Here is a 144,179-nt window from a genome sequence, read left to right as displayed (position 1 = left end):
GAGCTGCTGCTGGGAAGCATAGATGGATTGGTACACTTGTTATGCATTAGTAGGGGGGTGGATTCTTAGATGTATTGCGATTCCGATGTGGATGATTCTGAATCGATTCAAAATCTGATTATTTAATTAAAGGTGCCATATGTAAGAATGTGGCCAAAAAACGGTTACTACACTCAAATGCAAAACACAGAGGTCTTTTAGGTTTCGTTTTGTCCGCCATTGTAGCTCAGACGTAACTGGCAACCCATGGTTGCTCGGCAGCTGAGACTCTACTGACAGCAATGATTAGACGGCAGTAGGTGGCACCACATGCCAAAACATGATTTCAAAACATAAACATGATTTGATGTCCGTAAATGATTTTTACGGACATGCCAATATGCAAATATTTTGGCTGTACTGTTGTTGTTGGTGAGTTCAGTTTGTTATATGAAGATTACTCCTGAGTCTCTGTGACATATTAGGAGGATTTTATGGCCAGTTTCTTTAGATTTATTAAATAATGCACCTTTAAATAAGAGACTAAGACTGGTTGAAAGTGCATCAAGATGCATCCAGAATCGTTTCATAATCGAATCCGTGAGGCACCTAAAGATTCCCACCCTGTGCACTAGTGTTGGTTTGATCTGGTAGCGCATTGTTGCATCTTGAAATTCCCATCAGTCCAGGAAGTGCTCCGAATCAAACTTTCTCTTTTTTAGTTGCAGTGGCCATGACACGGCCAAGAAGGCAATTGCAAAATTATTTATTCATTATTCGATTGTGCTGGTGGGCCATAAACGGTGCACTGAGGCCGTCCAAGTGCCAAGATTGGACATGCCTGTTTTACATGTGCTCTGTGTTTCTTAAAGTAAAAAAAAAAAAAAAAAAAAAAAACTGACAACACTTTTTAGCTGCTGCTTACTTAGCCAAGTCATAAAATCTTGAATTCATGTGTCAATTACATTTACAGCGTTGATTCAAAAACACAATTTTCCCCATTTGACAGGCTAAATACCACATGATGGCAGAAAATGTACCTAATAGTTATAGTAATAGGACATTAATTCCTACTGGGACACAATTTTGACATGCAGAAGAGACATACTAATAGAGATGATAGTCATAAAACACATAAGGAAAAAGATAAAGCTGTTTCTCTTCATCTCTTCCTCCCTCTCAGTCAGTCAACCTCATATGTTGGTTCTTGGCTCATCTCTGGACACATGCTGGCTTTAGCGACCTGCTCCTTTATCAACACAGAGCCAGGTGCACTCTGGGATCTTCCTGCCTGCCCTTTATCAGTACTGGCGACGGAGAGACGAAAGTGAGGCGAGCGTTGCTGCCTACGGGCATCTGCTGGTCACTGCAGGTGCATCATATTTTTGTTGGGTGCTTGATGAAGGAGGGAGCAGATTATGTGCCTGTGCGTAAGAATGTGCCCAAATAAATGAGAATATGTGAATACAGGCACATTCATTTCGCTATCTGTGTGTGTGTGTGTGTGCAGAAGGATCAGATCCAAAGCCTCTCCCTGGGGATTCAGGGGGGGTCTGTGGCTTCAAAGCATCAGTAGGGGTCCTGTTATGCCAGCCTGGCTGCCAATGGGGGAATCCTGTTTATGTGGTGGGGCCTTGTTTTGGCATGACCAGTGAACAGCACGGCCTGGTGCTTACAAAGGTTTGCACCCAACCATGGCAAGGACCTGGACACTGTGAACTAACTCATGTTTGAACGACTATTGCTCAATTTCAGGAGAAGGAGGCAAGATACAAAAATGCTGCACCAAAAGTTAGCCTATGCATTATAGATATGTGAGATATAGCATTGATTTTTACTGCCCGCTACACACCTGGCATTAAAATGCATTTTCTGTGGTCGGATTGCAATTGGATTGCGCCTGACCACATGTGTAAGTACTGCCAAACCACTTCGGGAGGTGGTCGGAGACGCATTGTGACCACAATGAACGGAAGTGTAATTGCATCGAGTCTCCGATGCGTCTCCGCTCAACCCACAACAACTACATAAGTGAAAATAAGTCGGTGGCTCTGCTTTTGTGGGTTTTCCGTTGGTCGAATATGGCGTGGAAAGGCAAAGGATTCCATTCAAGAGCAGAGGGGGAGGTGACGTAACGGGGGATGACTGTGATCGGATAGCAATCGGATCTTGATGTGAACACCGGAGGTGTAAATACATGTGGTGAAGCTCTATCCGATCACAGAAAACACATTCTAATGTCAGGCGCAAATGGGGCCAGTCACTCAACGACTGTTAAGTCATGATATTTTTGCATGGCGGATTCATGTTGTTTCATGCTGTGCTGCAAAAATGAGAAGCCTACTTTAAGCGTAACCAACAAAGGAGAAAGTAAAAAGGCAGCAACATAAAAAGGCCTGAGCATTCAAAATGGCTGGAAACCGAGGGGTAAAACAGCTTTGCCTTTAAAAAAAACACATAAACACTCTAACCTCATCAAGCCTGGCTGATCACAAAGAAAATTGATCTGTACTAATGGAATGGTTATCCACTGCTCTTTGACAGGTTCCTGCTGAGGAACTCAGTTTGAAGAGTTTGCTGATGAGGCCAGGGAAATGATGTTGATGTGACAATAATGTGTCTTGTCTTGTCTTTTTTTCAACAACATCAAATAGCTTTTAAACATTTTAGCTTCAGGATCCTCTCTAGTTAAATACCACTCGAATGCAATTAAACAAGTGTTATGTCTGCCACAACTTTTATTGGATTTTTTACCTCTGCTGGGTTTACACAGTGTTCAGGATCCAAACTGCAGTGGATGAAAAAAAAAAAAAAAAAATGTTTTGTGCAAAAACTGGCTCACAGACCTCGTGGCAGGTTGTCAGGTACAGAGAACACAGGTAATTCACAAACACATACACACACACGCACACAAAAAGTCAGGTGGTAAGAACATACACAGCATTCGGGGGGGAAAAAAGGGTGGTAAACATCGGGAAACCAATGTAGACTGGGAGGCAGAGAGTAAACACACAAGGGAGGCAGGGATAAATGGGCCCAGGTGAAACACATTTAGAAGGGCAGATGATCCTAAGAGCAGGAAGTGAAACAAGCACAGACACAAAAGTAAGTTCCTTTTTTTACTTTCAAAGTAAAATAGGAAATGGCTCAGAGGGCACATACCTCCCTTGTAGAAGTCCCTTGTAGGCCCAGATTTTGGAATCACACGCAAAAAGCATGTTGGGTGCACATGGACAGCGCATGCATGAACTGAATTTCTGCCCTACCAGTAGGTGGCGTATTAAAGGGATAGTTTGGAATTTTGGACATAAGACCTATTTTCCAACTCAGCCGGAGTGATGGAGACGTTTGGAGACGTTTTCAAGAAATTTCATTCAGTTCTTCCAGTTGCCGAGTTCGCTAGTGCTATGGCTAGCGCAAGTCAATGGTACCTGCTAGTATGGCATTAGAAACACTCATACCGACTCCACAGTGCACCCGAGGCGAATCAATTGTGACGGCAGACTATCGATGTACATATCTGTGTTGATAGAATGTTTGAAATAAAACCAACCTTGCAATTTGAAGGATTTATGTCTCAGCAGCATTCATTTTTGAGGGACTACTTTCTCAGCAGCAGCGGAGTCAGTCCGCCGCTGCCGTAAGCATGACGCGCTGCTGCTGAGAAAGTAGTCCCTCAAAAATTCATGCGATGCGAAGTTAGTTTTGTTTCAAATATTATTCTATCAACACAGATATGTACATCGATAGTCTGCCGTTACAATTGATTTGCCTCGGGTGCACTGTGGAGTCGGAATGTGATTTTCTAATGCCACGCTAGAAGGTACCATTGACTTGCGCTAGCCATAGCACCAGGGAACTCGGGAACTAGAAGAACTGTGAATGAAATTTCTTGAAAACGTCTCCAGACGTCTCCATCACACCGTCTGAATTGGAAAATAGGTCTTATGTCCAAAATTCCGAACTATCACTTTAAGCTCCACTCGCCAAGCCATCAACAAAATAAATAGTCACCTGGCGACCGTCAAAACCGGCTGATACCCCGACTCCCCTGCCGAACGGACCTTTCAGCTGTGAGCCACACGAACCAGACGTGTCCGAGAGAGCTGTAGCATCATTCTCTTCTTATCCGATAGGAATGCGTCAAGACATGTACCGCCACCCAATGGTTGAAGTCAGATACTACAGGACCCTGATTGACCTGCAATGCAAGGCATGTCCAAATCCACTCCTAAAATTCTTTGGGTTTTACCAAAGTTGATGGAAACACTGAAGTTTCAGTAGTTTTTGAATAATACTGATAACAGACAGACAGGTAACCAAGAACAGAAGCCCCGTTGCAGGTAGCAATGCAGACACACCACAAACAACTGAAACACCAATCAAATCAGTCCAGGAATCCTTGAAAAGCCATAAACGTCCTTTAAAAGTAAACCCTTAACAAGTTCATGTGGCAAACGTGACGTTGTGAGTCTGTCACTGGCTTTTTTGCACTTTCACTGGGAATAGTAACATTCAAAAAGCAGCACACAAACACGCATTAGAGCCACACACGGTGTATATTAATAGTATGACCCAGTAATGTCATGTGACTGCTCGGAGCTGGAGGTATGTTGAGCTGCAGGAGCAGCCGTGTGTTGTCGGGAAGCATAAAAAAAAAAAAAAAAAGAAGCAGATGTGAGCCCAATTTAAATAATACGAAATAGAAATCCATTCCGCTCTTCACTTGAAACCAGCCCTATGGACCGTTGCGGTCCAACATGTTCAGTCATTCAGTCAGATAATCAGTCGCTGAGAAAAGAGACAGTGAGCCCAGCAAGTTAATATACCTTTCAATATCAGATGGCTTCTAGATTATTACAATTTTACTGCCACAGGGGTCAATTGGGAATTATTCTAAATCCTGTCTCTGACTTTCTACCTGTCCCCTTACCATCATAAATATGCAAAGCGCACAAGGACACTCTCAAGGCAAAAAACCATCAAATGAAACCTTTTCTATTTCTTTGTCCTGTCCTGCTCTGCACTCGGCAAGCTTTTGTGAGAGATCACAAGGGTTTTATTCCCATCACCCAGGACCTCTTTTTGGGGGACTAAATGGCAGAATAGTGGCGAGCAGGGTTGTGTCACCAGTTAGGTCACTCTACACTGACTGTAAGAGTGAATGTGTGAGTGAATTGTTTGTCTCTATGTGTTGGCCCTGCCTTTCCCCACCGTACATGTGGCTTCTATGTCAGCTGGGATTGGATCAAGCACCGCGCAACCCTCATGTGGAGGGTGCCATTTACGGGGTAAACAGGTAGTGATGCCCCTTGAACAGCATCACTTTGAGCACTCTCTAGCCCCTGTCCTTGGGACCATAAGTTTTTAAAGGTTATCTGACATTATCCTATACATCAACATTTGCCCCCCTTTCTGGTATTCTTGTTTCAGGGGCAACTTATTTTATACTTCCTTATAGTCGTAAATATTCGACACACAAAAACAGTCTGGTCTTCGGTGCCTTTGTCTAAACAGGAAGCATCTGTGCTCTTCGCCAAGCAAAGTCCAGAACCTATACAGTACAGTATCCATCCATCCATCCATCCATTATCTACCGCTTTATCCTCCACCAGAGGGTCGCAGGGGGGGTTTTCCCTATCTCAGCTGACATTGGGCGATAGGCGGGGTCACACCCTGGACAGTTCGCCAGTCCATCGCAGGGCCACATATAGAGACAAACAACAATTCACTCACACTCTCACACCTACGGTCAATTTAGTGTGACCAATTCACCTAATCCCAATATCGCATGTTTTTGGACTGCGGGAGGAAGCCAGAGATATATATAATACCATTGGTGTTTGCATGTTTTGCATCTCAACGCAATACAATGCGCATCTTTAACATATTCACGATAAAAAAAATTGCTGTGTTAATATGTTCTTCAGATACAGTCGGATATTTCAAGGATAAAGCAGTAGACAATGAATAAGACGACCTCTCTCTCTGTATGTGTGTGTGTGTGTGTGTGTGTGTGTGTGTGTCAGGACACCTCCAAGTGTTTTGTACACTTTCTGACAGCTGGGATAATGAATTTCAGTTCCCATCATTAAATAGCTCTGAAAGGTGAGGAGCAGTTAGAGGCTCTCATGATGGCATTATTAAAAGACTGCCCCAATTTAGTTTTACTGCACCTTTGAATGTTATCTGTGTATAAAGTATCAATTAACGGTTGGTCTTTATAATGATCATTTCTGGGTGGAGCTCACCTCCCTGGTTGACCCATCATGCTAAAACATGAACCTAAACGGTTCCGCTACGAAAAGATGAGACAACATCAGATCGACACAAGTGATTGCCAGAGACTGGGTCTAGATTCATGTGTCAATAGCATATGATTCATTAATCAAACCATATATATCAGAAACAGCAGGTTAACAGATTGAAGTTATATTAGGCAGTAAATTGTGCCAAGATTAGCTTTTGTAATGACTTAAAAGTGAGGATTTAATTAGGTTACGACAGCCTGCCATTGTTAAAAAAGTGGGTCGCCGTAAAAATCACATTTTGGGAAACATTGGGTTATAGACCACAAAGCCTTTAAAAATGTCTCCTTTCAAGGTTTTCTCCTGGTCCTTCAGTCCAAAGACATTCAGAGCGAAGTCTGGTTAAAATTGCTAGTGGGTCCAATTTGCTGTTTGTGTGTCTGCTGGCCTTGTGATAAGCTGGTGAACTTGGGGGGAGCTGGAGAGTGGATTTTGAAATCAAAAGTCACATTTGTCAATATATGTTTATCCTGGCTCTGTGAAGCGTAACTCATATTTGCAATGCAAGTTATTAATTATATATGACCTCTCATGATCTCAGGCCGTGGTCCAGTTCAATATTCAAATTTGGATATCTTAAATGCTTCAAGAACTAATGTGTTTTGTTTTACTTCATGTTTCATTATTCAGAGGTCGTAACGCAGAGCAGTGACGGCATATATCTGAGGAAAATCGAACGGCAGCTAATTATTGTCAACAACTATTCACATAGTGTGCAACGTATCTCGATGTACATCAGATGATGTGGCGACAGGTAGGAGCAGAGGTCTGATGTGGCCCCCGTCAATTGATTTAATGCGGCCACTTAAATCTGTGTTTTCTGTGTTCATAGATTCACTTTGGATCATAAACGAGTTGTTTATTGTGAACTTTACATCGGTCCATATCAAAGCGAACATATAAATTCACCCACCCATGACATAAACTTCATAAGTGTCATAGTGCGAGAGTGAATGGTTGTTTGTCTCTATGTGTGGCCCTGTGATGGGCTGGCAAATATGGATGGATGGATGGAAGATACCAAAGTACTTCTTACACACTAAAAAATCAAAGTACAAGCACTGTACCTTTAAAGGTCACATAGAGTGGTCCTGTTGCACATGTGAGTTATGGAGGTCTACTTACATACATTAGCTTGTTTTTATGGTCAAAAACCTCCTTGTTGATAGAAATCTCTCCTTACTGACGCTGTCCTCAGCCGCGGTGTTTCAGACTGAAATCTCACACCCAGAAGACAGAGTGTGTTGTGATTGGCCAGCCAGTGTAGAGCCTTGCCAACTGTCTTGTGATTGGCTGAGCCCGAGATTACAATAAAACACAGCATTCTCAGCAATGGCTGAACTGTTTGTTTCAAAACTTCAGGGCTTCGTAAACGAGGTAATGACAGATACACGCTAAAAACAGCGTTAAGTGGAACTTCCGGTCTAGGTCCGCTTTAAAATCAGTACATTTTTGTACCTCTAAAAAAACATTTCTGTACCCCTAGTGACAAAAATGTACCTTTATGTCCTGGTACAAAAATGTACTGATTGGTACACACTGAGAAAGGTACAGTGCTTGTACCCTGATAGGGTACAATTGGTGCGATAAAGCATTTGTACCCTTTTGAGGTACAGTCTCGTACTTTGATTTCTTAGTGTGTAGGGTGCATTCACACCAGCCCTTCTTCAGCAAACCCTAGTTTGTTTGCTCGTAATGTCCGGTTCGTTTTGGGAAGGCGCGAATGTGCAACCAAACTCGTACGTACTGAAGAAGCAAATTCTGGTTCGCCTAAAAACACAAGTCTCGGTTAGCTTCAAGTAAACCACCAAGGCAGGAAACGGACTACAACACAGGGCATTGTGGGTAAACACAACAAAAACATATGCACGTGTAGAACAATAGCCCGGACAAATGGCTGAGCCCATTGTTACAGCTGATGCAGCTACATGTTTTACTCTTATGTGGTGGAAACAGAAGTTGCCGATCGATGGGCGAGGTTTCCTGTTCATTGTTTGTCTCTTCTTCTACTTCAGTAATTCTTGATGCAGCGCCGCCTCAGGCGAGGAGGGGAAAACATTATTCAAAAGGTTTCCGTTCGTTTCAGTGCAGTGTGAAAACAAACTCGGAACCAGGTGAATGTTTGTTGCAACCCCCGACTGAACCAAGTCCCCAGTCAAGTCTGGCGGACGACCTCAAAACCAGTCACACTTTGTCAGAATGCCCGGGGTTGAACTCTTCCTATTTACTCTCCTCTTTTATTCAACTCATGTATATTAAGTCTGTTCTTTTCTTTTGTTCCTCATTTCAAATTTAACATATGCCAGTATCATCACCTCAGCTCCTCTCCTCTGCTCTTATCTTACTGCCACTTTCTCTCCCTCCCCTCTCTACGCCTCTCCTCACCCCCCTTCACTCACTTTTATGGCGGGATAAAAACTAAAAGTGTGGACGGGGAGAACATACGAAAAAGTGCAGCCGTAATTGGCTTTTGTACACAATCCTTCTCCATTTAAGAAAACACATCAAACCGCAATTGATGTTTTGGACAGTAATTGTGACACAGCATTTAACTGCGTGACCGTGGCAAAAGAAGAAACGGAACGGTTGTCTTGGGGGCCAAAAAAAAACCTTACTGTACAATATAGCACTTTATAGCTGCGGCGCTGCTGATGGTGCCTGTTAAATGGTAGTAAAGAAAATGACAAAGGCCAAAGAAAAAAAAAAAGGAAAGTGGGATAGGCAGAAGATAAACAGGTTAAAATGCAAGACATGAGACGGAAAAAAAAAGTAATAATAATACAATATAATATGAGAAAGTGACTGACAAAATACAATAAAACGGGAAAAGCATTTTGCAGCTGCCCATATTAAAAGTATCGCCTCTGGCAAAACACTCACAATGTTATTTACTTCCACGTGAACCGAACACCTAAAACTGCAATATTTATTTTACAAAGTCTGAAAGTTTTTGGTTTTTTTTAGTATAGAGGAAGATGTCTTATTTCTCAAGCCTCGTTCCTGCTGAATTTTGGGCACAGCCTTGTTGTCTCAGAAATCAGTGACGGTACTGCTGTGGACTTTGGAAATATCCCTATACTTTCCACCTACACTCTCCCTAGAGGACCACTTAGGTGTGTGTTATGTATACGCTTGCGAGTGTGCGCTTCTTGAGAGGAACAAAGGGAGTTTTCCGAACACCGCGGCTTATACCGTAGCTGTGGAGTGAAAAGTGTTTTCATGTGTTTGCATTGTGTATCATGTGTCTATCTCCCTGCCCGAGTGCTTCCGTTTCCTCAGCAGCATGTGTATAAGGCTCACGAGTAGGTCGATCTCCCTACCTCGCCTTGTATGGCCACGCGCCCAGTCGCTGTCAGTCAATGTAACCTGATACACGAGTGTGTGTGTGTGTGTGTGTGTGTGTGTGTGTGAGTTAAAGAGCAGCTAAGCACTCACAAGGGGGCTGCCTGGCACAAAAACAGCCAGCAAACACAAGGTCTCCTGCCGGCTCAAAGAACACTTCACAGCTGGGGTGTCTACTTTAGATCCGTCTCAGATTTTTTAACATTTTTTTTTATGACGCAACCATTAAAGGTTTTTGACTCATATTTTAGTAATATAACACTGAACCACGGCTTACTGAAGGCTCTTTGCAGTTATATTAGGTGAATTCTCTTTAACCTTCCTTTTAAACCATCCGTAACTGCTATAAAGCACCGTGTGTTAAATATAGCAACATTTATTACTGACGTTGTATGTTGCAGCTGGATGTCCCTCTCTCCTCGCCTCGCCTCACCCTTCTCTTCCCTTCTCAGTGTGTTGGAGAATCTACGTAGGCTTCAGTTGGCATCAAATGTGCTATTATTTTTTCATAAACTACAGAATTATTGGATTTACTTTGTAGGGATAACACAGCCTGCGGCATGTCACTGATTACCAGCAACACTGATTTGTTTGCTTTGTTATTTATAGTGTAGTGTCAAATACTCCCTCTCTGCACCTCAAGTGCCAAAACTGTCTCATCAGTATAAACCACAATTGAACAACAGTTTGCAAATTAGTCCAACATCATTCGGGATCACAACACTGGCAACAGCAAACTTACTTATCTATACTAAACAGAAGGAAATAGGTTGATAAATAGTAAAAAGGCCAGGACATCAGAATAAAAATACAACAATGTAATGACATATTATACCCTATTTCTCCAAGTTAACCTAGTTCCCTGGTGTCCTAATGAAAATGTCTGTGACATTATTTGGTCAAAATACCATAAGGATGAAGCACCACAGCAGTTCAATCACCCTGTCCAATCACATTAGTAGTATCTCTTTAGGTCCACCTTGTAAAAAAGCTAAACGAAACTTAAGGGACAGGAAATGACATCAGCCACAGAGGCTACTGGGAGCTAACAGCAGTTAGCATTTGGAAAAGTGATCATTTGCAGGCTCTAGCAGGCACATTGCCGTCATACACAACATGTATCCACTGGACAGATAAATCATCTGAGACTGAAAGTTTGTGTAGAACTCTGTGCTGCAACTGTGGAGCCAAGAATTTTTCGCGGACTTCTGGTTTTCGGATAACGTTGCCCTTGTCACCTCTCTCGTGTGTTTTACGGACGAAGCGGAGCTCCGCGAGACAACAATTCCCGGAATTTAGCGTTTCATCTCCTGTACTTAGACTGAGGAGGACCACAAAAACATGAGTGAGTGATCTTTTTTCACACCGATAGCGCCTCCAGAGTCCCAAGTATACGTATTTAAATAATTAAAATTGATTTTGCATAATATGTCCACTTTAAGGATGAAAACATTAGTTTAAAATGAGTTTCAGTGGCGACATTTTACGCATGTAAGGTGTAACATTTTTTTATTTTAGACACGTCATCGGAACAGATGTCAATATTTTAAATGCTACAAAAGTACAAACATTTGGCAAATGTAATACATGTGTGCATTAACACCGACAAAATTATCACAAAAAAAAATGAGAAGCTATAAAAATGACCCTAAGGTTGCACTCTCACAACTGCCCACTCTTCTTCCACTTTCCATTCCATTCTCATTCTGCCATTTCCCTTTTCTTTGTTGGTTTATGCATCAGTTACTTGCTTATACAGTTAGGCTCTATGTCAGCAAAACACAACAGCAGTCATCCAGCAAGCTCTTTTGTCTAAAGCAGGGTTTTTCCTCAATCCTGGTCCAGGAAAACCAACTGCCCTGCATGTTATAGATGTTTCCCTGCTCCAACACACCCGATTCAAATAAATGGGTCCTTATCAGGCTTCTGCAGTGCTGACCATTTCAATCTGGTGTGTTGGGGGAGAAGTCTTAAAACATGCAGGGCAGTGGGTCCTGAGGACCAGGTTTGAGGAACCCTGGTCTAAAGATACTAACATTCTAATGTTTAGCCAAATAATTCTACATATTCTGAAAGCTCCTTGTTCTCTCACACACAATGCGTATGTGTTGAACATACAATACAAGGCATGTATGTGTATAATACAATCGTGCTCTTACTGTAAACATGCACTCGTCTGTCAATCTTTGACTGCTTCACCCCCGGAGCCATGGTTGGCAGCAGTGGTGGTCGCTTCCCACTTTTCTCTTTATAACATCCAGGGCTATTCAATAAAGAAGCTTCACAGAGCTCAGAGGAGCAGTACAGGGAAGAAAAAAAAAAATAGGGTGAGCATTCAATTCTGCCTGAATTACGCCAGGGTTTGTGTGCTTATCCTGATAAAAAGAACAGAGAAGAAATCTATGGCTTATTTAAAGGCTGCTGCATCACGCTCGGAATCCGTCTTTCACCAACCAGGACCTACATTTTGCACGCCCATGGGGAATTGTGCTTTACAAAAGAGCATGGTACATTGTTAGGTGTGATACTCTGTGTTGAGACGTTGCATTTTCGAGGCCTATGGGCTTATTCTTGAGCTGGGATAGTGGCCATGTGAAGTGTACCGTAGTAAGTAAGAGTGCACAGCCTCGTCAAAGGTCAAAGCTTTCCAGCGAGATCACTCACCGCTTCCGTTTACGAAGTTCAGTCGATAAAACGCGAGTTCAAATTATGCTGAGTGAAAACTGTTTATACCAAACAACAGATTCTTAGTGTTTTTTGATGCTCTCAAGGAAACATGTTCCCTCGTAGTGAGGGAGGGATTACAGGCGCGATGTGGAAACGAGCCACACAGGGAACCAATAAGTGCCTATTTTTTCCGTGGAAATCTGGCACGTAGGAGAACATTTTTACGCTCACTGTAATTTGGGCACAGCAGCTTCCACTGCTGAGAGATGAGGGAGGGCGGATAAGGGATAAAACACCGAGAATCTGCTCTTTACTATTAAAGGAGAGTCACAAAAGGAAAAAATAGCTCATTTTCTCACAGTTTAAATTTGGTGGCCTATGCACCAACAATGATGTATACCAGTGGACCTTGCATTTAATTAAGATGAGCCCCTAAGCCTGTTTTTTTTTTGTTTTTCGATTTTTTTTTTTTTTATCCAGGAGCCAGCATAATCATATATGCCATGATAGCATCTGCTTAATGTGCTATTTTACCATACAGTTAAACCTGGGCAATAAATCTGGCTGTGCTCTCCATTAATAGATCCTGGGCCTTGCTGAATAATGTGTGCATTAGATTAGCAACACTACTGAATTGAACCACCGTGGAGGGAGAAATACTTCACGTTAATCTCTCTTGGTGGTTCCCAAAGGACGAGAACTTAGTGGCCCTTCCCATGGCTGTAGGTGGAGGAGCAGACATAGTGTGTGTGTGTGTGTAATTGAGATGGTTATAAAGATTAAAAGATGGTTGAGAAAGAATATCCTAAGGCACAGCCACTCCTAAGAATCTGATAATTCAATTCAGTTGCACAATTCATCCGCATGCTCGCCAGCAAAACCGTCACAAAAGCGCTTTCACATACACTGCAGCTGGACATTCAAATGAGCAGCACAATTCATCCCCAAACACAATGCCATAGGTTAGAATTCATACTTTTCTAAAGGCGTCAACACGTTGGACTAAATCCACATACTCTACTCTCTCTTCATTCCTATATCAAAGCATTCGTGTTCCAGTGGTTCCAGGTGGGTGAGGAGCAATTTGAGGTGACCTCGTTATGGTGTCTGACAATACAACAAAAGAGCAGGGTTATGAAATGGAGAAATTCTTCCTCCTTCTACAATCCTGGCTATTCATCTCCCTGAAAAAGCAGGAAGAGGATTCATTATTTGGTAGCCTCTCACCACCATTATCTAATGGATTTGCATACTCCGCATGTATGAATGAGTGTGTGTGTGTGTGTGTTGGAGGAGAGTAGTATGTATGCCCATATCTTTGTGGTTTACCTGTACTTGTGGGGACAAAGATGCTGGCTGAGGTTTAAGTGCATTTCCAAGAATCTTAAAACAACGCCCTGAAAAGAATTGAGAAGGGATCCAGTGAGTGGAATAGTATTATTTTTTTTTTTTTGCATTTCCATTAGGAATAGTACCAAAATAACCAGTTCCAAACTTTCCAATTACGGGGTCCCTTCCATTGGGGTACAGGTGGAGCAAGACAACAGAAAAATGTCACCGCCTTGCAACCGGTGTTTCTTCAATGCCGGCAGTCTATTCTCAAACAAAGCTTAATGTCTTGTTAAGTTGTGTCGCGGTCGACCGGTATGTGACATCACGCTACGTATCTTGCTGGTCAATCCTCACACAAGTGGTCTTAGCTGGAGAAAGACCCAGAGCATAGTGAGCCCTCCACATTTATACCTGAGCAACTCCCCCTTTGCATTCCTCCAATAGACAAAGGTGTCTGCCTTTCCAGGCCGTGTTTTCACACCTCTTTGTCTACTGCAGGTATCGGGGAGCCAACTCCCTGCGGATGTTGTAGGAATGTGCAAGTTCAGTCTAGACATCCTAATAACACAATATACAATACAAGGGACAACATTCCTACCAAAAAAAGTTTAAACCCGGGTTAAGGATGGGTTTTTGACCAGTAGGACTGTGCACGGATGAACATGCTATTTCTTTTCTAATCTATTACATTTCCAGCAGCAAGGCAAATTCCTGTGTCCTTTTCAGCAAAATGCTATTTCCGGTAGATAGCCTAGCCATTAGCCTAGCTGTTAGCCATGAAACTTACTATTTCAACTTGGTACAGCACTCAACGTTTTTCCATTTCATCATTCAGATCACCTTAATGATTCATTAAGCAAAGGGGCTGACGTAAAACATATGAAATAACCAGCATAGCATTGTCACTGAGCTCCACGGTGTTGTTTTTTTTTTTCTTCCTCTGATTTGTTTTGTATTTGTGACATCATAATTCATGCATGGGTAACAGCAAAACAACCACTGGCTATGGGAACGGTATTAGTCTCGTTCTTTTAGCTGATTCTTTGAGTTTAAAAAAAAAATCCTGAGCTATAACTGCTTATATTTGTGTGAAAAGGCTTTCAAAAAAAAAGTGTGCAAATGTGTGTGTATGTAGATGTAACATGTGGGTGTTCAAGAAAAAGACCATGTCCTCAGTATCCAGGCCAAAAAAACTTAATCATCAAAAGTGGATAAATAAAAGCAAGTGTTAATCCAGAGGGCAGAGTGAGAAACCATTTTTTAAGCACATTTCTTTCTTTATTTAAATTGTTGCCTAAAGTTAACTATTCATGAAGATACACTATTGTACAACAACTGAAACAGAGGCTGAATAATGCACAATATTTCAAAAATGGGTTAGGGTTAGTATATCGTAGATATTGTTGTTAAAACATGAAACACTCTGGATGTTTGAAAGCCAAATTTAAAGTAAAAAACTATTTCAGGTTATAACAAAGAACAAATGAGCAGAGGGACACATCAGGCTCCTACTCTGACTCTCTGTGTCAATTACTCACTATGTTAACATTAGCTGGTCCGATTGAAGCGTGACTCGTCTACGGGTGGAGATCCCTGGTGATAAGTGAACGAGAGAATGAACTTTATGTGACTGATTAAGAGGAAACTCACTGCTTCATGATCTCTCTCACACACACACACACACACCTCTGATGATCGTCCTCATGGGTGAGCTCAGTGGGTTTTTTTTCAGTAGCAAAGTGAGGATTATGTTATACAAATGTAATTGTGCCCAAAAGAATATCTGCCCTTTAATGGCTGCCATGCAAAAATGTTAACAATTGCAAAGTTGTTGTACTCAAGTCTGCTCATGGAGTCAAAACTGCCAACACATTCCCTGGAATTAAAGGACTCATATTATAACATATTTCTCCAAGTTAACCTAGTTCCCTGGTGTCCTAATGAAAATGTCTGTGACATGCTTTGGTCAAAATACCATAAGGATGAAGCACCTCAGCAGTTCAATCACCCTGCCAAAACAGCCCTGTTCAGAACACTATATTTAGTAGTATCTCTTTAAAAAAAGAAAAAAAGAAACTTAAGCGACAGGAAATTACATCGGCTACTGAGGCTACAGCAGTTAGCCTTTGGAAAACTGATCATTTGCAGGCTCTAGCAGGCACATTGCCGTCATATATACCATGTAACTACTAGACAGATAAATCCTCTGAGGCTGGAAGTGTGTGTAGAACTCTGTGCTGCACTGTGGAGCCAAGAACAGAAAAGTTGATGTTGCATAATATGGGACCTTTAAAGTGAGTACGCCTGAAAGTGTATTGGATACTTATGCTTCACATTCCCATACCATAATGGTCAAGTTGTTTGTGTTGTTGAATGACTCAAATAATTTCTTTCTTTCATTGCCTTAGGTCATTTGGAGCACAATGGCATATTCTCCTTCTGTGATTACAAGCATTCTCCTGTAAGGGTGGGTGAAAATATCGATTTGGTGAAATATCGCCGTCCTTCCTCGTGCACTCTGATAATCAATACACCAGGGTGAATATCGATATACGGATAAACAGTCTGTGCCAGTTTCATTTGATGGGTGTCGCTACCTGATGTCTGCTGCTCGAATGAATGAGGGAAACTTGGGCGGAAGTTACCTGGCTGAAGTAGAGGGAGTTTACAGTGGGATGATGGTGGAGAAATCTACGTTAAAGGTGCATTATGTAATAAATCTAAAGCAACTGGCCATAAAATCCTCTTAATATGTCACAGAGACTCAGGAATAATGTTCATATAACAAACTGAACTCACCACCAACAACAGTACAGCCGAAATATTTGCAAAATATTTTGCAGACTTTGCAAATCATGTTTATGTTTTGAAATCATGTTTTGGCATGTGGCGCCACCTACCGCCATCTACCAATCATTGCAGTCAGTAGTCTCAGCTGCCGCGCAACCACGGGTTGCCAGTTACGTCAGAAAACGAAACCCAAAAGACCTCTGTATTTTGACTTTAAATGTAGTGACCGTTTTTGGCCACATTCTTACATATGGTACCTTTAAGAGACGCCCCATCCACGTTCCATACATCATAGAAATCCTGTACTTTCAATTTTAGTTTCTTTCAGTTCGACAGAAACCGTGACGTATCGCTATATAACGGTCTTGCAATATACCGAGCATCACAGAAGGTGTTGTGGACCATGTATCGGGTGTATTAGCCTAGCAGAACAACGTACTGCGACAAGACGACAGAATAAAGCACAGCATCAATCAATATCATAAATGCAGCGAAAGGATTTCCCCCCCCCCCCTCTTTACTGTGATTGTTTTGTGTGGTTAATTTCATTATACGGTCAATTTTAACGTGTCTAATGATGCGGGATTAATTGTGTTTATGCCTCTGTTATCTCAGAATGGGGATGGAGCTGCAACGGGGGGAAAAAATAACACAAGACGACTTTCTCTCTGACAACAAACAAGCATAGATCTTTACTAAAGTTCCCCTTTAATGTACATTAAAACCATATTATGAATGGCAAATAGAGGTTGTAATATAAAGGACATACTGTATGTAAGATAAAGGACAATTAAAACGTGTATCCAAACAACTGCTGAGGAAAATGAGTCTCAAACATACAGCCGTGACACAGAAACACTGAAATATTCAGTGTTTGCTTGAATCCGATGCGTCAGGCATTAATATCGTGCCTCCGTCTCGTTGCATATGAAACAGCAACAGCTGATGGCGAGTGATGACACAGTGTGTCAACAGGAAATGGAAAAATGAGTCGTTCCGCCGCCGCCGCCGCCGCCTTGTGTCTCTCACTTGGGTTTCGGGGTGGTTGTGATGCAGGGAGAGAGTGAGTGTTACTGCTCGCACACGCACACACACGAGTATTGGGATGCTGACTGCGTATCATCCGACAAAACATCTCCCTCCCCTCTCGAAAGCCCCCCCGAATGCAAAGATGAAGTTCAACATCGCCCAAGGATTTGTTAATTACCTCGCCGACATCTGTCCTCGCGACGCCTGACGGGAATCGGAACGCTGCACGGAAAAAAATAAATAAACAAATGAACGAATAACGCCCATCGTTTGATTGCCACCTTTCCGCGGCGGCGGCGCCGCCCGTGACAACAGCTGTCAAATTACCTCCACCCCCACCTACACGCAGTAGAGTCGTTTTTTTTTTATTATTATTATGTGATCCTTGTTTAATTGATGCATGTTAGCATGTTGTTGAATAATGCATGGGCCTCTTCATGGAAAAGGACTGTACAGCACTAATTTGTGCGTGTAGGCAGGGGAGCGAGAGCATGTTGTGTACACTCTGATGTGAAACTCATATCCCACTCGTTAGGTCCTCCAAAAGGCCAATGGGATTTTGACGAAAAGGAAAACCTTTTTGCTCTTACGGAATGATTACAGGTGTGATTGAGTTGTAGCTCTTTCCTCGATTCATGTCTCTGCAAGAGGGTTTAGGTAGAGCGGGCTGGATGTGCTCTCCCCAGACTTTGACAAATGAAGCAATTACATTTATGTGAGTATATAGGATTGATTCATCAACTAACACTGGCTTCCAAGAGCTTCTGATTTAATTGGGGAGCTGGTGACAGATGTATCTTAATGTGGTACTGGCTCTTTTTTTTTTTTTGTCAAAATGAAATCACGCCTCGAGTACAGAATTCAATGCAGGCCCAAGTATTGCTGATGTATAATTTTAAAACTCCATCTTTAACGATTACTGTTCGTGTTGTTAGTTAATGTGTATGTGCATGATGTCTGACATGATGCAATGACTGTAAAAACACCTCATTACTGATACTGAAGAGCTGCCGATAGGAACGTGCGCGGCGGCAAATTGAGCATTTATACGATGGGATGTTCTGGAGTGCAAACATTTCAAAACATCACTTCAACCAAATTACGGAGATGACTCATTTTCTCCCAAATCCCTAATGTAGCCCTTATGCCTAATGTGCAACTTAACGCGACGGCAAATATAATAAAGCAAAAAGTGTAGTTCCAGAAAGACATGGTTGCCTGGTGATATGTAGTCATGCAGCAGCTCATTAGTTCATGTCACCGAGATGTCCACCTCGGAGATTCCTGCCATCACCCCGACAGAGTGGAGGTAAATGAAATTTTGCTTTCAGTGCTACAAAGCATTGGGAAAAAAAAGGAAAATAAAATCAGTGGTACTTTCTAACCGTCATGGGCCATTTCTATTTTTAATAATATACTTCAAAGACTATATTCTATCATCTAAAAACATATAACACTGACAATAGAATAGCTAGAACTTTTCTTTGCACTGCATCTGATCGTGTGATGTCAGATGTACAGAAGAGTATTAGGATTTTTTTTGAAAGAAAGTAAAAACAAAACGACATGAAGTCCAAATTCCGAGAATAAATAAATACATTTCTGAGATTAAACTCAGAAAAAGTCAGGATTCTAAAATTAAAGTCAGAATTCTGAGATTAGAGTCAGAATTCTAAAATTAAAGTCAGAATTATGAGATTAGAGTCAGAATTCTAAGAAAAAGAATCGGAATTATGAGATTAAAGTTCGAATTCTGAGATTAGAGTCAAAATTCTCAGAAAAATCTGAATTCTGAGATTAAAATCCGGATTCTGAGATGAAAGTCAGAATTCTAAGAAAAAGTCAGTTCTGACATTAAAGTCAGAATTCTAAGATTGAAGTCAGAATTATGAGATTAGAGTCAGAATTATGAGATTAGTCAGAAATCTAAGGAACAAAAAAAATCAGAATTCTAAGATTAAAGTCAGAATTCTAAGATTAAAGTCAGAATTCTGAGATTAAAGTCAAAACTCTAAGGAAAGACAGAATTCTGAGATTAAATCCAGATTCTGAGATTAGAGTCAGTAGTGAATAATTATAACTTTAACAACAGAATTGAATTAATAGTTTGGGGATTTTCTGTTTTTGTTAAAAAACAACAACATTATTTTCCCAAAGGTGCAATTCTAATATCTTGCGATATATCAATAATGCACCCAACGATAGCTCTTCCAAACACATTCAAAGCTTGGAACAGTTTCACTTTATCTGTTCCAAGCAGTTCCCCACAAAAAAAAGAGGTTTCGCTCACACATTCTCCATCTGAATGTGGTTTGTAGCCAAGATCCCACTTACAGCAAAACATCATGTCATGAAAAAGAATGAGAAAGCTGCTAAATTCTGCCAAACACTGCAAAGGGAGGGATTCTGATTTTGTTTAAGCAGGAAGCGATTTCATAACTATATTAACCTGTATTGTATATGTAAAACCTGGAAAGCCATTAACTATGATTATAACTCAGACTCGCTATGTTTTATTCCATAGGGACTGGAAAACTTCGTCCAAGTGACTGGCATGCTAGATATTGCATAATGTACTGAATAAAACAACAGGATTCATCGAAAAAAAAAAGAAGATAAATTGATTATGATCCTGCCATTTTATCTAAGCACATTTTAGAGCTAAATTGCATTGGATAATTTGTCTCTATAACCATATTCTCATAAATTGCGTTCCAGAAAAAAAATGTGCCATTTGTCTTAGAACATGACCATGACATCTGTATTTCCTTTATGCAGTCCCAAGTACGGTGGCCCTGAGGTGCAAAACACAAACGCAAATCACAAAACACAACACAAATCAAAAACACAAACGCAAAACAAAAAAACACAAACGCAAATCAAGAACACAAAAACATTAACTCAAAACGGTTACACAAATCACACAACGCAAACACAAAAGCAGAAAACACGAAAACATTAACTCACAACGCAAACACAAAAGCAGAAAACACGAAAACATTAACTCACAACGCAAACACAAAAGCAGAAAACATTAACTCACAACGCAAACACAAAAGCAGAAAACACGAAAACATTAACTCACAACGCAAACACAAAAGCAGAAAACATTAACTCACAACGCAAACACAAATGCAGAACACAAAAACATTAACTCACAAGTTGATTGCGCGTGGATAGCGCACGTAGAACTTCCATCCCATCAGTAGGTGGAGTATAAGCCAAGCAGAAGTAATCACCAAGGATAGTCATCCGAGCCTCAACCTGGCAACCCTCGAACCGGCTAACGCCACAACTCCCTTGTCTGACGGACCTTTCATCTATTAGCATTGCTCTCTTCTTCTTTGGTGGTAATGCGTCTTAATCCCTGCGTCCAGACTTGTACTGCCGCCCGATGGTGAAGTGGTATACCCTGACGTGAGTATACCACGGTCCGCGATATGCAATGTGCCTCGCGCTGCTTTTAAAATTGACATTTCCGCTAAGAACATGTGATTCTATAAAAGGCACACATGAACACATCATGAAGACGATGACGATGAAAAACTATACTCCCAATCTTGTGTAAATGTCGGTCTCCGTGTGTAATAGGCGGTTTGCCAGAAATAATGTGTGCGTTACGTAGCACAAAGGATATCATCCGACAGCTTATTTCACAAGCGAGTGCCTTTGCATGAATTCTACTGATTGTGTCACATGCACATCACATATTGTTGCCTATAGGCTCCCTGCTGAGAAGTCATAATGAGCTCTTCAACCCTGAAGAGGCAGGCATAACTCACATGTTCTGCCATCACAGTGACAAAAGAGAGGTTTATCATTGCCAAAGGCTTAAGGGGGTAGAGTGTGGAGCAGGGATCACTAAGGGGATTGGCGATGAGAGGAAAAATACTGTATACACACAGAGACATAGATAGCAAGAGAGCATGAAAGAAGGAAGAAAAACGTTTACCAGCCTGCCACGCCATGCATAACCAAAGCATGTGGAGGACGACTGGCTAGAATTACTCGTTTCGAGCTGTCTCGCCTGCGGTGGCCGTAAACCTCCTCTCTCTGCTTTCCTGCATCTCCTCACACTCAGATGAGAGTTGTGAACAGCAATGTTTAGACTAGTCCTAAACATCTGGCTCAGGTGATCTGATCACGTTCAGCCGTCCACACCAGGGCTGAACTCGTTTTCAAATCTAAAATCAGTTTTCCAATTGCTATCTTTAAAATACGTATACATGTCTGACATGTTGACCCTTCCGTGACCATTTGGCATGCACACTTCCTCATTACTGTAACTCCTGTGATATCTAGAACATTCAAAAACTAGGTATATCCCTCCTTTCGCCCTATGTCAGCTGGGGATAAAGTGGTAGAAGATGAATTATTGGATACCGGAAAGCAGAGAAATAGAGCTTTGCGATGCTCTTGTCAATACGATTCATCAGCTTCTTGGTAACGTTATTCCTAAACGGTTGATTTACTGCCAATAACTCACTCATTGAACATTTTTTGACAATTCTACAGCCAACAAATCTGAATAAATCATCATGATGGTGGTGATAAGAGGGTCAAACGTTAATAGTTTCGACGAGTACAGTCCCTGTCAATATGTCCCTGTTTTTTGTGTATTTTTTGTGACTGTGTGTATATGACTCACTAAGTGCCATTAGTAAGTCATAATGTGAAGTTTGAAGCCACTCAAGTGACCCACTGGACTCATTTTTGCAATGAACAGACAAAAAGAAAGATGTTCCTTGTTTATAGATCGATAACATGGTGAATATTTGACTTGAAAAAGCCCAAATCAAATTGTAATCACAATATCTGTCTGGAAAACTGCAATTAGATAATTACCTGATCAGTTAAAGACTAAACAGTACATTTGTGCATGTGGTGATGTGCTATGTCATACTTGCATTTTTTTTTTTTTAACCACTTTAGTGCCTTTTCTGGCATAAACACTGACCTTGTCAGAACCAGTAGTCCTCATGATGACCACAACATGGTCCTAATGAGGCAGAACCTCATTTTTGAGGAACTGGTTTAGGGCTATTTAGATATTTAGTTGTAGTTGGGTTACGTTTAGAATTAGATCATTAACTGGCTGTGGTTCAGGTAGGAGGAGGAGGAGTAAGTGTGCAAACCAGTATGTGTGTGTTGAGCGAGAAAGAGAGAGATCAAGTGGGGGCTGAGCAAATCCAAGGCCTGCATGCAGCTCCACTAATAAATACATTTTTCTTAAAATAGTAAATCAATATGTGGCAAATGATGTAGTTACTACAGATATTATGGCCACAGCGTTATGGAAACCTGGACTAGTATATATTTTTAAATTTTTCAATATGAAACTGCAGCAGGTAAGTCGCTGTCTAGTGACTTAGGTAGTGCTTCAGTTTTGCCCACTTCCGCGCACTTGAGTGTCATTCGTCCCAGACTAAATATCTCAATGAGCGACTGGATGTTAAATACCTCCTCAGTGTTCCTTGGGTCCATTAACAACTGAAACTGTAGCACTGAGCGCTTGTGAGCCGATCACTAAAGACAAAATGTTAATCGCGGATCTGAACAGGGCCAAACCACACAACACCTCTACAGGGCCGTGCATTTAATTAGCACGTCTGCTAATGGCACCGCCCTACACGATATTAATTAAAATATAAATGAAAAAAATCACAGGGCCCACGGTTGGCGAGGTGGTTAGCAATCTTGCCTTTGCAGCAAAGACCCGGGTTCCTGGGTTCGAGCCCCGGTTGGAACAAAGGGCCTTTCTGCAAGTAGTTTGCACGTTCTCCGTTTGTGTGCGTGGGTTTTCCCCCACAGAATAAAAACATGCAGATTTGGGGATTAGGTGAATTGGTCACTCTAAATTGACCGTAGATGTGTGAGTGAATGGTTGTTTGTCTCTATATATGGCCCTGCGAAGGACTGGCGAACTGTCCAGGGTGTACCCTGCCTATCGCCCTATGTCAGCTGAGATAGGCACAGCACCCCCCAAGACCCTCCGGTGGAGGATAAAGCAGTATATGATGGATGGAAGGGTGGATGGATGAACAAATAATAATCAGATGTCGAGAATTTAGTATATTTTTCTGGAAATCCAGTCTGGAAAAAAATTGTTGTTTCTATCATGGTACAGTTCGCTTTGGTACGGTATGGTTTGGAACAATAAAGCCCTGGGTCAGGCTTGTGTTTCGACTGAGAACAGTGCCTTCACTTGGTTTGCTGTGCTCGACGGCCGCGTCAGCAAGACAGGTAGCGTGACTTCTTACTGGTGCACCGACAATAATATGTATTTCTAAATATATAAATATATCAGTTCACTGTCATGTCCGTAAAAAAATGTCGTACCAAGGGAAGGGAAGGGTACCGCAAAATTTAATGGTTGGGACCGGTTGTTTTGGAACTGTTACCAATGGAAAAAAAAAAAAGTAGACTAACCTACTCTACCCCGTAATCATTAGCATTACTTATGTGGCTACTGGCTAACGGTCTGCAGCATTCTAGGAACACTGGGTAACATTGGGGCACTTTAGCATAATAAATAGCTTTTCTAGTACTAGTAGCCTACATAAACATCCTAGCAACCTCCAGTTCGAAAGATAAGGGCATCAAATATGATAAGAGTTATTAGCAGCAGCAAAGTACACATTTAAAGGTGAAGTAAGTAGTTTATAGTGCCATCTAGAGGAGAGGCTGAAATTTACAACAAAGAACTGCTCCTCTGCTCACCCCCTCCCTTCCCTGACTAGCAGAAGAAGCGGAGAGAGTGGAGGCGGGACTTCCGCTACAAGTAAAGAGACGCTTGTTTTGTTCTCTCGCGTTTGTCCTTACAGGCTCCGGTAGAAACATGGCGTCTCGCTGCTAACAGTGGCTATGCAACCGCGGCCCGCGACCATGTTATTTTACATGACTTTTTGAAACACTACGAAAATGAAACAAAAACTATTATACAGCGACTAGACAATGCAGGAGCACATAATATGTATGAAAAAGTGGATTTTGGGTTATATTAACCCATAAATACTACACATTGTCCCTTTAAATGTACCACACGGAAATAGGAGACAGAAAAAGCTTAAATTTAAAGCAATGTCAGTTGGAAGCAAACAACACATTTGAGGTCAGACAAGGTACAAACCAGCAGCACTAAAAATCAATAATAGTTACTATAATGAAGCACCAGGCGCCGATGATGTAAGCTCACAAAAAACACGCCGATGTCTCTGCTGCTCTGTGATGCAGATCGCTAATGCATTAATTTGCCGTAAAAAAATATGTAACACAAAGTAGGGCTGGGCAATAACAATATATATATATACCACAAAGACCATTTTCTTCAATGAAAATAAGATAATATACCAATAAGTATCATCACAGGCACACTTATTGGCATGTTTTACCTGAGATGTTTGAAACATTTATCTTATTCGAAACATCTTAAAACCACCATTAACTCACTTTCACTGTGGCGAAAAATCTATCTCGTATGAACTGACATTTATCATTATTATTATTGCTAACTCTAAATACACATGAGAAATCTGTGTATAAAATAAAATAAAAACCACCACCTACACAGTAAACTCACTCCATTTATTAAAACGAGATAAAATCTAGGGAGACTGTGCGAAAGCTCCGAGCTCAGCTCAGCTACTCGCTTCATCTGACTGACTCATCTCTTTCCAGGCATCATGTTTTCTGTCATAGCGTTTAGCCTTTTCTGCTGCTGAAGTGTGAGATCGGGGCTCAACCACTTCAAAGATTTTTTATTCTTTACTTCTCCTCAAACTCCATCATTTCTAAAAAAAAAGAAAAAAAAAAAACTTATTTACAAGCTTTTATTGTTACACTCAACTTGGCATTAATTATAGTCTACACCGCCAGCTCATGTTGCGTCACTGAATTAGTGTTCTGCATGAAATGATGACCACAGAGATAAATATCACATTTGCATTAAAAGTGGATAATTACTCAGTATGACTCATCACTGGATCTGATATATCTGAGTCAATCCAAAACTCCTATATATCGCATGCTGCTCTGTGCACAGACTGTGAATAAATATCAGCGAAAGCATTTCAGCCGAGTCATGTTTTGGGCCGTTTATTTCTTCTTTTTGGGAGAACAATATTTGTGACTGTCTTTGAAATGACTCAGTACAAATTGTGTTGTTAACAGCTTCATAGTTCATAAATGGTCTAAAACGACTGTGGTATCAACAGATACTGGAGTTTGAGTGTGATATCGGTATTGGACACGCACAAAAAAGTGGTATTGTTCCATCCCTAGTACGACTGTAAAAATAGTGTCTGAGTGATTATCGTCTCCATTTAATAGCTTATTACATGTTATAACTACTGTATATTTGGGATTCCCAAACAGGGCAAAGCCTAGAGGTTTGAGACTCGAGGAATGCAAATATTCCCCCAATTTAAGGATTCATTGTGGGTACAAACGTCACGGTTATTGAACAGCGCACTCAGCTATACCGAGTATTTCTGGTCACGCTCACAAAACCAACATTTTAGCACAGTATTTTTCCATTAACAAATTTTGACTGGCAGACTGGGGCCACACGGTTGGCGTAGTGGTTAGCGCTCTTGCCTTTGCAGCAAGAAGACCTGGGTTCGAGCCCCGGTTGGAACAAGGGTCTCTCTGCATGGAGTTTTCTCTGGGCGTGGGTTTTCTCTGGGTTCTCCAGCTTCCTCCCACAGTCCAAAAACATGCAATATGGGGTAAATTCACTCTAAATTGACTGGAGGTGTGAGAGTGAGATTGAATCGAACTGTTCAGGGTGTACCCCGCCTATCGCCCCAATGTCAGCTGAGATAGGCACAGCACCCCTCCGCGACCCTCCTGTGGAGGATAAAACGGTAGATAATGGATGGATCGATGGACTGGTAGACTGCTGTGATCTGCCGTAACACCAGCTTACAGTGCCATGCAGCAACAAGATCAGTTATGTAGAAGACGGTCCACAGCAAAATAGGTGTCAGCCATGGAATTACAATGAAAGCACTTTAGATAAAGGCAACTGGTAAAATAGCAAAATCAAACTTAGAGTTGGGTAAAGTGTATACCAACGGCAGCAAAAAGGCAGAAAAACAACATGTAATCCACTCCATAATACGCAATGACGCAATGCAATAAAACCTATAGTTAGAGATGTTCTAAAATGTTTATTTATTAATTTTTTATCTTATTAACATTGTATAATATATACCTTATCATGACTTTGGTAAATGAAAGATTTTTTATGTCAATGTCTGAAGCCCACCTGCTGTACCTCCAAGGTCCACCAATGGGCTGTGCGCCACACTTTGGGAAACACTGCCCGAGATCAGGTGTCAAACTTTCTATATTTAAAATATAAAAATAATTTGGTTGAAAATGATATTAAATGTGTTATTACTCCTACCAGGAAAAAGCAGAAATAGTAAATAAATTATGTGTACGAGTAACTTTAAGGAAGGAGATGAAATGCAAAAATCCATAGTCATGGGTGAATGGAGGGTAAATGGGAATACTTACTGTATTAAGTATACATATATACACGCATTTAAAATTATTCGGATGAAGTTGAAATTGTATTATCTATTTATGTATTCAGCGATACATTCCGAGTCATTTGTGACTCTGCACTGTATGCACCGCTGGAAACGTGGAGGTTATATGCCTCGTTTACACTGGCTTTTTTTTTCCCATTAAAACAGGAAATTGTTGTCATCTTCTGGGCTCGGCAGGGTCTCGTATAAAATCTTTACTGTAAATCCGTTCGGCTCTGCGTGCCGGGCAGCCGTAAAATCAGTTCATCATTCCGGCCAATCCAAGTCTATAGTTGTCGGACCAGCAGCAAGCAACGGTGTGAGATAAATGAGGGCAAGCGCAGTGTAATTTCCATATCAATCACAGATAGTGTCGGCAGGTTAGGATGAGGAGAAGGAGAAAGGGATGGAAAGGATGGAGAGAGAAGGAGCGAAGATAGATGCTTTTGTTAATAAGAACATACTCTGTCTATTATTTTAGCCGAGCCATTTCAAATTGAGAGCCAGGTAATGCACCCTGTGGCACAGAGCCAAAACAAGACGTTTTCCTGTCTCCGAGTCCGTCCGCGCTTGTCCGTCTCTGACAATCTATGACAACGATGTCCAAATCTCAGCCCGCGCCTCCGACGCGTGGGTGCAGACAGAGTGCAGCTGTCATTTTTGGCAATAAATGTCCAGCCAATTCGTCTCTCAGAAACATTAACATTGAATCGCCGGGTTGTCAGCGCGCATTTTTTCGACCAGACCTTGATGTGAAGGTGGTGTGTGGCTGACAAGCTGGCAGGAAGCGAGGGATGTCAGGATGAAAGAACGGGGAGGAAAGGATTGGGAGAAGGGATGAGTTCCCCCGTAACGAGTTCTCAAGAGTTGGGCTGCTGAAACTTTGGGCCACCATTATCTTGTTAAGTGTTGGAGTCATTGAAGGACACCAAGGCAAATTGATTGAGCGAAAGTTGACTTCAGCACAATTTCCTCCCTGTGGCTACCGTGCATCAACCAGGGCCGTCGGTCCCTATATTCAGCAGCTTAACTACCTCTCAGGCCTCCCGCTGTGACAAATGACTTCTGTCTCTTCTAATGTAATATTTGTTTCTACTTTTGAGAGCCCCTCAGCTACTGCGCGGCGAGTCTGTCTGCCAACCCGCTTCATTGTATTAGCCGACTTTATTCCCAAACTGGCTGTCAATTGTTGGACAATCAGAGCGTTCTCGTCGGTCTGTCTTTTGTCTCATTGTCTGCGCAGGATGTTTTTTTTTCTTCTCCATCGCTCTCCCCTAACTTCTTTCTACTGCTCGCTCGCACTCCATATCTCTTGCCTCTTTTGTGCAACCCCCCCCCCCCCCCCCCCCCCCGCGTCTGTCTCTCCTCTCTCCACCACTCTTTCATTCCCATTGCCTTTCTTCACTCCTCTCCTCCCCCCCCCCCCCCCCCACTTTACCTCCATGTCTTTGCTCCAGATGCTGGCTGTCTCAGCTCCGTGGGCCGCGTCTCAGTGATGGGCCCCTCCAGGAATTCAAAGCACCATTCTGGCATTTTCTTCCAAGCAATTGCTTTTTTGCAGTTATAAAGGGGGAGTAGCTTTAGCATCTCTCTCTCTCTCTCTCTCTCTGAATGAGCTTACTGGCTCTAGGCAAAATAAGCACAAATCCTCTTGAGGCAGGAGCACACCACAAACCTCTGTCCAGATTCTGACCCAATTAAGCCACCTCACACAATCTATGGGATTGTTTAAAAAAAAAAACCAAAAAAAAACTTACCATTAATCACGTTTTTGTTTTGTCAAAGTGCTCTGCAGCTCACATTCTGCCCCGTTTTAATTTTTTTTATTTTTGTATTTTAATGAGAAAAAGGCCCAGTGGCAGCCAATCAGTGATACATAAACAACCTCTCTCTTTGACTGTGACCCGTTGAGCCCGCAGCCAAACACCACTCGCAATATGATATGTAAATATTATACATGCCGTTTTAATGGTAATTAAAGACACCAAATTAATTCACAGCGGGACACGGGGCATTAGAGGTGCAATTAGCCACGGCGGTGGATACGGCAATACTTCGCCTAACTGCAAACACCAAACACTTAACAGTAAATGTCACAGCGCATTAGCATGCTATGACGGCATCCACGTTCCTCTCACAGCGAGGTCCACGACTGAGGAAAACAAACGGAGAAGGAGAGACTTGTGCCGAGGAGGAAATGAAGAGCAGAAGTAGAATCGGTGAAACAAAGCAGTGTTAGTGGATCGTAGCAAAAAAACAAGTGCGTCAACCGTTGTAGCTGTTAACAGTTAAGGGCGACGAAGCAGCTGTGGAGAAACAAGCAGCGCGCCGATTCACTGCGGATGAAGCCGCGATTTTAAAGAAAACTGCCAAACACATGGCTGCGATGATGTTGAACGTTATGTGGGACAGATTGAAAGTAACACACAATGTAGGATTTGCTCTAGGGCTCCCCCCACAGTTGGTAAACAGTATTGTTTGTTGTTGTTGTTGGGGGGGGGTCTGTGGCGTATGCCGTAAAGTAGATTGAGGTAGCTTAGCTTGTGTCGTGGACCTGAAACCAGAAGTTAAATCGTGCCAATACAGAGAATGACAAAGGTGCCAGTCACCCTGTTGTAAAGTGATGTACTATCAGAATAATCTAGGATTATTTGAAGGTGAAAATCCTACAGTGTGTCACTATCAATATTAAGTCAGTCAGTCACTTTTTATGTTGTGAATTGACAAACTATTTATCACAACAAACTCACGAGTTTCTCTACAAGACAATATTTCGGAGTGCAGTGCACCTGATTTGAACCCAGTGTAAGCTTATATCGGCACCAGATTTGTGCTGTAGGATTAAAAAAGCTCTCTTCGAGTCATTCAAATGCCCGTTAGAGAAAGTTGAGCTGATATTTCCGTTGTGAGCTCACGGCGCTTCCGCTGTCACTCGCACATCTCGTTTCGGCTGATGGATCTGCTGTCGGGATTGTCAGGAGCAGATCCACCTTGAGGCACCTGTTCTTCTGATTCTTGTTGGTCCTGAGCTGGAATACTTTCTTTTTTTTTTATTCTTCTTTCTCTGAGAAGCCATAAGAAACTGGCTCACGTCAGAGGTGGGGCTGACTTTGGCGCGATGAACCCAGTTTCCCAAAATAAAAGTTTTTTTGATGTTTGGTTTTGTCCAGAGCAGTGACTTATTAGACCACAGACTTTAACGTTCACACACTAACTCAGTAACATCCCTTCTAAGTGAGATCTCATTCATTCATTCGTTCATTGTCTATCACTTTATCCTCCACATCCTCCCAGGCCCACTGGTGTCAATCCCAGCTGACATAGGGTGAAAGGGAGGATACAGCCTGGACAGGTCGCCAGTCCATCGCAGGGCAACACAGAGAGACATCTACAGTCAATTAAATGTGTGCAATCAACCTCTGCATTAAACCCACACACACCACAAGGAAAACATGCAATCTCAATGTAGAAAGGGTCGTCTTGGTGCAAGGCAACGCCTCCATGAGACCCAAGTCAGATCTCATTACTGCTGAAAACTATTACCATCTCAATGTTATTGTATTTGATTTGGATATTTGTTTTAATTACACTTGTCCACGTGCAGTGAACTCATTTTTGATTCTGTTATTTATAGATATAGATAATTTTGAAATGATGTCATCGGAATATCAGAAAAACTAAATTCACTCGGCCCTACTGAATGTAGGCAAAGCTTGATTGATGATGGAGAAAACCAGTAGAAAAACAGTGCTGAGAGCTAAAAGCTGATGTCAGCATGCCAATATGCTGATGTCATCATTACATCATCATTAGAATCTGCTATTTAGTTTGGCATGCAAGCATGCTAACGACTGCTAAATCTCAGGTGTGTAACTTAAAAAAATACATCTCTCTTTGTCTTGTCCAAGCTCCATCCCAAAACTACTAAATTGGAATATTTTGCAGTGCCTTTAATTTCTGTAAATTCTGGCTATCGTCAGCTCATTGGTATGACTGAAAACACAAAGAAGCACCCAAGTGTAAGGCTCAAAAATCCCCTTGCTCAACAGTGTGACAGGAGCACACTGGTGTATCACACTCAGGTCTAGTAGTATTGCTTGACAGAACTAGTTAATCAGACTAAAAACTCAGCGTGAAAATACTGTTGCATCGTTTCTGTTCATGACAACCAAACATGAGCAGAAGAACATTGAGAAAATCACCAAAGGTTACGCACTGCACCTTTAAAATGGTCACAGTTGTTAGCTCAGCTATGACTCACCTACAGTCTAAAGGCTCATATAAATGACTGCAGAAGACCAATTCAATGTAATGGCAGCACATGATAAAACTGCTAAAACATGGAGTTGAAGTAGCTTTAGATGCAAGAGGGATGAGTAGGGGATAACATAAATCAGCAGGATGCATCCTTGAGAAAACATGAATGTCTGTGCAAAAACCAGATGCCAACAGCAAGTACGTACAACAATCTGGGCTAAAGTGCTGGACTGGAGTGACAGATGTTGCAAACTTCCATCAAGTTTGAAAGACTTCAAGGTGAAAACAGCAAACTTCTTCTGTGGGACAACAGATGTTCATGATTCATTAAAAAAAAAAAAAAAAAAAAAAGATAAGAGGAATAGGGTTGTAAGCAATCTAACTTCGTCAAATTTATCACCATGTCTGGGGAGGAAAAAAAAATGGTCCCTAGTTTGATGTAATTCTTTCCACACTTGAGATTCTGGAAACATCAACGCATTTAAAAAAAAAAATGTACACGATGATGAATAGCCCGTTGCCTCGCAGAGAGAGCCATGTGCCTCCTCTTAATTCTAAAATGTTCTATTTGCTCAGTGCCATGACAACAACATGCAGCAGCAGCAGCAGCGAGTCAAAACATGAGGCAGAATAATGCACCGCCTGTGGCCAACAATGCCATCTCCCATTTCATGTCAATTGGTGCCTTTGCTCTCCGGAAATGATCCCAATGCTGCTTAGTATTGCAGAGAAACATCTTAATATTCCTTCCCTTGCCTTTACCAAACATGACGCTTCCCGTATGCAAGCGCGCTCTCTCCGCTCGCTGCTCCTTCACTTCCAATCGCGCTCATCGTGGTGTTTAAATTTTTACAACGCCACCCTCTACAAAGCTGTTCAAATATGCAATGCGGTCTTTGGCCCAATTTTTTCCCGGGGTCCATAACGTGGCTCTTGGCTTTCTCCGTGGAAAACTCAACAAGTTGACTCCCTTTATGAATTTACATCCCCGGGCCATCGGCAGCCATTTCTGCTGCTTCTTGACAGTGGCTCCTCTCTGTGTCTCCCTCCCCTGCAGAGGAATAAGCTTTGGGCTATGCTGAAAATAGGATAAGATATTCAAATATGTGCATGTGTTCACCTACAAGCTCCTTCGTTTTCGAGGTCAGCCGAGTCCCCCCCTTTTTTTTTTCCTTGGCTGGTAAATCACATGAGCCTCACAAGGTTCTCAGACAGAAATGTATGCATGTGTACGCAGGCATGTAAACAGAATATGAGTCTTCTCTATCACTGCCAGTGCAAGACCGCATAATGTGAGCCCTTATGACGTGGAGTTGAGACACCTGGGTGGGTCATACACCATCTCTAGCTCCACAGTTGCCCTCAGGCTGCGGTAACAGTTAAAGCAGCTAACAAATCCATCGATTTCAGACGCAGAACAACAGCGAGTCATAAACAAACTGGGGAAAGGCGGAAAACACGGGGGGCCCCGCTGAGAGACGGAGTGGTCTGATGGGAGAGGTTTAAAGTAGCGGCGGAAGGCTGGGTCACTAACCGCAGCAGAGAAATGTGTGTTCATGCATGGGTGTGAGTGCACTTGTATTTATATCTTTGTGAGGTCAAACATCTATCACTTTAAAAGGGCTTTTTCAGGGTTAAGACCTGGTTTTAGGGTTCGAATTTGGTTTAGAATAAGGGTTAAGGTTATAGGCACTTAGTTGTGATGGTAAAGATGAAGGGTCCTCATTGACAGGTTTGTGTGCGCATGTGTGTCCAACCTTTCTGCATCCTTGCCGGGTGATGTTCATGTATGTGCAAGTAAGTCATGGTTATGTGCAGATTTCTGTATGACCTCAAACTGTGTGCATCCACCCATTCATCCATCCATCCATCGTCTACCGATTTATCCTCCACATGAGGGTCACAGGGTGCCAATCCCCGCTGACATAGGGCAAAAGGCAGGGGGACATCGCCAGTCCATCACAGAGTCACATAGCGACAAACAACCATCCTCTCTCACGCTTACACCGATGGTCAATTTAGAGCATTGGTTCTCAAAGTGCAGCCCGGGGGGCCAATGGCGGCCCGCAGAAACATTTCTGGCGGCCCGAAATGAATCACAATTGATAGTTTTAATCCAGGAGGTACTAACCCAAAAATACTGGGTATTTAACTGGTTTCTATATGGTGAATTTTTGTGTATTATTGGGTTATAAGCTGGTAATAAGCAGGTAGCTACAGGCCCCAATTACTAGCTATTTACCCAGTAAATATATGGTAACAGAAATGTGTTACTTGGTATTAATCTGTAATTAGAAGGTAAGAACAATGGCCAAAATACTGGGTAATTACCCAGTAAATTATAAAGCGTTATTATATTGATGCTTATATTACATTATATTAACGCTTATATTACTTAACGCTAGACTGTAGAACTGCAATCTGGTCATTTAAATGATTACAAATGGGATTTCTTTCTGTTTTTTTTCCTTTGGCGGCCCTCAGTCCAATGTTGGGTTCCTAAATTGGCCCTCAGGTATCAAAACTTTAAGAACCCCTGATTTTAGAGCGTCCACTTTGCCTAATGTGCCCAAATTTGCACATTTTTGGACTGTGGGGGGAAATTGGAGAATCCGGAGAAAAACCCACCCATGAATGCTAACCACTGCTAAACAGTGTGTGGCTGTTTTTAACGCAGTCCAATCAAAATCTATTTTTATTGGCATACATGTTTTTATTATAATGATGCAAAAATGACCATTCCCTCTGAAATCGTGATTCAAATCGCAAATTCCTGTCAAAAGAATCACAATTAGATCGTCAAAATTCACAAATTACAATCTGTACATGAGCCAGATGGATCTCGAACCAGACCCATTCCCACAAATAGTAACACTTCATATTACAGTACAGTAACAATATGGTCATACTATGGTCTTTATTTTGAAAAATACTGTAACATTGTATTTTCTGGTAAAGTAATAGCTTGGTAATAACTCACTGTTAGCCTAAAATAATTCACATCACCTAGTTATGACCTAAATATTGGAAATGATGTGATATCACCATTACCATAGCTGAAAATTGCATTTCACAAAAATGACCTTGCTGTTACTGTACTGTAGTAATGTGAAATGTTACCCCAATGAATCAATGATGATTGTCATATTGTGTATCTGCAGTTCAACTTGCACAGCTTTTCCAGCCTTTACGGGGCCAGAGGTCCTGGGGGAAAAAAAAAAAAACATAGAAGATACAACCGCTGTATATTTGTCATGTGACATCACTTTCACGGTGAGAAAAGTAAGTAAGTAGGTCGATACAAAAAAAAATAGCATTTTTCATTTTTCCCTCTTGGGAGTGTTAACTTACTGTAAATTCACTTCAATTTAATGTGAAAACTGGCCACAACAACAATAACAACAACAAAAAGAATACAAACATGGTTTCATTACATGTATGTGTTTGCCCCGAGCGCTTGGATCCACCTTTGAAGGACGGTTCGACTGAATCAGCACGTTCAAAAGCAGCAACAAATGAGCAGCAAGTTCAAAAGCAGCCAAAAAGAAAGAAAGAAAGAAAGAAAGAAAGAAAGAAAGAAAGAAAGAAAGAAAGAAAGAAAGAAAGGTGTTATTTTTCCTTTACTCTGTCACTACCTTAACCTTCCCTCTTCCTTCTCCCCCCCTCCACTCCTCATTACTCTGTCTTTCTCCATCTCTCCGACTCCTCTTTGCCGTTCAAATTGGAAGCACGGCTCATGCTACGTCCCTTAGCAACTGCTAACGATAGCGTCCTGCTAAGATTAGCATACCGATTAGCAAAGCCTGAGCCAGAGCTCACGGCTACAGCCAGCCTCATGAATACATAATAGCACTGTCAGCAAACAAATGCATGACCGGCAGCTTCCAGAGGAGGGAGCTAGTGCACACAATCCCTTGGTTTTTTTTTTTCTTTTTTTTTTTTTCCCCCCCTCTTCTTTTTTGAAATATATTCTGACGGTATTGCAAGATTGTGGTGTGATCGGAGTTTCCAACAGCGGATTATAGGAGAAGCATTTAAACAGTTGAGCTCTTGTCATTTATCCTCCCCTCTCTCTCCTCATCCTACTTTCTTTCTCTACTTCCTTTTTTTTTTTTTGGCTTTCTCCAAACTCTTTATATTCTGCACTTTGGACGCATTAGCCGGGAATATTATTCCACCCCCTTGCCTTCACTGTGCTCACATGCCTCTTCTTGTATCACTCCCTCCGCCACAAATCTCCCTCTCTCTCTCCTCTTCAATCTGTCCCTCTCAGATTGGCCTGAGTGAAGTTGGATGTTGACAGCCGTAATAACAGAGCTCCCCCTCGCACACACACACACACACACACGCACACACACACACGTTTGACGACTGCAGCACAGCAGCACCGCAAAGTTAAATGTGTCCTTGCTGCTAATAACCGCTGTATGAAGTGCACACACCATCACAGGGCGTGCATGTAAATTCCCACAGTCCTACTTTTCCCCCACTCCAACACATCAGGAAGAAGTCAAATTTTTGCATAAAGGTTCCTAAGAGCAGACCATAATGAGTAAATATTGCCTGTGCAAATGCAGTGTATACTGTATGTCATAAAAGGAATAATACAGGAAGTCCACTTTACAACAACAAAGACAATATTTTTTGAAGGAACACAGTAAAATGTAGAATTACTTTTGCTGTATAAACGATTATAAGCAAAGAATGACCAATTCTAACAGGACTCATATCATACATTATTGAATTTACTTGAATAACGTATGGGTTTGGACTGTTGGTTAAAGGCGCCATATGTAAGAATGTGGCGAAAAACGGTTACTACACTCCAATTCAAAACACAGAGGTCTTTTAGGTTTCGTTTTCTCCGCCATTGTAGCTCAGACGTAACTGGCAACCCGTGGTTGCTCGGCAGCAGAGACTCTACTGACTGCAATGACTGGTAGACGGCGGTAGGTGGCGCCACATGCCAAAACATGATTTGCAGTCTGCAAAATACTTTTTTTTAATGCAAATATTTTGGCTGTACTGTTGTTGTTGGTGAGTTCAGTTTGTTATATGAACATTATTCCTGAGTCTCTGTGACATATTAAGAGGGTTTTATGGCCAGTAGCTTTATTACATAATTCACCTTGAATAATATTTGACCTCACACTGAGCAAAATGTTCAAAAATGACTAAAAATCGAAATTATACAAACCAAGTCTATAGGTATTTTAAATATGGGTAAGGTTTAAAGCTACAGAGTGTACAATTTGGGTGAAGCTAGGGGCTGCTCGATTATGAGGAAAAAGAAGAATCACGATGATTTGGGTCAAAATTTAAATCCCGATTATTTCATATTATGAACTTACCTTAGAATAATACTAAATTATTGTAAATTTTATATAGCTTTACTCACGCTGTGTGATTCCACTTCCATGCCTGTGTTCTATTTTTGCCGCCGGATGACGAGCAGGAAGTCGGACACCGTTACAACATTAAAAGCGTTGTTTTCATAATAAAAGCCCCCCATATTTGAATAGGAACTTCATTGCATTTGCAAGCGTTTTTATTATCGTTTGGGGGCCATAATCGGAGTTAACGGACAAGTTTCAATTAATTGCACAGCCCTAAGTGAAGCTAATTATTATTATTCGACAGAAATTGGATTGTAAAATCATCTGATTGTTTATACAATAGGCCACAATGGACAAACTAAACATCTTTTGAGTTTTGAAGAGAGAAGAGAAGACTGATAAAACTGGTGAAAGCATATGAAAGAAATGGAATTAAAGAAGATGTGCCACAAAGACAACAAAGGGAAAATATATAAAAAGAAAACAGCATAACATGGAGATAAAGACCGACTAGAATATCAAAGAACACAAGAACAAAGTAGAGGAGTGATACATATGAAAAGAGGACAAAAGGGAAAGACGGCACGGGCGAGGAAGGTCAAACAAAATGGAAATGGACGAGCACAAACAAAAACCTAAATGAGAAAGTGAGAGCAGAGCAAGATGAGCGATTGGAGAATTATCAGCAATAAAGACCACAATCTAAAAGTAAATTAAGCGCTAAATAGAGAAGAAACGGCAGAAATGGCAAGGATTTAGTTCACCTGTCAAATAAGAAAAAAAAAAAAGAGAGGCAAAATAGGACAAAATAATGTTACTTGTGTGTTTTCTACAAGCAGCGTTTAAGACGATCGGGGCATTTCTGAGCAATATGTGGCTGAGGAGGAAATATATACGAGAAATCACACAATCACTATCGCTCACATTATTAGGCTCCAGGAGGGGTGAGGTGTCGCTTGGTAGGAGGTCAAGCTCTTTGTAGGGTGTTGTTCAGAGACTGCTGACTGAAACAAACATCCAAAGCGTCCATTGATTGGACACAAGCAGGGGATCAATCGACATGGCCCGAAGGCACCGTCAAAAGGAGAAAAAAAAAAAAGACTCCTCTGTCCAGAAGCTTTCACTCTTATAAACCAAACCCCCGCCACACAAGCATTGATTAACCTGGGACCTGTGTGGTTACAAAAGGAAACTCAGTCATCTGTCCACTGTGGAGGGAGAAGAGAAGGAAAAAATGAGAGTGCGTGGACCAGTGTGGACGCTGAATGTAAAAACTCATGAAAATGATCCTCTCCACAACAACAACAGCAGCAGCAGCAGCATCAGCGGGTGCCGTGGCTAATGTGCTCAAAGACAAGATTATTACATCAATCATTAGCTCAGCAGATAATAAAACAGCCCAGTCTTACTTATCCTTTTGTAATGGGTTTATCATGGCTTTTGCACATATTATACTGTAGCCTACACACACACACACACACGCAGCAGACTGGAGCACAGTGTGCCAGCCTGATTTTTCCTTACAAGTGACTCAGATGAGGAGAGAAAAAAGGTGCGAGAGCCGGAGTCAGGGAAACGAAAAAATAAAAAGACACACGTTTCGAACCAGCTCAGGATTAGAAAACTGAATGCTGTATACAGTCTCTGTAACCAGTGTGTGTAGTAGCAGAGTCAATATGACAGATGTTTAACTGTCTGACCTCAGTAACTCAGTCTGACAGCAACACAGCCCTCAGGAGAGAGATGTGTGTGAGCGCGCGTGTGTGTGTGTGTGTGTGCGTGCTCGTGCACTTAAAAGAGAGCGAGTGGGAGAGAATTAAAGGGAGTCATGTGATGCTTAATTAGGCCACACTTAAGTTCAAACCCCCCCCTGGTTCAAAATGAATGCTTCCAGTAGCCAATAAAAGCAACATGTCCATCACATCTAAGCCTTTTTCTTTGTAAAAGTGCCAGCTCACGGCTCCTCTGTGTGTTTTTAAGCAAGAGAGCAGTGTGTGTGTGTGTGTGAGTGTGTGTGGGTGGTGTGTGTGTAGGTACGGGACATTTTGGGTGGTCCTTCTAAGTTTTCTCACACATTATAGAACCTTATTTTAGGGTAAGGTACAGAATAAGGGCTAGATTAAGGGGTTAGGGTTCCATAGTGAGGAATGCATTATGCCTTTGAGTGTCCTCACTAAGAGAGCTGTACAAACCTGTGTGTGTGTATGTGTGTGTACTTGTATATGTCTCTTTGTGAGGACTAACACGCATAAACCACAGGAAGCAAGGACATTTTGGGAAAGTGGAGCCATTTTGGTTGTTCCTCACAACTTTAAGGGGATTTTTTTTTTTTTTCAGGATAGAGACTTGGTTTAGAATTCGGTGTCCTCATTAAGATTACTGTCCAAGTGTGTGTCTCAGTGTGTGTGTGTGTGTGTGTGTGTGTGTGTTTTCCCAATAACTGTTAAGAGAGAGATGAAAAAGACACATGATCATGGGGCGATTTGCCAACACCAGTGGTATGACTGCGTGGTCCAGAGCGTTGCCTCATGGACGCGGTCACCGTGTGCGCACTGGCACCTGCGGTCACCGTGTGCGCACTGGCACCAACGTTTACAAATGCCGATATGAGCGGTCGGGAGGGGGAAAACAAAGACAGACAGAGTGAGCGGACTTACCGCAGTAGAGAACAAGAAGCGCTGTCAGAAGCAGCATAGCCCAGAAAGTTGATGACATCCTCGGCCAGCGACTGGCATCTTTGCGCCTTGCCAACCTCGACACTGGAGCCATTGAACATACAGAGAGAGAGAGCGCTTCCTCTTTGAAGAGATGGGGAAAGGGGGAAAAAAAAGAAGCAAAGGTGGTAATCTTACAATCCAGCTCCTCGGCCTCTCACTGTGCTCATGTCCCCGCGTGTAATCCAACAAAAAGACGTGTGAATGTCGAGCAACTGAAAGGAAAGCAGCGCTTTGCTCATTAGATACAATCGGATGTGGCTGTGCGCAAAAGAAGAAAAAAAAAAAAAAGGGTCACATCTTCCTCACATGAATGCTAGTTTGAGAATTAATGTTTAGATTCGTTCCGAAACACAAGTTGTGCCTTTGATTTTTTTTTCTCCCAAAAGTGTGTTACCCTCTTTTCCTCCGTCCTATATTTTCAGTGAAAAGAAGCGCAGCGCGGCGGCTCCTGGGAAAAAAAAATTTGCGCTGAGTTAATAATCAAAGTGTTCAATCATCTGTACCGCAGCGTCGTAAAGCCTCATCTCACCTGCGGTGGGTTTTCCACGATCCTCTCCAGCCCCCGACGGCATAGTCCAGAGAGCGGGGCGAACGCAAAAAAAAATAAACGAGGTCCTAATAAAAGCCGCCAGGAAGGATGGATGGAAGAGGGAGGATTGGTCGTAAAAGGAGGAGGGAGAAAAAGTCCATTCAGCTGACGATTTTGGAGACGGAGATAAGTCTCTGGATGCGGGAGGGAAAAAAAAAGAAGAAGAGGATGGAGAATGGATGTGTGGTGGTGGGAAAAAGGAGCGCGCGAGGGGAAAAAAAAAAGGTGCGCACTGTGTGACTCAAAGTGACTTTGTCCAAAGTGAAAGATTTAAATAATCGTTATTGCGTCAGCAATAAGGCAAAAAAAAACACTTGAGTTCGCGGTGGTTTACAGTGCGATCACAGCGACGTGACGCCGCTTTTCTCCGGATAAATCATTTTACAACATGCAATCAGTGCGGACCGTTTTCTTTTTCTTTTTCTTTTTTTTTACTGCGGCTTCATATTGTTTTTAGATCGATAAATATCGAGTGATTATGCTGCACGTGCCCATTGGCGAGGTATTCATCCAGCCACGTAATTCACACGTACACAAATATCACTCAATCCCTCATTGTCATATAAGCATAACTATGCAATTAAGGAGTCGGTTATATTAGTGTGGTATTATGGGATGAACACTGTTATTTGAATGTCCAATGTTTTCAGGGTTATTTCATAGCGTCATGAGTCCGGCAATATTATCATAAGGTCATTCATGTGCAATAGAATATATTATTTTTGCTCTCTGGAAGATTAAAAGTACTCGAGGCAAAATGCTGCAATACTACCTCTTGAAGCTGATTAAGAGAATGCCAAGAGTGTGAAAACCTGTCATCAAAGGTGGCTACTTTGAAGAATCTAAAATCCAAAATAAAACATAATCTGGTTTCTTTAACACTTGTTGGTTCATTACATAATTCCACATGTGTGTCTTCAAAGTTTGGATGTCTTCAGTAGTAATGTAGAAAATAAAGAAAAAACATTGAATATATACAGTATATAATATTGACTGGTGTTTCGGTCAGTTGTTCCACCCACTGCCACACAATAATGCAGCTTGTTGCACTTTCAGTTGCACCAGTTTGCTGCCAGAGATACCCAAAAACCATGGAGCTGCAGCCTTGTGTTGGAAATGCCGAATATTATCAAACCTAAATAGCCCAATCACCCCTCTAAAAAACGTCTTGACCAGAGGAGAAGAGAAATTAGGGTCTGCAATGGAGATGTGTGAAAATTTAGACCACTGAAAGTGGAAAAGGAAGTTGAAGACTCCTCATACTCTCTCTTATACACATTGTTGGTGCTGGTTTATTCTATATAATGTTACACATTCTGGTCTTCTTGAAATGTCGGCAACTGCGTTCTACAATGTTTTTAAATGGGATAGCAGTACGCATTTTAAATACTAAAAGTAATTGTGGTACTATTTGAAACTGCAGTTGACTTCATTCAATATTGGAATACTGCCTCCTCCACAGTCAGTATGGAGGCACTGGCTATCAGTGCAAGTGACTTTGTATTGGCGCCAGGAGCTTCAGCACCATGTTCAGCACCATGGACAGCGCCAATAACAGCTTTGTGCGTGCAGCACAACCATGGAGAGTGCCATGCACTGAAATGCTTATTGCAGTGAAAATTCAGCACCACGGACAGCGCAGCCACCTTACTTGTACGTTAGACTTTGTTGTACTTTGGATCAACAGCATGCAGTGTCTTGAAAGTGCCACAAAGGTTAAACAATATAACAAAGCGTTAAACTCTTTTTAAAGCTCCCATAGACTAGAAGCTCGAAATCGTGCTTTTCGGGCAATTTATCAAATCCTAAAGTTACAAAAGAAACAGTTCAGCCACTGCTGAGGATGCTGGGTTTTATTGTATTCTCGGGCTCTGCAAGCGGTCTGAAAAAGCCTGGAATTGTGATGTAAGGATCCCGTCTCCTGAACAGCAGCTCCTCCTGCTCTGGGCACTAGACCGGGCACATTTGGCTGCATACATTGAACCGCAGAAGAAGAAGAACGTCTGTTGTGGAGGTGTCTCACTTGCGACAGTGAGTCGTGACAAAGCTATTTTTAAATATTGTTAAAACAATGTTTTGATAATGAGCAGCAGTTCATCCACCATTCCAGAGGGGGGAGCTGCGCTTCTGAGAGCTGATGTGCTATTGTAATTAATTATGTCACTTCCAGGTATTGGCCAATCACAAGACAGTTGGGAAAGCTCCCGTTGGCTGGCCAATCACAACACAGTTCTGTCTTCTGGGGGCGAGATTTCGGTCTGAAACAGCGCAGCTGACGAGAGCTTCAGTGAGGAAAGATTTTGATCGGCTCGTTTGCAGCGACTAGGAGGTTTTTGACCATAAAAACAAGTTCATGTATGTAAGTAGACCTCCATAACTCACATATATGCGATAGGACCACTCTATGGGAGCTTACACTCAGGACCAAAAAATACAACTCGACAAATGGCAAAAATACTTTTGATTTAGTGCTTCTGTTGTCCAGGAACAGTTTATATGATGGGCATGGTTGTTCTGCTCTAGTAAACAGAGTTTGTATGGCTGCCGATACCTAGAATTATGCGACACAGACTCTGTTTAGCATTATCTAGCTATTAAGACATCCCCCTGCTCACATGGTCCTTAAATCTTGTCCGTGTCTCTTAAAATTCTATTTTATCTTGTTTTTGGATTTATCCTGAATATAAATTTGTCTTAAGCTTGTGGAAAAGTATCCAGTCAGCGGCATCCGTAACAGCACCATGGACAGCGCTTAAACACTGCCCAAATCACCAACAGGATGAGGTTGCAGCACCACGGACAGCGCCAGAGCACTTTACACTCTGGCTGCCCCCATGACGCTAAAAGTGTTTCTGTTGTGCTGGCTGTGCAGCTCTGGTAGCCTCTGTGCATTCACCCCAACATCCTCTGCCATGCATACTAAACTCAACTGCCCACACTGTTCTGTGGTCCACAGTGAACAAACACGCCCCACTCATGAGACAAACAACAAATATCTATACTTTTATGTTGTTCCATAAAAATCACAAGTTCAGCTTAAAGGTAATAAAGTTCAGTCATGTTTGAAAGGGATATTTGTAAATATCTTAAACCCAATATCAGTCCTGTATAAAGTACCTAAAAGAAAGTACCTAGAAACCTAAAATACTTGAGTAAAAGTACAAGTATCTTACCAGAAAATGACTTTTGAAAATGAAGTTGAAGTCACATTTCATGAAGTTCCAAAAGTAAAAGTCTTTAAGTACAGACATTTAGTGTACATTTCTGATTTAGAATGTACTTAAGTTTTAGACGTAAAAGTATTAAATAAAATAGTGAAAGAGTCAGGATTGAGCCATGGTGGCTCAGTGGTAGGTGTGTGGGTGAGTTGTCTTTCAACTGGAAGATTAAGGGTTCAATTCCTGGCTCCAATTCCTGGCTCCAAGGACTATAGACCTCGTCTATAGTCCTTGGGCAAGACACTTAACCCCATGTTGAAGCGGGTGAATGACAAAACCATATTGTAAAGCAGCTCATCAAGACTAGAATACGGACCATTACCAACTCTTCTTCTTCTGATTTTATTTGGTAGTAACCAGTAACAATGATAGTTAGGGTAAATGTAGTGGAGTAAAGGTAAAAGTTGCTGTAAGGATAAATAACAAAGTAAAGTACAGATACATGCAGAGCCGTTTCTTGCTATATGCGGACTATGCAGCTGCATAGGGCCCCGCAGCCACCAGGGGGGCCCCAAGCTGCAAGTTCAGACTCATATTTTATTATATTTTTGAGAATTTAAAGTACCTGTCTTTATTTGCATCTATTGCATGCATTCATTATGCATATATTTGCAAAGCATGTAAGTGTTCGTTGGGTAATCAGGTAAAAATCCCATTATAATCCATTATATTTATTTAGAAGTAAGTTCAGTTATTTATTTTTTTACTGTTTTTGAATTGTGGGTTAAAACTGTTTTATGTTATGCCACCTTGTTATGCTACCTTGTTATGCTACCTTGTTACCTGCTGCATCATCACAGAATATATGAAAAAGTTAGGAATCTCTACCTCGAGTTTGAAAAATTAGTGGCCCCCAAATAGTATCTCGCATAGGGCCCCCAAACAGCTAGAAACAGCCCTGGATACATGATCTACACAAGTTAAATTTCCTTTTGCTAAGGGCAAAATTTTATTAGAATTTGAGCAAACTTTCACAAGAATTAGAGCAAAGTTTCGTGAGCATTTGAATAAAGTTTCATGAGAATTGAAGCATGTGAAAATAGAAGGAAAAAAAAGAAACTGAGCAAAAATAATAGGATGTTTGTACCAGTCAGTGCTTGGGCCCTAATAATACGAACAAATGGCAAAGCAGCTTTATGTATTTTGGTTTACTGTTCTGTACAAAGCTAAAGTCCCCGGTGAACATATAAAAGAGTCCGTTCTTAGCTGTGTTCTATTTCTAATGATTTCCATAATGAACACTTTATTCACCTTCTGTTGCCAGTATTTGATGTTTGCGAGTTGTCATCCGCAAAATACTATCATTATAAAGAATAAAAAGAAATGCAACATACTGTACAGCATTAAACTGTTGGCTGGGGTATCGTTACAAACACGTTCCTTTCTAAAAAAATCACAAGTAGTCCCTGTGGTGACTGGTAGGGTGCACTAGATTAGCCTATAGCTGTAAAACCAGACTGTAAACCATAATGGGGGATCATAAAATAGGCAACTGCTTATGCATCAGTCACTCGAAACCATTTGTTAAAATGTAAAAAAAAAAATGGCCTTAAAATCATGTGTCCCTTCTCGGAAAATTAAAATACACCGGAAAAATTATTAAAATTATGCAGACAATGCGATATATTTGGGCATTTTCTTGACCAGATTTAAAGCTCCAGCTTCAAACTGTTGTATGAATTCACACCACAGACTACTATGCACATCCACTTCATTGTTGTGTTGTTCCATCTCCCTTCGCGTTCCTCGTGCTCATCTTAAAAACCAATGCACTCAGCGAGGACATGTTTACAAACCTGCTTTGGAAACACTGGCACGCTGCCTCCGGCACGCTGTTGTGTCAGTGTCTGTGGCACCGAGTGTACAGCAAGGCCACGGCACGCTTGGCACGCAAACAAATACACAACAGCACGGACCTTAACACACACACGCACACACATCGAGACACACACATGCACTTTGAATGCAAATTAAGCAATCAAGCACATATGCACCTCCTTCTGTTTGTCTCTGACACAAACAGCCATTTGCTTCAGCTTGGATATAACACATGAACTGTGCATCGCATATGTTACCCCACACTTCCGCATAATATTAGTACTCCAAACAGCACTAGGCACAGAAGGCATGAAGTCACTAAGTCGGATATTGCTATTTTGGTGGATATTATCCTCCCCTTCAGAGGGATCAGAGTTTTACAAACAATGCAAGCTGATGCCCTTCTTTTTTTTAGGCTGCGAGCCATAATAAAATTTCATCTTATCCTCTCTCCTCTCATCGGGAAATAACATTGTGGCACTAGTTCTGATGAATGCGTGCGTTTTTACTGCTGCATGCAGTGCTCGGGTCTGGCCCATGCTGCAGTTCAAATGGATTTCGACATGTATCCGTGGAGTTTAAATGGTCTTTTAAAAATGTGAGCGAGCATTTCAAAGGGACGATCTGCAAGTGTCTGCCAAGTGCAACGGCTTTGAAGCATCAGATAAGGAACATCCTTGGTGGAAATATCCTTTTTCCCGTGCAGTCTAAGCAGCACGTCTCGCTGTGTAAATGAGACCAGTGAAAGCGTCGGCTGTAGAGAAGGCAATGAATGGTATCAATAGGTGCTGCAGCACAGATAAACAAAGCAATAAAGGTCGTCCTCTTGTCCCTTTTTTAATGCTTAACTCTGCTTTTAAATTGAAATGGTTTTCCTATGTATAAATGTTTAAGCTTGATTATAGTGTCAAAGCACTTGCTTGCTATTGCTTTCACTATATTAAAGGTATTTTCTGGAGCATTTTTTAACAATTTTTTTCTAACCCTAAGATGCAGTTGAGATGTAATCTATTGATTAATGAACCAGAGTTAGGCTGACTAGTCAGGCTTGACAATATAGTAACATGGTACCGATAAAACACTGGTAGACACCATTTTGGCAGAAAACAAAGCTGATCAAACTCAAAGATGTACATATTGTACCAGCATACATGTTTCCAGGTGAATATGTCAGGCAACTTTTCACACTGTATTCATAAAAAGTGAAGATGTTGTTCCCTGGGATGTCAAAACAGTCAAGAGACAAGCAAAGGAGATCCAAAAAGACAGGGCGCAGTGGATCATAAAGCACGCACAAAGCCAGAATAGAACACAGAACAATGGAAACCCACAGGGAACGGATTCCGCTTATGTAGTGGTCAGTAAATGTCAGACACAGAATTCAAATCTTTACAGTTTATTTTACGTGCTTTGTATGGGGTTTTTTCAGAGTGGAATGAGGGTAAGTTTATCAGAGAGTTTAAGATGTCAGGATACTGCATGTGTTGGAATAATTAGCTATTTGTACAAGAAGGAAGCTGAGTATCCATTACTGAGTAAAAAAATGCTGGCCTGAATTTAAATAAATATAAATAAATAAATAAATAAATAAAAATTCACGCACTGGAAACTTTGGCAGACAGGTGAATGTGGACAGACAGGGGAATGATGAGGACAGACGGTGAAATGAAGAGGATAGACAGGGAAACGATGTGGACAGACATGGGAATGATGAGGACAGACAGGGGAACGATGAGGACAGACAGGTGAATGATGAGGACAGACCGGTGAATGATGAGGACAGACAGTGGAATGATGAGGACGGACAGGGAAATGGTGAGGATAGACAGTGGAATGATGAGGACAGACAGTAGAATGATGAGGACAGACAGGGGAACAATGAGGACAGACATAGGAATGATAAGGGCAGACATGTGAATGATGAGGGCAGACGTGAATGATGAGGGCAGAGGTGAATGATGAGGACAGACAGTGGAATGATGAGGACAAACAGGGAAACGATGTGGACAGACATGTGAATGATGAGGGCAGACATGTGAATGATGAGGGCAGACATGTGAATGATGAGGACAGACAGGGGAAGATGAGGACAGACAGGGGAAGATGAGGACAGACAGGTGAATGATGAGGACAGACAGGTGAATGATGAGGACAGACGGAGGAATGATGAGGACAAACAGGGGAATGATGAGGACAGACAGGTGAATGACGACAGGTGATTGATGAGGACAGACAGGTGAATGACGACAGGTGATTGATGAGGACAGACAGGTGAATGATGAGGGCAGACAGGTGAATGATGAGGACAGACGGGTGAATGATGAGGACAGACAGGTGAATGACGACAGGTGATTGATGAGGACAGACAGGGGAATGATGAGGACATACAGGGGAATGATGAGGACATACAGAGGAATGATGAGGACATACAGGTGATTGATGAGGACAGACAGGTGAATGATGAGGACAGACAGTGGAATGATGAGGACAGACAGGAAAATGATGAGGACAGACAGGAAAACAATGAGGACAGACAGGGGAATGATGAGGACAGACAGGTGAATGACGACTAGTGAATGATGAGGGGAATTAAAATTGATAGTTGTAATTGATTTGGCAAGATCTTGAAGCATTAAGTAAAATGTTGGTGCAAAAACTTTAATGAACCAAAGCAGCAAACTTATTAGCCCTTGAGGTAAGAATATTTAATACGATGAAAACCTATTCCCTTAAATATGCTTTGTAGAAAAACCAAATTCGTCAAAGAAACTGTACAGTAGTAAATAACTTGGCCTGGCAGGGAGTCTGAGAAGCTCACAGTGTATCAGGTGGTCACTGTCCTAACTGTGAGCCTAACAAGCTGTGTCCCAGTAAAGGATCACTTTAATGGCAGACACTTAAAATCTTCCTATTAGAGGTTTCCCGAGCACATTTGCTCCAACAGTGTCCCTGCTAATTAAAGCGGTGGATGACAACACACACACACACACACACACACACACTCACGAGACAGAGTGGATTTCACGGTCAAGGTGTCTCATTCCTGCAAGGTCACCTGTTCGAACATTGAGGTGAACATGGGAGATTTTAATTAACTGGAGGCGTTTCTCTACGAGTGCACTGCATTGTATCTCAGTCAAAATGTGCAAAGACAGTCAAAAAAAAAAAAAAAAAAGGAAGAATCAAGAGGTAAACGGGAGCTGAGACGCATTCATGCAGTGTTGTGTTTTTCTTCTTATGCAAAAACGATAAAGAACATGTAAAATAGCAGCGTAGCAGCAGTGGCAATTGTGTCAGTAATAGAAAACCCTGTGGGAAGCCTCTCCTCCATTCAGCGCGGGGCTGAGCTTCTCAGTGTGGGAGCATCCGAGACCTGACCTTTCTTTTATCCCCCCCCCCCCTCTCCCTTTCTTCCCTTTGATCCATCCAGACACAAGCTACTTCCTCTTTATTGGGCCACCAAGGAGGGCTTTGAACTTAGCTTGCCACTGAGTGATTTAAGCATATAACGTCTTCTCCACAGCAGGCTCTCTCTCTCTCTCTCACTGTCATGGATTAAGAGGAAGATAGGAAACGGAGAAACCCTTTTTTTTTTGAACTCGCTAAATATGTGTGGAGACGGTGGTTCGCCATGCAGAGCGGGGGGAAGAAAAGCAGATCCAGACTTCATTCAGGAGCCGAGCAGCTTCATAGAGTCGGCCAGTTAATTGCTGCGCTGATAACACGTCAGCATGATGGTGGCATTCTGCAGTTTGTCCTTCAGCCATGACAATTTTCCTACCCCCACTACTTAGCCTTCCTCCAGTGTTGAACAACACATCGTTGAGTTTCCCAACGAAACACTCAAGAAACACAGGAATTATCTGAAATCGTTCTATACGTGCTATATACGTTCGTCTGACGATTCCGTGCACGTCTCACCCACACATGCACCGACACATACATTAGCTTCATCGTTAAAAGGCACGGACAAGATTTATGTTGTTTGTGTAAACACGAGAGCAGCTGGAAATACCCTGGTCTCATTAAAACGCTGAAATATGGGAGATTCATTAAGACCTTGACCCCCATACGTGTATGCAGCAAACCTTATTTCTTCTGAATGTACAGTAACTACCAGTGTTGGCCTGCGACGCAGCAACACATCATCGCTCTGTCCGGAAAAAAATCACTTGAAAACGTCATATTTGGAGATGCGTGACTTTGATTGCGCAATATGTCAACAAAAAACGCTTACATTTTTCCGATGTTGTGCCACAACTCTGCTGCACAGTACGGAATAAGATTTTTGTCAATATTTTCAAATTTTTCTAACACTTTATGAATTCCGCAATCAAAAATATTGTATTTTATTTGTTTTGTGTTTGCGTCGTGGTTTATTTGTTTGCAATTCTGACCATGGGCGGGCCTTAGGAAGCTGCCTCCTGATTGGCTACTGAGTTTTGGAGCGACAGCTCAATAGATCGGAAGTAGACACGTGCTTGGAGTCGCTTACAAAACAATTGTGAGCATCCAACGTTCGTCAGGTTATAAACGTTAGATACTTACGGGGAAAACTTGGGGAACAATTTCTTTGACTGATAGCGACTCCAAGCCTGTGACTACCTACGGTTCATTGAGCTGTCACTCCAAAACTCAGTAGCCAATCAGCAGGCAGATTCCTAAGGCCCGGCCCATGGTCAGAGTCGCAAACATCGAAATTCCTAAAATTGCGAACAAAAAGTGTATTTTTAAACAAATTAAATACAATATTTTTGATTGATTAAATCAATATTATATTTGCAGTTTGTGTATTTTGATTTTGTGGATAATTTTGTTAAAGGTGCATTATGTTATAAATCTAAAACAACTGGCCATAAAATCCTCCTAATATGTCACAGAGACTCAGGAATAATGTTCATATAACAAACTGAACTCACCGACAACAACAGTACAGCCAAAATATTTGCATTAAAAAAAATATTTTGCGGACCAAAAATCATGTTTACGTTATGAAATCATGTTTTTGCATGTGGCGCCACCTACCGCCATCTACCAATCATTGCAGTCAGTAGAGTCTCAGCTGCTGAGCGGGTTGCCAGTTACGTCTGCGCTACAATGGCAGAGAAAACGAAACCTAAAAGACCTCGGTATTTTGAATTTGAGTGTGGCAACCGTTTTTTTGGCCACATTCTTACATATGGCACCTTTAAGTGTTGCTGTCTATGACCATGAACCTCTGAAGTCACTCATGACGCACACATCATCAATATCCTGCCAGAATCTGAGGGAGAAGAAGAAGCAGTTTTACTGCCCGATCTCTCAGTCGTTGACGTAAGAGAAAACTACAGTATTAAATATTTGAGGCCAGCATTACACACTGTGGCTCTTCTTAGAAATACTACTTACACAGAATGTGTGTAAAACAACCCCAATATTTGCACTATTTATGACCGTGTTTCTATGTGACGCATTTAGATGCTTCATGAGGCCGATGCCATCATTTAACTTTTTTTATTTTTTTTTTTTTACTGCCGTACTCAATACCCGGCTTCAAATCTACACAGCCAGGTAGTATTTTACTGTGTTCCTGGTGTGGAATTGACACATAACTTCTCCGCTCTTCAACCTGCCAAAGCCGGCGGTGACAGAACATCCAGCTATGAGCTGATATGATGATATAGTGTTATTACCCTCTCGCCTAATGGAGATGTGCGACTCAGATCAAACCACAATCCATTCCAGCACCTTCTGCTGACATCTCTGATTACCAGCAATCCTGCAGGACAGAGCGGCGGGGGGGGGGGGCGATCGGTGTGCATGCGTCTTTCTCCCGCACGTGCAGAAATTAATCCAATTCTGACATTATAGATGATGATGTCCATCGCCGTGATTGCATGCATGAGATAAATGCCTTGACCTATCATCGCCGGGGGCCATCTTACATCTCACGAGTCGAGCTGACCGGTGACGCATTAGCCGCTGCACTCTTCAAACTCTTCACCCGACGTATTAGCATTTCAGCACAGCTTGCAGGCTAATGCGAAACACAGCTAAGGGATAATATGACTTCCAACAGCAGGGACGAGAGTCGGTCCCATGTGAACAACAGAGTGACCCACCTGTTCCAAACACACACGTCTCTGTTGTCACTTACAAATGGCGACCAGGTGCATCTGCGTTGGCTTCTGCTTTGCCAAAAGCCAAAGCCAAAAAAGAAACAATTAAGCACAGAAGATGAAGGAGATTACACTGCGTCACACCTGTAAGTGGAGAAAAATGGCTGTAATTGAACATTACTGTTTAGAACATCCGATGATTATTGTATTTAAGAATGAATGTCAAACACAGGGACTGAGATTTATGACCCGAACTGGACACCTACACGATGGACGACATGTAAATAAACCTATTTGATGACGAAATTGAATTTTAAAGGTGCATTATGTAATAAATCTAAAGCAACTGGCCATAAAATCCTCCTATTATGTCACAGAGACTCAGGAATAATGTTCATATAACAAACTGAACTCACCAACAACAACAGCACAGACAAAATATTTGCATTAAAAAAAATATTTTGCAGACTGCAAATCATGTTTATGTTTTGAAATCATGTTTTGGCATGTGGCGCCACCTACCAATCATTGCAGTCAGTAGAGTCTCAGCTGCCGAGCAACCACGGGTTGCCAGTTACGTCAAAAAACAAAACCTAATAGACCCCTGTATTTTGAATTTGAATGTAGTAACTGTTTTTGGCCACATTCTTACATATGGCACCTTTAAGACAAAGTATTAAAATATAAGAGTGAAAAATAGTCAAACAGTTTTTCCCCAAAAAAATATTACTGTTTAAAATGTGCCAGTAAAAACGTAAAAATAAGACATTACTTTGTCTACATCCACTGATTATTGTATTGATAAATAACCGCACTATATTCAGAATTTTCAGACAATCTTATAAGCCATTTCTATATATTAAAGTAAGAATTGTTGAAATGAATGTGTAATAAGTGACTTTTTTATGTACACAACCCTGACAAATCTTAAAAATAAATGAAAAATTTACACTGATGTGGATCCTCATTAACTATGACCGTGCAGAACGTGACGTGTGGAAATGCAACGTGCATCTACGCAATCACAGAACAGTGAAATGCGGCCCTAAGGTTGAAGCGACAGCCTCTTAAAAATACTTCTTGAAATCTCACTTCATTTAATCAGATTATTTCAGTTCATCTCATCATGCTTCTACTCCCGTTTTTTTTTTTTGTTTGTTTTTTTTTTAAACCCTTGGGTCAGGTTTCCGTTTCCGTTAACTAACTGATACTGAACATTTTCATAATAATCATCTCTCTCTCTCTGCCGATGCTTCAGGCAGGGAATATAATTCGGCATTTGCAGTGCTGGAGAACTGGAAAAACAACATGAACAGAGAGATTAAAAAAAAATTGTGAAATGTCAGTAGATTATTAGAAATCAGCCCCATAATATGCTCTTCCATCTCGAAACCCAGAGTAAACCATTTCAGTCGGAAGAGCCTTGTGTGGGCAGCAGCAGCAGACATAACATGTGTCCAGTGACTCTATCTGTATTTGCTCTGGGCTGTTTGTCTGTCACCTGGATCTGATTGCGCCTGATCATAGATTATCACCATAGCGATGGACCACTTCCTCTCAGATTAAGTCTCTGCTGCCTCCTGAAGATTTGGACCAGTATATATTTTTTTTTACAGCATGGAGACAAACTGTAGCTGTGCTCGTTCTGCATTCGAATCCCTGATTGAATTACTTCTCCTCACCAGCTGCTTTTACATCTCCGTACCCCTTTCACCCAAATATCGCTCCTCCCCACTCCCAGCTTAGGTAGGATTTCACGCAGCATCCAGCAGCACCGCTGGGCGCTGCAGGTAGCCTATTTGCATAGATTGTTCAGGACTGGTAATTGAACGGGGCGCTCTCAGAAATCATGTCGGAAATCATCTTTGTTGCGAGTATCGCTGTAGCCGCGGCGGATAAAAGAGGTTTTTATTATCCCATTATGGGGCCTCTGTGTCGCAGTGACGTGATGGCTACCGCTTCCTCTCAATGCTATGTATTACTGAGGGACAGACATTTTTATAGGATACCCAACAATGACAATTATCTGCAGGCAATACTCTTTCTTCTGAACAAGTCCCATTAATTGCATTTACAGACTATGAAATGAAGTATGGAGAATGCTTTAAGTCGACGACGACTCCCAAACTAATTTGCATGGTAATGAATATATTTCTCTGGGAATGTGAACTGATCCCATATGAAGCAGTGTTATAAGATACTTGTGGGGAAAAAAAAGAAGAAGGAAGTCTGGGAAATACGAGGTGAGCTCGAACCAAGGTTCTAATCACAGCCACTGTGTGTAAATGGTCCCATTGGTCCCAAATCCCTGTTTGAAAACATGAATGATCTCTATGTGGGTTTCAAAGAGTCCACATCAGATCATATACAAATACAAGGCTAAAGATTCACGTAGGGAGTCGTACAGGAAGTGCTTTTCCATTTCATCTTCCAATACCGCCATTGGGAATCCGCTTGCTAATCATCCGTATTCGATCAAGAACAGCCACCTTGTGTATTTCATCAATTCCAGACCAGCAGGAAGGAGACTAATCTCTCTCTAAAGCTTTCCCTCCAGTCGTCCCTTTCCCCTCCTTCTTATTTGACCCGGCCTAAATCTACGATCTCTGCTGACGTTATATATACGCCTGGGCCACTGTGCTCAGCCATCGCTTCACTCCGTTTCTGTACCGCTTCCCCAACTCTGGACTCTCCCCCGCTCTGTATCTCAGCTCTCAGTCTTCCACACTGTACATTCCCGTCACGCTCTTTTTTTTTTCTTCCTCAATTCTTTTGCTTTCCAGCTTTCCACCCCCCACATTTTTGATATCCAAACTTCAGTCTCCACTCTCTGCTCCTGCGGTCTGGCTCTTCGCAACCCTTTAAAATCTTCAGTCAAAACCCCCCGGTCTCTTTCTCTCAGCCAAACTCTTCCCCCAGTCTCTCTGGAGGTCTCGTGGACGCTGGTCTCCTTGGCCCAGGTTGCTCTTTTGCACATTTCTCCTGTCTGCCCGTGTGTGTTTCTTTTTTTTTTAATCTATTTCTCCTCACTGTTATGACTGAGAAATAGAGGAGAAGCATGAAGGGCAGAAATCAGTATTCTCAGGGAAAGAAAAACACACACACACACACACAAATTGACAGGGCAGAATCCTCAGGGCGACTTTATGGATTCTCGGCGCAGTGTTGAGCAAGAGGCTCGTGCAGCCATGTGAGACCAGCCACTAGAAGGCTAAATATAAAGTAACCCGAAAGAGATCTAGGGATGTGGGATATGTGTCTGTGCTATCAAACAATCTTAGTTGGAAACAGCAATATACAGAAGACTCGTAAGGGATGAACACTAGAGGAGATGGTAACACACTTGATATGTCTTGTGTACATGTGACAACATTTGGAATGTGGGTAATTTAACTTGTGTTTTCCTATTATGATGCAATAAAACCAGACTTTATGAAAAAAAAATGCTAACCTAGTTCCCTGGTGTCATGTCTGTGATATGCTTTGGTCAAAATACCATAAAGGATGAAGCGCCACAGCAGTTCAATCACCCTGCTAAAACAGGTTTAGTAGCATCTCTTTAGGTCCACCTTAAAAAAAAGTAAAACCAAACTTAAGTGACATCAGCCACAGAGGCTACTGGGAGCTAACAGCAGTTAGCATTTGGAAAAGTGATAATTTCCAGGCTCTAGCAGGCACATTGCCGTCATATATAACATGTATCCACAGGACAGATAAATCCTCTGAGGCTGGAAGTTTGCGTAGAACTCTGTGCTGCACTGTGGAGCCAAGAATAGAACCTTTTGCTGACTTTGCAGACTTCCGGTTTTCGGATACCGTTGCCCTTGCCAGCACTCTCGCATATCGCATACGGACAAAGCGGAGCTCCGCGAGACAGCAATTCCAGGAATTTAGCGCATTGTGACGTCCCAGTGAGCGCAGAAGTCAACATCGCGTGTATCATCTCCTGTACTTAGACTGAGGCGGACCACAAAAACATGAGAATTCATTGAATTCTGGAAAACAAACATTCCACAAACTGCAAACTGAGCAGACAAGAATAAACGATGAATACCCTGCTGAAATAACCAGACACACATAATGTCGAGTCTGACTCACTTTAAATTAAGACTACTTTACACTCTTATCTCTTGCGTCAACTAAGGGAAATAAGTGCAAACGTATGAAAACACATGGCTCGGTCCAAATGTCACGATTCTCCATTTATGTCCAAAAGCAGGCCATATACCGGCTAAAGTAAACCCTGCTAAGGAGTAGAATGGATGTTGACGTTGGCCACCAGGAGACGACTGTACTTTGGGATAAAGAGGAAACAGCACAGCACATTTAAATATGGCTCTGGGATTTTGTTTTGCAAGCGGACGATTGCGTCCATTTTTATATATACGCATATTCTATGAATAAAAAACCCAACCTTGTTCGGTGTCAAACTTCTTTTTGTGCTCTTCTTATATCGTGTGAAAATTGGTCGACAGCCAAAGTGAAGGTAAATTCATGGCGAAACAGTCAGCACAGCCTTACTATTGAGTGCGGAATGAATTGGCTGGCTCCCTGCAGAGTAAATAAAAATCAGGTTTGATCCAGGGGACAAACATTGCCACTGGGCCTGTTTGTCTGAGCGTGTGCTTGTCAGTGTGTGTGTGTGTGTGTGTGTATTAGCTATGTAATGTGAAAAGGCAGACGGGAGCACCAGGGAATCACTCCATAATCTTATCCACCATTCACAATACCTTTCTCACTCAGTCCATAATACCAGCAGATGGGTTTAACCGCCCAGACTCTATGCTAGCCAGTGAGCTCAAAGAGACAGAGTCCCATTGCGATGAAAAATGCCCGAATGCAAGCTATGCGGCACTGATGCACGCAAACACACACACACACAGACACACACACTCACACAAGTAAACAACAACGTGTCTATGTCTGGCTGGGGAGTAATTAGAGAGGGTTGAGTTGGTGAGTTAGCGCTGTTGGCATATCAGTATAGACAACAGAGGTGCCGTTTTCTCTCAAATTACCTGCCAATGCCTCTTTCTCTCAGCCACAGACACAATACACCCACAAACAGAGACAATGGAGTGGAATAAATGAATCAAAGGGGGAGAAAGTGCCTGGAGAGCCGCGGCTGAAGCGGGGAGGACACGCAAAGTCAAAAACTCTTGCATGCGATATTCAAAGGATTGACACGAGATTAAGTGAACGGCAGGGACGGGGGAAACGGGAATAAAAGGAGCCACACACCCCCACTGTTTATTTTTCTGTCTTGTAATTACCGTAGTGATTAATGAGCGCTATATGGAGTGTTCATTGCATGAAAGTTGATCTTAGAAATGCATGGAGACACTGTTAACTTTGGTGGTGATTTGGTTTTTTGACATCCATGTCCAGAATTCAGTCCTGGACCTTGCGACTGTGGATGTGAGGGTATGCCACGTGTATTGGCTTTATGTTTCCCAGATCCGCACAGAAAATGAGTCTGGTAATGGGCTAATTTTAGCGTGGGGGGGGGGGGGGGGCAGTCTGATGTTACGGTTTGTCTCCTTAATGCCAGTACACGCTGTTGGCTTCCTGCGAAATTGGTTAAACTGAGTGTTGTGGTGAGTCACTGTGTGGAAATGTACTGCATGTTCTCCTATAAGCTGGGAATTCAAATGTTGTTAAAAGCCGCTCTGTCGTCATTTTATTCATCCTGCAAATGTCATCTACAGTTGCAAAAAAAACTGTAAAGAGGAAGTTAATGGCTGTTCAGATCATCTGGTATTTTTATAAAGAGCTTTGTATTGAATATGCAATGCAAGGACTAGTACAACTCTCTACCCTGTGCACGAAATATGAAGCTGCAGACAGCATCTTTAGCTAATAAATAATCATTTTAACGTTATTAGAGAAATAGTCAACAATGTTTTTTTTTTTAAAACTACCATTTTCTACAGATGCACTGTTGCTTGTCGTTATTAATTTAAAATTGATGGCATAGTGTGATGGTGATAGAAATATAAAATATGAAACATACTTCTTTTCTTACATTTACTCTGGTTTCTTCTCCATGTACGTCTTCAGCGATTTAGCTCGTCTCACTACAGACATCAGTCTTGTCACTTTGTTTAGTTAAAGGTGCCATATGTAAGAATGTGGCCAAAAACGGTCACTACATTCAAATTCAAAACACCGGGGTCTTTTAGGTTTTCGTTTTCTGACGTAACTGGCAACCCGTGGTTGCTCGACAGCTGAGACTCTACTGACTGCGATGATTGGTAGACGGCAAAATATTTTTTTTAATGCAAATATTTTGTCTGTACTGTTGTTGTTGGTGAGTTCAGTTTGTTATATGAACATTATTCCTGAGTCTCTGTGACATATTAGGAGGATTATGACCAGTTGCGTTAGAATTATTACATAATGCACCTTTAACGCTCACCTGACAAAAGCCAAATACTCCGTTTGAATGGCAGTCCATGGAAAAATGAACCTATACTTCACACTTGATTTTCCTGAGGAGTTGATGGTCTCAATCACTAGTTCCAGGTCTTCTTCAATAAAACACCATGTCAGTTTTGTAAATGCTATGCTGCCATATAGAGGAAAACAGACGATACGGCACGGCACGTGCGAGTGAACACCGTTGTGATTGACAGGATTTGATAGGTGATGTCTGTGGACTCTCCAAAACTGACAACTGGAAAACAACATCCGTTTTCATATTCTAGCCTATAGTCGAGCGTCAACGCAATGCATACATGTTAGAGCTCAGTCACTGGCAGACTCATGAAAACCCACAAAACTAACATTGTTTTTTTTTCTTTGTTAGCACCTTAAAATAAATTTGTATTTTCAATAAAATCGCAAAAAGAAAAAGTAAGTAAGTAAAATGGATCCAGATACAGAGAACATCAGCATTTATATACTATTTACACAGATTAAGTCTGACCACGACAGTAAACAGTATTGGACTTGCTCCGTGGCCTTAAAAATATAATAGTGTTATTAGTTTTCCATCAACACCATGCTGCCCACTTTTTTTTGCTCATGGCCAAGCCGACAAAGAGCTTGTCATACTTTTCTACTTTCTGCCCATTACTCTGACCCAATTTTTAAAAAAAGTAATTAAGTTCTTATTTGTTTTCTTCCCCCCGAAAAACATCATTCTTCAAAATTGTCAGTCGCTTAATTGCTCTGTCTCCTCTTTTCCCATCTACAAGATGTCAGAATGGACAGCGCGGAAGAGGTAGATAGTCAATCATGCTGGCGAAATATCTGTAATTTGAATTTAATTTGATGTTGAATGGGACAGTAAACAAAATTACATCCTGTACATGAGAGGAAATGATTGCATTAATGCGACTCCCTGCGTCACAGTTGGCAGGACTGAGGATCCTATTGTCATGCATTCGGTGTGGGGTTGATCCTTTAGTATGAGAGGCCATGTGGGCCATAATTCCTTTTTTTTTACCTCTCACATTAAATGTTTTTACCTCTCACATTAAATGTTTTTACCTCACACATTAAATGTTTTTACACATTACATGCGAGAGGTAAAACAATTGTATGTGAAAGGTAAAAGAGAGTATGTGAGAGGTAAAACAATTGTATGTGAGAGGTAACATTGTGAATGTGAGAGGTAAAATTGTGTATGTGAGAGGTAAAAAAAAAGGAATTATGGCCTACACTGCCCCTCATACTTTAGTTTCAGATGACAGACAGAATGAGCACTTTCCAACAGATGTCAACTGAAAAGCATATGATGACAGAGAACATCAGATTCATTCCGTTTCCTTTAAAAACAAACAAGAATGGCCACTAATCTATCACCACAGGTCAGAGTTTTAGATGAAAAAACAACTGTAGCTTCTTTTAAAATGTAAACCTGATGGGGTGACTTCTGAAAATAAACAAATATCTATTGCATTCAAACTTTTGTCAACGCTGATTAAGCTCCACATGAGTCTTTTCAGCAGTGTTTAGATCTTGCATCACCCAGGCGACGTTCCCACTCTGCACACAGGAAGTGATTTGTTTTTATGTCAAGACAGATGGAGGCAACAGCAACATTGTGCCAGGGAAATGAGACCGCTAACAAACTAGTTCGGGAGTATGACTGAAAACCAAAGAAAAGTTTTAGAGTGAAGAGTGAATTCTACCCGTGGAGACACACAAATTCAAATCACCCGACGTTACGCACTGCAGCTTTAACAGTCAGTACGTTTACATGCACAGTTTAATTGAGCTAAGACCATAGTCAGACTAAAGGGCCTGGTAAACTTCCCTGCACAGCACGAGTAGAGCCAACGTGCATCGTGAGCATGATGCAATTCACGTCATCATTTTGGAACCACGAGCAAAGAGCACGTTGGGTGCGCATGCCCAAAATGAATTTCCGCCACACCAGTAGGTGGAGCCTGACCTGGCGACCCTCAAACCGGCTGACACCCTGACTACCCCGCCCGACGGACCTTTCAGCAGTGAGCCGCCTGAACCAGACGTGTCCGAGTGAGCTTTTGCATCGTTCTCTTCTTTCTTTGGTAGGAATGCATCCTATTCCCTGCGTCCAGACTTGTACCGCCACCCGATGGTGAAGTCAGATACAACAGGACCCTGACGCACGATTATACCGTGTTATGCACACTTTGGCGCGCGTGGCATGCAATGCGGAAGTATACCGGGGCCTTGAGACAGGAGAGGAGAAAATCGATTTATTGGCCGTGTATGTCTGACTCCGCCTAAGTCAACGGAAAAGTCGCTTATAGAACGCAGGTAGCGTTCTTTAAGCGTTTTCCGTTGACCTTTACATCACAGAAACGGCAAGATGGACAGTGAGATGGATCATGCTGTGGTTCTGAATGTTTCGTACCTGCTGTACGTGTTAATTGTGATACAAAGTTAGATGTGCTTGGTTGTGGTCGCTATGTTGTCCGAAGAAAGATGCCACCGCCGTCAAAGAGTCAAAGAAGGACATTTCGGTGGAGTAATCGGATAATGAATCGCATTATCCGGGTATGTTAGTCCGTCTGAAGCCCAATGTATACTCCTGTGTAAAGTGCTCTACGTCAGTTACGGAGAGCCTCTCCGTCGTCTCCGACTGCATGACATATTTTTTAAGTGTCCGTCACTCCGTCAAGGGACAATGGAGACAGCAAGGGCTGCGATTGGTCTTCAGCAGTCTCTGGGCGGCATCAACAGGCATGCGGTGAGTGCCCTGATGATTAATATGAGGTAGCACACGGCGTAGAAGTTCATCAAATTTGCCAGCCGACATTCGGAAGTACCCGAAGTGGGTTTCTTCGTCCGTGTCGTTCGTCGGTCCAATAAGACTGCCTGCCATCAGTATACCACCTCCGGACACATTTTTTTCCATTTTTGTATCAAAAGTATCTGTGTTTCAATTTTATTCAGCTGCAACAAAAACAACAATCGTTCTCTCTCGGACACCATTGCTCACTGTAGTTGCAAGCACAACAACCTTGTGTAGCGACCCCTACTGATTGGGCGGGAAATTGCAGTGCGTATCCGGCACCATGACGGAGAACTATGAGGGCTCGAGGGGTCTGAGTGGTTACACAGTCGTAGAAGTATAATGTGACCTTAAAGGTGCATTATGTAATAATTCTAAAGCAATTGGCCATAAAATCCTCCTAATATGTCACAGAGACTCAGGATTAATGTTCATATAACAAACTGAACTCACCAACAACAACAGTACAGCCAAAATATTTGCATTAAAAAATATATTTTATGTTTATGTTTTAAAATCATGTGTTGGCATGTGGCGCCACCTACCGCCGTCTACCAATCATTGCAGTCAGTAGAGTCTCAGCTGCCGAGCAACCACGGGTTGCCAGTTACGTCAAAAAACGAAATTTTAATTTGAATGTAGTAACCGTTTTTGGCCACATTCTTACATATGGCACCTTTAAGACTAGCTCAATTTTAGTCGGACTAACATGTTTACATGAAATAAAAAAAAAGAAAAGAACTTAATCTGACTAAAATCGGACTTTTAACATGCATGTAAACACAGTGTTATAATCAGTCAGTCAATTCGTATCTATTAAGACCAGTCGTATCATTCAAACTGTTTCCTCTTTTCTGGTCGTTGGTGTATCACAATACTGATTCCCCAAAGGCAGGGTTTTTGTCGCAACACTGTCACTTACATCACATCACCCGTTTGTTTACACAGCGACACAGAGAACTTGAGGTGAAGACTGTCACTCATGTTTACCCATCAGATACAAACGTCCGCAGGTTAAGCTGACAAGCTTGCACGTGTGAGCGTGTGAGCGCGCGAGCGTATATACGCGTGCTCGTGTGCATCCCGGTGAGGCTGCAGTCCCTCTCACTCTGTAGGTGGCTGCTTTGTGCGAGCCTGTCATCCTGTGGAAAGCCTGCCGAGTGTGAGGAGGGACAGTCTTGGGGCTGACAGCACACGGGGGGGGGAGCTGTTTGAGGGCAAATATTACAAAGGTGTACAGCTTCACGCTGGCAAAGTGGAGTGAAAGGCTTGAGCCGTTCGGGTGTTTCCTTTCTCCCTCTCCGTCTGTTCATGCCCTTTCACCGCTCGCCGTCTAATTTTGTCTCTACATGTCTGGCTCTTTCTGTGTCACCTTATGCGCAACGAGCGTCAGCGATGAGCACTGCCTCTCTAATGCCGTCTGTTCGCCCACGAGTAATTGCACGCTGAGAATGTCTGACGAGCGAAAAAAGGAAAAAGTCTGATAATTCATAACCAACCCTAATCTTTTTGAAAATCCTTTCAAACTGGTGTAATAATGGGTGACATGAAAAATAAAGATTCCAGCTCTGCCTTTGAACCAATATGTTGGAGAAGTCGCATGGAAATTAAGGCTTTCAGTCAGCAGCAATGCTGTCGTTTCACATGCAAAATAATAAGAAACTGTGTCACTGTCCAGATATTTGAGGAGCTTACACTGTAAAGCCTTTGCTGAGCCAGGAAGCCACAGCAGTCTCGGCTATATTTTAATGCTAACTCTCCTGGGCAAAGCTCAAGTGCTGCAAAGCTCACATTTTTATTCATATTTTACATTCTCCTTAAATTGTATAGAGAGAAAACAAGTATCTTTCTTCTACAATCAACTGACATTATGATTCATGTTTATGTCTCCACAGACTCTAACGATCTGGTGAAGGTAATTGGAAAAAGCGGAGGATGTGAAGACTGATTGGTTCCTGCGTGGCTACGTGAGAGAAGATGCAGCTTTAGGCTCAGGCCACACTGGTTCCATTTTCCATTTATGGCTACCATGTTAAAGGTCACATAGAGTGGTCCTGTTGCACATATATGTTAGTTATGGAGGTCTACTTGCATGCATTAACCTGTTTTTATGGTCAAAAACCTCCTAGTTGCTGGAAACGAGCCGATAGAAATCTGTCCTTTCTGAAGCAAGGACAGTGAGGTTGTGATTGGCCAGCACCCCGGAAGTGACATTCGGCACACCAGCTCTCAGAAGCGCAGCTCCCCCCTCTGGAACGGTGGCTGCACTGCTCCTCATTTTCAGTGTTTAAAAATAGCTTCTTCCTCAGTCCCTTTTATGACTTTGACCCAGAGTCAGACCCAGAGTCAGAAGACACTGTTGCTCGTGAAACACCTCCACAACGGACGTTATTCTTTTTCTGCGGTTCAATGTACGCAACCGGATGTGCCCAGAGCAGGACGATCTGCTGTTCTGGAGAACCGTTGTTTACGTAACTATAGCGGGATTTTCAGAGATCTCGCTGGGGCCGAAATTACAATAAAACACAGCGTTCTCAGCAATGGCTGAACTGTTTGTTTCGAAACTTCAGGGCTTCATAAACGAGATAATGACGCAGATACACACTACAAAACAGCGTTAATTGGAACTTCCGCACTAGTTCCTCTTTAATTATCAATCGAGTTGCTCTCATTGAGAACGTCGGCAAAAAGCTTGTTTCGCGATCACCCTGCACGCAGTGGATTCTTTAAGATTCTTAAAAATCTTTTATGCATGTCCTGAACATGTTTAATACATAGTTAGTTATAGTAGACATTATGAGTTATTAATGGTTAGATCCACTATATGAGCCAAATCCATGCCACTACTGGACGTCTGTTCACCTCAAGGGATCCAATTATTCTCAAGTCCTGCCACTCTCTTTCATAATGTTTCCTTTGTTTACTTGACTTGTGCTGGACTAACTTGTTGCTGGTTTTCTCATGGCTGGTTTATATGGATTTCTATATATTTATAGCAACGGTGAGATGAACAAAACAACAACAAACTTCAGCTTCAGCATCAGGCTTCCTGGATTAGATGAAGCAGCCAAATGACACCAGGAGATTACTTAAAGCAGGGGTGTCAAACTCAAATGACCTGGGGGCCAATGAGCATCTAATCTGGTTAAAAAGGGGCTGGAATGGAAGAGGAAAAAAAATTGAGGGTGGGCTATATGAGCTTAAAATTATAACACAATATTCTATCACGATATCGCAATAAAGATTTTCGTGAGGATATTTCACAGAATTTCAAAGTAAAAGTGCTTGTTGTTGATATGGAAGGATGTATACTTCACAACAATAACACAATAACACATTTTTTTTTTAATTACTTTTAATTAACTTTTAATTAAGACACCTGATATATACAGTGCATATGTAATTTAATGTTGAATGTATCACATTTAATAATGTGATAATTAAAACTGAATGTCTTATTATTGCTATTATAAAAAAATACTGTTTGCAAATGTAAATTATTTAGTAGTGCAGTTTTTATTATAACATGATATTGGTGGTGGGTAGAAGCTGCAACTAATCTCAAACTAAATCATTTTCATAATCACGATCAATCCAGTAATCGTTTGGTCCATTAAATGTCAGAAAACGTTAAAAAAAGTTGATTAGTGTTTGTCAAACCTGGAAATTATGATGTTCTTGAGTGTTTTCTTTTGCCCACCAACCAAAAAAAAGCACTTTTAACTGCTTCTTTTGTTATATGGAGCAAATAAATGAAGAAAATATTCACATTTAAGAAGCTGAAACGATCAGAAATCTCGTTTTTATAATGGAAAAAGCTGCAAACCGATGAATCGATTATCAGAATAGTTAATAGTAAATCGTTGATTAATCAAGTAATTATTTAAGCTCTAGTGGTGGGCCACATGTAACTGATTGGGGGGGGGGGGGGCGCCAGTTTGACAGCTCTGGCTTTAAGAATCGGCATCAGGTTATCACATTATGGGGCTGTAGCTCTGTTGTGGCAGCAAAACCAGCAGCCATTACTGCTAAAAAACAAGCTGTCAAAACAGGACCGGCTTTTATTTTCTTTTTGTCCAGACGTGTGCAAATGAGGCACAGGTGAGCACAAGGCGATCACGGTGACTGGGGAACGGATGAATCATTCATGGACGAGCGTTCAAAATTAATAATGTGAAGTGATATATAATCGAGATTCTTGCCGAATACATACCAGTGAGAGGATTTGGAACGAGGGGCTGAGTGAGAAAATCCTGGGAGTGTGGTGTAAAATCAAAGTCAGGGAGCGTGTGTGTGTGTGTGTGTGTGTGTGTGTGTGTGTGCAGTCATCAGAAACAGATCTGTAGTTTGAAACCTTGGTCACACACACACTGCAAGAAACAGAGGAACAGAAGATTGCACTCTTTGTCCGACTGTTGCGCTATAGAGTTAGCAGCTCTGCAGTGTACGAACATAACGCATAGGGTTGCATTTTAAAGAAGTCGCTTTTTTTGCTGCCGTTGATGTTATTATTCTGCCCGTGTTTGGCTCTTTGTGAACAGAAACTATGTCACGTTCATTTCTATGCCGAGTCCTTCATCTGAAAATGGGAATATTAAGGTTTGAGCTTTGCGGTATTCTAGCTCGACTTGAAACTAAAACCTTAAATGTTCAATTTCAAACTCTACTAATCAGGGTTCCTCGAAGTAAATCGCATTTTTAAAGGGGCCTGAACGTACCATAGAAAAATCACGGATTTTGTGACTGCATCAGAAATTTACGTCTGAAAGTGGAAGTGGGAGGGGCTTAAGAAAATGACTTTTTGCTGTGTTTCACGTACATGAACGAAAGTTGGTACACATGTTAATCATGTCAGGACGGTCCAAAAAGTCAATGACGAAAAATAAAGATTGTTGCTTTAATCCCAAATCTAAAGTTAACCCTTTGTGCTCACACGGCACAGATCTGTGCCGCAGATGCACCCATGGTAAATTGCCGTGGGAATAATACAAAACACTCCTTATATGGACATCCTGGGTGTGTGTGTTCATATGTAGGTCACATATTCAGACTTTTAAAAATGCATGCTGTACGTTTAAACATAGTAATGTACCGCTCTGTTCTAAGGGTTAATGACTTGGGATTAAACCCATTTTGCAGGTTCAAATTCTTTTCTCAGATTTTTCCTGACAGTGTTTTGCCCATAAAGAGATTTGGTTCTCATGGAGAAAAAAAAAAAACCGAAGGTGTCCAAATATGCACATAAACTGACCACAATCCACTTAAGCACACTGTGGTGTACCACAGGCAAACAGCGAGGAAGTCACAGAGTAATGGCGCAATCCATCACCGGGGGCTTCATGCTGCGGCATGGTCTTAGTCAAAGAGACCCACCCATGGAGACACTGAGGCAGCAGAACGGGGAGGAAGCGACCAGAGGGTAGTGATTCAGAGACCAGAGGTGATAACTGGTTAGTAGCAGGCAAATAAGGAAGGCATGGATACACACAGTTGGTTGCCCGACAGTCACTGTGGCAGTATCTTTATGTAAAAATTAAGCATACACTATTAGGTTTTAATGGAATAAATGAGCGTGTTCTCCTTTACATGAGCTATTTCTGCATAGATCTATCGTCATTGTCGTTGTGCTTTCTGAATTATTTACACCAACTCAAATGAGGCATTCTTCTTAATATCACTGATTACGTGCGATACACACAGTGAACATAAATCAAATCATGAACCCTCTCTTAAACACCACATAAAAATAACATGCCACAATGGTTACTAACATTTTATGCTGCTTCATTTCCGATTCTCTTTTGTTGTTGCCGTTGTTCTTGTTTCATGGTTTTTATAACCTTTTTAAGGGCCCATTTGCTTTGGACGGATTTAATTTGGGTACGTGAAATTTAAATGTGACCATGCGAGTGTGACCTGTTTTCCACAAACATCTGATAAGACAGGTCATAAAATCTTAATAAAGTCGCTCAGAGATGATTGTGCGAGTACAACAGCTGGTACAAAAAACAATAACAGCATAAATGTTCTCTTTAAAAAAAAAATGTTAGGTCATCTAATACAATACATTGATTTTAATACTTGTTTGTTTAGTTTCACTGTGACTCTTTTTTCCTACAGTCGTCGATCATTTGTATTTATGAAGAGTATGTTTTTATTTCTAAATCTGTGGGTTTTTTTCAGATGGTTATAAAAGGGAGGAAAGTAAGGAAGAATATTAGTGCCACATTAAAAACAAGAAAACAGCATGAATTCTGAGATTGAAGATTTTTCTTATAATTTTTGATTTTTAACTCAAAATTTCGACTTAAATCTCAAAATTTGGACTCATCTGAGATTTTCTAACATTTTTCCTCAAAAGTCTGACTTCAATCTCAGAATTTTGACTTTTAGCTCAGAATTTGGACTTTAATCTGAGATTTTCTGACAATTTTCCTCAGAAGTCTGAAGTTAATCCCAGAATCCTGACTTAAATCTGAATTCTGACTTTATTCTCAGATTCTCTGACATTTTTTCTGAGAAGTCTAATGTTAATCTCAGAAGTCTGACTTAAATCTTCAAATGTTGGCTTTGATCTCAGAATTCTGGCTTTAATCTGAATTCTGACTTTAATCTCAGAATTTTGAATCTCAAAATGTGGACTTTAATCCGAGATTTTTTGGACAATTTTCCTCAGAAGTCTGACTTTAATCTCAGAATTCTGACTTTAATTTTGGAATTAATAATCTGATTTCTGATTTTTAACTCTCAGAATTCTAATTATTTCCCTGTGACTTTAATCTCAGAATTCATGCTGGTTTTTTTTGTTTTGTTTTGTTTTTTGTTTACATGTAGCCCTAATACTCAGAAAAAACAAAACTCTTGCTTTTAGGGCACCGGTAAACACAAACATTCAGAAGAGCCATCACAATCAAATTAAACACACACAAGCACACACAGAGACATTACCATGGAAGGATGAATGCGATCTCTTCAGAGGCCAATGTGGCTTGATCCAATTCAGTCGAAAGCTCGCTGAGACCTGCGCGATGGAGACATGTGGTCGAATCACCGAGGGAAATGAAATTAAACTAGATTTCATAGAGCTCCATCAGGCCATGTGGAAACCAATCATGGAATCAGCCCTGCATCCACTGTCCAAACGGAGACAGGTGATCAGCAAATACATGACCCATGGATACAATTCATCGGGATCTATTCAAATACACACACACACACTCACAGGGAGCTTGTGCATGCAATATTTCACAAATATACTGTACATGGAAATTGCACATGCATGCAGACATATATCTACACACACACACCTTACACATTCATGCCACGAACAGACAGATCGATTCCTAACCCAGGGATTCGATAGTAACCACATTAATCCACCACTGGGCACAGTCGCTGCGTCTACCACACAGACAGTCAGCCACTCTGCTGCTCAGGGATCGCCGTTGGTTTACTGAGGGAGTCTCAGGGAGATGTGGAGAACAATGAACAACGGTAAAGGCTCCTTAAAATGTCACTGCTGTAATACATAGATGCTTGGTCGTTCGCGCGAGTCAAACTACTGTACAGTTATGAGGAGAAGTCCGGCCAAATTGGTTCACTGTGTGTTTTGTGTATGTACAAACATTCTAACAAAGAATAACAACAGCATCACTCATTTTAAATGGCAACAATATGCATGCTCTCACAGCCACGGTCATTACGACATAAAGGTCAACTAAACCTAATTATGGCAGAGAAGTTTTTCTGTTTTTTTTTTTTTTAACCAAGGCCACACGGTGGCACACTTGCTGGAATTTTTTGCCTTGCAGCAAGAAGATTGGCGGGTCTTGTACCGGTTTTTGCGCCTTTCTGCGTGGAGTCTGCGTGTTCTCCCGTATGTGCATGGGTTTTCTCCGGGATTTTCCGTTTCCTCCCACAGTCCAAAAACATGCAAAGGCCCCGGTATACTTCCGCACACATGGCGCTCCAATATCGGACCCTGACATACTCGCGCATCAGGGTCCTGTTGTATCTGACTTCACCATCGGGTGGCGGTACAAGTCTGGACACAGGGAATAGGACGCATTCCTACCAAAGAAGAAGAGAACCATGCTACAGATCCCTCGGACACAACTGGTTCGAGTGGCCTACAGCTGAAAGATCGGGCAGGGGAGTCGGGGTGTCGGCCAGTTCGAGACTCGGCGACTGTCCTTTGCAACTACTTCTTCTGTTGTTGAAATGCCTTTTCTGCTTGTTGAGCAGGGCTTAATACTCCACCGACTGGTGGGGCGGAAGTTCAGTTTGCACACGTGCTGTCCGCTCGCATCCGAAATCTGGGCTGCACACGCATCCTGCGCGTTGACGCAAGATGCACACCCAATAGGCTCTTTGCGCGATTCCACAATCCGAGCAGGACAGCGTGGAAGTACACCGGGGCCTTAAGCGGTCGCTCTAAATCGATCGTACGTGCAAGTGCGAGAGCGAATGGTTCTTTGTCTCTTTGTGTTTGCCCAGTCAACAACCATTCCAATTATGTCCCTACACCGAACCAAACATTCAGCTCTGCCTTTGTTCGGTCTTTGTGGACAGAAATAATGTCACATTATTTTGTATGCCGTGTCCTTCATCTGAAAATGGGCTCTGTAAAGCAAAACTACGAGACCTGATTGAAGCAGTGTTTGTGTATACAGCTGGAGGACAAAAAAAAAAAAAAAAAAAAAAAAAAAAAAGCATTTATTCTGTCAAACTGCTGAGCAACTGGGTTTTTTGGAGCAGCGGAATTCACTTGTTGTGGACGCATCTGTAACACATTTGTTTACATCTAAATGGTATTCCCTAAGAGCAGAGGTTTTTCAGGCCAAGGACCTTGAAACTGATGGAGAGATGGAACAGGGACCACCTACCATATAGTATATTGTATAAAATTGGGCAAATCATTATTGTGCATTCATTACTATGCTGTTCAAATGATACTTGGTTCATATCCATGTTTCTATATTAAACATGTACACGGTACAGTGAGTATGGTGGCCGTGCCACTACCATTTATAAACATACCTTTTTTAACTGGTACCAACGCCAATATCAACAATGTCTATCAGTTGCATGATAACCATGCATACAAATTATTCAAATTGATATTTACATTCAAATTAGTGGGAAAAACATTGTCTAATCCCTGAACAATGCTTAACTGCTACCCATGTTCTTATTTATCATATTGATAATGTTTTTTCATTTATTATTATATACAGTATACATGATTACTTCTATTTTTCTCTTCTAAGTATTCCGATTCTGGTAATTAACCAGAACTGTGACTTGAAGAAGAAAAATACGACAGAAAACCTATGGTCGACACAACATATCTCACACATCATTTTTCTTGTGTATCATTCTGCAGATTTTGAGTATGCAGTGCTTCAGGGATGTCCTACGGCTACAGAAAATTGCGGGAAAGGGAAAAACTAAAGGTGCACAATACTGAGACAGAGACGACGTTGAAATGCTAAATCACATCTCTTCACTTATGAGGCCATTGTACACAAACTAATACTCGACTAAATACTCTTAAATGTGGAGATTGTTCTTCTCTTCTCTCTATAATGATTTACTCATTATTGCGAGAGCTGGATTTCATTGTATTAGCTTTTGTCATCGCATCTTTTGTTTAATTCTCTCCCATGTCTGGATGCATAATACGTTAAATAAACACCAGAGACGACGTCTGGTTCCTCTGTGCAAAGCCGCATTCTCAATCGCACAACCTTTTCATTTTGCATGTGCTTTTTTTTTTTTTAAGTCCTCTTTTCTTTCAGCCTAAGATAACACAGAATATTAAATGCCCACCACTTAATAAACCAGAAATGTTTAAATTTTTAATCCACTTGTAAAAGTAAAAAGGATGACGGTGACTGCGTATGACTAATATTAACATGAACTTTTGATTTGATGACTCAGATTGAAAGTAGCTGCTTTCTACAGCTATAAAGCAATATTATTATCTTCTAATTCTGCTCATTATTTTCTGCTGATCTCTTTTTTTTTTTTCTTTTTTACGTACTTTGTGTTACATTTTATCCACGGGAAAAGTGCTGTGTACATAAAGACGTATTGATTGAGAACATGCAACGCAGTTGTTAGAGAGAATCTTGAGAATATTTTAACACATAGTAGCCCAGAGTCTATTGTGCTTTAGTTACAGAACACATATTTGTAGCATAAAGTGCTTATAAAGTCCTTCTAATGGCACAGGACAACAATAGCTTTGGAAAAACACGAGTCCTTACAGTGTCTTGTTAGTCGTCACAGCACACAACATTTGTCTGCAGCCCATGTAACACTGATTTTTCTGCTAATCCTTTGCAGGTCTTTTGTGTGTCCTCGATTGTTCTCCTCGCAGGACATTTTGAGCACCAGTGCCTCCATGCAGGCTGCATGCGGTAAAAGGGCACTTAGTGCAGCCAACGCTAATTATAAATTAAAAACGACTATTTCTAGTTCATATACAAAGAGATAAGTGTGTAATTATGTCAAAGTGTGAATTAGAAACATGGAATGATTACAAACACGAAACTGAAAACAGCAGTCGTTTTTTTTACCACTTCACTTTAGTTTAATTGAAAAAGATGAAAGGAAACGTCTCCGGTATTCAGAGAGGTTTCCTTAGATAAATGTGCCAGAGCATGCGTTTGTGAATGAAGCCTCATCCAATTACTTGTTTTCCTTGTTTGCAGTATTCCCAATGCTCTCATCCATTTCTTATTTTTTTTCTCTCTCCGTCTTCCCCCCCCCCCCCCATTTCGAGTTGCCTCGAGAGATTTGGCAAGCCTTTTTTTTTGTTATTGATTTGAATTAGGAAGCTTCAAAACAGAGATAAATGGATTTTGATCCTGGCACAAACCCCTCACGTGCTCCTGAAATGGGCTTGAAGACACGAGCGAAGCCCGCCATAGGGAACGGATTACACTTAAAGATCGTCAGCTTTGCTGATATGCATGAGCGGACTTCCACTCGGTGTGTGTGTGCGTGAGCGAGGATTTGTGTTTGTTTATGTATATCCAGCCTCTAGTGTCCCTCTTACAGTGTTGAACGCTGCTGTCCCTGTGCCCTATGACTTCCCAGGAAAACTAACATAACCTGGAGCTTACACAGGCACAGACACACATCTGTCAGTAAACCCCCGCTTCAGTGTTCAATAACTTTTTTTTTTTTTCCCTCCTCCCACCGTCCACCTGCCTTCCATCGTCTTTCCTCGAGGATCCTCGCATTCTTAATTCATGTCACATGAAACATTTAGCAGCACAACCGCTCGGCGCAGTTTCCGTCCTCAATCGATGCGAGGGAGTTAAGCAAACAAAGCGTGATTCATAAATAATTTCCTTCACCGATTTAGGGCTATCATATCCGGAGACAAAGCCATGGTCATGACAACGCTGTTAATGCGCAGCTCCCTGGAAGCTAAGTAGCAGGTTTGCAGGTGTTTAGTGGAGATTACAGTTCACTTTTCATTCTTCTGATGCCTTCCAACCACTTTAAAATTGGAATGAGTAATAAGCCTGCTTCATTTTATGCACCCGTTTTTCTTTGTTTGTTTTAATGAAAGGTAATAAACAGAGGCTGAGGACCGATTTAGAGCGAGTTACTTTCTTATATTTGAACTTTGGAGAAAAACTAATGAGTACCTAATGGTATTAAACCACACCGACTTAAATCAACAATTGTTGAATGGGTTACCTTGAAATTGAGAGCAAACATCCATGGGCTACAGAATATTGAAACTTAACTTTTATTAAAGCAAACCTAGACCGGAAGTTCCAATTACCGCTGTTTTTTAGTGTGTATTTGCGTCATTACATTGTTTAAGAAGCCCTGAAGGTTCAAAACAAACAGTTCAGCCACTGCTGAGAACGCTGTGTTTTATTGTAATTTCGGGCTCAGCGAGATCTCTGAAAAAACCTGGTCCGGTTACGTAAACAAAGGTTCTCCGGAACAGCAGATCCTCCTGCTCCGGGCACTAGTCAGGGCACATCCGGTTGCGTACATTGAACCGCAGAAGAAGAAGAACGTCCATTGTGGAGGTGTTTCACGAGCGACAGTGTCTTCTGACTGGGTCAAAGTCATAAAAGGGACTGCGGCGGGGAGTCGTGACGAAGCGAATTTTTAAACACTGTTAAAACAATCTTTTGGTAATGAGGAGCAGTGCATCCCTAGTTCCAGAGGGGGGAGCAGCGCTTCTGAGAGCGGATGTGCTGATTAGTATTGGCCAATCACAAGACTCTGTCTTCTGGGTGAGAGAGTTGAGTCTCAAATCTCGCGGCTGGGAAACACCGTCAGAAAAGAGGATTTCTATTGGCTCGTTTACAGCAACTAGGAGGTTTTTGAGCATAAAAACAAGTTAATGTATGTAAGTAGACCTCCATAACTAACATATATGTGCAACAGGACCACTCTATGTGACCTTTAATGAGCAGGTTAGAATTCACTTAGCATTAGCTTAGCATTTGAATTCAGGATTGACTAGTGCACCATCAAGTGACAACAGTGAGTCTATTCATTGCCATTTGAAGTGAAGTTTAGTCGCAGGATAAATCATTATTATCATTGTGATCTTCTACCACTTTATCCTCCACCAATCTCAGCTGACATAGGGCCATATAGGCAAGGTTCACCTTGGATAGTTCGCCAGTTCATCAAAGACAAACAACCATCCGCTCTCACAATCACACCTATGTCCAATTTACCTAATCCCCATCCATCCATCCATTATCTACCGCTTTATCGTCCACCGGAGGGTCGCGGGGGGTGCTGTGCCTATCTCAGCTGACATTGGGCGATATGGTACACCCTGGACAGTTCGCAGGGCCGCATATAGAGACAATTAACCATTTACTGTCACTCTCACACCTACGGTCAATTTAGAGTGACCAATTCACCTAATCCCCATATTGCATGATTTTGCATGAACACACAAACTCCATTATCTTATTAACTTATAAATAAATCCAGTTATTTTTACTCATGAGTCTACAAGATACTTAAATACGACAAGATTGAAAGTGAAAAGCAAGAGAAAAAAAAAATGGATGTAAAGTCAGTGCGAGATCTTGACAAGAATGAATAATCTGTATCTGCTTCTGCCGCATTAGTTTCAAGCCTCTATCACGGCGTCGGTCATATTATAGTGCGATGATGAATTGCTAGGATAACGTTTCATCTCGCACCACCGTCGGGTCAAAAAAAAAAAAAGCCTTTTGTCCAATTCCTTTCATCTAAATAAATTTCAATTTGGATACATGCAGACCTAATGACATTCCCATCATCAGCCTGAGCTGTACTTTGTGCTGGTGTGAATGTTAAAATATCCACGTCCATGCCTCATAATCATTGAGTACTTGATGAACAAAATGCCACTCTTTAACAGTCGGAAACTTGTAGCACGGTGTTAGTTAGACTGTGTATTTTGTATTGTTTATTTTTTTACGTGAAGCACTTTGAGCTGTTACTATTATAATTATTATTATAATATCAGTGTATGTGGTGGCTACCGTTGTAAGAAAAGAAGCACTGCCTTTGGCTGTGTGAATGTACAGTGTGTGTGCAGGTGACGTTCTTCTGTATGACAATGTGATGAGTGCAGATATTGTAAATGGTCATATTTGGCTGATTCATGTGCATATAAATAATAATAAAAAAAACAAACATTTTTTAAAAGTCAAAGAATTTACTTGCCGCCGTCCCCTAGGATCCCTATCATTACAGGTTGCTGTGATTGGTTCCAGCCCAGTGCTGCCTGGACCCATTTAGATAATATAATAGCCTGCAGTCCTGGGACTCACACATACAGATGCAAATGCGGTGCATGGGTACACATACAGATAAGGGAGAAGGATTTTCACAGACGCTGAAACACAGTCCAACAGGCAGAACCCTGATTCATCCGAACTCTAAAGGCGCATGGGAATTGATTTCATTGTAGGAAGGAAAGGCACCTGTGGCTGCTTCCATCTGGTTTTAAACCACTACTCATGCTGAATACACTCCACGATGAGGTCAATTTCAAGACTAACCCACCAGGCAATCTGGCTACTGCTTCACCTTTGTAATAGTTTGGTGTTATAAAAGTAAAAAAGAAAATATCTATAAACCACTTCCAGCTCCTCTGTGAAGGGTGGGGAAGTAAGTGAAAAGTATCACCGAGGTCTCATGAATCATTTTTAATCTTGTTAGGAGTTGTACAGGATGACCTTTCTCGGCGTGTCCGCGTTTACCTGCCAGCCGCGGGGCCTATTGTGCAGTTTATAGGGCGTGCAGCTTCCACACAATGTCATTCAAGACTGAGGTTAGGACTAGGAAGGAGTCGTTTTTCTGAAACCGCCGGGTGCGAGACGGCCTCGCGTGTGCACGATTAATGGACGACAACATGAATCTGTGCGCATGTAAAACTAGTCAGTAAAGATGGCGGTGGAGGTTGCATGGGTTGCTCCATGAACATTTGTGCAAAAGCCAATAAGACTAGTAATAGTTATAGATGCAGAATTATGATCACAATAGGGATAAATGGATGGAATACACGTTTTGGCCAGTGTATGAAGGATAAGGTTTACTGCACACTACCACTAAGTAGAAGCCACTCGAGATGTCAGTGTCTGTGGCCCTGTTGAGACCCGATATTAACAGCCGTCCATAATGATCCCATCACAAGTGGACAGCGCTAAGTACGGCTTTTTCACACCCAAAGGCACTAAAATGCCTTTTCACGGACGCGTCCTGTATGCGTCTCCTGTGACCGCAGTACGTTTTGACGGTATATTTAGACTGAACATAGCACACTTGAAATTAGATCAGGGCGACGTGGGTGCACAGGTCTGCAGGTCAGTTCTGACTGAAAATATTTGAACAAAACTACTACAGTAGACGCATCAACACTCGCAGTCTCCAGGTGGTGAATCTTATTCACCTGGTGTTACGCCATCTCCTCAAAAGCATCCATAAGTAGTACCCTTTAGTATTGTTACTTCAAATTTCTATTCAAATTAATCAAATTTGAGCACAAGATTTGACAAGCCTAACCCTCTGATCTTGATCTCTGACCAATGAAAGCAAAAGGTATCGCATGTATCACCGTAAAATATCACCTTGTTTTATCCGTCTCAGCCCATCACCCCTCATCTCTACTCTGTGTGAATCAGCAAACATTAGTGCTGAACTGAAGCACCTACTTATAAAAATCAAATGTCATCGCTATATACATGCAACGGTTCTTCCTTGACCTTTTCAACACTGGACAGATAATCGGTTTTATGCAACGTGTAATGCTTTATGTAGTCGTAGTGAATAAACAAAGTGGGATTTGACTGCATCTGCTGAGCATCTACATGCTAAAGCCATGTTTCCACCAAGTGGAACGTTTCAGTTCGGTACAGGATGTATTTTTGGAACAGTACCAAAATAACTGGCCCCAACAGTTCTAATTTTTCGGTAACCTACCCTTGGGGTATTGGTATGGAGCTAGACCGGCTCCACTCACAACAGTCAGCTGATTGAGTGACAGAAATGGTCACTCCCCTGCAACTGGTGTTTCTTCAACACTGTAATCTATTCTCATACGAAGCTTGAAGTCAGAAAAGTATCTGCTGGATGTCCTCCGTTGTCGACTATTGTGTCGGGCGTTTGATGCCATCGCACCGGTATGACATCAGGATAAATGGCCATCGGGCCCAACGCACACCCCGCCTAACAAGTAAAGTTAAAAAACGCAAGCCTGACCTAGGGCTTTACAAATCGTACAGATTAACTACAGCTTCGAAAGCATTGGGCGGAAGCTCAGCTCACACAGAAACAGAACGTCGATGCTGCTGGTGACTGTAACGTCCTACAGCTCGGCATTGTCTATCTTTAACTTGGCAAAAGCGTTCCACTCTCTGGGGAAACTAATGAGCTCGGAGCGGGCAACGCTAGAGTCTCCAGCTTCCCATAAAATCATCAATAAAATCCCTATGACGCTTGACGTGAAAGGCACAGCTGCATTTGCTGGTTAGCTCAACAAAGCTAAGTCAAAAAACGGACAAAGAGCTGAAAAGTGGCGTTTTATGTGCTTGAAAGCACACCGTATGAATCCTTATTACGTAAATGTGGAAATGAACAAATGTATTTATACATAAGTGGTTGCCCACCTGTAAAGTATAATTTAAACAATTATTGCCTCACATTTGCTTTATTCACAAGTTCAAGTTTGTTGTACTCAAATGTAAGTCGTTTTGAATAAAAGCGTCTGCTAAATGATATGTAATGTAATGTAATGCATGCCTTCATATTTTATCAGAATATACAATTTAAAGGATACCTCCATAGAAAATAAAGTAAGGGAACCTGGAGCTACAGTTCATAATGCAATTTTCACATTTTTGTGAAGCGTAATGTCTCTTCTCTTTTTTTTTCCAGAATCTAGTCAACAAAAATGTGTTTATGAATATTTAGAACTCCATCCTAGTGCATCCTAGCATTTATTATGCTATATAGGACCGTTAAACTTAAGTATAAACGTTGTACCGGCTGTCTACCTCAATCACTTTTGTATCCTGAACGTGACCGATAACGTTTTCACCCCTAATAAAATCCCCCCCAATAAAATACAAAAAAAAAAACAATAAAAAGCTGAAAGTCTTTTAGACAAACGCCTCTTGCTCAGATAAAACACACATGAAGATGCCTCCACGTTCGGAACACTGCATGTTAATGCCATAAACGAAAGCTGACATTTCAGCGATGTCTATTTTTGACATTTTTGCTAAAAGCCTATTTTGTCCAAAGGTGCTCTCAGCGCAGATGTGTTATAATCAAACCACTCAGCGCGTCTCTCTGTTTCTGAGAATGTGCGTAATCACAGGAATGAGCTTCAGCTTTCAGAAGACGCGTGACCAGGCAATCTTACTTCTCGGTGAAAGTGCTCTGTAAAGGAGCAATTCTCCAAAATTGTAGAGGACACTTTTAACTTTACTTCCCGCATAATTTATTTTCATATGGGCTCATGCAGTCATAATCCAACCACTGAGTCTGGAATTCCTGGCTCCGTGTTCCACACATTTGGCTCCAAAGGATTTAATTTTACACAACTTACAGGCAGTTTGAAGCATATCTGTGTCAGCAGTGAATCTTATAATGGATCTTATAAAAGCAACATTTTTGTGAAGTACCTTTTTTTTTTCCCCCTTTACCAAGCTGTGGAACTGCTTCAAACCCTTCTCAGTTTACATCAATAGAGCAACGCTGTGTGTACTTTTGAGACATAATGAAAATCCCATTATGTCTACCTTAATTGTTTTTAATACCTGCTTCGCAATTACACAGTTACATATGCAATACAATCTCATGAGATATCAGCTTCAGATGCCTGTTGATATGGATGAACAACAAAACAAGCTTTAGTCCAAACCAAATAAGACATTTCACCCCAGAGAAACTCTTATTTATATAAGAATAATTCTGACCGTATTTAATGGATAAAGACGATGTAGAAGTATTACTGTACTGACAAGAATGACTGGTTTTATAGTGGTTATAGTGCATATTGTGTATGGACGAGGACTATCTAGCTATCTTTATGGATCTGACAGGTTTTTTTGGCAGTTATTTTAACCCTTTAACACCTCGCGTATCCCAGACGACGTGCAATTACGTGGCGGGTTTGTCTTATCGGAAAAAAACAAGCAGTTTCTGAAAGCTTAGAAGTTGCGCGTCAAAGCCAACATGTGGTTATTAGACGGACATTTTTGAGGCTTAGACAATATGTATTATGTAGTCACCATCTTATTGTAGAATGGTGTCTTAAAGGGTGAAGTAAGTAGTTTATAGTGACATCTAGAGGAGAGGCTGAAATTTACAAAAACTAACTGCTCCTCTGCTCACCCCCTCCCTTTCCTGAGCGCTACGGTATCCTCAGCCGGTCAAATGTCGTCCTCGTCGTCTTTCTCCGCGTCAGCAGATGAGGTCCAAGTATTTATTCAGACGACGAGAGGGAGGGGGAGAGAGGCGGGACTTCCGCTACAAGTAAAGCGACGCTCAAATTGTTCTCCCGCGTTTGTCCTTACAGGCTCCGGTAGAAACATGGCGTCTCGCTGCTAACAGTGGCTATGCAACAGCGGCCCGTGACCATGTTATTTTACATGACTTTTTGAAACACTACGAAAATGAAACAAAAACTATTATACAGCGACTAGACAATGCAGGAGCACATAATATGTATAAAAAAGTGGATTTTGGGTCATATAAACCCATAAATACTACGCAGTGTACCTTTAAACTTACTTCATAGAGTGGTATTGCACACATACCCACACCTCTACACATATACTGACTGAAGGGAGCAATGGAACTCTACCCTGGATGTAGTGGCACAACATCATGTGTCACAACTGCTCCCTCCCATCCTCCATCTCTAATATCCGGATCTGGATTGGTATGAAACTGTGTAGCAGTGGCTGTAAGGCGTTTATGCTGTTCACTTTCACAGTTGCACTTGGCTTCACTGACAGCTCAATGTCAGCGGGCACCGACACGAACAAGCTACTTGGGGCTGGAGTTTTGTCTCAATAGTTGGCTGGTAGTCAAGGTGAAAGGTGGCCGGAGTTGAAGCTACTCCAGGCTATTATTCTTACTTCAGCAGGTCATAAGCATAAAGATACTCAGCTCTGGTGTTGTATTTTCCCTGCGCACTACTGTGCATTTTAGCTGTCGCCTTGCAATTGCCATTGTTTCTGTCTCAACTGCTCAGGTCGTGACCCCACGAAGGAGTGTCCTCCAATGTCAACAACCATACAAGGTACCTCATGAAATTACCCATAGTAACATAGTAATAGCATCCTGGAAAATTCTGTGGCGAAATTTTGATTGTGCCTGCTTCTTGCTGACAACCTTTAAAACTTTAAAAACAACTTTAAACCCCCAACAACACCTGTTTCTAACAGATTACATTCTTGGTTTGTGAGCGTCAGGAGCCGTGCAGGAGCGCTCACATTTAAATTTGTGAAAAACGGAGAAAATAGCAGCTTTAAAATCACCCTTGTCTTAATTTTTTTGTAAACTCAACAAAGCTGAGTTTTAAAGTGGGAGTCAGTGGTTTGAGGTTTGACCAGAAGTCTCTGCGCTTTTAGGCGATTATAAGAAAAAGACAACAGACAACTATAGCAAAGTTTTTATGTAAACAAAAAATGTTGGTTTAGGTTGTAAATTGTGGGCAGGAAAAGAGTTTGTTTCACGATTTTTGGAAATTATTTTCATGGACCTCAGCTGAGTGCGCCACGTACAAGACTTCAACAGCGGTCGTTTAAAAACCATAATAGTACCAAGTCTTATGACCCGTTTAAAGTTCCAACCACTTCTCTACGTTAAAGTATGACGACACTGCGAGGTTCAAAAATTGGGCTGGGCAAAGCAATGAGAAGTCCCTAGTTACGTTGCTCAGCAGGCAGTCTAATTACTAAACTGCTTGGTTTGTAAAAGGTCAAGTTTTTACAAATACAAGGTTAGAGGACCTTTATTGCCATTGTTTACAATAATAAACACATGGTTAATGCAGTGAAACTGTCATTTGAGAGATCATCTAACCATAAAATTAAACTATCCAGTTTGTATTAAGCTGTACGCAGAGACAAATCATTTTTTTTTTTGTAAAAGGAAGACAGCCCCCAATATTGAGAATTAAACTCCAGTTGAACGGTAAATAATGTGCGAGCACTGGGTTATAGGCTTTTAATATTTTACGATACAAGTTTCTGGGGACTTTAAATTGGTTTTTAAAGAATTAGCCTTTGTGTGGTCTTTCTTCACTCAGACATTTTGTTCGGGTGTTGGAGGTATAGCTTTACAGAGGAGCTGAGAGCAGCCACCGGCCTGATTGCTTTTGAAGGATGCAACTGTCAATTGGTCTGGTTCAGCAGGCAATACGTCTCACAGAAAGCACTTATCTGGCCCACACTGATGTCAAATATAGTCTATCTTGTCTGAACGAAAAATATATAATCCACAAAACTACACAGCTCTAGGTATGGTAAATACTGTACGGCTGTGTGACAAATGTGAACAGAGAATCGGTTGTTACCGAAAAAAGAAAAAACTGCATTTGCTGCGAAAGACCGAGTGACGGATTTAACGAATCCATTTTATTCAAGCGAAAAAAAAAACGACGTATAACCCCAATTAATATCATTGTGTAACTCTTAATTCCTTTTTCATGTTCTTCCAGACATGAGCAGTTCAAGGAAGTTGTCGTCAGAGTCACGTCACGAGAATCTATAATCGTCCATTATGAAGCTCTGTATAACACATGAAATATAATCGCATGATGCCAATTATGCTTCGGAAATAAGAAATTGGATAAATCCACAAATAGGAGTACCATCACACAGGCAAGCCTGTGTTGTATTGGTTATACACTAATATAAAGACTTGAAAAATGACTGTATATACCAATTTTACATTACATTTCAGGTAGGTAGAAGTACAGTATATAAAGGTATATAATGGCATATCAACACATTGGAAGCCTTGGAGTTTAAGTCAGGAGTTGGGTATGAGAATTAAAAATGTATGTTCTTTTAACAGCTGTTATTCCACCATAGACGTTGCAGAAGATTGTATTTTGTGAACGGGCTGTTTGCTCAACCAAACCAAGTTTGCCAGCGTCCGATAAACAAATCTGACAATTCAGTAATTCCTTGCACCTTGCAATATTAAAAAAAAACTACAATAAAGGGAAAGAGACAAACAACAAAAAATATCCAGTTCCCGCTTATGAAAAATCACCTTTTTTAACTTTCCTTACCTGTAGGTGGCAGATGCGAGCATGTCCTCATAGAACCTGCTGCTGACAGGCTGTGTCGATACCTGCAGTGCACAAAGAGAAGCAGATTTTTTAGCATGTATGCATACGTTTGAGAAAAAAGTCACATTGTCAAGGAGAGGTGACAGGACGAGAAAAAAAAAAAAAAAAAGACTTCAAAAGATCAACCAAGGATAAAGAAAAAGAAGACAAAGAACGACGCAGGTCTCACGATTCTATACGCTTTACACATGAATGAATAGTAACGGATTTTAAAAAAAAAAAGAGAAAACAACATCCGTTGATTTAAACTCTGTAAAAAGATTTATGCCTCTCGCATATTTATTGATATCTTGAGAAAGAAAACCTTGGCTTCCTTTGAGCAAGCATCTCTGTATGGCTGCCATCGCTCGGAGCGACGTTGCACAAACAGAATGGTAAATATGCCCTTTGTCGACTCACTCCCGACATAGATCTAATACTTCTATTATGTGTATTTCCTAAACTTTACATAATGTGCCGTAATTATGAGCGAGAGGTGGCGAGCGGCACATCCATGACCACACACTGCGACGCCTACGAGACATTAAACATGCGTTTATACACAAATATAAGTCATGAGTGAGGATGTGAATATCATCATTTCTGACCTCTCCTCTTTGAGCGGAGCTGAATGGGCCTTAAGGTGACGCACATAGAACTCATCAGGGCTTACGCTCGTTCCACAGTTGAATTCATTATCATTAGTACCATGCGTGCACTGACACTTTTTAATTAGCTTATCTGGATAACATTATAATCCTACAACATTGTGCCAAGTTTTATGTGCGTCTCTGTGTGTGTGTGCGTGCGTGCACATTATATGTTACCGAATCGTACATGTTCCATCAAGTCTAATGAGGACGCTAGAAATGGAAATGAGCAATCACTGAGACACAGGCGCGTCATTAACAGACACATTTATGGCCGTGTAGTGTTATTAAACACAGATTCGCTTTTTTAGCCCGAAATCCATTCTGTTTTCCGCTTTGCGAGACTTGGAGAGGAAACGCGAGGCATTTAAAATGCAACACTTTCAGGTAAATCGCCGGCGACTTTGTTGAAATGCATTCGTGATTGTGTTTTGATTCCGGGGGGTGGGGTGGGGGGGGGGATTGGGAGGGTTGTGAATATTCCATTAATGTTTTCATTTATATGCAGTCATCCATGTTATAGTAATTATCTGATTATGTCAAACACAAGCTTCCCAGCAGGCTAACCCACATCAATCATTTCCCCTGATGTCATAAGCTGCAGACACATTGGTCCCATGGTTATATGGTTATTCTGCAGCTGCCACTCAGCTTTGTCTTGTGAGCTATGCTTATGAATACACACACACACATATGTATATATGTATGTATGTAAGTATATGTATATACATATATATATATATATATGTATATACACATACATATATATATACATATATATATATATATACATATACACATATACATATATATATACATATACACATACATATATATACATATACACATACATATATATACATATACACATACATATATATATATACATATACACATACATATATATATATACATATATACATACATATATACATACACATACATATATACATATACACATACATATATATATATAATATATATATACATATACACACATATATATACATATACACATACATATATATACATATACATATATACATACATACATATACACATATATATACATATACACATATATATACATATACACATATATATACATATACACATACATATACATATACACATACATATACACATACATATTTACATATACACATACATATATACATATACACTTACATATATATATATACATATACACATACATACATACACATATACACACACATATATACATATACACATACATATATATACATACATATACACATACATATATATATACATATACACACATATATATACATATACACATACATATATATACATATATACATACATATACACACATATATACATATACATACATATACACATACATATATATATATATATATATATATATATATACATATATATATATATATATATATATACACACTGCCAAGATACAGGTATAAAAAATTACCCATCAAGAATATATGGTGTAAAAAGAACATTGTGTGGGTATCCTTAGAATGGCCTTTTCACCTTAAGCTCCGCGTCTCCGCACTATACATTGACATTTGTTAACCAGACGTCCCTCTTTGAAATTCCGCTTGAAGAAATACTGAATGTCACCGTTATATATTTGAATATTTTCAAATTCATCACCTCTATAAGTGAGCCCTTATTTACATCACTGCCAATGTTTGTATTGCTCTCTTCCTGTGACATCCCTACGAAGCACTCTGGTATGGTAAACAGGAAAAGAGCGTCTTGATTACAGGAAAAAAACATTAATTATTATAATAACAGTTTAATAACATTGAAATGTAATTTACTGATCAGTAAATGACATTATTAAATTATCACATATTTTTTGTCTCTTTTTAATATCTTGTACTTGAGCTACTCTTAAATGTTTTTCTTTTCATTTCTCTGGGATTTGAAATGCACCTCTTCTGTTGTTGTCACAATAGCAATTTTGTTGTGTTCTGCAATGACACTAAAGGGCTCGAATGTGGAATCTTGACAAATAAAAAAAAAACGGGCATCATTTATTGCCGTTTTGTGACAGGAGGCAAACTCCCGCTATAAACATCCGACACTTCCCCCTGCATCGGCAATAAAACAGTTTATTTTACAAAACCTTAGATATTTAAACTAAAACCTAGTATTAAACCAGGTTACGCACCTAGCAGCTATCTCCTTTCCTGTGGCCCATATTTCAGATGTATTCAGAAAAGTCTCAAATCAATATGATATATTAAGGAGACAAAAACAGCAAAGTCAGGGGAATTTTTTTTCAATGGAGCACCATCTTGAAACATGGTGTCCAGTTCCAATACAGTCTTCACACAATGGAAATCAGGTAAAGGTACAATTAGTTTCGAGCACATTTAGTTTGTGGCTTGAAGGTGACAGGAAGTGACCCGTTACTACACTGATTACAGTCTGCAGTGGCGCCCCCTGTCCATAGGACTACATGACATAAGGAAGTGGCCAGTGCAAACATGCAGTAGCTGCTAATAAAACATTTTCTTTCTTTTTAACAAAAACACTTCTGCAGAGCATCATTTTTTTGACCTCAGTTGTCAGCAGTCACCCGCTGGCAGGAGAAGGAAATTTAATATGGTTAATATGGTTTGGGCTGCAGCACAGCCAAGACTAACTCACCCGGGGTTTTTAAAAAATTAAATATAACCAGTTGAGTAGTCTGCCTTTTAGATCCCAGCAACTCTTTTTATTTATTTATTTATTTTGGTCTAACTCGGCTTGTGTCAGATGACAGTATAGCAACAAAGTGACACTGTATCACATCCTTAAGTAACCGTCATCAGAAATGCTTCCACATTTGATCTGATACGGAGAGAATACGCATTAGAAATTGCAAAAAAAACTTTTTTTAAAGGTTCTTTAACATTATTTGTACATGTATAATGTGTATGTATATAATATGCAATGTGATGTATGTACGGTTTAAATATGCAAACGAAGAGACTAAATAAAGCTATGCTAATTAATTAATTAATTAATTAAATACATAAATAAATAAGTAATAATAAACAATTTAAAAACTTTTTTCATTGAAAATAACTACACTGAAAATGTTCAATATTCCTATTTTTTTGCCAACTTTATTCATACCATATTTATCTGTCATTACTTATAATATGTCATGTTTTTTATAGTTATGTTATACTGGAATATGAACACCAATCAAATGAATGACATTAACTCACATTACTGTAAATGAGTAGGTCTTTGTGTACTTGTAAAAAGTGTCATTTTACTTATAAGTAAAGTTTTTTTGGAAGTACTGTACTTCACCGAAATGTTGGCCTGAATAATAACAAAACAATAATAATGATAATTCGCACACTGGAAACGTTGGCAGTGAGTGTTAATCAAGGTCCCTGAGTGAGTGAGAAAATTAAAGCATTTGTGACCTTTGACCCATTTTGACTGACATTATTTTATTTTGCCAGCACTTTAATTTGTAAAGATTTTTCTTTAATCAAAAAACAATGTGAGATTCGTGTCCTCTTGTCCAGTTTGCACAACACAAGAAAGGACTCCAACCTTGTTAAAAAAGTAACTAAGTAACTTAGTTACTAAGTAACTCAGAGCACATTTTAAACAAGCTACTTTTTTTTTTAACTTCAACTTGCGTACAAGTAAAAGTCCTGGTCTAAAAATGTGTAGTAAAATATCAAAACAGTTGTACTTTTAATTGAGTAGACTATTTCAGTTCTCTTTCCACCTATTCTTACAATAAATACAAGAAAAAACAAAATGTGTTCTCAAGCTTAAAAACAATCAAAAATTGTGAATATACTGTATAATTCTGTATAATCTTATTATCATTTCTCTTTCTCTCGTTTTGCTTATTTTGCTTCTACATATATATATGAAATTATTAAAATTTCTATGGTGGGAGTATGCGGGGGGGGGGGGAGTGGGGAGGTCGGCTGGTTTGGTTTAGCTGGAGAAATGTTGTATTTCAAACTTATCATTGTAACCATAATTGCACTCCTTATGATAATCCAATAATCAAAGTTGGAAGAAAGCATGGACTCCAAAAAAAAGAAAAAAAAAAGAAGCTCCAAACAATCATATCAAAGCCAATTTCCCAGCGTTATACAGTAGGTGGTGAGGAGTTCCTCCTTTTCATTCTGCTGCAATATCCTCCATCCTTCCCTGTGAAACTGTCACTGTGACCACATGCAAAATGATTACTTTCACCCATGCATGAAACTACACTGAGGGGGATTGGGACAATGGTCACGCTTGTCAGTGGTAGACAAAGGATGGGTCCCATTAAGGAGATGAGCTTTTGCGCTGACAGAGGCCGCGCACATACTGTTGCACGTGTGCACATGCTTACTAAGTCAAATACTCGCACAAATACATCAACATAAGAGGAAGGTGAAAAGGTCCTGTTTGTCCTGACTTGACTTGGCCCTGAGGACTGAAGGGTTGGGATAACGTTGACAAAACCCGGTTAAAATGACTTGTAGAGTTTGTGCTTTGAAGTGCAAGGTAAGAGGGAAAGTTGTGCGAGTCAAGACATTTCCCCATCTGTTGATTTAAATGGATGCATATGTCACCGCCGAAAGGCCTTGTGCTAAACACATTGCCGTGAGGAGAGTACAAGGAAAATGCTAATTTGCTTATTTAAACCTTTGTGATCCAAGTTGAAGTGCAGACACCATGCAGGCATACACATATCCATGTGGTTAAAGTCACAAAAACAATTCATTTTTGAACTAGTCATTTATTGTAAATGGGAAAATATTCAACCACGATGCAGAAGAGACCTTTACTTTTTTTTTTTTTTTACAGTGTTTTCTGTTTTTGCGTTTTTTGATTTGCCTGTGTGTTTCTCGTTTTGCGTTTTTTGATTTGCGTTGCGTTTTTTGATTTGTGTTTTTTGTTTTGCGTTTGTGTTTTTGTTTTTGTTTTGTGATTTGCGCTGTGTTTTTTGATTCATGTTTGTGTTTTTTGTTTTGCATTTGCATTTTTGGATTTGTGTTTTTTGTTTTGCGTTTGTGTTTTTGGATTTGCGTTTTTGTTTTGTGATTTGCGCTGTGTTTTTTGATTCATGTTCGTGTTTTTTGTTTTGCGTTTGTGTTTTTGGATGTTTGTTTTTGTTTTGTGATTTGCATTTGTGTCTTGCACCTAAGGGCCACCATACTTAAGGCTCAAAATGCTTATTTTAACCATAAAAGGGCCCGAAAAATGTCCTGCGAGTAATTTACTGCATGTTAAAATGCAGTATTAACAATTTAAAATGAAGAAAAAATGGTTAATTGAGAAAAAAAAATGTGTCGCGAAATTACGGTCATTCAAATTGTGCTTCAGCAAATGTGTAAAAATGTGATTTGTTATAGTTACTAGTTGATTCTCCCAAAACGTAACTGAGTTACTGTATTGTAAAAGTAACCACGGAAAGTAACAATTGTGTTATTTATTTATTCGTTTTTTTTTTTTAATATTCAAATAAGTCAAATGATACGTATAAGGCTTCAATATACAACAAACCTACATTTTCATGTTTCTGTATGGGAAAACAAACAAGCTATAAGGTGTCATGATGTGCTGTTGAGGCTAAGCTAGTCCACAGCAGTCTGTAGATCCATCAACAAAGGCAAGGAGTGTTTTCTTTTTAATTAAACCCCCGTCAATACATCAAATACACTATGCAGGATTTACAAAATGTTGTACTTTTCTTAAACAGCCTCCAATGGTCTCACCTCGGTGAGCTACAGTCAGCTTCATCCTAGTATTTGGCTTGCTGGTGTGAGGGGGATTAAGGAGGTTACTCATGTCTGTTGTGTTTGTTGGTTTGATTGCAGGATTACATCAAAACTACTGAATAGATATTCACAAATCCTCGCGGAAGGATGGGGTATAAGCCCTTTTCACTGCAGACATTTTGAAGGGTCAAAGTAGGAAAATCACAGGTGTGAATGACAATAAATACATGATGAATAATTTCATCGAGAATTTCACTTCACTGTCAAAATGCCACGGGGCAAAATTCAATTTTGGTGTGGATCGCTTTCACATGACCCACATTGTTTTGTCATACCTGACTGAACTTGTGAGCAATGTCTGCCTTGTGCTCTCTACGGAGTGCCTTTCTAGTTATAGAAGCTGTAATGCGTAACTTCTAAATATAAACAGATGTCTGTCATATTCAAGTCATCGTGAGACGTGTTCACACAATAATGATTTTGTGCCATTCAGTTTTTTTTATGCCATTCCGTCTGTGTTGAATGAATTTAGAGGATATTTATTTTAGGAAAAATTCTGAAAAAATATTTCAAATGTGACATTTTATGGCCCGAGGAACAAATGAGTCCGTTTTTTTGTTTTGTTTTATTATTTCTTTTGTTTAAAATATATATATATATTTTCTATTTTTTTTAAATTGGACACTGAAAAAAATACAACAAACAATCCATCAAAATAAATGTTTTGGCTGATTATTGACCAATCTCATGGCCTAATAATAATTACAATGAAACCATTTTCTGGAAATAATTGTATTTTTGTTGTTGTTGTTTAAAGATGCTGGCATTGGATAGGTTAAAATCTCAAAATGAAATTAATTAAATTAAAGTGGATTTTTTTATCTTTTTATTTTAAATGTGCATTATGTAATAAATCTAAAGCAACTGGCCGTAAAATCCTCCTAATATGTCACAGAGACTCAGGAATAATGTTCATGTAACAAACTGAACTCACCAACAACAACAGTACAGGCAAAATATTTGCATTAAAAAAATATATTTTGCAGACTGCAAATCATGTTTATGTTTTGAAATCATGTTTGGGCATGTGGCGTCCATCTACCAATCATTGCAGTCAGTAGAGTCTCAGCTAGTGAGCAACCACGGGTTGCCAGTTACGTATGAGCTACTATGGCGGAGAAAATGAAACCTAAAAGAGCTCGGTATTTTGAATTTGAGTGTAGTAACCATTTTTGGCCACATTCTTACATATGGCGCCTTTAAATATATAATATTTTTACAGTTGTTTTTGGGAAGGCAACATTTTCTGCCTAATTAGGGTAGTAAAAGGAACTCTCAAAGGTTAAAAATACTTAAAATAATCGTCAACATTTAGCAAGGATTTTTCAAGTCTGTTGTATTCAGCGCCAACACTGCTGAAAGTCGGCGTTTGTGAGTCGAATCACAACCCGTTCAGTCGTATTTCAGTTCAGTGACTTTTCAGTCTTTTTAATTAACTGATTCTAATGATTCAGTACACAGGATTCAGGAAATAACTGCTTGGCTCATCATGGCAGTTTCGTGCAACCGTGCTATGACAACACTGCCCACGTTGAAGAAGTACTAAAGTAATGGAAAACAATGTGCCTGGTACCCAAACCGTGTAGAGTCGAGCTGCGCCGAGGGCGAGCAGTGCTTGAACTCTATAGTGGAAAAGCGGCCATTAGATTCACTGCTTTGCTTGTTCTGTGCGCTCCCCATAGCAGGGATTTTTTATTAAATAAATAAATAAATAAGAACAAAACATACCTATTGATATTCAATTAAAAAATACACCGATTTGTGTACTCGTGGTGTATTTTGCCCTTTTTTTTGTGCTATGAAACACACAAGTGTAACTAACATTGGCAGCTCTTCATCATTGTGCCATGCCGGTGAGCCAGAGACCTGAAACTGGACCAACCACATGGAACCGAGCCATCGTTTGTGTTACTAATTGCACCTTTGTTTTTCCCGTGCCACGAGTAAGCCAGATTGCCCCGCCAAGAACAGAGCCTTTAATCAGGCTCAACATAAACTAGCTTTAAATTAATAGCATGGATCATACTGTCAATTCCTGTTCTCTTCCATAAAGCTGCGGGGCCACACTGTAGGCCGCAGTTCTTCCCACTGGGGCTGATTAAAAAAAAACACACAACCAAAATCTTAGGCACAATGTTTGAGTTTCCAGTGCAGTGGTTCATATTGCCTCCAGTAAACCAAGACTCCCACAGCAGATGCTCTCGCAGCTTTTTCCTCCCCCCCCCCCCCCCCCCCCCCCCCCCCCCGCCTACTCGCTGTTGTTATACACCACCAAATCCACTAAACAAACACAGCGATCGCAAAAGGAAGAATTGCGACCTCAATTCAGTCTCAACAAATGGAGTAACTATGTCAAATTATACTTGTAGCCGTGTGGGTAGTGATGTGGGTTTTTTGTTTCTTTCAACAGGAATGAGCTGCATTCAAACTCACAGCAGCCTATGATTTGCTTTGGTTTTGTGGTTTCCTTTCTTTAACACATTTTATGCATTGGTCATTTTTTTCCTTGTTGTTTCTTAGTGTTGCGAAATGTCAGTAAGTGAGTTGTTAAGCACTTATTTTGCTACTGCCCACGCTCTCTTGAACAAATAACAATCTATTAGATGATGTTTTGACGCGTGTGCCTCCAGAAAGAACCGTGTATCTATTCTTTCTCTTTTTGTTTTTGCCTTTTGAGGTCATTTTGTGAAAGCAAAGCTCCCAACTATTTGAGAAGTTGTAGGGCATGAAAAGAAAATATTCAATGATGAGCAACAGGAAAGATTAAACACTAAACTAAACAGGTGTCAGGTAACTCCCACAGCGAGTGGGTGTAAGGGTAAATTGTGAAGTGTCTTCTGTTCCGATAAACAACCTATCCATCATATCGTTCCCAGAGGTGTGTTTTTGTTCCCATGCACCCCCCCTCCCCCGACAAGAATTCTCATTTACACCGGGAAACGTATCTTGTAAATTAATAAGCAGAAGGTTGCAAGTCTGAGACGTTATGTAGCATCTGTCCCATAAGCTCCGGAAGCAGAAATGATTGGAAATTACACCTAAGTGTTTCCCTGATAAACTGCCTTTTACTATTAGTTGTAATCTATTAATGGGGAAAGGTGTTAATGTTGATACCAATTTTGACACAACAATGCGAAGTTACTAGAGCTGTAATAACCGGTTCCTTTGCTTTCCATAGAAGAAAGTGTACGACTTGTGGCTTATGACGAGAATGAACGCACTTCCAAATGAATGACAAAGTGTCAAGACAAGGTGACCAGATTGGCAAACATTTATTTTTAAGTGGTATACTAGACCTGTGTGACCTCTTTTGTGCCACATATCTAACTGATTTTTAATCTCTTACAGTTCTGCTGCCACCAGTGAACGGGATGAGGCCAGGACGGAAACGAGGACTCGTTGACTCTCTGACTACAACAGCCTTCACTACGTACTGTGGACAAACCCAGTGACCCAGATGGATCCTTGCATTTAAAGCCTTTTTACTCTTTATTTTTTGTAATTGCGTATTGTATGTTTTGGGTAAAATCAACCGCACGTCTGTCCGTCAAGGGAGTGGAGCCCTCACCTGTGGTTCTCCCTAAGGTTTCTACCCTGTCATAAGGGTTTTTTTTTCCCTGGTCGAGGGTCTAAGGACAGAGGATGTTACCAACCCTGTGAAGCCCCGTGAGACAAACTGTGTTTTTGTAAACTGTGGGCTATACAAATAAAGATTGATTGATTGATTCACTCATGGAGCGCTAACTGCTCGTGCTAGCGGTTCAGATTCGGCTCGGCTGTAACCCGGAGGACTCGCTCACGAAGCACTATAATCTTAGCGGTTCATAGTCTCAGAGACAGCTTTCTCCGGGTCTGCAGGAAGTTAACCGACAGATTGAATCAGGACTGGATTGAGCTGGTGCAAACAAACTGTTAAGTTCGGCAATTTTAGCAGCTTTACTTTCTACTATGGCTATATTGATCTTATAAAGAGTTTGACATGTTCATAAGAGGTATGCACGTGATGGGGTTGGTAGTTCAGTCACAGTGTAGTTAGGACTCGATGGATCCAGGTTAATGGAGACCTCGGATTCGTAACTCATGAGATATTTAAAGGATTTTAGTTATTTTGACGGGCCCACGGCTGGTTGGGCACACGGTTGGTGTAGTGGTTAGCACTCTTGCCTTTGCAGCAAGAAGATCCTGGGTTCGAGCCCCGTTTGCAACAACTTCGGAACAAGGGCCTTTCTGCAAGGAGTTTGCATGTTCTCCCCTTGTGTGCGTGGGTTTTCTCCGGGTTCTCCGGCTTCCTCCCACAGTCCAAAAACATGCGATATGGGGATTAGGTAAATTGGTCACTCTAAAATTGACCGTAGGTGTGAGAGTGTGAGTGAATGGTTATTTGTCTCTATGTGGCCCTGCGATGGACTGGCGAACTGTCCAGTGTGTACCCCGCCTATCGCCCAATGTCGGCTGAGATGGGCACAGCACCCCCCGCGACCCTCTGGTGGGATTGAAGATGTGTCTCATGCATCTAGGACCGCATTGTAAAGTGGTGTGCACAGACCTACTGCTTCTCCTAGTACCATACACCACCCAGAGGCAAAAAAAAAATCAAAGCCTTCTTCCTCTGCCTGCCTCTTCACCACCAGTGTTTCTCAACAGACGGACATTATTCAACCACTGAACATTAGGCCAGAGCCACATTAGATGCATGTGCGTAGGTGATGGCAGCGATAACGTGTGTGCATCCTGTGTGGCCTCGGCCGTAGAGGCTCGGTGTGTGGGCACACTGGTGTGTGTGTGTGTGAACACTCTGCCGCAAAGCCAAACTACTGCACCGGGTCAAAATATCTCCCAGTGAGAGCAGCCCTGTGCTAAGAAAGCAACCTGCCAAAGCCAAAAGACTGAACCAGACTTGATTTACAACCGGAGAAAACACAACCTGCTACCTGAATTAATAACGCCCTGTGGAAAGAACGAAAGAAAACAAAACCCAAAATGCCCTCCAACACACAAAGATGGATGCTTGGCTGTTGTAAATAAGATTTTGATATTATACATATATACCGAGCTAAACAAATTCATTAGACCACCAGCCAATGTAAGGTTTATGCCACATCTGCCCTAAATTAACAGCATTGGTAATTATAAAAATCATTTTTTTTAATATTTCTGTAATGGTTAATACACAAGTATGTAGAAGCTCTTGAACCGAAATGATATGTTTAAAGCTAAAAAGTAATTATTATTGTTATATATGAAAAAACAGATAAAGCACATTATTATTTCAAAAAATATTATTTACGTGCATCACTGACCAGAAAAAAATAGTTTTAGTGGTTGTATGTTATGCTTGATTAATTTCCCAGTGAGTCAGCTCAAATTTGAGATATATTTTGTTTATTTTCAAAAAATAAATAAGAATATGAAAGATATCTTAAAATACTAGTTTTTGACAGATGGTTTCATAATGTGTTAAGCATTATCATAATTTAGCAACAACTCGCAAACTTCAGTTGGCAACAACATTCAGTGTCCTGAAGTTTCAGCTGTGACTACGGTGAGGTTTTACTGCCAAGAACACTTCCCTGTCACTGCTTTCATTTCATTTGAAGTAAAAAAAACAAAACACTTATTGTAATTTTAGATTCTTAAAGTTTTAATACATTTTTTGAAGTATTACTTAAAAGAATATGGAATAATGTGCAATATCAACTAAGGTAGGTAGCCTGTAAGACATAGCTAGACCCCAAAAGCAATTTCTTTCCAGTCCCCACCAAAAACATACAAAAACTACATCCATCCATCCATCATCTAGGGCGATAGGCAGAGTTCACCCTGGACAGTTTGCCAGTCCATCGCAGGGCCACATATATAGAGACAAATAACTATTCACTCACACACAATCACACCTACAGTCAATTTAGAGTGACCTAATTCACCTAATCCCCATATCGCATGTTTTTGGACTGTGGGAGGAAGCAGGAGAACCCTGCAAAAAAACCCACGCACACACGGGGAGAACATGCAAGCTCCATGCAGAATGGCCCTTGTTCCAACCGGGGCCTCGAATGTGGGTCTTCTTGCTGCAAAGGCCAAGAGCGCTAACCATTACGGCAACCGTGTGGCCTGCAAAAACAACATGAATGGTCATAATGTCTTCCAAAGTTTCCCCCTCACAATGGGACGACTCCACCCCGAGTACATTCATTCCCCAAGAAAGAGTCACACACACACAACCAGTGACAAAACGCATGTTCTACACTTTCCAAACACTAAACAAATTCGAGCGCAACTCAAACCTAAGAGATGGATAAGAGAACACAACTGGGACACAACTCACCACTACACGATTATTGTATACTTGCCATTAGCACTGTATATAATTACCTTTGTAGACTTTTAACTCTGCATGTATACATACTTGTGATTGCGTTGCCTTTAATTGTACTCCATACGATTCTGAAGAGTTGTTCATTTTTCATCCTGCTGCTTTTCCCCCCGCGTCTTTTCTATTGTGCTGATTGGCTATTGTTCCTTTGACAAATACATTGTCTGCGTCTTCATTGAAGCCAGCGTGAAGCATGCATTTCTTGATCTTACATATTTGATTTCTTTGCCGTCCCTTAAACTTTCCTCAACTGACTTCTTCTTTTGTGTGTACATAAATGTGAACATTACTGGAAGAATAAATTATGTTTCCTGCCATCGTTCCTGTCTGAATACACAGAGTGTTAAGTCCACGCATGGAGAAAACAAAATTTTTTCGGCATGTCGAGGTTAAGGTCTCGGCCTCAGACTGCGGTCAGTAACTAAACTAAAAAGAGGGAAACTTTATGTGAGGGATATTTTACCACTTCCAGTCAGGAAAATAGTTTCAGCAGGTCAAGAACTCACGTTCACATTCCGACCACGTCTAAGACAGACTGTCCGGATTCAGTGGCAGCTTCTGCCAATATCCAAACTATATTCTCAAAATCTTTAATCTCCACATATCGACATTAAAGGAGACATATTATACCCTATTTCTCCAAGTTAACCTAGATCCCTGGTGTCATAATGAACATGGCTGTGACATGCTTTGGTCAAAATACCTTAAGGATGAAGCACCACAGCAGTTCAATCACCCTGCCAAAACAGCCCTGTTCAGAACGCTCTGTTTTCAGTGCCTGTCTCTTTAAATGCAAATGAGACACAGGAAACTACGTCAGCGTCACTGAGGCTCCGGCAGCTAACAGCAGTTAGCTTTTGGAAAATCATCATTTGCCCACTCTTGCCAGCATATTGTCGTCATATATAAAATGTATCCACTGGACACATAAATCCTCTGAGGCTGGAAGTTTGTGTAGAACTCTGTGCTGCTAATGTGGGTTCCAAGGAATTTGAATGTGTCAGTCATGGAGATGGCTTCATCTTTAATGAACACAGGTGTTTTAATGGATGACTGGCATCTAAAGGCCCTGGTATACACCTGTGGACTTCCGCTCTTCTGGATACTATTGCCCTCGCCAGCACTGTGTCGTCACGATGTGTGCGGAATTCAACATTGCGTGTTTTATCTCCTGCACTTAGACTGAGGCGGACCACAAAAACATGAGTGAGCCCATCTTTTTTGCACACTTTGCCAACTCATAGGGCCTCCAGAGTCCCAAATATAAGTATTAAAATGATTTAAAAAGTTGATTTTGCATAATATGACCCCTTTAAATTCAACACGTCGAGATTAGACACACACATTAATCTCTTCATGGCAAAAAAAAAATATATTGTTTTCTTCATACGTGGCCCTCACATTATGTACGTATGCAGGAGAAACCTTTTTGTCGCTGGCAGAGATTTAGTTTGGAATGTGTTCACCTCCGTGGAAAAGTTTTGAAAAGCAAAAAGTGGTGAGTCTGTTTTGATTCATTAAGCCGTTAACTGACTGAATCCGTTTTTTTCTATTTAGTGGATTTTGTCAGCTGTGAAACGTTTGTAGTGAAGTTTGAAAGGAAAAAAAAAAAAGAATGTCACTGTTCCAAAGTGAAAGAAGTCGCTGAGAACCCAAGCCTACTTCAAATAAAGTGATATCAAAACAATATCTTTTTTTTTTTTTATGTTGTTCCCTTCAAAGTGAAATTCTTTAAGATCATATAATGAACAGATTGTTTTTGTATCACCAACAGTGTCTGTTTGGTCAAGGTAGTAAAGCCACAGCAGTCCCGAAATGCCAATAAGGGACACAGGTGCTTTTCCTCCAGAGCTGTGGCGTTGTGTTGTGTCGTAATTAGCGGCCCTGCTGTGAAAAACACAACACCGAGTGAACACCATTCTTTTCATTGTTTTCGATTGGGCATTATGCAGTTCCTTTGTGCCATAAATAGACGCCGTAACAACCCTACCCCGCTGGCCGAGAGAATCACTGTGAGAGCGAGACGTATAGGAGATCAATATAAATGCGGATGGTGTTATTTTTCCAATCCTATTACACCGTGCAATCACTTTTTAGCACCGTGATGAAGTGATAATTAAATCCAAAACCTTTCCTATCGAATGGAGACAATACCGACAAATACGACAACAAAAAGTACCAATAAATAAATACATTTAAAAATCATAATTTTTGAACGTCGTGTTGCCATTTTTCGTCTATCACACGTTGTGAGATATTTAGATTTCTGTTACTTATTTTCACCACCATTGTTATGGATCTTGAATCTATGCATATACTGTATTGTCCATTGTGTGTGTGTGTAGATGTCTGTGTCTGTGTCTGTGTGTGTGTGTGTGGTAGCCATTTGAGGACACCGCTTGATTATTGTTCGCCTGCAGCATATAATTAGCTGCCTCTGTTAAGTAACTTTTTTTTTTTTTAAATTGCCATAAAGGGTTAAATTTGATGACACAGCATTTTATCTGAATTCTATTTAAATAACCCATTTGCTTTTAATTGGCTACCTGTAGCCACTCTCTTTTTCTATTTGTTATCCTACCTTGTTGATACATAGCAACTTTGCCAAGGTGATGCAAGAGCTGAAGCCACAAAAAAAGCCACCGTTCTGACCCATTTTTTGCATCAAAATGGACACGGTGGTCACTATTATGCGTCTTTTACGTTGGCTTCGCTCTTAAAATTGATCATTTGAATGATCAGATTGATGAAATAAATCTAATTGAGCACTGTCCCGAGTTTTGAAAAGTAAAGATGATGAAAAAAACACGAATGCTAACATCTAGAAGATGAACGCTGAAGCTGATAAAAACCTGTGTGCATTACGAAGCCGTATATGCTGAGAGTGAGTGCTGATTAAACACATGGAAAGCCCATTTAAATCCCGGATTAAATTTGGATTTCCACCAGTGGGAATGGCGTTTGTCAAATTATTCTTTGTTTAATTTCCTCTGCTAATGCAAAATTTTGGACGACCGCTGCTGAAATGCCCCAGAATCAAAATCAAACAAAGCATGACTCGCGTAATGTACATGGTCAACTCGCTGAGTCATAATGCAAAAACGTTCCCAGACCTTATTTAAAGAATTAAAATATGTGCTGCTCTAGTTCCCCCCCCCCTCCCATTACCTTTATTAATAAAGTGTATAAACAAGACTTGGTGGCGAGTATAAAATTAAATACCACTGCAAAAATTCATCTAATCCACAACTTCAACATTTAAAATGCACTCTGGCCGTTTTATTCATTAACCTGCATTAATAATACATATTTTAGACCATTCAGACCTTTCTTCATGGCGCACAAATTTGATTTTAATTGAGATTTCCCCTTGAACTGCTGTATCACTTATTAACTATCAAATGACCCCTTGGGGTTCAGCGGCCTCACTGATGAGTGTATTTTGCAGATACATTCATCTCTCATCCGGTAGTTACTGGGTATTCTAATGGAAATGTGCAAGTGTAGCTGCTGCGTGTGAGCTAAAAGGTTTTTACCTTTTTTTCCCACGACCCGGTTTCACACGCTGCAGCTCCTTTGGATCTCTTATCTGGAAACAAAATAGTACAATTAGCGGCAGTAACAGTTAGTTTGATGCAGCGTTCCAGTTACACACACTGATGAATCTGTAGCTCAACACACGTGTCAGAAACAGTTGGCATCATGGTAAATGGTGATTTGATGCAAACATCTATTTATGACTGTCACTGTTTCCTTCTTTTTTTTTTTTTTTTAGATCATTTTCTTGTCATTTGCTTGCTTTGTATGACAAGGGGTCTGAAAGTCAGATATGTTAAATTTTATATGCTATGATAATGATACGCATGTTCTCTCAGGGTTCACCGGTTTCCTCCTACAGTCCAAAAACATGCAGATTTGGGGATTAGGTAAATTGGACACGCACACACAATTGACCTCTATATGAATCTCTATATGTGGCCCTGTGATGGACTGGCTAATCCAGGGTTTGACCCTGCCTGTCGCCCCTTTGTCAGCTGAGATTGAGACACGGCAGCCCCTGCAACCTTCATGCGGAGGATAAAGCGGTAGAAGGTGGATGGATGGATGATAGTGATGTGAATTATGTGGACGATTCAACATCAACAACAACAACAGGGTGCCCAATATACATGTGCAAGGAAGTATATCAGGGCCTTTAGATGCCAATCATCCATCAAAACACCTGTGTTCGTTAAAGATGAAGCCATCTCCATGACTGACACATTCAAATTCCTTGGAACCCACATTAGTAACAAATGGAAAACAAACACAGAGCAAATCGAGAAGAAAAGCCCTGCAAAGACTCTTCAAAGACCATCGTTCAAACGCATCCTCACCACAACAACACACTACTGATTCATTTCAGACCCCACCAATCCTACACACTACGCCGTCCAGCTACTGCCCTCTGGAAGGCGCTGTAGGGCAATTGCCTCCAGAACATCCCACTTAAAAAAAACAACAAAAAAAAACATTCCCACCGCAATAAACATTCTGAACACCCTTCAACAAGCACATGACATATTGCCCCAGTTTATGCATGAGGCCCAACGTGTTGTTTGTCTGTAATTGCATGACACATTGTGTTTAATGCTGGTTAATTTTGGAACTTACAAAGCAAAAATCTGTACTGAACAAATTCTGAACAAACATATTCCACCAGCCTGGCTCTGTGGTCATTAAAGAATCAATCAATACAATTTTTTTTTCATTTTCAAAATTACCGTCAAATACTGGCACTAAAGTTGTCATTCGTTTCTTTTTTAACACTGCTGTCATTAGCAGCCACACACACTAAAAAGGAACTGCAGGAATGCTTTTAACTACTGGTGATACTTTGGGAGGACTAAAAAAACAGGTGACTGAAGCCTTTGATGATTTGAGTTGCATTGAGGGTAATGTGGGCGACAGGTTTTTGATAAGGGCTTGTTCTGACACATTGGTTTTCCTTTAACCGTTTGCTTTGTGTCGGACAGAATAGCAGGAGTCCGATGTTAAATGAGTGGATTACTCTTTTGCGTGATGATGAGGAACCAAATCGATGGGCAATGCGATATTCATTCGATCTAATCAGTGACAGAAAAGAATCTGATAAATATTGACTTTTGGACTTCTTCTGTTGCGGTCGCACAAGATGTTTGTGGATATGCAAGAGGGATTTTTTTTTTTTTTTTTGTATATTTGTTTGTTTTGAACTTGTTGGAAGAGATAACTACATCCTTGTCTTTGGTTGGGGGAGAGGAACCAGAAAAACGCTAGTGTGTTCTGATCTATCTATCTATCTATCTATCTATCTATCTATCTATCTATCTATCTATCTATCTATCTATCTATCTATCTATCGATCTGATAAGATCGTCCCCTCCCCTCCCCTCCTATCTATCTATCTATCTATCTATCTATCTATCTATCTATCTATCTATCTATCTATCTATCTATCTATCTATCTATCTATCTATCTATCTATCTATCTATCAGATAAGATCGTCCCATCCCATATATCCAATATATACCGTCAGTAAGTACAGTATGTGTGCATGTCTACTTGTTCCACTAAGGTACTGGGTTTGGACTCGAGTCAAAGGATCAAACATTGGTCACCAGTCCCATCACATCACTGTCATACAGCATGCATGCACACACACGCACACGCACACGCGCGCACACACACACACACACACACACACACACACACACACACACACACACACACACACACACACACACACACACACACACACACACACACACACACACACACACACACACACACACACAGGGGCACGTGTGTTCATGCAGACATACACAACCACGCTTGTCCTATCCCATTTCTCCCCCTGACTAATCACAAGCAAAGCACGGTCAATCATACCGCACACTCCCGTCCGATCTGGACACTGTGCTTGTTTACGGGCAGCAGTCGTCTTCTATACTTCCCACCCTTTCATTTGTTCCTCCACCTCTGTTGCTCTCGTCCATCTCTGAGCCCTGACCCAGTCTTTCGTCTATCGGGACACCAGTGAGGACAGCTTTCAGGCTGTAGATCTGAGCAGTGGGTTGCCTTCGTGGCAGGAGGTGAATTAATCCGTCATGGCGTTTGAAACCCCCCCCCCCCGGGCTCCTTCCAAACAGTTACATCTGTGCAGCCCCCTCCCTGTATCTTGACTCATTAATGCAGGCCATGCACTCATGTGAACAATGACACCGTTAAAGTAATCTGTCATCACTCAGCAATTAATGAGAGACAGTGACAATTTCCACTTGCTCACTCACTGGTGGGCTTTTGTGGAAGGTGACTGCTGACTGTTTATGATTTAAAATGGGAATGAGAACTGTCACTGAGAGGGACAGGGATTATTCCACAGCTCAACATCCTGGATTCACTGTGGCCCTTTGCTTTTTGGCTCCGACAGAAGGGGGGATAATCCCAACCATTGTTGTGGTGTATTCAGCCTGCATTTAATTACAATGATTTGTTTCATTTTCTCCAACACATACAAAACAAAAGTAGGGCTGTCAATTGATCATATTTAGTAAACACACGCTTTTCCATAATTAACTTGTGAATCGTTCACACATTGTTTTTGTTCTAAATGTACCTGTAAAGGGACGTTTTTTAATATTTTCATCAACATGGGAGTGGACATACTGTATATTCTTGTGTTATGAATATATATTTTACATTTGTACACGGCAAACACCACAGGTATGATAACGTAGTAATATTTACACTTATTTAATATTTAACCCAATGGCCTACTGACTTCCTAATGAGTAGTGCATCTTCCTCAAGGTTGCACAAGTATTTGGTTTTGGCTGTATGCGTGTTTGCGGAGAATGAAAATTTACCAGGGTCACTGAATGCATTTCGTAGCCACTGACTGCTCCAATCTCAACAAGTTGTGTATTCACAGTAGCTCGTGAATGCACTCGTTGTGTTTGATTCCTTTGAGTAGGTAAACACGCAAAAATACAAATTCATAATATTAATATCATTTCAATTAATGACCTTGACAGAAGCGTAAGCAAAAAGGCTTGTAAGAGGAGTGAATCTGCACAAAATACAGAGATAGTGTGACTTTTATTTTAGGTTGGGAATGAGTCACAAAGACATTCTCGAAAGCAATTGTAAAGAAACATTATTACTGACGTTAAGTGAAGTTAGAAAGATATTCACTTAAGAACTTCTGCGATCGATAACATTTAAACAAAACATTGTTTGCGAGACATATTTTGAATCACAATGATATAGACAACAATGGTCTTACTGACAACTGCACGTAGGGATCAATGTCGTTTCTCCAGGTTTTTTTCCCCAATATCTTTCCAACTTAACTTTAGTGCCACAGTTTCAAGCAAGGGTGTGCTCCATTTGCTTACCCAGCTGTCCAAGTTGTTGATGGGAATGATAAAACCACGATTATACTTATTCCTTGGCCACAAATGATTGGGTTCCCCCCCCACCCCCCATGTCACGTCTGGGGCACGTCCGTAGAGTAGAGAATTGGCCCATGACAAAATTCTATCCGATGTAGAAATGTAATTTTAAGGTAGCTTTGGCTGGAGCACTGAAGCTTTTACCTCCCTCATAATCACAGTGAAGTTAGTTTGAAGACAGTTTTCGAGTCGGAGCGTTGATTCATGTCTCGTCCTTAAACAGTTGGTGGTTTTTAAAGGTGCCATATGTAAAAATGTGGCCAAAAACGGTTACTACATTCAAATTCAAAATACAGAGTACCGGGTCTTTTAGGTTTTGTTTTCTGACGTAACTGGCAACCCGTGGTTGCTCGGCAGCTGAGACTCGACTGACTGCAATGATTGGTAGACGGCGGTAGGTGGCGCCACATGCCAAAACATAAACATGATTTGCAGTCTGCAAAATATTTTTTTTTTAATGCGAATATTTTGGCTGTACTGTTGTTGTTGGTGAGTTCAGTTTGTTATATGAACATTATTCCTGAGTCTCTGTGACATATTAGGAGGATTTTATGGCCAGTTGTTTTAGATTTATTACATAATGCACCTTTAATAATCAAAAATATACATGTATATTGTCACAGAATGTGCGTGCAGTAATTGATCGTAAACATAAGTGCTGTTAATAAGGAATTTGCAGTAACGTTTTATTATCGCGTTAATTTAATAGACCAGTAGTAGTTTAGTTTTTCTTTAAAATCTATGAAATTAGAGATGTTATTAATAAGCATTGCATTATTTTTTTCATACTATGAAGAAAACACACATGCTTTATTATGACTGCCTGTGAGAATTAACTCATTAAATTAATTTGAAATCTTATGCCAAACCCTATATATATTCTAAATATTCTACGCATTACACATTTATTGGCAATAATAATACTGTGTGTAGGAGTACAGGTTCTACACATTAAAATATCACAGTGGAACATGTTTAATCATTAATATGATAATTTGTCGGGTCATTAGATAATAAAAACTCTCATATTAATCTCGGCCAACATGTGCAGGACATAATAATAGAGATGTCTTGTGAGCTGTGGCTGCAGAGATACACATTTTTTTATTCCTTGTGGCTGCAGTTCAGCGACAGAGTAAACTAGCCTGTTTCATTTGACTACTCAGATAGATCCATGCACTAGATTTCTGGCCAAGTCTTATCTGCATGCAGCCACAGAGGACCATTATTCAATGTCATGTACCTCACCGTGTTGGCCGGTTACTTGGCAGAGGAACAGCCTAAATGTTCATGTTTAAAGATGCATTATGTAATAAATCTAAAATAAATTTGTAAAAAATCCTCCTAATATGTCACAGAGACTCAGGAATAATGTTCATATAACAAACTGAACTCACCAACAACAACAGTACAGCCAAAATATTTGCATTAAAATTTTTTTTTGCAGACTGCAAATCCTGTTTATGTTTTGAAAACATGTTTTGGCATGTGGCGCCACCTACCGCCGTCTACCAATCACTGCAGTCAGTAGAGTCTCAGCTGACGAGCATCCACGGGTTGCCAGTTATGTCAGAAAACGAAACCTAAAAGACCTCGGTATTTTGAATTTGAATGTAGTAACCGTTTTTGGCCACATACTTACATATGGCACCTTTAAGGAAACCTCAGCGCTTTTATTAAAAGAACTAAGAAGGATATGTTGCAAAAAACATCGCTTTCAACGGGTTTCAGCAACATTTAAAATGATTGTGTTGCTCGTTTGAGTCATTTACATTTTGTAACGCAAAGTTTTTTTGTCAAACAGCAGTTTTTTGTCATCAACTGTACCAACATAGCAGTGGATTTGTATTTGATACCAGTGTGTTTTTCTGCGGTTATGGCCCAGTTTATCCGGCCTCATGTGATCCATCTCTAGTGAGGTTATCTTAGATGACTTTCAAAGCCGTGTGGATAGACACATCAATGAGGATTTGCAGGGATTAATCTATATGAGGAAGTGCAGCAGAATGAGTGAGAAGAGACATGTCCTCCCGATTGTGTGTATTGCACACCGAGAACCAAGCGGTTAGCGCTTTTATTGTTGCCCAGTAAGTTTTCACGGCTCAAGATTGATCAGACATTATAGAGTTCCACTTGAAAGCATCATATTAAAAACTGGAAAAGTTAGTCTCCTGGTCTTTTGTTTCCTGTAATCTTTTGTAGCTCTGCCATGCATCAGGAACTTAATGTGCATATGGCTCGTTGCTGATTTGGCACAAGGGGACAAGTGTGACTTTTCCTGGCTGAAACTGTTCAGCAGATAGAGAGAGCCCTATGGGTTTCTGGCTGAGGACAGTGATTGAGAAAGGCCAGCTGGCTTACTCCGGGTCTGGACATGAACTGACAGGAGAAATATGTTATTGGGGACTGCCAGAGGAGAAGAGGGTTCTGGGAGAGATATCAGTTGGCCAAGGTTGGCCAACGACACTCAACAATTCATGGCTTCGAATCTAGGGAAGAGTAAAAGCAACCAAGAGACAATTGAACTGAGCCTGACCCCACAGGGGCCCAAAACAAAAAGAAAATATCACAAGATACCTTGCGCATAATGTACTGCTGCCTAATTCCACAGATGTGCTGCCATAAAACAGAGACACAATTAAAAGACAATAAACACTTCATTATCAAACTGTAAAACAGTCCAAACAAAAGACGCCCAACGATTTTACCCAATGATTCTTCACTGACCCTCAGAGCAAACAATGGAACATTATTTCTGTGATGCACCCTTCATCGGAAAACAGACTCTTGCCAAGCACCACTATCAAACCGGCCAACAGGAGTGTTTGATCTGGTGTGCAGCCCTTGCAATACTGCTTTAAACATGACCAATCGTAACAATTTGGTCCAAATGGAACGAGTGCATGAGTCACAGTAAGCAAATACAAATTCCCTGTTGCACAACAAACAATGGCTTCCCAATGTAGGTGGGAGGGAAGGTCATGTATCTGTTCCCGTTTGTCCCGTTTCCAAAATGGCACACCTTAACCTTAATAACATTCGGTATCATAACCTTTTATTGCGGCCTCCAAGCCACCAGAAGGCCCCATGCTCAGCATGTTCAGCCTTATCTGAGGAGAATTAAACTGACTTTATCTGTCTTTATCTGTAGCCGTCTCATGTGTTTATTAAATCCCTTGCAAATATTGGGTTTTAAATATAATATAATAAGCTGCAATGATAAGCTGTGGGTGGTGTTTTTTTTGTGGTGGAGCTAAGTCAAAATTAGTCAGTCTTATTCTTACATGTTTTTTTTTATTTTATTGTTTGCAAATTGATAATAGCATGAATTAGTGTGTTGATCTTGGTCTTGGCTTTATTTATTCTTTTATTGTTATTGTTTTGGGCTGTTTACAACCCTTCTGGACATCGTCCTCTCTAGCAGTAGCACACTTGCGATCTTGTTTGCGATTTTGCTTTGAGTGATGCCGATTTTTTGGTGAGCTTACCATCAACTCCTTTGTGAAATAAATGATTTTATTTAACCATATTACACATGGTTACACATGGGCCATGATAATTTGTGTTGCTGTGAGAACTTGAGCTGTGTTCTTGCTTTCAAAATGTGAAGTAAAAAACAAATAAAAAAAACCTTTGTTTGGGGTCACTTAGAAATGTCTTTTTGTGAAGGAAAATCACTTTTTTTTTTTCAATGAATATAACATTAAATAAATCAGAAATACACTCTATACATTGCTAATGTGTTAAACGACTATTCTATCTGCAAACGTCTGTTTTTTAATGGAATATGTACATAGGTGTAAAGCCAGCAACCATCTCTCCAGTGTTCTAATGGTACATATTGTTTGCTAATAGCGTTAGAAGGCTATTGGATGATTAGAAAACCCTTGAAAACCCTTGTGCATTTATGTTAGCAAAGCTGAAAAACAGTTTTGCTGGTTCTTTGACGCAAGAAAAATCATTATTTCCAATCTTGTCAATGCCTTGACTATATTTTCTATTCATTTTGTAACTATTTTGATCAATAAAAGTGTGACTTTTAATGGAAAACACAAAAAAATTGTATAGCTGACCCTAAACTTTTGAACGGTAGTGTACATAGGGCCCCCACAAAGCTATGAAATGGCCCTGTTTGGTATAAAACCATGCACATGGTTAATAATGCACTGTTTATATGAAGACGTCGACATTCAGAGCTCTGTGTGCAATCTAAAATATGAGCACCAACTATCATTTGGGCTGAAATAAACAACAGGAGACAGGTATGTTTTAAGAGGAGATTGAGTGCATTAGAGTCTGTCACACTGCAGGTGAACGGGCAGCTATTAAGAAAAACAAAAAAAAACAATTTGCAGCAATGTCCACTTGCCTGAATGTAACTGCCATGATTGCCCGCACTCATGTTCAATTAAGGGCACCCAAGGATGATGAATTGTTTTTTGTTTTTTTTTACGCTTTTTAAAAAATAATGTTCTTTTGTGATGAAAGTGGTTCTGACACACGCGGGGGGAGCCCTGACATGTAGCCCTGCAACCAAGTAAATCCATTAAGCAGCATTTCAGGCACGTTTGATATCCGCGCTCCCTCTCTGTGTTTCACGTGTGCTCAACGTGCGCGCGACACTGCAAACATTCCAGCACTGTATACGACGGCGCGCGCGCGATCGGCTCGTGCAATTAAGTGGCGTGAAAACGTTCCACTAATTGGAACATTGGCCAGCGATATTTAGCATCGCGCCACACACAAACATGGCTGTTACACAGAAGTATACCGTCACTCCAGCAGGCTGCATCTCGATGAGACTCTCAGAAAACTGGTAAGAGATGACATCTGTAGTGCGCCCTTGAGAACTCATCGAGTTGGCTCTTACTTTGGTCCTTATTGTAATTATTCATTTACTCTGTCCTCTTTCTGTAAACTAAGCTTGTTCACAAGCACCTCGTTTTCAGGTTAATTTGGATTTATAAGTAGATGAGGACTTTTGCAGTGAGAATTAAAATGTCTATTATTGTACTTAATAGCCCATATTGTGCCTCTATCTTGCAAATCCTTGTCCATGATTTTCTCACAAAGTACAGTTCATTTTAAGCGAATATATATAGCCTCAGTAAACATGGTAAGGTTATTCATCTTTTTCATATTAAAATTCCCACTTTGACTTGACCTAAACACTGTTTCCAACTTGAACTGTGAATAATAACGGTATTTAAACGAGACAGATTTAAAGTACTTACTTAATAGAGAAGAGCAATGAGTACCCTGATCAGAATGGTCGTACGAGCTCAAGTCTTGCATTAAATTAAACTTGAAAATAAATGTGAAACCACAAGAGCCAGATCACAGAATCAGAGACGTAGCCTTTGTCTTCTAACAACGCAACACACACAGAGATGTAAAGTAAATTAGATGTCATTTCAAAACATTAAAGCGGACCTAGACTGGAAGTTCCAATTAACGCTGTTTTGTAATGAGTATCTGCGTCATTACCTTGTTTAAAGGTCACATAGAGTGGTCCTGTTGCACATAATATGTTAGTTACGGAGGTCTACTTACATACATTAACTTGTTTTTATGGTCAAAAACCTCCTAGTTGCTGTAAACGAGCCAATAGAAATCCCTCTTTTCTGACGGTGTTTCCCAGCCGCGAGACTTGAGACTCAAATCTCTCAACCCGGAAGTGACATAATCAGCACACCAGCTCTCAGAAGCACAGCTCCCCCCTCTGGAACGGTGGATGCACTGCTACTCATTATCAAAACATTGTTTTAACAATGTTTAAAAATAGCTTCGTCACGACTCCCCGCCGCAGTCCCTTTTATGACTTTGACCCGGAGTCAGAAGACACTGTCACTCGTGAAACACCTCTACAACGGACGTCATTCTTCTTCTGCGGTCCAATGTACGCAACTGGATGTGCCCGGGGCAGGAGGATCGGCTTTTCCGGACAACCGCTGTTCACGCAACTATAACGGGATGTTCAGAGATGCCGCTGAGCCCGAGATTACAATAAAACACAGCGTTCTCAGCAATGGCTGAACTGTTTGTTTTCGAAACTTCAGGGCTTCGTAAACAAGGTAATGACGCTGATACACACTAAAAAAACAGTGTTAATTGGAACTTCCGGTTTAGTTCCGCTTGAAGAAGCCCTGAAGTTTCGAAACAAACAGTTCAGCCATTGCTGAGAATGCTCTGGCTCAGTCCGGGCACATCCGGTTGTGTACATTGAACCGCAGAAGAAGAATAACGTCCGTTGTGGAGGTGTTAAAACAATGTTTTGATAATGAGTAGCAGTGCATCCACCCTTCCAGAGGGGGGAGCTGCGCTTCTGAGAGCGGGTGTGCTGATAATGTCACTTCCGGGTATTGGCCAATCACAAGACAGTTGAGAAGCCTCTAAGCTGGCTGGCCAATCACAACACAATTGGGTCTTCTGGGGGTGAGATTTATGTCTGAAATATCGCGGCTGAGCACAGCGTCAGAAAAGACAGATTTCTATCGGCTCGTTTGCAGCAACTAGGAGGTTTTTGACCATAAAAACAAGTTAATGTATGTAAGTAGACCTCCATAACAACAGGATCACTCTATGTGATGTAATTCGTGCCTAATTATGCCTTTGCAGCAAGAAGACCCAGTCAAAACAAGAGCTTTTCTGCATGGGGTTTGCATCCTCTCCCCTGTGTGTGTGTGTGGGAACGATTTGTGAATGAGACAGAGAGTGGATGGTTGTTTGTCTCTATGTGGCCCTGTGATGGACAGACGACCTGTCCACAGGGTGAACCCCCCGTCATTCAGCTGAGATTGGCACCAGTAAAAAAAAAAATAGCCTTGTGTGCCTTGCTTCATAAATAATATTTTTCCAAACATAATTTATAGACAAACCAGTCCACACTGTTGTCCTTTGCTCTCCCCTCCTCCTGCAGTCGGTGCCAATATGTGTCGCGTTTAGAGAGGCAACACAAACGCTCACAACACAACTCTCCTCTGCTTCAGTTTTACACTTTCATAACTCATGTTGTACCCTTGATTTCCTGACAACTGCGAGAGCTTGTCAGTCCCGCGTGATTTATTGACAGCAGGTTTGTGAAGTTATGCAAATTAAATTGTCCATACAGTGCACTCCCAAGGTGAGGGGATACGATAATCAATGTTTAAATATCAATCACACTGTGTCTACATGTGGCACTGAATGGGGTTTTAATTTACACCCAATCCCATGTACAGTGCTGCATTACTGTATATGACAATGCAATCAATTATTTTTTTTTTAACACTCATTACAACGCAGTAGATGGACATTTTGATGTCAACTAATATTCCCAAAGTGAAATTTACTCAGCATACAGCAAATGGAGCCACTTCAAAAAAATCTGTCTTTGCGAAGCACACAAATGGTCGGCTGATCAACATTCTTCAACGGTCTTGTGTTTTATTGTACAATAATTCACAGGCTTGTGGATAAGAGGGTTTTACATAACGCCGCTTGCTATTCATCCTGAGAACAAAGTGGAGCCCCCTCCTCACGTCTCACTCCTAAATCTGTGGGTGAGCTCATGATTAATGTGTAATTGACTTGATGAATGGGCTTCCCATTCCATGAATCCATCAAAAATACTGCTTGATTAAGCATCCTCTGCGTCTCTGATTAAAAAACCGGCAAGATCAGCTTCATTTAAACACAAGCAAGGACCCATCATGTTTCAAAATCTGGTCACGCCCACTGATTATCTCCTCGCAATGTAGGGTAATCAATGCACGTAGAGGCTGCGTGTCGGGGGCGACGCAGTTGTGGTTTGTACGAGAGACACTTTGCAGGCAGTGCGGAAGAAAACTGGGCCCCCGGTTTCAGCAATCAGTCATGCCAACACAAGTGGAATGGGATGGATAGGGAGGGGAGGAGGAGATGGATAGTGGATGGTAAGAGTTTGAGAGGTGAGAATGAGACCGAATGTGATTCAGGCAGCGCCTGTGAGATGGATACAGGAAGAAAGAAAGTTTGATAAGGAAAGCAGGCAGAGGGGGAGGGTGGAGGTGCTGACAGTGGGGATGATGAACAGAAACATGGAGATGTGTTACGGGCTATTATGGACAGAATGGTTGGCCAGAGACTGCTCTTTTCTATTCCTTATGCTGCTTTGCCACAACTGTGGCAAAAATGTAATGACCACAAGTCATATGTGGTGACGTTTTCTCTTGTGTAAACTTATGGTCGCATTTGAATTACGCATAAATCGAATGTAAATGCAGTTATCGATGATTTCTGAAATGAAGTCTTTTAATCACGTATACGTAAAGCATATATATGGTGTAGGTTCTGCTCCGTGTCGGTGTATGTGCGTATGATGTGATGCCAAAACACTAATGCCATAACCACAATTATAAATCAGCATGTGGGTGCAACGAGTTAACATCAAATCACAACAACACAGCGTGATGTTGCGTTTTCCCATTACGAATTGTTGTGTGTATACATTTATATATATATATATATATATATATATATATATACACGTGTCAGAGGTAATACAAGGTCTGAACAAAGCCATTTTACTGTTGATACTCAAATACCTCATCTCAGAGCTCACTAGCGATCATGTGATGATAAATTAACCACTGGGGACAATGACCAATACTCCGGTTCTTCCGGTGCAGACAGAGAGTAGATGGCAAAATACTAGATTTGAAGTTCATTGACAAAATCTAACAGAGGGCAAACCTCTCTGCGTGCTTACAATGGCAGATAAAATGCTGATAGCCTATGAACTGTTCACCTGCAAGTAACAGAAAATAGGAGGTTTTTCAACACATACACATTAAGACCACATCATGTCATTTTTTTGAATAAAAATAAACTTAATACCAAACAATTTATATTTAATTAAGGACTTCTTTAACTACAACAAACCACAATAGTGGTAATAGCCCTCACCTATAACTGGCACATGTTTTGTCCGCCTCAAAATGAGACTCTCCACTCGCAGATTTTCTTTATTTCATTTTCTTTGTGGTCGACTCACCCCATTCAGTTTCCAGGGCTTTGGAGATAATGAGACTTTGGCTGCTCCCTGCATTCAAGAACATTCATTAACACTCAGATCAGTACAAGCAGCACGGGTGGGGGAAAAAAAGAAGAAGCTTTTCTTCTTTCTCTTCTCACCTCCCCTTTAGTTAGGGGTTCTTTTTCTTTTCTGGGCAGCCATTAGTCCAGCTTGTGTTTTCTCACCTTGTCTCTTACCTTGTTGTTTTTTGTGTCCCATTTATTTTTCCGACCTTTAATTTGCCAAACATCACAAAAAAAATCTATTTTGCTTTCTTTCACATTTTCATCTCCTCTTTCAATTAAGCTCGCTGTGTCGTTCTGTTTCCCTTTCAACTAAATGTGTGTTTTGTTTTTTTTCCCCACATGTGCATGTGCCCTAACTCTCTTACCGTCACCCATTCTCTTCCCTGCCACCCACCATCACTCCCTCCTACATGTACTGAACATCAAACAGAATCCATTTCCCCAAGAGAGCAGGACTAACCCCTGTGAGCTGCTCTTGATCTCTGTCTGAGTATCTCTGTTTGACAGCTTACAAATGAGCCTGACCCTTGTAAACAGAACACACACACACACACACACACACACACACACAGGAATCCGACACCCAACCCCAAGTGATGTGTGGTTGTAACCTATGTCATTAAACAAGCCCTTTGTTGACCTCAGCGCTTTCAGAGACATCGACCGACTGCGCCGCTCAGCCCGATAATGTCTCATTTCTGGCCGTCTAACCTCTCGCCCTGCGGCGTCACCTTTGACCTGAAATCGGCGAAAGAGGAAGCACATGAAATCATCCACTCAAAGCACTTTGCATCTCCAACACTGCGGTCTGCACCTCGTACTGTTTTAAAGCTCACATAGAGTGGTCCTGTTGCACATGTTAGTTATGGAGGTCCACTTACATACATTAACTTGTTTTTATGGTCAAAAACCTCCTAGTTGCTGTAAACCAGGGATTCTCAAAGTTTTGATACCTGAGGGCCAATTTAGGAACCCAACATTGGACTGAGGGCCACCAAAGGGAAAAAAAAAAAAAAAAACTGAAATAAATGCCAATACCCGGAAGTGACATATTCAGCCCCCGCTATCAGAAGCGCAGCTACCCCCTCTGGAACGGTGGATGCACTGCTACACATTATCAAAACATTGTTTTAACAGTGTTTAAAAATAGCTTCTTCACGACTCCCCGCCTCAGTCCCTTTTATGACTTTGACCCGGAGTCAGACCCAGAGTCAGATGACACTGTCGTTTGTGAAACACCTCCACAACGGACGTTATTCTTCTTCTGCGGTTCAATGTACGCAACCGGATGTCCCCGAACTAGTGCCCGGAGCAGGACGATCTGCTGTTCAGGAGAACTGGTGTTTACGTAACCGGACCGGGTTGTTTTTTCAGAGATCTCGCTGAGCCCGAGATTACAATAAAACACAGCGTTCTCAGCAATGCCTGAACTGTTTGTTTTGAACCTTCAGGGCTTCTTAAACAAGGTAATGACGCAGATACACACCAAAAAAACAGCATTAATTGGAACTTCCTGTCTAGGTCCGCCTTAAAAAAAAAAAAACACACACAATTACACTTTGACCAACCCCCAGCAGCACACAGAGAGCATTACCCACTTCCCCTCAAACATCGATGCAATTCAATCGTCCGTCGCGTGTTTCCCGCCACAACGCCGCCGCGTGTGAATCACCGTGAATCCGCAACATCGGCCCAGTGCACCTCCTGACATTACATTCACACAGAAGCCCGGAACAGCTCCCAACGCGCCTCTGCAGTTTTGCCGTGGATGAAAAATTCATAAGGTACTCTGGCAAAAATCCAGATGCAGCTCGATCCCATAAATATTTATGCTTTTTAACCATTGTCTTTTCTGTAGCGGAGTGCGGGACGGGGGGGGGGGGCGCGGAAGAGGTCACGGCTCCTTTTCTAAAGGCATGTGACCAAAACTGAAACTGTGTTGGTTATCCACACATTCAATCCCAAACAGATGAAACTTGATGAAGCTGGGAGACATTTTTCTCACCATTATGCAGATAAAGAACTGCATAGGATATGTGAGTGAATGTAATCAATCCACATAAAAAAATTTGGGAGGGTAAAAAAAAAAACATCAACAAAAACTACCCGGACTCTTCCTGCTTTGTCAGGTTAACTAATCAGGCGTGAAGGACCCCTGTCAAGAAGATGGAACCAAGGACTTGGCCACAGGTTTGAGAAAAGCATGTTAAACCATTGAAAGCATGACATAAAATATGTGGCCCGCCGTTGAAACAAAGATTGACCTTCAGCCACCGTTATGTCTAACGGAGACCCGGCACAGCAGAGTCCATCATTAATCTATCGCTGTCCTGCTGTGACGCATGCAGCTGGAAAAAGCAGGCTGAGAAAGAATAAACTAAGACATATGCAGGCACATTTTTATGGAGGAATAGACACCGTGGTGATGATGATGATGATGATGGCCCTCCTATTATAAAGGATCATCGTATAATATCACAAGGATACCAATAAATAAACAGTGAAAGGCTTTAGATGGGAGTTCCAGTAAAAACAGTTCTGAAGTCTTTAAATCTGAAAATATAGAATATATAGTACAGACGTTCTTGGAAGACAGACATCTTTATCTGCTTATAATCTCATATGATTTTGGATTTGATTTTTATCATTATAAGGGTTTTTTTTAACGGGGCCCCACGGTCGTTATTAGGTTGTCAGTTAGTTATAAGATGATACTCATACAAATACCACAACCACGGACATATTCAGCTGACAGTTACCACACACCACGACTTATTGAAAAGTAAACGATACGAGACAAAAGATCGTAAAATAAAAATAAATGTTACGCAACAATGACGTCAGTAATCCATAATATGGGCCTAAACTATAATTTTTATATTTCTATTAACAAAGAAAATACTTAATTTGTAGCGTATTCGTTTAGCTGCTTTCGCGCCATCTTTGTTATGTGAAAGCACGCAATGCATTCTGGGTAGCCCTTGCTCCTAAGGGTGGTCTTGGAAAATCTCAATATTGAGGGTGATACAGCCCTTAAACTTGCCCCTCAACTAAATTTTTCTGAGAATCGGGTAATTTGATAAGTAACTCGGCGGCAGCCGCATATAGGTTCCAAGACGCATATCTGTTGCTGTTCTTCCATCTCTTCCAAACCGTTTATGCTGAGAATCGAAATAACTCCGAAGTGTCTCACGTGTCACCTGTCTTAAATGTAAAACAGCAGTTATTAGCATCGTAGCCGCACATCTGTGCGCTCCTGTCTCGTCACAATCCGCCGCTGACGCTTCAAACTTCAAACCCAACTTTGGTAGAATTTCTTTAGCGTTCCTCGATCCTTCTTTTCCTTTTAAAACGCCGCTTTATAGATTAAATTCTGCATTTATTCTGGCTTCTTCTATACCTCGCTCAAAAGCGGCTCCGTCATCTCACGTTTGCCATTTAAATTTAAAGGGTACGACAAATTAAATTAAACTCCGGGTTGGTTCAATTAATGACACGCACAAAACACACCTACAAGTAAATCAGGCACTAAATACAACCCATTTGTGCCTTGCACCTCACTTTGTGCCGAGAATACGTGCCGTGGAACAGGCAAAATTGGAGTTGGACACCAACGTGCTATAGACTGTCTAAATAGGGCCCATTAGGCTCAATTTGCAGAAATACTGAGGGCAGTGGTTCCGAGTGTTTTTCGACCAGCAGCAGCAGCAGCAGCAGCAGTAGCAGTTGGTTGTATTTTTACGGGATATATACGATTGCATTCACCAGCACACTAATCTATTCCATGGTGCAGATTTCCGAGCCTCTTGCAGGTGTTATTTACTGAAGGGAGCAGGAAACCGAAAAGAGACTGGCAGGTTTTTGTGTGTGCATGTTTCTGCACACACACACACACACATCAATGCACACACACGCACCTACGCAGCATCTGTCCTCTGCTGACTGAAGCCATGAGGCGCTGTAGTGCCGAGTGGTTTTAGCAGCAATTTGGCTCAAGTGGCAGTGGCAACAAAGGAAAAGGGAAAGAGTGTGTGTACTGTATATGTATGCGTGTGTGTGTGTGTGTGTGTGTGTGTGTGTGTGTGTGTGTGTGTGTGTGTGTGTGTGTGTGTGTGTGTGTGTGTGTGTGTGTAGTGCGTGTATCCTCACTCACGTCCATCAAGTGCGCTATTTGACGCCTACTCTTGAAATGTATGAGTTGTCGAATGACTCAGCGCACAAATACAGTGCGCCTTCACCACAGACTACACCACAGGTGGAACACACCGTGTCAACACAACAGCTTGATAGATACGGACGCTTTTCAGTACTTTAGAAATGGAAGGATGTCATATTTGGTCTTTAAACCTTTTTTTTTTTTTTTTTACTCAAGTAATAACTGATTTTTCTGAGGGGGAAAAAGCATTTTGCAGAAGAAGTCAAATTAAATTACGGAGCTGAGGGCTTATTGGCGGCGATGATTTCAAATTGAAAGTGGTGTCATTTTGTGGATAGCGCACGACAATAGGCTTTAACTTCTATTTATCACGGAAACCTATCTCTACAATAATCCAGGAATTAATGAAATAATTGGAAAGGAAATGAGAGGCTTAGCACTTGGGAAATCAATGTGCCTTTTGTGATTTGAAAGAGTGGAGAAACAAACTTCAGACTCCTGTTTTGATCAATGTACAAAACATTTTGCACCAGAATAAAAAAGGACAGGGGTCCTTCAGTTTGTCCTTAAGCAAGTACTTTCACTGCAGGACCTAGATAGAAGTGCCAGGTAGTTGTTTTTGGCTTACTGCTCAGGAGTTAGAACTTTGAGATAAGCTCAGGAACCTTCTGGGTGAAGCTTGCAGTGCTGAAAATACCTTAATTGTGCTTGAATGTTTTATTTCCCCTGATCAAGAGCTGATTAATTGTCCTCACGTTAAAAACCCTGGCCTCGTCTCTTTACATCAACACCACTAGAATCTCCTTCACATTTACAGTTGCAGCAACTTCAATGTCTATAGTGTTTCACGCAGATACAAGAAAGTGATGAATCACACAACGATTTCTCTGCTCAAGCCACCTGGCTGTGAACAGCAGGAAATAGCAAATTGAAGGTATCAAAGTTGCATTCATACGGTTTTGCTGGGAGCAAAGTTGCCAATTTCCTTCAATTTAAATCTCTGTTGATTTTTTTTTTTTGATTCTGCTATCACTCTGTCCATTTTCGTCTGACTTTTACTGTCATCGCGGGTCCTCATATCTCTGTCTCCAATTCCCTCCGACTCTGACTTTTTTTTTTTTTGTTACTGACTGAAATCACCTTTCCTGTCCCTTCCTCCTGCATTTGTCAAATCCCCCAGCTCCATGCCTCCACGTGTCCACCCCTCCCGACCTGTTTTTGTCTTCCAAAGTCATCCTAATTAGTGTTTAAAGACCCCTCTCCCCAACGGCGAGGTCGTCTGTGCCCATAAGCCACCGCTGCCTTGTCTTTGCCACGCCAACTCTAATGAAAGAGCCCTATCTACTGCCATCAAGTTGTGTGTGTGCGAGTGTGTGTGTGTGTGTGTGAGTCTAAGAGAAGAGAGAGAGACCACTCACACATCATTAACAGCATTACCTCAATTACACAGTCTGACAATGAGAGAACCAGTGGAGAGCCGACTACGATGTGAGTGAGTGCAGGGAGAGAGGAATTGACAAGCGGGTGAATAAGGTGAGTCTCAGTGTGCCACAATACAACTCAGTAACACCTTTTTTACAAATAATAAAAAAAAAACATTAAATACAAACCCAATCTAAAATCACACTAAAAAATAATAGTAATGAGTATCTGGTGATTGTTGTTGCTGTAAATGTTATTATGTTTTTTGTATACTGTGCACAGCAGCAGTGCAGGAAGCATTGAAGCATCTAAACTCCGCTATAATGAGAAAACATGGGGAACTGATAGAATTAATCAGCATTGTGTTTCAGCATTCATCTCAAAGGTTTAAAAGTCACCAGCTTTGAAATTCAAAAGTTACACATTACAGCTTTAAGTTATTCTGATTTCTGTAAGACTGCAAATCACACAATTTCCCCCCCTCCTCCCATCGTAACTTCCTGCTCCTCCTTCCTCTCTTTTTTTGGCAACAGGACAAACAGAAGAGGAGCTGATGCCTGTCTTTAAGTTATCAACTGAATTTCCTCTGGGAACAAGAAACAAAAACAACAAAGGTCAGATAAAAAAGAAGCGAAAGGGGGCCATGATGGAGGTGGAGAAGACGCTGGCAGAAGGGAGAAATGGTTCAAATCAATATTGTGAACCTACAGGGATTTGAAGTGGCGCCCGGGGACAGTTTAGGAGCGGCACATCCACTACCGATTGTGCGTCTCACCCAAGGAGCACAGCTATTCAGGGTTGCTTGACCACAGTGCTCGACAAATCAATAGTGCTGCATTTTGTAGGTGTGTGTGTGTGTGTGTGTGTGTTCTATCTGCCCACAAGCCCAACATTCAGTAACAGAGAAGGCCAGGTGGATTGTTGACTGAGAAAACTACGTAAACAAGAAAGTTGCTCGAGAAGTGGTGGTTGAATAAATAAATGCTGCAATAAATGTCCTGAGGATAACATTGAGGTTTAAGCTTTTTTTTTTTTTAAAAATGAAAAATTGTCTCTCTGATTTTGTAAAACTACTTGGGGAAAGACAGTTTTACAAGCAGGGATTTGCACTTACATTAAAGGTCCCATATTAGATCCTACCCACCTTAAAAAAAAAAAAAAGTAAAACTAAACTTAAGGGACAGGAAATGACATCAGCCACAGAGGCTACTGGGAGCTAACATCAGTTAGCATTTGGAAAAGTGATAATTTGCAGGCTCTAGCAGGCACATTGCCGTCATATATAACATGTATCCACTGGACAGATAAATCCTCTGAGGCTGGAAGTTTGTGTAGAACTCTGTGCTGCACTGTGGAGCCAAGAATAGAACTTTTCACGGACTTTGCGGAATTCCGGTTTTCAGACGTCGTTGCCCTCGCCAGCACTCTTGCGTGTTTTACAGACGAAGCGGAGCTTCGCGAGACAACAATTCCAGGAATTTAGCGTCTTGTGACGTCCCAGTGACCGCGGAAGTCAACATCGCGTGTTTTATCTCCTGTACTTAGACTGAGGAGGACCACAAAAACATGTGTATATAAGGATTGAAATGATTAAAAAGTTGATTTTGTATAATATGGGACCTTTAACCAAAATGTCCAAAATCGGACATGAGATTGAGCGAGTAAAACTGTTTATAACCATGTGTATATATATTATAACATATATGTTATGTTGTCAATATAATATAAATAGGTCTTTGCAAAGAAAGATTAAAAAAAATAAGACGTGTCACAGCCAGAACTCCCTTCTACCCTGAGGCTGATTTCCCTACTAGACCTGGAAATCTGAGTCCTTCCAGATGTCAGTTTTTCTTTAAAAAAAAAAAAAAATCCCTTTCCTTTCCTTGTCCTTGCAATTATGTAATATCTACAAAGCATACACCTTGTCTTAATTTACATAGGATAATTTTATGGTTTATATTCATTCCGGTTTACGAATCACTCATTAACAGACTCAAAACACAATTACATATGCAGCATCTAAATCTTTACAGATGAGGCAAAAACACATACACAGTATGATTACACAACGATTTAAAACGACACCTAAAAGTGCAGTCCGTACACACTCCTCACTACACTCCGTGGGTTGAGGCGATGCATCAAAATTCTGGTAATTACCGTACTGTACTTAAGCCAACAGCTGGCGCTCCATACTTGAGTGCATTATCTGTGTGCTCGAGAACAAACACATGTACGGTGTTGTTTTGTGAGTCATAAACACTCTTGTTGCAGAACTGAAAAGGAATATATATAAAAAAAAAAATAATAAGGGCAAGGCAGCAGGGGGCGCAACAAGAGAAATAATTTGTTGGGAAATGGAAACCATTAATTGGTGCCAGAGCATCAACTGTAGCCGAGTGTCTTTGTACGGTTAAGTGAAGCTACAACCGTAGCCTTAAGCTGACGGAGCATAAAATTGGTCTCCTCGTCAGTCCAAAAAAACGTACTGGCCTGAAATTAGCAGCGGGTTTTTGTTGCTGTTGTCTTCGTCAGTTCACTGGCTTTTTCCTTTTATTTCCTGGCGTTAGGCAGGGGGGTGGGAACAGTGCCGCCCGCTCTAAGACATCAAGGGAAGCTCAGCTTCTTCTAAAATGTCGTCAAACATGTACTGTGTAGTGCTGGACATGTTAACGGCATTGATGTTTTGATTGACTCCCGATTGTTAGTCTCTAAAGCAGGGGTCTCAGACTGGCGGCCCCCCAATCAATTACATGTGGCCCCCTACCTAATATCATGTTTGAATGAAAACATGGCCCACAACCATTTCTTAAAAACAGTGTGTAGCTGAGGCACAGAGCCAGCGATGTAAATCGCTATATCAATATATAATATATGTTTGCTAGCAATGTTTTTTGTAATATTTTTATAACAGTAATAATAAGACATTTGGTCATAATTATCCCATTATTAAATGTAACATATACAACATTCAATTACATATATAAATACGCTGTTAGGGCCCGAGTCACGAATGGCAGTGGCCCCCGAAACGGCTCCTGGCACGAATTTTAATTACAGTTGTCCACACTATTATCTATGTAATTTAAAATAAATGTCGGTTTTTGATATTAATACATTAATTTAGCATCATAAATAGTAGTATACATGTGATATCATGATGCAATATTGTGAAAAGTTGTTTTTTTCCCCACTTTTTGTTCTCCCTCTTGACCACAATAGATGTGCATTGGCCCCCAGATCATTTCAGTTTGAGAGCCCTGGTCTAAAGTAACGCTAAATTTTAAAAAACACTGGTTTAAAAACACGCTGGTTATTTGTAGCGCTGCACTTTTCGTCTAATAATCAGACCACTCCAGTTTGACTGTAAGCGTGCTAACTGCGCTAAAGTAGCTAACTGCAATAAGGGGGCTAACGCAGCTAATGGAGCTAACTGGTAAACGGTGCCTGGACTCCGGAGCCGCGGCACGAAAAAACCGCGTTACTTTAGAGACTAATTTTAACAAACAGGAGTCACTTACACATGACTTCATGCGTGTCTTTTTCCCCTCAGTCTTCAACCATTAACACCATTAACGTGCCCAGCACTAGCACTGTGTTGTATTTACATTTCAATACTAAGCGCGCACTAGAACGAGATTAAAACACGTCACTGGTACGCTCACTCATTTGCTGTATCCATAGTTTCTGTTATGTTGCCAATAAATGCAGAAGTGGGAGGGACATCTCAGTCACGTGATTTATAAACGTCCTATTTCATTCAAAAGTGCTTCCATTGCGGTCTTTCCAAGTTTTTCACCTCCCTCAAACAGAAAAATTTGAATGCGATCACAGACTGATGGGAAATAGACCTACTGTGCGTGATTATGCATGCTTGAGTTCAAGTACTTGAGTGTAGAGCAGAGATTGTTTTGTGTGTGTAAGTACTGGAGACATAAATTTGATTTGGGCAGCCACAAGTATAGCCAGCAGAAGCTGATGGAGCAGTGGAGTGAAATGTGTCCTTTAAGGCTGATCGAAGCCCAGATGTACTGCGGAAATTCGGCACCATCTGGAAGGGTTTCATTGTGCATGAATGGAAGCGTGCCAGAAGGCCATCACAGTAGTCGAGAGATAAGCCTGGCCTGTTGGGTGGCAAACTGAGTCAAGCATATTCTTAATCTGTAGAACAAAGCAGTCAGCCAGAAGATAACTGTACAGAACTAATAAAAAAATGACACCCAGGCTTCTTACAACCCTCAGTTGAGACACAAAAATATGAAATGATTCATTTAAAACACTAATGCACAACTTATAAATATAAACAAATGTCCATTACATTCACATAATTGTCAACTGAGGTCGCACAATGCTGATTAAGCTGATTCTCTGTGTTTCTCTCTATAGTATTGTTGGGATCGGCCTGTCGCCCAGCAGGAGTGAATTCTACTCATAAACCTAGTCATTCAGCATAGTGTTTCCAGCTTAGCGACTTAGGGTGCTTTCACACCTACAGCATCTGGTGCGCACCAAACGTGTTTGGTCCCTTGGTTCGGGTTCGTTTGCGTTGGTGTGAATGTCATCTCGGCACTTTGGTGCGCACACCAAATCAACCGAGACCTGCCTGAAGGAGTGGTCTCGGTCTCCGCTTTATTTGCCCTACTTTGGTACGGTTCCTTTGGTGTGAAAGCAACCAAGCCAAATGTATTCACATTAAAGATGTGTGGTGAGGCTGTGTTGATGGACCAATGGAATACCTGATGGATCTGCAAGAAGATCGCCAGCTAATGAGGTGACGATCATTCAGGAAGAGGTCACGTCTCTTCTCCCTGAAGTGGGGTGCAATGCACCGTCAGTGAGTCGAATAAATAATGAAGTTTGTTTGGAGTTGCAGCCGCGAATGATGTTCGAAATTACCGACACGTACAATGTAATGCGTGAGGATCTGCGCCATTAGCGCAGCGCAAAGCTGTTCCTCCATGTTTATCAGAAGTGGCGCATTAGTCTGGTTTTCTGACTGGTGTGGACCGAAGAAATCGAACTATAGGTCTGAAAGCACCCTTATTTTTTTTAGCAAGTATTCCCTGACTTAAAAAAAAAAAAGAGTGGCGACAAATCTAGCGACTTTATTCCGGTGTTATTGGAGACTTTCGGAGACTCTGACGTGAAAGCAGGTATCATTTTACTTCTTAATGAATAGCGGGGGCTGACCTGGGGGCCAGTACTCTCTTCGGAGAGTACTCACATAAATTCACTCCACTAGTTGATGTAAAATAAATTACTCCACTAAAAAAAAAAAAAAAAAGTTAATTTGTAGTTCTTAACACATATAGGGTGATATAGGGTGAGGTGATGACGTCATTTAGCGACTTCTAGCAATTTTCAGGACAGCCAATCGCGATTTTCCTTACTGAGGAGTTGGCAACACTGATTCAGCAGTTTGACTGGATACACATTTCTTACCCCCCCTGCTGCCGCTGTATACACAAACGCTCCGTCAAGTCATGTTAACACTACTTTTACCCAGTATTGTAATGTAATAAAGTACAAATACTTTGTTCCTGTACTTAAAGGTGCCATATGTAAGAATGTGGCCAAAAACAGTTACTACATTCAAATTCAAAATATCCAGGTCTTTTAGGTTTCGTTTTCTGACGTAACTGGCAACCCGTGGTTGCTCGGCAGCTGAGACTCTACTGACTGCAATGATTGGTAGACGGCGGTAGGTGGCGCCACATGACGGCAAAACATAATTTCAAAACATAAATATCATTTGCAGTCTGCAAAATATATATTTTCAATGCAAATATTTTGTCTGTACTGTTGTTGTTGGTGAGTTCAGTTTGTTATATGAACATTATTCCTGAGTCTCTGTGACATATGAGGATTTTATGGCCAGTTTTGTTACATAATGCACCTTTAAGTGCAACCTTAATGTATCTGTATATATTATTTATATTTCTAGCTACTTTTACATCTACTCCACTACATTTCCCCTAACTATCTTTGTTGCTTGTTACTACCAAATACAACCAGAAGAAGAGTTGGTAATGGTCTGTATTTATATAGAGCTTTTCCAGTCTTGAAGTGGTCACAGTTGTGTCATTCACCCATTCACACACTTCAACATGGAGTAGCAAGCGTCTTGCTAAAGGACACATAATAGATTAACAGAACCAGGAATTGAACCCAAAACCTTCCAGTTGAAAGACAACTCCCTACCACTGAGCTACCATGGCTCAATCCTAACTCCTCACATGTTTAATAATTTTACTTCTAAAACTTAAATACATTTTATATTAAATCACTTTTGATACTTAAGTACAGTAAATGTCATATCCCTTTAAGGTACTTTATACAAGACTGCTTTTACCTCACTTCCATCCCAATGTGGTAAAGGTGATATATTAGGAACGTATGGAAGGAATTTCATTATTTACGAATGAGCAAACGTCCTCAGTTTGGTGGTCAACTGTCATTTAACCTAATGAAGCATTTTTATTATTTTTTTATTTTTTTTAAACCATAACTCAAGAATCTATCAGGTTTTACGATCATGCTATATCAATACAATTATAAAGGTCCAAAAAGACAATTGATGTAAACTGCAGGTTAACTGGCTGGGGAATGCACATATAGTGGGCCATAATTCTATTTTCACTTTACCTTTTTGTCATTCATGAAGCAATTTCACACAGATTTAACATTTGATGACTGACATAAATTGCCGTGCGATAACAATTTAAGGGTCCCATGAACCCGAGCCATTCATCAGTTCATCTGCTGGTTGAGCTGTAATGGCGGAAAAAAAAGAAGAAGCACTCGCCTTGTCTGGTGAATTTCCCCTTTGGTTAATTTAGCTGAGTAGTAGAGAATACATTCAGGCAGATTTGATGAGTCATCCTTTAAAAAAAAAAAAAAAAAATGATGCGTCTCGGCTCTCTTCCACTTAAAGAAATAGCCTCTGCGATATTGACCTAAAAACTGGCTTTCACTGGAAACTCCATGTGAATTGAATCTGCTTGTTAGGTAATGTTATCTAGTACATCAGAGCCAGATGATGTAAATCATCTACTTTAAGACAACGTGACATCTTTTTAACAGGCTGGACTGAGGTGGAGACAGGTTTTTTTGGGTTTTTTTTTTGGGGGGGGGGGGGGGTTTGGATGACTATTAGAGTAGTGAAAAAACGCAGATAAGCATTTTCAGTGGTGAGTGTAGCTCATATTGTCAGCTCATGAGCCAGTGCTTTCCGACAGAGACAAAACAATCAGTCTTTGTGTCATAACATTTTCACACACACAAAAAGGGTGAGATAATAGAGCGAGCCATTGCATTTCCCAACCTCCTGTCTGTTCTCACCACATTTTTTGCAATGTACTCCCTCCAACATCCTGATCCAGGATGTTTCAGTTTCTTTTTTTTAAATTGCATTTCAAATTAAATGAGTGATGTGTTGCAGTAGTTTGCAGAAATCAATGAAAAGCTTCAAGAGACCTGTGGGGCAATCCATAGTGAGAATTACAGTGTAATCATGTTTTCCTTTTTGTTTTGAGAATGTTTACTAGTAGGCATAATGTTACCTATAATCTGTCAATTTCAGATTTAATTGTTTTTATTGCGTTTTGCAGCATAAATACAATTCATTCTCTGGGGGACCATGATTTTTTTGGTTTCTTCTTGCATCGCTTACAAGTGTTACCTAGCATTTGAGTCATCTTAATGCCTCGTCTTTCTCAATACTGTGTTATTTAACTGACAACATTGACGCAGAACACAGTACAGACAGCATTAACTTGGATGCAACTGGTTCATGTTTAGTTTGAATGCCTGAATTACAGCTCCTTGGATTTAGAGCAGGGGTGTCAAGGCCCAAAATAACCCTCAACACTTGGTTTTGAGGGCCAGTTAGGATTAAGGGTTGAGCTTGAGGGTTAAGATAGGAATTGCAATTGGGACCTTATAGTCTCTATGAAGTGGGGTAAATATACGTATGTTGTGTTCTCGGCCTGTTGAGAGAAATAAACGCTCAGACTCTTCCAGATCAACTGAGTGTCTGCCTGTTCAGCTGGTATAACACAGTGGTATAGTCCACAGACCTTGGTATGGAGAGCTGGGGTTCAAATCCTGGTCAGGGCAGGTCAGCTAACGCCCAGTGTGGGCCCTTAGGCAAGGCCCTTTAATGCTACTTGCCTTTCTCAGATGTGAGAATTGATCAATGTAAGTTGTTTTCGATTGGAACAGGTCCCAGACACCTGCAACTAAATGTGTTGTGCCTTTTTAGATCCACTGTGATCTGTAAGATCTGAGTAAATGATCAACTTAAAGGTGCATTATGTAATAAATCTAAAGAAATTGGCCATAAAATCCTCCTAATATGTCACAGAGACACAGGAATAATGTTCATATAACAAACTGAACTCACCAACAACAACGATACAGCCAAAATATTTGCATTAAAAAAAAAAATTTGCAGACTGCAAATCATGTTTACGTTTTGAAATCATGTTTTTGACATGTGGTGCCACCTACCGCCGTCTACCAATCATTGCAGTCATAGAGTCTCAGCTGCCGAGCAACCACGGGTTGCCAGTTACGTCAAAACCCTAAAGACTATCGGCATTTTGATTTTGAATTTGATTTTTGGCCACATTCTTACATATGGCACATTTAAGCATAACATTTTCAGGTTTTTCAATATATAAGATTCTTTCAATGTAAGGGGAAACATTGCAGGTCTTGTTGTTTATAGGTTAATATGCTATGATTTTCCTTGTCCAGCCCACTTGAGATCAGCCTGCTTCAGAGACCTTCGTCAACTCTACATTAAACAAATTAAAGCTGCAAGCAGCATTGACCAGGCCTTCCAACTTGTGCACATGTCAGGGGGAAGAAGAATGTGATGCATCTTCTATTTTGGGCAACATTTTGTTTGTTTCTGTTCAAGTCCACAAAATGGCACTTGGAAGAAGGGGAGCAGAAATCCGAGTAACATCACCAGAACCAATGTGTGCCAATCTGTCCAAACAGATATGGTTCCCCATGTTCAATGTCTGACTCAGTGATGCCCCTAAAGGATCCTTTTACAGTTCGACCAAAGAGCAGCACCAATGGAATATTGAGGAGGTAATGTATCTCCCCCAAGGGCATCCTAAATGTTGCAGGAAATTTTATTAGGCTCTGATGAAAAAAAAAAAAAAAACGCCCCATCTTCTACTGATAACAGTTAACACGGTGTTGTGTAATTGCTCATGACGGCCGCTCGTAGACCCACCCCCACAGGCTAAGCCTCGGGGGGGATAGCGCTCTACTGTGCGTCGAACAGTCACTCCCCGTCTGCAGCCATATAATAGACAAGGCAACGCACGCTTCTCGCAGAGAGAGAAATCATTAACCCCTGTCCTTCCATACACCCCTCTATATAATTACATTCTACAGGTAATCTGTGTTGGTAAATGCAGGAAAAGGCCCATCACTGCCCTGATAATCACTCACTGTGCAATAACAGGGGGAAAGGTCAGAAAAATGATTCAGGTCTAATACGGGTGTCAACGAGGGAAACGACACATGCATATAGAGCACCGTCACTTCTCTTTGACGCAATATGTGACAAAACAGCGAGGTGTTTTTTAAACTTACGACCTTTTCACGACACACTGATGCTTCAGTTATTAGACAGAAAGGCCTTAGGGTACACATTTTAAGAGATGGAATTTTAAAGCCTGATTCATTCCCCTAATTGAGCTTGCCATAAAACCCACACCGACAGGCCTGGGCAATAATTCAAAAACAATATATATATATATATATATATATATATTGTAATATAAGGTTCTTCAGACACACTGTAACAGAGGTGCATTAAACACTTCATAAAAAAAAAAAGCTAAATCATCCAAAAGTTCAAAGAATTGGAACGTATTTGGTTGGGAAATTCAAATCGCTGGAGACACCGTGGAAACTTGAGTGCGGACCATTCCCATATCTTCTGGACACGCCCCAAAATCCAACATTTCTGGGCTGACATATGTCTCACTACAGGAAAGTATTTGGTATACAGATTTCCCAATAATGTTTTGGTGCTGTATTTTTGTGTTTTGAAAGATGGTATGATTGTAAAAGATGACAGCGATGGCCTGTAAAAAAAAAATGTTTTTTTTAAATATTACAAAGAACTGGTATAAAACCGAGTCCCCAAGTCCCAAACAGTGGATGGACAGGGTTAAAGAAATTTCATATTTTGACATAAAAAGTTTGCACTGTACATGTTCTCAAATGTTCTGTGCTTTACTATATATTTCCCTCTCATGGGAACATCCATCCATCGATTATCTATCGCTTTATCCTCCACCGGAGGGTGCTGTGCCTATCTCAGCTGACATAGAGTGATAGGCGGGGTACACCCTGGACAGTTGGCAGTCCATCGCGTGGCCACATATAGTGAGAAACAACCATTCACTCACACTCTCACTTCTACGGTCAATTTAGAGTGACCAATTTACCTAATCCCCGTATTGCATGTTTTTGGGCTTCATGAACTCCATGCAGAAAGGCCCTAAAGAGCGCTAACCACTACGCCAACCGTGTGGCCCTCATGGGAACATAATTTACAAAATTCACATCATTTTTTTTTTGATTGTGAAAGACCTGGTTGTAGTGACTGAGACCATTAACTTCTCAGGAAAACATTTTCTGACTAAATTTTCCAACAGAATTCCATTCAAACTGAATGGAATCTTTTTGAACCTGGCAGAGTCGCCCCCTGATGGCTAACTGACTGCGAGTTCTGTTCTACTTCCTGGGCTTCACTTTTCAAACTGGAAGACTATGTCCAATGTATTAACAGTCTACGCAGCTCCGTGAAAAGGAAATAGTTTGTTCTCATCAACTATCAAGACTGTAAAGACTTGAATGTAAAACCAAAGAGCTGTTTCTTCACTAGTGTATCTCCAGTACCCCAGGGTTCTATTTGATTCTAACCCATAGCAGTGTGTGGCTCAGTAATAGTGATGAGATCATTTTAGCCACCGGGCCGACAGTGAACGTGGAGATGCAGCCATTACACTTGAGTCTCTTTCACTTCAGCCCTATTGTGTTTGTGTTTCAACTAAATTACCTCCATTTTGAGTGGAACCCAGCCAATGACAGGAAAAAGCTGATGATAACTGGTTTAAGCCCAGTTCAACACACCTAAATGTTTGAGACATCATACTATTCATATTATTTTTTTTTATGATTCTTTTGAAATTTTAAAAGTTTTGATAAAAAATAGCTGAAAAAAAAGAAAAAGTTTGGCATTCACATGCGCATCAACACAGTAGGTGGGCAAAAATAAAAACCTACGCAGGAATTTCGAGTACAAGAAAGCAAAGAGAAAATGTCTGACTTACATAAGAACTGGTTTGTTGGATGGAACATGTCGTGTTTATGCAGCAGAAATTGTTCTGAATACAGCCAAGAATCGCGTGCATTGCCAGCACAAATGTTGAGTCTATAGAGTGACACAAGAAACTGCGTTTCTGTGTGTGCGAGTGTGTGTGTGTGTGACAGATAAAACGAGGGTGGGACTACTGTACTGAGATTTAAATCCACTTGGATAAGTTTGACTGTTTGCGTTAGCCTGCCTTTCTTGCCAGATGGTCGTGGTTTTGCGGTGTGGGACTGCTGTGGCACAGTCCATAAGGCAGCCGTCTCTCAAACTCATGTAAGAATCCCCTCGTGTGGAGTTGTTTTTTGTCTTAGGCAAATTCTCATTGTTTGTTACAGGCTCTGCTGTCTCACTACCTGAATTATAGAGGAGACGCGCAAAGAGTGTGGGAATGCTCGGGCTGGGGTTCGGGTAACTGATTCCTTTTTTTTTTTTTCTTTTAATAGATATACTAACTACATTGCTGCAAGGTGGATGAGGGAGACAATATCACTGGTATATCAAATTAAATGCATCTCTATGAAACACAATCTATTTGTGCCATGCTTTAAATCACTGATGAATACAGTAAGTATTAAGACAATGTTGGAGATCTCTTTGCATGCATCTTGACTCAAAGGCTACGTCTTAAAATAATTCAGAGGAAATATGAGGACACCGATAAGCACTCATGATTTTTTTGTATCACCTCACATAATATTAATAAGGATCTATTTTTTATAATGGATCAAATATGATTACCGTACATGCAACAGCAGCGTGAGTAGAGCTTTGATTCACAGAGCTTCGCTTGTCTTTCTATTCTTTTTTTTTTGGTGCAAAGGCACACAGAGAGGCATACACACACCGACACACACAAATGCTTGATTTGTGTATTGACGCATCAAGTACGCTTTTCAATGTCAGGTCATATTTAGCGCTATCCACTTGCAATCACATCACTGAGGACGAACGTTAATACCAGGTTTAAACAGGACCTTAAGCTTGATGAAGTCAACCAGCTGATAAATAGCCTCACAGTCAGTGAGGTTGGCCAAGTCTAATCTTACATTTGTCATTTAAGGATGTAGTGTGCAAAGGCCTCTACTCAAAAACTGCACTTCGATCACACTATTGGAGCTTTTCCACTTTACAGCTCTAGCACGGCACGGCTCTTTCTTTCTTTTTTGTGTTTCCATTAGTGATAGTACCTGGTGCCTGGTGCTAATACCTGCTCTGGCAGGGTTGCACGCAAGCTGAGCCGATATTAATGTGACGTGGGACTGTAGTCACAAACATTTAGTGTTACCAAGAACCCCTTTAAAACCCTGTTCCCATGAGAGGGAAATATATAATAAAGCACAGAACATTTGAGAGGATTTACAGGGCAAACTGTAAATCTACACTCCTAGAAATAAAAGTGCTAAGTAGAACCACATCAGGTTTTTTGGATTGTCCTCATAGGAGAACCCTTTTTGGCTCTAGGCTCTCTCTGGATCAAAATGGTTCTTACTGGAACCATTAGTGTTACCAAGAACCCTTGAAAAACCCTTTCTTCGGGAAAGGGTTTTTCAGAAGCAAATGGTTCCAGATAGAACCTTAGCCCTTGTAGAAGAACACTTTTGGAACCCTTGTTTCTCAGAATGTAGAGCCAAGCCGAGCCATGCTAGAACAGTATAGTAGAAAAGGGGCATATGATTTTACAGTAAGTCAACACTGTGAGGCACTAGCGTAAACAGGAAGAAGCCTAAATTTAAGGAAAGCAATATACAGCAGTTACTGATTCATTCTCAGCTGATAGATCTACAGCAGCTAGTCCACCCGAATGTAAGGGATCAGAGTGTGAGTCATCAAAGACAACAACAACGCAATCAAGCCAACACAATACAATCTGTCATTAGGGAGACAGCATAAGCAATGTATTGCTTGTCAACGAAGCATAACAGCTTGTCAATAAAGCTTTGAACTCAGTCGGCATATTTTACACAGCCATATGGAGCTGACTAGGCTGTGTACGTGTAAATGTTATGCACAAGTTAAACACTAAAATAAACTAAATGTGACTGCTGAACATAATTAGCGATGAATTTTGACATTTATCAGATAAACAAAAGCAGAGAACAGCAAGCTTGTCTTTCCTCTGCCAGTACAACCAGCACCAAGCAGTGAACTCTCCGTTACAGTAATACCGTTTTTTTTTTCGCAGTAATTAAAAAAACAACAACTGATAAGCAGTGCTTCTAAAACACCCGACCAACAAGCCAGATCAATAACAGCAGGTGTGATTGATAAAAAACCATAGCTATAATGTTCCCACAAATAGCTCCGTGTGACTCTTATTTTGCAATTCATTCAAAATTAGATTTATTTATTTTTTTAGTAAGAACGTAAATAATATAAAATGGATCCAACAACTGAGGTTAATTTAGATTCCGCAGAGGTAAAATCTCAACATAAATTAATATTGAGCTTTACTAGAAAAATGTCATAATATGACCTTTATACAAATGTTTTGAGGAAAAAACTGCTTATTTCTTCACATTTTTTAATCAAGTGCTCCATATTTGCATTAGAAAGTTATTAAAGGGAGAACACAGCATCCATGAAACAGGATTTTTGTATTATTATTATTATTATTAACTTCCTGGTTACTCTTCCCCTGTCACATCCTCCCATCCTCTTTATCCATCCATCCCTTCCTCCTCCCCATGTGGACGGACCACTCTGACCTGTATCTGTCTGGCATGGACGAGTCCCAGGTTTGGTTTAAATGCCCCAATTATTCTCCTGAATGATGATGTCTTGCTCCAGGCTGTGTTACGCTTTCTCTCTGGCTCGCTTATGAAAGTTGGCACAACACAACAAAACCATTTACAGGGGCCAGATTAAGGGCACATTCACATAAGCTGTTCTCCCCCTGCAGCCAAACAGAGACAGCTGACGGTCGGTGTAGAAAACTCGACACCGACAGCTCTGATGCGTCGCGCCTCCCACTTTGTTCATCGCCAAGCTCTCGTTTGTGTCGTTATAATGATCGATATAAAACCAGAAGTGTGTGAGTTTTAAACACAAACAAATGTCGGGTAGATTGGAGCCGTAGTCGATATGAGTTCATACGCTGCTGATGAAGTCTATCGCCTCCACATGACTCTCGGTGACTCTCTGTTTCTCAGTATAGCAAGGTTTAGGTGTTGTGTGACTCGGCAACATTCCTGCACCCCACACAGGAAGTGCTATGTTTTACGTCCAGACCATTGGTTCTCAAAGTGCGGCCCAGGGGCCAATGGCGGCCCGCAGAAACATTTCTGGCGGCCCGCAATGAATTACATTTGATAGTTTTAATCCAGGAGCTACTAAGCTTGTTAAATATTTATTGGACATTACTGGATACAGACCAATAGGTGTAAACAAAAATTCTGGGTATTTACTTGGTTTCTGTATGGTGAATTTTAGTGTATTATTGTGTTATAAGCTGGTAATAAGCAGGTAGCTACAGCCCCCAATTACTAGCTATTTACCCAGTAAATATATGGTAACAGAAATATGTTACTTGGTATTAACCTGTAATTAGAATGTAAGAACAATGGCCAAAATACTGGGTAATTACCCGGTAAATTATAAAGCTTATAAAGTTACTATATTAACGCTTAAATTACATTATATTAACGCTTATATTACTTAAGGCTAAACTGTAGAACTGCAATCTGGTCATTAAAATTATTACAAATGGGATTTCTTTCTGTTTTTTTTGTTTTTTTCCTTTTAGTCCAAAGTTGGGTTCCTAAATTGGCCTTCAGGTATCAAAACTTTTAGAACCCCTGGTCCAGACAGATGAGACGGCTGAAAACAGGTTGAAGGATGACTGAAAACACTGACTGAAGAGGTTTTCTCATGAAGTATTACAAATAATTTGACATCACTTCTTAAGGCAATGTAGTCCAATGCTGCCCCCTAGAGGTCAGATGTATTATATGGCGTTCCCGGTTCACAGATATAATACAATAAACAGGCTACGGCCACAAGACAGACGAAGTTGGCTCCATTTCAGTGTTATACATTAGAATATAGCAAAGCCGTGATGAGGATCATCGGTATCAACGTGTGTTTCGTACTCGATTGAAAGGGAAATACCGGTCAGAACGCGGAGCATCGATTGGCTGGATGCTAGGCTAACAAAAATTAGTGGTTTCGCTTTACTGCGGGGAAGGACGACGCAACGCAGCAGCGCTAAACAAAAGGAGCAGCGAGTGGTAGCGTGCTAAAAGCTAAACTGGCGGGAATTATTGGCAGTTTGTTGGTCCTTTTGATGAAAGTGCTGAGCAATTGACCTCTTACACAAAGCGTTTTGACTGCTTCGTCCAAGCTAACGGCCTTCAGGAGGAAAGGCTCGTGCTGACATTCCTGAGTGCCTTAATACATAACAACTTCGACAACAACACAAATATAAAAGTTTTTGAATATTAATCAACATCCATTATATCCAAGCTGAATACAATGCTGATTAGGCCAATCAGCTCCACACGACTCTCTCTGTCGGTATATTTATGGTGTGTCACTAGGCAACATTGTCCAACTGCCCACAGGAAGTGATTTGTTTTACATCAAGACTGACAAAAGCAAGGAGGAAGCAGAGCAGCACTGTCCTAATAAAGCCAGAGTATGGCGCAAAAAAAAAAAAGTTCCAAAAGAGGATTAGAGTTTCAACGTGGCATAAAGGCAGATCCATTAAAGGTGCCATATGTAAGAATGTGGCCAAAAACGCTTACTACATTCAAATTCAAAATAGGTTGCGTTTTCTGACCTAACTGGCAACCCGTGGTTGCTTCGGCAACTGAGACTCTATTGACTGCAATTATTGGTAGACGGCGGTAGGTGGCGCCACATGCCAAAACATGATTTCAAAACATAAACACGATTTGCAGTCTGCAAAATATATTTTTTTAATGGAAATATATTGGCTGTACTGTTGTTGTTGGTGAGTTCAGTTTGTTATATGAACATTATTCCTGAGTCTCTGTGAAATATTAGGAGGATTTTATGGCCAGTTGCTTTATATTTATTACATAATGCACCTTTAAACAAGGCCTTTTTATATTGAGAAATAACCAGCCACATCACTTAGACGTAAGTTTTATGTTGTGCCTAAGTGGTGTTTTTTTTTCTTTTTAACTTAGTCAAATTATTGGGGAAAATAATCATTACCAATTTAGAAAATGTACGACTTGTAGCCTAAGGGTTGATATTATGATGTGCCGTGATGATTTAAACAATTAAACGAATGATTGCTTTACAAATGAAGATTTGTAAGGCTGCCATTTTCAAATTGACTCGTCACATTTTGTCTTAATGTCGGTGAAAACTTTACCGTCTTGAATACAAACTGTAATTGTTATAGTCTCAAAATTAACAATCTGGATGATTGCATACTGAAGTGTAAATGTGGATTTTGTGGACGTCTTTGGCTGAGCCAGTGAGTCGTTTCCTCCGTTTATGGTCTTTATGCGTAGCTAAACTAACCAGCTGCTGGGTAACGCTTTCCTAACACCTGTGCTGCCAAATGGTATTGATCTCGTAATCTGACTTCTGTGCAGAAACGTAAGAGAGGAAGTGTATTTCCCAAAAAATGTGGAACATTTTCTTTAATTTAATCCATCGCGGTACCGTAGCAATATCCAGCGAGTAAGTCGTGTGCCTTAAAGGAATATTAATGCTTCAGTGTAAAGGTTTGGCAGTGAAATGAAAACTGAGACATGGCGAGGTGAGGCAACCCACATTGAAGGTGACTTCACTTGATACGGTACCTCAGGTGCACTTGTGCTTCTATCCCTGTTGGAAAAGTGCGGAACACGTTCAGTTCACACATGGATGAGCCCAGTAAAGTCAAACACTCCCATCTTTTTAAAGCAGCAGTATAATCCAGCCTCCACGGTTATATTTCCTAGTTTTTACCATCACTGTAATCCTACATTACGGCCGAACCCACTAAACCCCGGGTGACATATGTTTCACACTCTGAAAGGTAGTCTAATCATCCAGCTCTTTTTCTTCACCCTATAATTGATCATATCGCATGTTGCCTTGATTAAACACCCACTCGCACTTCAGAATTAATCATGCATTGCATGAACTTAGCATTAATCACGGTATAACCCCCGCTCCATCTCCATTCCTCAGTCGGACTGTAATGGGATATTCATCTCTTGAACAATTAATTACATCGGCATGAGGCTTCTGCACGCCAGCCCCATTCTTTCTGCTCCCAAAGTGTTATTTTAAGGTGGTCTCGGGCGATGATTGAGAGGTCGCAACGAGAGCTCGGATGAATTTATTAGTGTGGACGCCAGAGGTGAAGAGAAGAAAGAAGTGAAGAAGCGGCGGGGGTGAATATCAGACTATATGAAAGAAAGAAATAGAGAGCGGCAGAGCAAAGAGGAGAGATTGACCTAAAGGTGATGGAGTCATTGGCATGTTTTCACACATGTGCCCCCTGGAGAAGCATCAATCATCTTTATCTCGTCTCAAATGTTTTGTATCTCTGTGTTTTTTCTGTCCGTAATAACGCCCTCTGTCACCTCCCAGGTGATTCGTCTGAAACCCTCTGCAGCAGAGCTCCTCTGGGGTTCATAGAACGACTCTGCCACTGTGATCCACAACTGTAGATAATGACACGCATGCACACAAGGAAGAGGGGGGAGCTGGGAAAACAGATTACCGTGCTCTCCCTTAAAAGACGTCACTTGACCGTAACAAAATTAGACAAGGCTATGATACACTGCGGGCCGCAGCAGGGCATTAAACGCAGCAGAGGGATGACTGACGAGGACAGAAGCTGCCACCGAGAACTCATTCTTCCACACTGAGGTCATGGGCACTGCATAAAGTCACTCAGAACTTTCAAACTTTTTTTAACTTCCACAGAAAGTGGTCCCGACAAGAAACGATTCACTGACTCATCCTGAGGCGTTAAACACAGTTACCATAACTGTCCAATTTTCCATTCCGTCCCAATATTGATCAGTAAATGATGACGCATATTACTTTGAGCATTACTGCTTTCCTTATTCCATTGTGTTGTTATTGTAACATTTTCCACGCAAGCCCCTAGGCTTGTGCTGCACCTCCACTCACTTTACTTGATTATTGTGGGTTACTTAAAGTATGTGTGTGAATAAATTAAGTGTCCTCCTAATTACATTTTAAAAAGCTGTTGATGGTTTTTTTTTTTTTTTTTAAATAGCACCACTCATGACTCATGTGTGATAAATAAAAGCCAATTAGTTTTGCTTCAGCACTGAAAACAGTGCAGACACATTGTTTTCACAAAACAAAACAAGCCATTTGAGGACATTGTGAGCTTTGGAGGTGCTAACAGGTACCTGCTTCTTAGCTCAGGACATTTTCTCCCATGCTTCCAACTTAATGTTAAGTTAAGCTAAGCTAACTGGCTACCTACTACCCTCATGGTAAGAGCAATAATCAACACACATCTACTTCCCAAAACAACAACTCCCTCTCAAGCCGAAGAGCGACCAGGCTACTAAAAAAAGGCACATGAATGTCTTTGTCAATAAATGTATAGTTAAATAAAATAAAACATCCAAATATCCATCCATGTAATTTAAAAAGATTCCTACTTTTAATCCTGTTCCAATGGTTCTCCATGAGGTGACCTCCAGTGTTAATTAGCAGAGGGCCATTCACTCATACAGGGCCAAGAAAATAGGAAAAGACTGTTTTCTGGTCCATTATCTTTGAAGTAACCATCTTTGGGACTACAACATATTTGTGTACCAGGACATCTAAACATGGCCTGTTCCATTTAAGTCCCCCAATGATGACATCACTGAAGAGACCATGAACAGTATCTTGGGAAACGTAGGAACCCAAGCCTGTAATTACTTCGTTTGGCCACTGTTGGTTGCTGTTCAACACTTTCACAATGCATATTGTCTCAATGCACCATGACTAAAAAGGTCATGTCCATCTTCATATGGAGGCTGCCAGTGACTTCACACACATTTACAACAAAACGTTCTTGACTAAAGAGTATGCCACAGTAATCTAACCATCAACATTTAAAAACAAAACAAACCACCAGTCATTTGTTAATGTTCATTCAATATCCCTTTGAAATTGAAGTATTACAGATGGAATGGTTTAAAAAAAAAAAAAAAAAATACAACGCTATTGTACTAAAAGTAGGTGCAGTGCATGTTTCATCCCTCAGTTGTTTTTTGGGCGCATGTCTCACACGGTCCCAGCTGTCTGTCTTGCTGCCGTACCTCATGCCAAAAACACAACCTTCCTGGTGGGCAGAGACAATGTGCTCGAGCATCAAAGGATGCCAGTTTCTTTGAAGCTCCTTGGCATCGGGCGGACCGGTCCAGATGTGCCGCACACAGTGCCCCCAGTGGACACGGTGCAAAAAAACAAATGCGGACAGATGTTTAGCCTCCCGCTGCGCCTTTGGGGCGCAAATCCAGGACAACGTAGCACACGCGGTCGTGTATATTTTACCAGTGGGCTGCAACAAATTGAAATGATACAAACCACACTGTGATAATGACATAATGACAATGACTTCTACTTTATGGATCCTAGTGCAAGGAGAAACCTGTGAGGAGACCATGGTTTATGAGGACGGTGTTGATTGGTGTCGAGTAAACTCTGATTATAAACTCCCATTTATTGTCTCGTTTCTTTTTCTATCATAAGCTTCGTCCCTTTCAGTCTTTTAGTAATACGACTTCCTGTATATACTATTACCTATGACCTATTTTACATTATTGTTTTTCAATCTGTACATACCACCATACTTATACTGACACAACATGTTTGTTTGACATACTGTTTCAATCTGTATATATACTCTTGTATATCATCTCACATCTATACGGCCATATTTATACTTTTTACATACTATATGTACATATTTGTGTCTATACCTCACTGCTATGCAATTGCCTGCATTTCATTATCTTGCACTTGTGATGTGTAATGACAATAATGAAATAATTAAAAATATTTAAGGTACTGCCTTCATCTAAAAAAAAAAAAACTGACTTAAATATAACTATAAATACACAGTTACATAATAAGATAATGACATACACACGGAAGATTCAAAAATCTAATTAGTGTTCACTTGACAGTGACATTTTCAAGAACTAGAGGTAGAGAATTTAATATGAGGAGATGGTTGCCCATTAGACATCTTTTCCGGACTGTTCACTTCACATTATTGCTGCGCTCAGACACAATTGTAAAACATCTTCCTTTCTTAAAAATAAGACGGGGGGAAAGTCACCCGTCTGTTAAAATATCACCAAGTTAACATCATGTGGCAGCGATGTGTCTGAAACATGAAGTAAGCTTCCTTAAACGTCCTGTTCCTTATACAAGAATGTGTGATTAAGTGAACGATGTGTGTCCTGTGGAGTCAGCAATGTCTCACAAATCCACATTACCCCCACTAAATCCACTGTGAATACATACACAGTATAAAGGAGTGATACGTAATACATATAATCTTACATTTCTTCATCACACTTTCAGATTTATTATACAAACATGGCAGCTACTAGACGTGTTTAAGACGACTTGCTGAGGAATCGAACATGGTTGTTGGTGCCAGACGAGCTGCTGTGAGTATTTCAGAAACTGCTGATCTACTGGGATTTTCTTCGCACACAACCACCATCTCCAGGTTTTTATAGAGAATGGATCGGGCAAAAAGAGAAAACTATCCAGAGAGCAGCAATTCTGATGCCAAAATGTCAGAGAGAAAGATATACTCAAACTGGTTCGGAATTATACTGTGAGCATAAATGTAACTCAACCACGCAGAAGACCATGAACTGGTCCCCTTGTATTCCTGCACTCCAGGACTGTTCTCATACTCTGTATTAGTACAGTACAGTACAGTACTACTCTCACCTGCCAAATACCACCCAAGCGATAATAAAGTAATATCAAACAGATTCCACCATGTCATTCTGAACCAATTTACTAAAAGTCAAACCATTAACCCGCTTCTTTAAACCTGCCATTTCTTTTATGGAAGACTTGGCAGTTGACGCACTTTTTCATTTCAACCTTTTAAAAGGAATAAAGGGAAACAGTTTGTCATGACTAGAGAAGTGTTTTTTTTTTTTTATCTATCTACAAGTTGAGAAGATCAAACTTACGATTAAGACTTTAATGAGTCTCAAGAACACAGAACACAATCCTGAGTTGAACATTGAAGATTCACAAAATGTGTGTTACTTCACAAACAAACACCGACCTGATAATAATTTACATTTATTTCACAGCCACTAATTTATATTTCAACCCTGGCACAGATAAATCCTGTTTTAATCCATCATTTTTGGCAAAATGTGTCAGCAGTACTTTACCCATGATGCTGCTGCTATAGTGACTAAGCCAAAGATGCACCCTGGGAGTGGGGTTAATGCTGTCCCTTTTTTTAAATGCAAAGATGCACTGTGGATATTCTAATATTCAGACGTTAATCATGATGATGAAGAATGACATTTCAAGAAAGGCTCTGTATGACTCTAGCACATGCTCACTGTGAGTTCTGTCACACTGTCTATACGAGCTGTAAGAAAATATCTTAATATTACATAGCGTGATACTGTATTAATTATTTAAAATGCTCTATCACTGCATCGGAAATATTTTTGACAGTGGTTTTGTAGTGAATTTGAGCCTCCGACTGCAACCATTTGACTTTCTATCACTCAATCCACTCACTGCACTGTATATAGTTCATGTATCACATTGTCATTTTTAATATGGGAGATTTTCTTAAAGGTCCCGTATTATGCAAAACTAACTTTTTAGTCATTTTAATACTTAAATGTGGGACTCTGGAGGTCCTATCAGTCGCCAAAGTGTGAAAAAAGATGACTCACTCATGTTTTTGTGGTCCTCCTCAGTCTAAGTACAGGAGATAAAACACGCGATGTTGACGTCTGCGCTCACTGGGACGTCACAAGACACTAAATTCCTGGAATTGTTGTCTCGTGGAGCTCGGCTGTGTTCGTAAAACATGCGAGAGTGCTGGCGAGGGCAACTGTATCCGAAAACCGGAAGTCCGCGAAAAGTTCTATTCTTGGCTCCACAGTGCAGCACAGAGTTCTACACAAACTTCCAGCCTCAAGGGATTTATTGGTCCAGTGGAAACATGTTATATATGGCGGCAATGTGCCTGCTAGAGCCTGCAAATGATCACTTTTCCAAATGCTAACTGCTGTTAGCTCCCAGTAGCCTCTGTGGCTGTCATTTACTGTCCCTTAAAGGCGCTATATGTAAGAATGTGGCCAAAAACGGTTACTCCATTCAAATTCAAAATCCTTTCAGGTTTCGTTTTCTGACGTAACTGGCAACCCGTGGTTGCTTCGGCAGCTGAGACTCTACTGACTGCAATGATTGGTAGATGGCGGTAGGTGGCGCCACATACCAATACATGATTTCAAAACATAAACATGATTTGCAGTCTGCAAATATTGTTTTTAATGCAAATATTTTGGCTGTACTGTTGTTGTTGGTGAGTTCAGTTTGTTATATGAACATTATTCCTGAGTCTCTGTGACATATTAGGAGGATTTTATCGGCAGTTGCTTAAGATTTATTACATAATGCACCTTTAAGTTTTGTCTTACTACTAAACAGAGCTTTCTGAACAAACATATTTAACTTGCTGACTGTATCCCGATATATAAGGATATGTATGGTATTGCCAGATTTTTGCCTGGACACATATAGAACATTGTCTATAGGAAAACAATTAACAAAACAATATTACACCCTCAATCTCTGCCAAGAAATATTACCAAACAAAGTTATCACAATGAAGTTGAGAGGTGACCCCCAGCCTCAGGTGTTGCAAATCTCAGCTCACATTTACAATTTGAGTGCAGCCTCTTGTAAGGGAGAATGTTCTCGGAGCACATGAGAAAGTGAATGGATGGCACAAGAGCCCGTCTATTTTCGGCTCATCCTGTGTTGTGTCTTCACGAAAAAAAAGGCACCACATATGATTCACAAAGCCTTTTGTCCGTCTACAACTTCTTGTGTCTCCTTGAGCGGGGGCGCAGGGGAAGAGGGGAGCATAAACCCACAGACGCCTTCGATATTCTCCGTCGGCTGTGTGTGTAAGACACAGCTTCAGTACAGCAGCCCTACAGTGATAGCACTCTGCTCCTTCTTCTTTTTTTCTTCATGCGTGCTATTATGCCACAGGAGGGTAAAATACATTCTGCTTCCGCACACAGAAATTCAGCAGTGATTCAAACAGCTCGGGGTATTTAAATTTAACCACACAACGCGGACAAAAAACCAGCACGGCAGTCAGACAATTCTGTGCAAATGTGAATCCACAACTTTGATTGTAACCTTTGAACATAGCAACTTATATATATTAGCTGTATTTATTTTTTTTTTCTTCATAACACAAGTCTTGTTCCTGTCTTGCCACATTAGAACCATCCCACTAGACACCAAAGTATTACGGCAATTATAAATGAGAGGATGTACTTTGTGCTTTGATTGTAGGCGCAGCGGTGATATGATGGTGTGAATATACGCCCATGTACCAAAGGCCGGTTATGTAACAGCCATGCGACAGCTGAATGTAGTAGAGTTCCAGCTGTATGATTCGCCTTCTTCTGTGTTGTTGTTTTATTCAAAAGATTTCAAAGAACATATCTTGACATAATTACTTCCCAAATTATATTCCGTTTTAACACTACTTGTTGAAATCTGGGCTTCTGCTTTGCTGTAGCCAAACATTTATCCCTTTTTTTTCATACTCTCTAGTACATGTTTTTCATCTCCACACATTCAGATATGGAGGCTACAGCGTCGGTGGCCTGTAAGCAGTTCCACTGGAACAGCGTCTGAGTTAAGTCCACGTTCAAGGGCGATGCAATTTTTTTGGTTATCAGATCACATGTACTGCTATGAGATTACAGTAATCTTTTATTCCCTCTAACACTTAAATTATTGGCTGTGTGGTTCCATTCCTTGGAGTCAGCTCTGTTGTCAGCCAGCTCGCAGTAAGTAGGTCTGATAATGTCGATTGCAGATAACAACCACGAAAGGATTCCCAGAGCTTGTGTCTCTTATGCCTTTCCAGTCCATTAGTCTTACAGCCTGTGTGGTCGGACGAATGACTGAATGAGATCTGAGTGTCATCTGATGGCGAGAAAAAATATCTTGTCTCTCCTATAGATACTTGACACATGCTCTGCTCCCCTCCTCTCTGTCTGTGATGTTTTCCTGCCTGAGGAACTCGGGTCTTTCTTACATCTCTCTCGCCCTCATTCCCTCAACCATTCCCTCGTTTCTTATAACACCAGACTACTCATTAAACTTTTCTCCTCCATTTGAATTACCCTCGCCTGCTACGCTCGTTTTACTTCAATGCAGACCAGTAATGTATATATCTCATTTTGAACGTGATAATGGGCGCTTGCTGAAACAGTAGCCTACAGAGGCTTACAGTATGGCTGTGTATGTAATTATGTATGTCTATTTAATAGGATGTTACTTTTTAGATAGCAGTCCCAAATGTGAATAATCATCATACTGTGGTTAAAGACAAGCTGTGTTTCCATCATGGTACAGGTGATTTGGTACAGTACTATGGTTTGCAAAGGTAAAGCCCTCGGTACCAGTGCACCAACAATGAACAACGTCAATGAAACACTCAGTTTATGGCTGTTTGTCTCAACAAGACGACAAACTTTGTATGAAAATACCATACCGTACCATTAGCCTAGTACCCCAAGGGAAGGGTACCAAAAAATTGAATAGTTAGGGCCTGTTATTTGGTACTATTTTGGTACTTCTGCATGGAAACGCAAAAAAAAAAACACGTACCACGTCGTACTGAAAACACACCAAAAGATACTGGATTATTATCGGTTGCTTTAAACTTTTAATACCTCACAATGTTAGGCTCAATCCAATTTCACCAGTAGCCATTATAACTTAGCCCTAACCCTCCATTTTGTGTGTTCACGTGTAGGCGTAGTGTGGCTGGATTCTTGTTGACCCGCCTCTGTGGACGCTCGGTGCGCACTGTGGCCGGCACAGAGCAGCTTAGCTCGGCCTGTCCTGAGGACCAATCACAGCCCTTGCTGTCTCCGTTGTCCCTTGACGGAGTGACGACCACTTGAAAAGTATTTTGTGCAGCCGGAGACGACGCAGAGACTCTCCGAGAGGCTCTCCGTCGACGCAGAGGGCTCTGTGTAACCTACGTAGAGCACTTTACGCAGGTGTATAAATTGGGCTTTACACTTACACCTTATCCCTCTAAACCACATGTGTCAAAAATCAAGGCCCGGGGGCCAGATGTGGCCCACCACGTCATTTTATGTGGCCCGCGAGTGATTAATTGGTCTTAAAACTCTGTGCTAAAATATGTCTATGTTGCTTTAAGGCCTGCGTTGACCATAAACTACATTTCCCATAATGCACAGCGATTGTGTTACCCGCAAAGTGACGGCACCGCCACCAGATCGCAGTGCATCATTGTATATGCATCATGCGACGAGTGAAATTGAATAAGCTATAAATACAGAAAGTTATTTAGCAATATGTTACGGAGTAGTTACCTTTATTTTACATTATATTTGGTTACATTTAGTTACATTTATTCTGTATGACAGTTACATCTGGCCCTTCGAGGGTAACCATTATGCTGATGTGGCCCTCAGTGAAAATGAGTTTGACACCCCTGCTCTACACCAACAAGAATCTGGACACACTATGCCTACACGTGAACACACAACTGTACAAGGGTCTAAGGACAGAGGGTGGCACTAGCTGTACAGACAGTAAAAGCCTTTTCGAAGCAAATTGTGTTAGTAATGTTGGGCTCTAAATAAAATTGGCTTGAAAACTGACAGGTGGGTTAGGACTAAGAGATAGGGGGCAAGGGGTGAAATGGTATTGAGCCCAAACCTTGTTTTCAGTCTCTTATAGTTCACCACTATTTCCAAGCATTGAAGACATTTTCTTACAATTTTCGGGTTCCATAATGCCCATCGTCAATGCAAGTGATTTAATAATAGCTGGTTATGGCAATGGTGCATCATTTTTTTGTCATGTTGAAGAAGGGGTGGCCATTATCTCTACACAGAATGTGTCTTAATATATAAATCTGCGAGAGCCGGGCCCAGTGATTTGTCTATTTATTTATTCAGTAAGTGTTTGGTTTTTAATTTTGAGATTCAATATTCTTTCGGGGGTGCTAACTGTGGGTTATTAATGACCGTAACAACATACATTTTGTTGGTGTACTTTAGTCTAACTTCTTTATTAAACTTCTAACAATGCAAGACGTGAAGTCACCACAACAACCAATTACAGCTTTATAAATACAGCAAACAGCAATTACAAAAAAGGCTTTTATTTAATTTAATTTGATTAAAAAAACAAATGAGGGTGAATTAATTTAGTACTTTCAAGTCCAGCTTCTTCAGAAGAAAAGATAATTAAAATCCTTTTCTTTTATACAGCGAAAGCTTAGGTCACACTGCTGGGAATCTGCACATAGAGGACAAATCAAATACTAACTTAGTTCTGACAACAGGGAACACACTCAGCAACTGAGTAAATACAGACACACAACACAAGGTGCAGTCACGTCGCAAGGCAGCTATCAAATCCCCCCCAAAAATTATCCCCCAAAGATAAGCAAGTCTCCTGTAACAAAACAAAAACTGACAGTCATCAAAAAATATACTAATTTTCACTGCAGTCTGGACAGAAGAGGAGGGAAAACGGCTATATTTGGATGAGATAAAGGATAGAGAGATGAGAATAACAGGGACGGTAAAGTCTGCAGGGAGCAGGAGGTGAGTAAACTTTTTCAGAGTGAGGCAGGTGAACTGTGGCAGCGTTCGAGGGCTATTTGCAACCTCAGCACGCCGTATCTCCAGGATTTGGTCTCACGTTGTTCGCAACACAGGTATTACGGGAAAAGGTCACGATGTGTTTTTCAAACCAGTTATCTGGCAGCAGGCTGTGTCCCCCCCCGAAGAGATTTCTGTGATCCCACTAAAGTCTCCTGTCAAAAAAAATCATCACACGTTTTCATCGCACTCAGGGCCATTACAAGAGAGAGAAAATTGTCTTTGATCAACTTTTAGTCATTTCTGTCGAGTCACTTTCCAAGGTCAAGGATGTGATGTTAATGAGTACAAGAGCACTCAGAGTGTGCAGACCTTTGTTCACCTGACATTTTAACATTTTTTGATCCACAGAACTAGACTAGACTTTCTGGATGTGTAAAGAAATGTACCTGCTCACAACTATTAGCATGACAAAATTCACCCTACGCATCTGAACTTGTTAAAATGGGTCTTTCAATGGTACATTTGAATTGCTGAAAAAATCTGGATCAGACCCAGATATAATTAAACGACCCTGAATTTAAAGGTCACATATTATGCAAAATCAACTTTTTAATAATTTTAATACTTATATTTGGGACTCAGGAGGTCCTATCAGTCGCCAAAGTGTGAAAAAAGATGACTCTCTCATGTTTTGTGGTACTCCGCTTTGTCTGTGCTGGCGAGGGAAACGGTATCCGAAAACCGGAAGTCCGCAAAAAGTTCTATTCTTGTCTCCACAGTTGCAGCACAGAGTTCTACACAAACTTCCAGCCTCAGAGGATTTATCTGTCCAGTGGATACATGTTGTATATGACGGCAATGTGCCTGCTAGAGCCTACAAATGATCA

The sequence above is a fragment of the Microchirus variegatus genome, assembly GCF_963457635.1.
Source record: "Microchirus variegatus genome assembly, chromosome: 20".
Taxonomy (NCBI): domain Eukaryota; kingdom Metazoa; phylum Chordata; class Actinopteri; order Pleuronectiformes; family Soleidae; genus Microchirus; species Microchirus variegatus.
This window is presented reverse-complemented; position numbering follows the sequence as displayed.